This window comes from Neltuma alba, unplaced genomic scaffold (assembly GCF_004799145.2).
Source record: "Neltuma alba isolate B1F8T4 unplaced genomic scaffold, ASM479914v2 tig00011923_pilon, whole genome shotgun sequence".
In the NCBI taxonomy this organism is placed as follows: Eukaryota; Viridiplantae; Streptophyta; class Magnoliopsida; order Fabales; family Fabaceae; genus Neltuma; species Neltuma alba.
Genome location: NW_021636514.1, coordinates 4,057 through 148,235, shown reverse-complemented (window position 1 = coordinate 148,235; position 144,179 = coordinate 4,057). Strand labels below are relative to the sequence as shown.

Below are 144,179 nucleotides of genomic sequence, written 5' to 3'. Positions count from 1 at the left end.
GCTATCATTTGGTATGACATGTGCATGCTTCGCTACTCCAATCGCTCTTTCTTCTCTACCCAAGACACACAACCTATACATACAGAAGCTGGCGGGGATATGCTTAGAAACCAAACAGATGGCTTCAATCGGCTATTAGCTGCTACATTGAGTGCTCTAGTGAAGACGATATCAAACTCACCGCCCGTAGGAGCGAAGAATTTTGCAACAAAAAAAGGAGTCAGCCCTTCAGAGCTTACACCGTTGTATACTCTTGCACAATGCACTCCAAACCTGTCTAGTCAAGATTGCCAAAAATGTCTACAGGATGCTCAGGAACATATGACGTCATGTTGTCTTGGAAAGCGAGGAGGAAATGTCATGAGTCCTAGCTGCAACTTGAGGTTTGAATTGTATCGATTTTATGTTGACAGTAAAAGTGCTGTTTCGGGAAATACAGGTAAAGTGATTGGGGATCTAATCAATCATTTTTCTCACGGACATAGTTCACTACATATAAATTGACATTCCTAGTTTGCTCTCAATTTTCTACATACAAATCTGCTCCATTTCTTGTCTATGGCATGCAAATACACACGTGTTAATTTACGCAGGAAAAGATCAGGACCACTCACGAACAATTATAACAGCGGTGTCCCTTACTGTTGTCTCAATCATGCTTTTTTGTTTCGGCTTCTATTACTGGAAGAGAAAAAAGAGCAACAATTATAAGGCAATTCTGAAGAAAAATTGTATGTACGCTGTTTTTTCTCAGAAAAAAGAAAGAAAGAAAGACGAGTCAGTCGACTGTGAGAAAAACTATATTATTGCGGTGTACTTACCGTAAAATGTACATATGTTTATAGTCGGAGCTGAAGGAGCCACATTAGAGTCATTGCAATTCAATTTGGCAACAATTGAAGCTGCAACAGATAAGTTCTCACTTGAAAATAGAATAGGCAAAGGTGGATTTGGAGAAGTCTACATGGTAAATTGATTATGCGATCAAACATGTCTGTTTATGTATATTGTTGATTGTACATAAAGAGACCGTCTACTATATTATGAAAATAGATTGTCAGCCCCTCATTATCTAACTATATTATGATTTCAGGGCATTCTTCCCGATGGTAGCAAAATAGCTGTAAAGAGATTGTCAGAAAAATCAAGTCAGGGCTTATTAGAGTTCAAGAATGAGGTTTTACTAATTGCCAAACTTCAACACAGAAACCTGGTTGCATTATTAGGATTTTGCTTGAAAGATCAAGAGAAAATACTTGTCTATGAATACGTTCCTAACAAGAGCCTCGATTATTTTTTATTTGGTTCGTCCCTTCTAATCAAACTGTTCTTACCATTTTTCAATTTTCCATTCATGTATGATCCATTCTTTTTATTACTCTAAGGTGAATATATATTTATTGTATAATCTGTAATTTGATTTTAGACATAAATATATACATCGTGGTTCAATTGTATGCTCACAAAATAATTTAATTATTTATAGGTTCACAAAAGTCAAGAGTGTTAAATTGGCCAGAGCGTCACAAAATTATAGGAGGAATTGCTCGAGGAGTTCTTTATCTTCATGAATACTCACGTGTTAAGATAATACATCGAGATCTCAAACCTAGCAATATTTTGTTAGATGATGAGATGAATCCGAAAATTTCTGATTTTGGAATGGCGAGAATTGTTAGCATTAATGAAACTAGGGGAAACACGAATAGAATTGTTGGAACATTGTAAGTTCTCTATCTCTATGGCCTTGTCTCTCTTTCTCTATATGTATATGTGTGCACTTATGTATGTATCTTAGTTTTTTATGTATATTTTGCATGTGTACTTTAATTTTCTATTGAATCTAAATATTGATCCAAGACTTTCCTCAAATTATGTGGTGCTAAAATTCCAACATACATTGATACATTTATGTGTGATTTGTTTTTTTGTAGGGGTTACATGTCTCCAGAATATATCAAATTTGGACTATTTTCTGAGAAATCAGATATTTACAGCTTTGGAGTTATTGTTTTAGAAATTATAAGTGGAAAGAATATATCTTCTCAATGTGAATCACATGAATCTCAATATGCTGGTGGACTCTTAAGCGATGTAAGTATAGTAAACTTTTAGTGTTTCTCAAATGATCATCTCAAACTGGTCATTGTCGTTGTCATCATAAGCATCAACCAACCATTGGAGCTTATGTTAACAAAAATCTATAATCAAATTAGCAGCATGCCCTATTTTAAACTAATGATTTAACATAATGGCAGGCTTGGAAGCATTGGAGGGATGACAATTTGGTAGCGATATTGGATTCGAATCTGACAGAAGCTGGGTCACACAGCGAAATAATCAAATGCATCCATATTGGCTTGTTGTGTGTTCAAGGAAATCCAGGAGTTAGGCCTTCCATGAACAAAGTTGTTCAATATCTGAGTAATGATTCAATTCAACTGCCAATTCCTCAAGAACCAGCATTCTTCATCCATAGTCAAATGGAACCAGCGGAAACCAGTAGGTCAATGGAGGCTCAACTTGCCAACCATAATCAATATTCCATCAATGAAATGTCGGAAAATATAATGTCTCCTCGCTAGATCGCAGGAGACTTCAACTTTTGTTTTTCTCTACTTGAGAATTGAAGGTTTAGAATTTTTTCTCTTGTTGCATAACACGCGTGGCTTTATTTTTAAAACATGCTTGCAATAACAATTTGATTATTTCAGACTTGGTTTGCTTTCCGGCCCATTTTTCCTTTGTTTGCCGTCTATTAAGAGGTCATGGCTCTCTAACCTTCTTTCAACTAAAGGGATTAACATTTTGCTTCAATTGGATCCATTAGCAGGCTTCAACCATCCAACAAAACAAGACAAACTATGAAAGCTAAAGTTGATGAACCACGAACAAAATATTAACAATTAATCATAAATCTATAATTTTAGTGCAAGTATCAACTACGTATATTTTCCTATCATAAATACTTTTAAATATACATTAATTCACCAAAAAGTATGATAACTAAGGGAAAACATGATGAAATAACATGAATTTCACAACGTTCTATAGCAAAGGCTCTATCTTTGCATGTGGGCAATACTTCAATCTTGTAGATACCAAGCTGAGCAATTGGTGTTTAGGAAAAAGAATAAATAAAAGCGTTGTCCTCGGGAGTAAAAGAATTCACTCGACAACACTTCATTTCAGAGCATGATTCTTTACTTCCAAATCAGTTGGTAAGCTCCAGATTTGACAATGCCATAAAAAAGCATATTTCTATGGAACTGACAACTAAATTGAATCATCGTTGAGATCTATATAAAATAAAATAATTCTTGTTGAAACTAGTTTCAATACTCATTATCATAATGAATACTATAATGCTCATCAAATCTCAACTATTCAAATTTAATATGGATGGCTAAGATTCAATTTTTTATATCTTTGTTTTTAAAAAATGTTTTCCTTTACTAGATAGATAATTCAAAATAAATGTAATTTTTCAACTATAATTTTTTTAAAAATAATTTCTTTATTTAAAAATTATTAGTTAAAAATTTTAAACCTAGACCATTAAAACTATATCTGAATGGTATAGATTTTACTGTAACGATGAGTATCTCAATGTTCACCATTGCGATGAGTGCCAAGACTGGTTCTAATTGTAACCATGCACAAAGGCTTGATTTGCATTTGGATTTTCTTGAATAGAAAACAACTTGATGCAAATGGATGCACGTACTTAATCACTTCATTACATTATCTGAATTCATTATTTATGCCTGAATATAATATCTCTATCAGCTTTATCATACCCCCACCGATGACAAGTTTCTAACAATTAAGTAAAACAAATTATTATAATAATCTCCCTTTCATTATTAAATGCCATATATGTTGAATCTCCATAATATTACCCGTACGTTGCATATTTTGAAGACATATAAACACTGAAAAAGAAAAATATTAATAACAACATTTTTATACAATACATAATAAGAACATTAATTGAGACGTTCAATGATTAGTTGAGATGTAAATTATTGAATCTCTTCTTAGGAACACTTATTTTTCTTCATTTAATTCAACTACATCAAAATAGATGTAGAGCTTAAAGAGAGAAGATTTAGAACTTAATATGTCCCAACTATTTTATTTTTACTTCATTTGTGTTGATAGCAACCATTTTAGCTAAGCCAACATATGATATTTTTGGATTCACTTTATCATCTAATAAAATATTGCTTGGTTTGATATCATGATGTATACTTTTAAGACAAGAATATTCATTGATAAAAAAAATTTCTTGAGCAACTCCTGCAATGATTTTACAACGCTCTACCCAATTTAGTGCTTTGCCTTCTTGGAAACCTGTACATTAATTGTTGCGAGTGACTATATATATAGAGACAAAATAAAGGTAATCTAATTATAGACAATTAACTCCAACATACATTAGATGGCGTGAACAACAAATTTCAGTAAGAGTTAAAGAAGGTATAGATTGTCAAAACAAATAAAAAGGAGTCAAGGTTCCGAACATATTCATAAACAAGGATTTTCTCTTGTTCTTCTATGCAAAATCCAAGCAAGGCCACCAAGTGTATGCGCTGAAGTTTGGCAATCAATAAAACCTCGTTCTTGAATTCTTCTCCACCTTGACCAGAATTTTTTAAAAGTCTCTTGACAGCTATTTCTTGACCATTTGAAAGAACACCCTAGAACCATAGATGATTAGATTAAAAGTTAAGAAACATATATAAATCTGTTCGTGTGTGTCAATGTGTAACATTTATACTGATGACGTGTGTTACCTTGTAAACTTGTCCAAATCCACCTTGGCCTAAACATTTTTCATGAAAAAACTTATTTGTTGCAGCTTCAATAGTGGCCAAACCAAATTGTAGAGGCTCTAAATTATGGCTTTCATTTCCAACTGGACACACAGAAAATAGTAAAGGATGCTGAAAGCAATAAAAGCATCGATACAAAAGCTCTTTAGACAAGCCGACTTTTATGGATAAATAAAAATTTGTCCGAGAACAAAAATTACTTACAGTATTTTTGTCTGAGAAAAGTGTTGCGTCTCTTCTTGATTAGATTCTTTGAGAGATAGTAGGCGACACAAAAACAAAATTCCCAGACACCAACAGAACAAACCACAACTACCATAATAGTCCCTGTTGACTGACCTTTCCCTTTTAGTGCGAAAAGTCAAAAACATCATATACGTCCGCGTCTCAATGTAATGACATCATATGATAATTGACTGTATCCCGTGAGACCAGGGGATCATATTCACATTCTGATTAGGTTCAATTTTCCTCAGCGGTCATGTTATTTTTTGAAAGTTTATTTTGATGCCAAAATCAGCGTAATCTTTTTCTTTAATCGACGTACCCAGAAATGCATTTTAAAATAAAAATCAGAAAAGCGTATTAGGGACTCAGCAAACAAAAAAATGTTTAAGTTGAATTTTACCTTGAGGATCTGAAGAACTTGTTGGAGGAGAAAACGCAGGCGGTGTAGGCGCCGTCGCTTCTGGCTGATCATCAGACTTATGAAAAGGATATAACTCATAGCGAACGTTGCAACTCATAGAACTCTTCCTCCTTGTTTTCATAAACAGCACCATGTTGAAAGGTCTCCAATCACAGCACTCAGACAAATTCTGCAATCTTGGGATGATAGGTCCTGCGTGCACCGAAGTAGAGAATACGTTGCTCCGAGCCCAGATATGCTTGCTTCCCTTGTGGTATATTTCTTAGTGCGGTTAGCTGCTTCATGGTTAAGCGTGCTCAACAATATCTGCAAGAAGCTCAGGGGGGACACTTCGCCGGTGTTCAAGAGGCGCAGTGTAGGCCTTGTTTCGACGGTGGAGAACAAGGGATGGTTCGAATAGCGAACCATGCACTCGTCGTACCAGATTATTGCCTCCTTCGAAGTTCTGCACTCGGAAGATAATCTTTGGGTGGCGGTAATGACGTATTGTTTCAGCTTTGCTTTTATTTATTCTTTTTCCACCACCCTTTGCTTCTTCACTTTTCCATCGTTTCTGTAAAATTTTCCAATTTCAGTTAACAAATGAACCTCAAAACTCATTGGAAAAACCTACCGGGCCGGGGTGGTGCACGGATTCTCTCTAGGGACAGCAAGGTCATTTATCTTGTAAACTCTTGTTTATTTAATGTCATTTTGTCTTGTTCCCCCAAAAAAAAAAAAACACCAAAGTCATTTTACGCTATTTGTGCTTTAAGCTTTTGAAAAAAATTAAAATTAAAAGTTTGTTTCTGACTTAATTGTTTAAACTTTAAAGATCTCGTTCATTTAATTTTTCTTAAGATATGTATTCAATAATTTATATTTATAGTCCCCACGGATTAACATATCATTCATTCCTCTAGATAAATACATAAATTTCTAATTAAATAAAAAGTTTTAAGCAGTTGTACAGACGAAATCTCTGATGCTCACATACGGACATGCGCATAAGATCTCCCAGCAGCTCAAATTAAATTTTGTGTATTGCAATTATTATTATCTGAAAACAGATATTACTACAAATGGTTTTAAATTAGTAAACGTTATATGTTGCTCTTTATGACGGTAATTTCATATCAGACATATATTTGAGTAACCTTGCTTGTTAAATAAAATACTCTATTAATTTGTTCTCTGCAGTTATAATATTTGAAATACACATGTGACGTGAGGGTTAGCGAGGGTGATATGTATTTTTAAAAAAAAATAAGTGAGACTAATAACATTTACTATCGAGATATATTCTGTCACTCCGTCAGTCATAAATATAAGACCTATTTTATAGTATATACTACACTGTAAAATAAATTTTATATTTAAAACCAAAGGAGTATAAATATCGCATTACCTGGCCTTTTTTATCTTTAGTCTGAAGATGCAAACAAAAAGGGAAAATAGATCTCCGGCTTCTTCACTTTGTTTCTCTCTGGGTTCTGGATCCCGGGATTGAACTTGAAAGTGATAAAGAGAGTGGGCTGTACACACTAGGAAGAGGATTCTCTCCTCTACCTAGCCTCTTTAATCTTCAATTTTTGTTCTGAAGATGCAAGGATCCTCTCTGATACATTTGATACTTTATGAAAAATGCTTACATATAACTGAATTAATGTAATTATGGTAATTTTGACCATGTTTGATACCAACAAGTACATAAAACTACCGCTCAAATTTTATATTTAAAAGAAAAAAAATTAGATTTATTATAATTGTAAAACGGGGATGTAGGCAAATAATCAAGATCAGCTAGGAATTTTCCCGATGACGCCGCGTTTGTATAACGAATGAATCTGGGGGCTAAAAGGTACAGCCTTATTTTCGTTTGTTTTTATTGATTTAATAGTGTTGTTAAATTTATTATAATAATTGAAAGTAATTTTAATTTCATGCAAAAAGAACAGCAAGGAAATTTTGTAGAAAGCCACACAATTTTATTTTTTTTTGCTATGCATATGTATTTTTCTATTAGAAGCAATTTTATTCGAGATACTGTGAACACTAAGTGTGAGCACCTCTCCAACAGAAATTCGAACCTTGATTTGATGTGTTGTGAGGAACTAACGCCTTATATTAAACCCAACCATTGATAAGCCACGTGAATTAAATCACATATATTATGAAAAACTGTTGGGGATATGTTTTTTTCCTTTGAACTGGCGCTTTTGGGTTGGGAACAAGGCCGGAGCTTCTTCGGGACAAAAGCGTAGACGAGTCGGTCTAAGTAACTCACATGTTCACAGAGAAGCTTTAGCCTGTGCTGATCTTCTGGGCAAGACTGCACATGTGGCAAGTAGAACTCCTCTATATTTCCACTCCGTCATATCTACTTGTGCAGCTCAATTCGCACTGGACAAGAGTTACACTTCCCTCTAGTCTAGTCTCTTTTTTGTAACAAGCTTTGCATGCCTCTTTCAATTCAAAAGAAAGAAACTCACATATCTAAGTTGTTTGATTATGAAGGACTGAAATTATGTTTTTGAAGAAAACGTGAAAACAAAGGACGTCAAAATGCTTTCGAGAAGTGTTTGCAATGTCTGGGCGAATAATAATATTGTACTGTTTGGGGCCTCTCTTGGGCCTAAGTGGGGCCCACTTTTGATCTGAAAAGTTTCAAAAATTTTGCCCAACAATAAAATATTAATTCCAAGCAAATTAATGCTTATTAGTTACTATTCACTTGTAACCTTTTATAATTTTTTTCAGACCTCCAAAATTGCATTTTTCTCTGTGAAAAATTCTCTTTTAATATGAGAATATGATCTGAAAATTTTCAAGATTTTTCTTCACCTCTAACTATTTATTTTGAATTTTTTCCAAATAGGCCCTTGATCAGTAGAACTACAAGAAATAAATTTTCCAAAATAATTTCCTGTGTTTCCAGGGAGTGAAACCAATTTTATAAATTCCAATAAACATTTAGATAATTATTCCATATTTTTTCATAATTATTGAGGTCTCTAAATATTTAAAATAATTATTTTCACTCAATTTTTATTTTATTTTTTTTGAAAAACCTTCATTTTCAGGAAATTCTATAAATAACTATTTCCATACCATTTTTACCTTCGGGGCCTCAATTAAAGTTCCAAAGCCTCTAATTTATCTTTTTACCATTTTATGGGAATTTTCTGAAATTTTTTTCAAATTTTTCTATTTTGCCCTTCCTAGACTGATAATTTCAAAAATATTAATCCAGAGTCTATCGGGGTTTCATATCAAAAGTTGTTTTATCCTTATTCTAATTTTCACTCCGTATGTCGGGATAAACTTTTCAGGATGTGACAGATAACATATATTCATGATCAAAAATTGCTTCTAGAAGATATCCTATAATAAGGATCAAAGGCAGTACAACTTTTTTTAAAAGAAAAAACCCTTATTTATAGAGAGGATAAGTAGAAATAATAAGAGAAAAAGTAGAGTGAGATATATAATTAATTATGTGTAAAAATAAAAAAATTAAATGAATTGAATAATTAAAGAAGTCCACATTAATACTTATAAAAACCCACACCCCTGTTCACCCAAAAAAAAAAAAACCACACACCTTCAAAAGATTTGATGCTTATAGACCAGTCTTCAAGAATTATATAATTTTGCTATTTATTCGCAAACATGAATCACAATTACCTAAAAATGCAGATATGATCATCTGTGTGTGTGACTTCTAAATAGTTGTATAGATCAATTGATAATAATATGTATTGAACAAACTATACATGGCAATATTTTTTTATTTTGATAAAAACAAGAACCTAACTACATCCTATTCGACTGTACGCCTGCAGCGTAGTCGTTATTCAAAATCGTAACAAGCTCAGGGGAGCCTCAATAACAAAACAAAAACCATGAGCTGCCGCGAGTCCTTGTTTGGCGAGGTAGTCCGCTACTTTGTTGCCGGATCTGTGCACAAAATCGACTCTGACCTCCCAATCCCTGGTCAGTAATGCGTGCGCACCTCTACTAACTGCGTAGTCCGCATGATGTTCATTTGGTTCAGTGGTCAAGAGATCAATCGCTCCTGCTGCATCCGTCTCTAGAATGACTTTTCTATGCCCTGCATCCCATGCCATTTTCAAGCCATGAAGGCAAGCCCAAAGCTCGGCACTCAATGCATCGCCATCATACATCCGGTGTATAAACCCTTTCAAGAATCTCCCTTCAGAATTTCTAAGCAAACCCCCACACGCGGTTGCTTGCCGAGGTACCGAAAAAGCTCCATCAGTATTGACTTTTACCCAACCATTGTTAGGAGGGGACCACATGGTATTACCTGAGACATGTCTCCCCCCTGGAATATTCGTACCCTTCAACATTCGGTGAGCTTCCTGGATTTGTCTAACCACAGCTTTCACATTAGCAATGATCGTATCATTAGAAGTCTTTTTTTTTTCTCAAAGACATATAAGTTGTGGTGCCTCCATATCCACCAGCAGACGACTGCAAAAAGTGCGCTCCAATTTTCCAAGTCCACTGGCTTATAAGTGATGTTCCACTGAAGCCACGCAGCAAAATCCATCGTACAAGAGCGTCTCCATGCTGGGGAAGGCAATATAGATGTCCAAAGGAGACGGGTTTCTGGACAGTCACGAAACACATGGCTCATATCCTCAACCCCCCGCTGGCACACGGGGCAACTATCATCGTCGTTTAGTCCTCGCCGTCTGTGCATGGCGTTCGTGAGGAGGCTCCGGTGAGAAGCCAACCAGACGAGAGTTCGGCAACGGTGGGGCACAGGTAGTTTCCAGATTCGATGCCAGAGGGGATCCTCCTCCACTTCAGCTTTAGTTAATAGATCATACGCAGACTTAGTAGTAAACTGACCACTTCTCTCCCACTTCCATTGCGCATTGGTATTATCAGAGCTGACTTCAAGACCGTCCTTCAGGGTGTTCCAAGTCTGTTTGATGCCCTTCCATACATTTGATCCAGGACGTTCCATATCAATCCTTGGGATAAGGTCGTGCCCACATCTGTACTTATCCCGGACCACTTTAACCCAAAAAGTATCACGGTTTTTAACCATCCTCCATCCTAACTTCATCAAGAGAGAGTGATTTTGTGGCCTCGCATGCCTTAATCCCAGTCCTCCTCTCGCCTTCGTCTTGCAAGTCGTCTCCCAAGCTACCAGTGAAGTCTTTCTCTTTTCCTCGGTACTACCCCACAGGAAAGCTCGATTAAGTTTGTCTAGAGCATCACAAGTGGTAGGAGGAATCAAAGAGGATTGCATAGCATAGGCCGGAATGGCCGACGTGACCGAAGAAATGAGAGTAGCTCTACCTGCCAGGGATAGCGAGGTGGTCTTCCATTTTCCTAGTCGGGTCTTGACTTTATCCACGGTTTCTTGGAAAGTATCCTTGCCAACACGCTTGTGGTGCTTAAAACTAGAGTTGGTAATGCGGGCTAGCAATGTGGATATGCGCTAGCCCGCTGCCAGCCTGCCCGCCTGCCTAAATATTTTCTTAAAAAATTATTATCATTTGTATAGATTGAGCTTAGTTTAAAATGTTGAAATTGGACTTAGAGTTTTGAACTTAAGTAGTATGTTATAATAAAATAATGTGAGGATTAATTTATAATTTGAGAAGATATTTTAGAAAAACTAACAAATATTTTTAAAATAATTAACACTATAAAAAAACACTGATTTACTGATGGAATTACCCATGAAATTACTGACGGAAGCCAAAATTACTGATAGAATTGCTGACGGATTTGCAACGGACAAGAATTACCTATGGAATTTTCGACGAAATGCATTCCGTCCGAAATTTTTTTGTCACTGAAATTTTTGTCGGAAAATACCGATAGAATTTGGACGGTATTCTCCATCGCAAAACTTGCGACGGAATATTCTATGACTGATCAGCCACAGAATTTGGCATGGAAGGTTCCGTGGCAAATCAACCACGGAATTTTCAACGGAATATTCCGTGCCAAATTCTGTGGCAAAATTGCTTTTCGTCAATTTTTTTTATTTTGTGCTATTTTAATTTGATCAATTGTTTTTTAAGAGGGAATGAAAGACAATTGAATTTGTCAAAAAATCAAACATGCTATAATTAAAGATATATATAGTCTTTCATACATCCAAGATGCTTCAAATGTCAAGTGTCAAGTGTGAAGTAAAAGTTAGAAATAATAATAACAACTGTCAACTAACATTTCCTAAATTTATATTGCTGCTAGAGGGCTCAGATAGTCTAATTCCCATTCCTTCCGATGTAGACATGATTTTGTTATAATTTTCTCTCATCTCTTGATGCTCCTGTTTAATTTGCTAATTCTCCTGTGTAAGCTCTGGTATCCTCGCACGCAATTCAGTTTCAACACTAACATTCATACTTGTGCTGTTAATGGAAGGAGAAGACCTTTGGGTAGAAATATCATCATAGGCCTCGACCCAAATCCATAGATGCGGCCCTTCTCATTCTTGCCACCTATAACTTTTAATGGCAGTCTCACCTAAGAGGGGATGAATTGGATGAGTTATAAAAATCTTGCGAATTAAAACAGTAAGCTAAACAGAAACAGAGAGCGTAAGTTAGAGTGATTTCTCCATAGAGAATAGACACAAAATTTATACTGATTCGGTCTCAACCACTTGACCTACATCTAGTCCTCAGAACACCTCTGAGTATTTCACTAAGTTCCAAGATTAATCAGACTTTTGGTGCTGCAGTACAGCAATTGATTCGCTCAATCACTCCCTATTACTATCCGTAAGGTTACAATCTCACACAAGAGTCCACACTCTTGAGTTTCAATCAGAAAGTAATTGAAGATGACAGATAGAGCTCTTTTGCAGAGTAAATAAATAAGAAACACTGAAGCTCAGTATAAGCAAGAACAGAGTATTGAATGCAACAATAAATTATTAGCAGAAGGTAGCTTGCGTATTCAGTCTGTTCATTTTAGCCGTTGAGAGTTCGGTTACGTGTTTTTCCAGTTGCAACAATTTTTGCCATTAATACTTCTGACATAGTAGGTTACAGGGTACTAAACAACCATTAGAGAATCATTGAGTTCTTCTTCATAATCTGCAATAATACTTCAATTCAATAAGTTTTTCTTGCATAGTAAAGCTTAGAACCACAACTGATCAAATAATAAAAATGAACATTCATAGTTTGTACGTGAAATCAATCAGTTGCTAAATGTATTGAACAAGAACTGGACATCCTTGATTGAAGAAATGATCAATGATTGGTTGATCGATCAAATTATCAATTAATCAAATAGAAAGAATTTGAAACAGGCAAGTTTATTTATCGATCAAGTTATGGATTATTAATTTATCGATCAAGTAATCGATATACGTCAATGATTGATCAAGTGATCGAAAACTTATTGATCGATCAAGCTATCGATAAAACAAAATGAGATAGAAATAGATTTTCAAGGCACAGTGATCAAGTACTTTATCGATAAATGAATGATGGAAAACTTGATCATTAAGAGATTCAACAAAGAGGTTTTCAAAGGGCAGAAAACAAATAATATATATATCATGTTTCTTTTATTGTTGGCCTATTCTTTTGCTTATTCATATACGAGTTTTGAATTCAAAAACTTATTTAATTAATTAGATGTTTGTTGTATTACATCTCTTATTGCTTAGCTCAAAGTAGTCTCCTATAAGTCTCTTTACATCTAATTAATTAAACTTTACAGAAGTATTTGCAAATTGAACTAAAGACTTCATTTTTTAGGGAAAATTATAATAAGGTCCTACCCAAGAGAACTAAATACAAAAAGGTTACTTAAAATCATCAAATTATTCTAAAGTCCCAAAGAATCTCATTGCAAGAGAGTAATTGTCAACAATCTAAGGTGTAACAATTAACAACTATAGCAACAGGCATTATTACACTTTAAATTGTTAACTACTGCTTTTTCAGTTGTCAATGTATACTTTTAAAAAAAAACAGAAGATAAGGGCAATCTGGTAATTAAACAAATAGAATCTCTTGCAATGAGATCTCTTAGAACTTCAAAATAATTTGATGATTTGAAGAAACTTTTTTGTATTTAATTCTTTTGGGTGGGACCTTATTGCAATTTTTTCTTTGTAATTTAAAATTTAAAATTAAAGTATCACCCTCTCTTGATTATATAAGGAAAAAGAAACAGAAATACAGATCACGTAGAAGAACTATTTTGCAAAGAACTTAAATTATATTCTCTTATAGGGTCCATTTGGTACGAGGAAAAAGAAAAGGGGGAGGAGGAGGAAATTTTTTTTAATAAGCTTGATTTAAAAGATTAAAGAAGCTGGGTTAGAAAATTTTACATAATTTTTATTATTAAGCTTTTATCTTACATATATTTTTTTATCAAAATTTTATAATCCCACTTGTCTAATTTTTTAAATCAAACTCATTCAATTTTTAGTCTCTTTCACTTCCCTCATACCAAACATACCAAACATAGGGTTAGAAACTTAGAATGGACCCAACCCTCGCCCAAATTTTAGCTTACTCAGTACCCTCCCTTCCTCCCTATGCGTTGTGTGTGTGTGTGTCTGTATATGTTAAAGAGTGCATGAATTAAAAAAACAAACAAACAAACAAACTTTGGTTCATTTACTTATATGATAAATAATAAGATCACACGTGACAAAATTTGATTGCAGAAATGGACCTAATAGATATGTAAGCAAATGGATTTTGTCCTAAAAAAATTATCAAACAATTTCAATATACATGGAAAAAGTAAAATACTGAATATATATTTCATAAGATAAGTTGAAACTTTAAATAATTCATAAAAGTTGATTTTTGGAATGGCAGTTGTATTAAAACCTAGAAGGTGCCAATAAATAGGATTGAGTTTTTTCTGGAGGGAAAGGGAAAACTAATTTCGTAATGTTGGCGTTAAGCAGCTTCGAATCTAATATATGTTGAAAAGGTGCACGCAATCCTGGGACCTGAAAACTCACAGCAAGCAAGGTATGTTGTAGAACTTGGTAAGAAGTATAAGGTACCAGTGATTTGGTTTTCTCCATCTGGTCCATCTCTTTGGCGACCTCGTACCCGATTCTTCATTAACTCCAACTCTGCTAGAGGCCATTGCTTTCAGTTCAAAGCTATAGCAGCCATCATCGAAGCTTATAATTGGCAGTCTGTGATCCCCATTTATGAAGAGCCAGAATTCGGCAATGACCTCATTCCATGTGTCTCTTATGCCTTGCAAGACATGGACACTCGAGTGCCTTTCATAAGCGCCATTCGTCAAAATTTCACAGATGCTCAAATCAAAGCTGAGCTTAACAAGATCAAAGGCAAGCGAACATACGTGTTTCTTGCCCATATGACCGTGAACCTTTGGTCAAGACTTGTGGAACATGCACAAAATGCGGGCATGATGAGTCAAGGATACGCTTGTGTACTTACTCAAGGGCTATCTTCTTTGGTGGATCCCAAAGCTAAAGATATAATTAAAGGGAGAGGCTCTCCAAATGGTAATTTGGGTGTGAGGCCAGCTGTGTTTGTTGACACCGGGATGGGAAAATATTTCGATTCCTTAGCGATAAAATTGTCCAAGTACGATAAAAATATCTCTCTATATGGCTTGTGGACTTACGACACTGTCATAACATTGGCCTATGCAGTAGAGAACGCCACATAGGGGGATGGAAGCAGAGTCTATGTTCCAAATATAGGAATGCGCAGTGAAACAGGCCCAGAACTTCTCAGAGCAATTCAGGATATTGATTTGCGAGGCCTGTCAGGGAATTTCAGTTTGAGGCAAGGATAACTAGAACCATCGGAAGTCGTAGTATACAATGTGCAAAACCAAAGAGAAATTACCCTTGGATATTGGAGCCCCGAAAGAGGATTTCATAATCACAGGGGACTTGATGAACCAGCTGGTAAATTCAAATTAAGGGACCCGACATGGCCGGGTAACACAACAGAGAGACCACCAAAGTTGAAAATTGGGGTCCCAAAGACGCTTTTTACTGAGTTTGTTAATGTTAATGGGAGTGTAGAAGGGCAGAATGTATCAGCTAGTGGCTTTGCTGTTGAAGTGTTTAAAAGGGTGGTTGATGTTTTGCCATTTCCTTTACCTTATCAGTTTGTGCCTCTGAACAATGGAGAGCTGACTCCCTCCAGCTATGATGATCTTCTCTGCCATATCACAGACAAGGCAAGTTTTCATTCATTTCTGTTGCGTTCAATTGTTTTACTTTTATCAGCTATTCTGTTTCTCAGTTTCTAAAGGAAAGCCAGACATGATCTATGCCAAAGGAAATTAATCTGATCTACATTTATAATCCATGTCTATTACAAATGAAGCAAAAATTTTAGGTGGGGCAGCTGTTTATAAAGTAGGACTGATCCTGGATATGCTTATGATTGTGAGATATTAAATGTCTTGATCTTTACACTTGACAACTGATATCAGTAGTGAGCATGCTCGCCACTCACGCACACACGCGCATTTATATATACGTAGGAATTCATTTCCATCAATTAATCCGTGCATGAAAATATTGCAGGATGTTGATGTTATAATTGGAGACATAACAATTGTAGTGAATCGCACAAATTTTGTTGATTTCACAATGCCGTATTTAGATTCAAGGGTGTCAATGGTAGTAAAGGTGAGGTCCGACTCCAAAAGTGGACACATCCTCTTCGAACCTTTTGATTTGTCACTTTGGTTAATTCTTGGTGGGATTTTTGTGGCTGCAACTGTTATTATAATTATATTGGAATGCCAAAAGAGGGATCGCCGTAGAAGCAATTTCAAAAACTATGTCCTCAATCCCTTCCTTATTTACAAGAGTGGTGAGTTCTCTTTTATCCTGCGCAACATAAATATATGTATGTATATATTTATGTCACTCCCTTCGTTCATGTATAGAAGCCATTTTGCAGAAACTTATATTTCTATTTATATATGATTTTGTAAAATCTATGGAGCAAATAATATCTTTTTCCCCAATAGTGCTCTCGATATGGAATTATGGTGGCGAGAGGGATTGAAAGAGGACTAAGAAATCATCTTAGTTTATGTGAATGAGTTAAAATTGACTGATAAATAAGTAGGGTAGTATTTGTATCCACTTGTTCCTCATGCTTCCTTTTGACACAGCTCAATATCTTAATGCGTGGTGATTCCAGATATTGGGTCTTTGGAAAGTGATGCGTCTAAATCGATGGCGATGGTGATCATGTTTCTGTTGGGCATAGTAGTGCAAGTTTACACAGCATATTTAACCACAAATTTAACAGAGATCACGACGGCAAAGCCTTCTCCATGGAAGGACGTGCAAGAGATTAAAAGGAACAATGGGGCAGTGGGATACCAAAATAATTCCTGGATTAAAGGGCTTCTGATTCGCCAACTAGGATTGAAGGATGGGCAATTAAAAGCTTTAGCAAGTCGTGAAGAGTACAATAAAGCATTATCGAAAGGAGCCAAAAAAGGAGGTGTTGATGTCATTTTTGATGAAACTCCCTATCTCATGCTCTTGCTTTCCGTATGCTCTTCTTGCAAGATGACAGGACCAATCTACAAAACTGGTGGATTTGCCTTTGTGAGTACTGTTCTTGTCTCCCCTATGTATGTATGTATGTATGTATGTATATTCCATATGGCCTATAAAACCTTGACGATGTACGATGTTACATTGTCAGGCATTTGCAAAAAATTCTACCTTGATCTCGAATTTTTCAGCTGCTATATTAAATGTGACTCAAAATGTGAAGTTGCTTCGCGACATGAAGAGGAGCATATCCTCACCCATCACCATTGACAAATCCGAATACAAAAGTCATGTTGAGACGCGAAGTTTGACGATAGACGATTTTGGAGGCCTTTTCCCGATAGTATGCTCTGTTTTAATTCTCTTCCCTTTCCTTCCACTTCTTAAAGCTGCACTCATTACCGGCTGGTCGCGGTTGAGTTCCATTTTTATGAATTTCTCTCTTGCTACGCTCCATCAATTGCTCTACACAGGGCTGGTTAGTTGCATGCCAAGTGGGTTTCATTCCAGAGCCATTTTGGAGCGTCTCCGGACCCAGCAGCAGGAGGTGCAGTTAGCAGCTAGCTGAACATCTGGAAAATCAGGATCTTTTGTATGTGTAACTTAATGCGAATAGTCCAAGTGATAAGAATAAGATTGTGAAAAACTATAACTCGAAGTTTAAAACCTTTTGATTGTGTGTGCCTTAGTGATATTTTGTAATGAATAATTCTTCAGGTTCTCCCATTTCTCTCTTCTCTTCAGTTAGCTCATTATTTGTTCAGCTCAGTGTCCATCATGTACATGATTAGTACCTGTATCTTTTGAAATTGTCTGCAATAATATTGTTGCATTAAATTATCACATGATCTCCAGAGCCTTCAAAAAAGTTTCCAACTTAGAAACACTCCAGTGGACTCTGGGAAGCTCCATTTATGAAGGTGCCACCTTCAGATAACAATTTCCTGAGTTCAACTATGAAGGTGGACGGCACGACAGAGGTTTCTTTAAGGAGAAATTCTGCGTGTGAAAATATTGCAGTCAACCTCTTTGATGTGGGAATGCTGCGGCATATGTCAACTTTACACAACCTAAGGACACTAATAAGTCATTAGCATCAGACATTAGCTCCAAGACATAGGGTGTCCAACGGGCCTCACTGTCGCCAATTAAGTTTAGTTTTGCGTTAAGACAAAATGTTCCCAAAGTTCTTATGCAATCGTCATTAAAAGGAACAAATTCACCTCTTCAAAAACTTCCTTGGAGATAATGGCTACAAACTTGTGATTTCGGCCGATATAGGGATCAACTTCGTCTTGGCATGAGAATGTGCAGATGTTGCAACAAAAAAGAGTTAAAAGTTCAATAATAAATGCCAAAAATTGGGACCATTTAGGAGATATATTGTATAAATACTAAATAGTGATGAGCTGTGAAGGCATAAGGAAAGAATGGTGGATGCAGTAGAGATGAGACTGAGACCATCACCAAATCAGTTAAAATTTTCTTGATACATTTGAATACAGTATGAAATAGAGAGAATGGTTTTTGATATTTAGAGACTGATCTCAATTTTTTGTTGTTACGCATAAATATCTTTCTATTAGAAGCAATCTTATTTGAAGCATCGTCAGGTACTAAATATGAGCATCTCTCCTAACAAGAATTCAAACTTTAGTTTACTAAATTATGAGAGACTGGCCTGACCCCAATTTGATCAAGGGATTGTATGAGTGGAAACCAAAACATGGCTTCAAAAATAATTTTACAGTATACGTAAGTATGTAAAAAGAGTTTTATCTCGACTTGCATGAATATACTTTTAAAAAGTATTTTTAGAGAAACCAAACACCCCCTAAATTTTGTAGGAGCCTGGGCCCATTCCATTCATCATTAGGCTTCACTCTGGGTTCCCTCTTTGGCTTGGGCCAACACACATGAACCCCAGAGCTCAAGGTTTTAGCTGCACCAATCTTAAGTGAAGGAATAAAAAAGAGTCGAAATATGATAAACTCATTATCTTAAATAGTATTTAATTAAAAGCTTTTGATTGTCTGTGCCTTAGTGTTATTTTGTAATGAATAATTCTTCAAGTTCTCTCATTTATCTCTTCTCTTCAGTTAGTTTATTATTTGTTCAGCTCAATACACATCATATATAGCTGTACATATATCTTTTGAAATTTTCTGTAATAACATTGTCGCATTAAATTATCACACAGTGGAAGGTAAATAACACAATTTTAGGGACCTTTGGACATTGGAATTTAGAATTTCTGGCTCAACAATAATTTCAGATTTCACATCGCAAAAAAGCAGGACTATAATTTGTTTTATTGGATGGAATGTGATTTAGTCTTTAGTATATTAGAAAGATGAACTTCTCTTTTGGGACAGAGAAACGTGAGATCACGTCTTGGCACTTCATAAGTTTGCTCTGGAACAGCATCCTCAAATAAACATTACAAGGCAATACATACCCTCAACCAGAAAGAACTAGCCTTTGGGGTTCCATAAAATGGGGCGACAAATGCAGAATTCCTTACTTGATCTACAGAGCCTTCAAAAAGCTTCCAATTATCAAACATTTGTATAGGATTATTCTATTGTATTGGGTCTTGGGCCCTCCTTTCTTGGTTGTATTGTTAAGGCCCATTAGACTAGAAGCCCTATTTAAGGGTTGGGTCTGTTGTGCTCTAGTATGGACTTTCTTTTTTTAGATCATGATGAAAGTATTATTCAGCCGCGCAAATCTCATGATTTTTTTGTGTGGCTAAAGTATAGGTATCTTCTTATTAGAAGCAATTCTATTTAAGACACTATCAAGTACTAAATGTGAGGGCCTCTCTCCACACTGATTCAAATCTTGATTTTTCATGTTGTGAGGAACTAACCCCTTTCCCTAGACCCAATCCTGTTAGTAAACCTGGTAATGCTATTATAGCATCAGAGCACACTGGTCAAGGTCCATCAGTAATGTCTCAAGAAGCCCAATAAGACAAGCCCATTTCTTTTAATAGGAGAATCAAGGATCAAGGAGCATTATTTCGAAGAAAGGTTCTAACTTGTTCTGCTGCTCACCACCGTCTCAAGAAACGCACAAAGTTCGTCGCGAAGAAAAGGGAAGAGTGAAGAGAAAGAAGAAAGATAGTTGAGATCAATAATGGCGGCAGAGTTGCAGAAAAGCTTGAAAGCTTGTTGTGTCAAGTATGAGTGTGGTCTTAGTAATGTTACTTTTATAATAGATTTTTCAGGATGATCATTAGCAAGAAAAATGGAAAATACTGATATTCGCGTATTGATGCTCTTACTGTTACTGCTGTTACTGCCATAGGGTTAATAAATCAAAGCCCTAAGGTCAAAAGGAAACTTACAGATTTTAATTCAAATTAGAACCTTTTTTTTTCTTAACAAAACAAAAAACCACCCACAGCACACACCAAAAGCTTAGCTTGCTTTAGGCTGTTGGACTTAGAGTTTGATGGCAAAAACGTGCTCAAGCTTCATTGTTTTTTGAATATAAGCTGAATGAAATTATAAGTGAGATCACCAACAAGTGTTTCATCCTCATAAAAAGGGTTTTTGGTTGTTTAACCAAAAAGTCTTAAGTCTGTATGAATGCAAAAGAGTTATTTGGGAGGCATGCATTTAACTGGATAAGATAATGCTCGAATCTGATCTAGATTAAGCTTAATCTAATAATAATGTCATTAAGCCTTAATGCTATCAATAACTCATAATACTTTTTTTAAATTCTTAAAATAAAAGTAAAAAAATAACAAAAATATTGTAGTAAATAGTTAAACAAGAATAGTCATTGAATCTTTGATAACTCCTAATACATTTTTCTGAATTTTTAAAATAAAAGTAACCAATAATAAAACTAAAATAGTCAATAACTTAATAAAAATAATCAATAACTAAATAAGAAAAAACCACCATGGACACTCCTTTAATGGGTACCCTCAGTTGTCCTCCAATTACCTCCCTCATGTCATCTCATGCGCGTTGAATTATATAATATGCCTCCGGTCTTAAATATAAAACCTATTTTATATTGTAAATTATACTGAGTTTTATATTTAGAATCAGAAGTAACGTATTGTTTCCCATCGTACCGTAAAACGCAATGACAACTGAATTTCTGCGTTCATTCAAACATGGACAGCTAGTCAGCCTTCACTCCGACGATGGCATTGAATACAGTCGGTGATAGCCACCCGTGTGTTAGTGAGACAGGAACAAGCGTCGCCAATTAATGGCTCGGGGATGAGGCAAAGCTGCGAGTTGGTGAAATGATTCTTCAAGCCAAATCTGATATAATTGAGAATGGCCAAACAGAATAATTGTAAAGTTCCGAAGCCAATGGTCGCATCACACCCGAGCGTGGACAATGGCATCAGAGAGTGACACATCCAGGTCCCAATACCATTACGTTGAACATTGACGTTGGGCTTCGCGAGAAAGGGTCTCCACTTTATTTTCCCTCCATCCCCACATCTACTTCAGATCTGAAGGAAGGAACGGGAAGATGGAAAGTGGAGGAAAAAAGAGCAGAGAGACCTCTTCTGTACGGCCCACCTAGCCTCCAGGTTGGAGTGCTCAGGAAACATTCTAAATGGGGAAAAAATTGTAAGGGGCAGTTTTATCTCTCTTTTTTCCGACCGGAAGCACTTTTATCTTCCATTCCTTTGCCCCAGACGCTGTCCTAAAAAATGGGAAATAATTGAAGACACGTGTCACGCATCCATTGAACCAAGATCCATCATATTCATGCTCATCTATTGGGTCTCCTCTCATGCATGATTCAGCCCGACATGACACCACTTTATCTTTATGACCACATGATTCATGTGTTGCGTTCGCTCTCCCACGTCACTCCAGCCAACGTCATTCTGCTCCTTTTTTTTTTTTCCCAATCAAATAATCATGGAGCACCTCCAAAATTCCGCCTAACTTTTTCTTTAATTAAAAATCACTTTTTTTCAAAAAATAACTAAAAATGAAATGTTCTGATTTTTTTTTGTTTTCTCTTAATTATACACACATGTTCTCTATTTTGGAAATCCAAACCATTAACGGTTTCAAGAATATTCTGAAAATATTTTTTAAATATATTTTTAATTTAAAATTATATTAAAATAAATCTTGTTTACTACTTTACTTCTCATTATATTAAATATTTAGTTTATATATTAATAATATTTATTAATCATCTATTTAATATTTTTACTAAATTAAGTTATCACTTCATAATTTAATTAAAGATACATACTATCTCCGGTCTTAATTATAAGACTTTGTTTGTAAACTACAAACAAGATTTTATAATTAAGACCGGAGATAGTATTTAGAATGCAAAATGTTTTTAGCTAACATATGTATTTAAGAAATTATATCACAACGAGATTAAACATTTAAATTTATTGCAAAATGAAAATTTCTGTTTATAAAATTAATTAAGTTGATACTACGGTAATTGGTATGATAAAAAAATATTAAAATATGTATTGAAATTATTTTTTTAATTTCAAATAAAGATATATCATATATGATTAAATGATAATTATTAAGTAATATTTGTATTAAGGAGGAGTATTTTGGTTAAAATAATGGGTCAACACTATGATTTAATGGTCAACTAATGGTCGGTTGGATGAAAGTTGAATATCAAAACTTAAAAAGAGCTTTGTATAACATATATTTTGATTTTAAGATAGGCCCATGTAGCTTTTCAAAATAAAAGAGAGATCTCTATAATTTAGGTTAAATAGAGGATAGTTGATGTATTTTACTCAATAATTAAATCATGCAACTCAAATAAACATGTTTCACGTAATTTAAAATAAAACTCATCTCATATATTTATTTCGTATTTTATAAATTACAATTAAAAAATTAATTATAAGCTATTTCAATCAGACTCTAATTCTTACATGCCAAAAAATGAAAGTTGAAGATTAAATTTTTTATAAATTGATATATTTTTTTTTCAAGTTTACTCCAAACTTAAATGATGAAAGTAGAGAAACGCAGAGTTTGATAAGCTCATAAGCACTAAAATTTAATTCATAATAAGGGTAAAATTAGAAAGTAATAATTAATAAGTTAGTTGATAACATATATTCAGGATCAAAAATTACTTCTAGAAGATGCCCTATATAAGGATCAAAAGGAGTACAACTCATTTTTAAAAAAATACCATTATTGATAGAGAGGATAAGTAGAAATAATAAGAAAAAATAGAGAGAGATATATAATTAATTATGTGTAAAAATAAATAAAAATTAAATGAATTGAATTGAATAATTAAATAAGTCCACGTTAATACTTATGAAAACCCACACCCCTGTTCACCAAAAAAAAACACACACACACACACACCTTCAAAAGATTTGATGCTTATAGACAAGTCATGAAGAATTATATAATTTTGGTATTTATTCGCAAACATGAATCACAATTATCTAAAAATGCAGATATGATCATCTGTGTGTGTGACTTCTGAATAGTTGTATAGATCAATTGATAAGAATATGTATTGAACAAACTATACATGGCAATATTTTAAAAGTTAGATTGAATGTCAAACTGAAAAAAAAATAACAAGTCACGATTCATCCAATTGAATCGGTTAGATCGGCAATCAAACTAATAATATAATAATTAAATAAAAACTAATATTATATGTTTGTATAATAATTTATGTATGAAAAAAAATATTAAGTTATCAAATAATTTAAAAATCAAAGTAAATAGTCCATTTCATAATAAATTAACCAACTCATATGATAATAATGTATCGCATAACAAATCATGGGTAGTAATATAGTAAAAACACAGATGTTCAATTTTATATTAATTATTTCAGATAAAAATAAAAATGAATTAAATTAAATAATTGTAAATAAATCTTAAAAATTTATAAAACTCAAGATATAAACAGCGAAAAAAAATCTGCCTACAGCCTTCACATGTCTCCAAGACACATTCTCGAAGAGTTCTAAATTGATGCTCAAAACTAGTAGAGCTGGTAATGTGAGCCTGCCTAAATATTTTCTTAAAAAAATTATTATTATTTATATAAGTTGAACTTAGTTTGAAATGTTGAAATTGAACTTGGAGTTTTGAACTTGAGTAGGGTGTTATAATAAAATAATGTGAGGACTAATTTATAATTTGGGAAGATATTTTAGAAAAACTAACATAGATTTCTTTAAAATAATTAATTTGACTATTTTTCTTATCCAAATTAATTAAATAGATCTTTTATGTGTGTGTTATATATGCAATTACATGAATGAAGCAATATTAATGTGGAATTTGATGATCAAAATCCTCCAACTATGTTATATAATATATTAGGAATTGTATAAAAATAAAAAATAAAAAAAACACAAAGAAAGAAAAGCAGGCTAGCCTGCGACAAAACAGACTCAAAGTGGTGTGGGCTACTCGATGGGTTGGCATTTTGCCAACCCGAGCCTGTCATTTTTGACAAAACAAAAAACCACCCACAACACACACCGGAAGCTTAGCTTGCTTTAGTCTGTATGAATGCAAAAGACTTCTTTGGGAGACATACTTTTAATTAGACAAGATAATGCTCGAATGTGTCCTAGATTAAGCTTAATATAATAATAATGTCATTAAGCCATAATACTATCAGCAAGCCTCATCAAATGTTATATTTTTGCTTCATTTGTAATGCACATGGGTTATAAATGTAGATTTTAGATTAATTTTTATAAGTGCAGGATGGATGGTGATACTGGCGTCATTCCTATTCATCTTGGTAGTGCAAGTCTACATAGTGAGTTTAACCTCAATGTTAACACAAGGAATTAAGAATAGCAATCTGTATATGGGATATCGAGATTGGTCGTGGGTGAGAGGGCTTTTGATTGAACAAATAGGATTCAAGCCTGAGCAGCTAAAGCCTTTACGACGTCGTGAAGAGTACAATAAAGCATTGTCAAATGGAACAATATATGCCTTCTTTGATGAAACTCCTTATCTCACGCTCTTCCTCTCCAAATACAAGTCTCAGTTCATGATGACAGGACCAATCTACAAAACCGATGGATTTGCCTTTGTGAGTCTACTTGCTTCACTCTTCTTAATTACCATAAGGTAAAAGTTAACTAATTAATGTCACGTTTTCAAGGTAATTTACATAAAAATATGAATGTTATTAAAATTAATGACCCCACACTAAAATGTTGTTTAAGAACTGAAGCATGTGACCAACTTATTACCACTAAGGAAGGATATGAGATTAAAAAAATTTAATTATCGCATTTTAGCTAGCCCTACATTAAATCAAGACTAAGTAGGACTTTAATTGAAAACTTTGACATATAATTAGGATGGGAGAGAGTACCCCCAAATTGTATGATTAAGATTTTTATTGCATCTATTTAGAATCCACATGTGAATTGAATTCGAATCTCGTCATTGTCAAGTCTTAAAAAAAAACCAAAAGAATAAAACTTTAATGAGATTGATGCTATATATTTATCGTTTTTTTAGGCATTCCCAAAGAAATCTAGCCTGGTCTTGCATTTCTCGGATGCAATCTTAAAAGTGATTCAAGATGTGGAGTCATATCGGGTGCTGATGGCCAAGAGCTCCTTACCCACCTCCATTGAAGATTTGGAATTTGAAGACCACAGTGATATAGAGACATCAAGTTTGAGCATAGCTAACTTTGGAGGTCTTTACCCTATCCTATCATCTTGTGTGGCCCTCTCTTGAGGCCTTTCCATTATAAATCCATCAGTGATTAAACAGTTTCTAAATCCATTGCCAGTGATTAGATGGTTGATTGGGAAGCTTTCCACTCCGAAACAACTGGTGATTGATTGGTTGCATAATAAGAAGCAGCATTTCAAGTTAGCTAAGGCTTGATCATAGTAGGAGTTGCTTGCTAGTTAATCAGTAGCTGCTTATTAAAAGTGTGATACAAGTGTATATAAAGCTCCTGCCATCTTATCTAGTGTTCTGCGTAATAACTTGTCTTTTTTAATTTTATCGCCAACTAGAAACATGTATTAACTATCAATAAAAAAACATGTCAATGGATATGACATATTCAGTGTAGCTTGTAATTTCAAGCAGTTAATGCCTTTTTTTAAAAAAAAATTAAAAATAAATGCCTCTTATAAATAACAATATGCTATCATGTTATCTCCTAGGTTATATATATGTTTGATATGACTTTTTGATTGAGTCATATTTCAGTATTGCCGAGCCCAATTAAAAATAGTTCTTCTAAAGGCATTTTCTACATTTACATGAACTTGTGACCTCATATTTAAGTAGTCAAAACCCTTTTCACCAAAACTTGTGCCTATTGATGTGTGCGTGTCAAAATGGAGCACAATCAATACTTGATGAGTTGCACACAGGTGACAAGTATTACCTTTTTAAGTGGTAGGGATAATATTGCAGCATTCTAAAAAATTAGAAATCAATGTCACATTATTTAATAAGCATTAACATAATTTCTTATTTCTTAAATTTGGGTCTATTTTGGTTTTAGCCTCTCAAATTTTTAACATATGGTTTTAGTCTAGAAAATTTAGTCCATCTTAAAATGTTAGTCCTCAAAAGTATAACAATATTAAAGTCTAATAAAGTACCATAAATAATATCAAAATGATGATATAGACTCACCAAATGGCACCTGACTAAATTTTGTGTAGATAATAGAAGGGGGAAAAAAAGAACAAATCCTCAAAACGTAGCTCTTTAGCTTCTTCTTTTTCTCTTCCTCACTATTCATTTTTAGGAACTATTCACTTCACTGCATTATATTATCCACATAAGATCCAATTAGATGTCATCTAATGAGTCCACATCATCATTTTGTAACATCCTGATTTTTTTCTGAGACTTTGAGTGGTAGTTTTACCCTCAGGATGAATATAGGACCAAGCTTTAAACCTAGAAAAGGTGGGGGTATGTGTATACTCACGAAATAAGATAGAACAAATTATATAGGTATAAAAAAATTCAATAATAAATAAGGAAAGATAATATACATATATATATATGAGTACATGTAATATGTAAGAAAATCTTATTAATTTTAAGATATTCCCTATTTTTACATATAATATTTAAGACAATTTGATTAATTTTAAGATATCTCCTCTTTTTACATAAAATATTTAAGAAAATCTTATTAATTTTGAGATATTCTCTATTTTTCTTAGATTTGGGATGTTATTTTATATTAAAGAGGATTTTTTTATGTAAGCCTAATAAGGTGAAATAATATAATTTAGTTTAATTTTTATTAGTCTTGAAATGTGTATATAAGCACCCAAACCTAGTACTCAAGTCAGTAGCTCATCCAGTATTTTTGTCTCTCTATAGCTTCCAGATTCACTTACCGGTGGGACTTATCCAGTTGTGAAGCCTAATTCTACTTTTGCAAGAGTACTTATAGGAGTACCAAGTAACTCTCTTCTTATTTGCCTTGCTTATCGGGACTATCAATGACCTTTGTGAAAATCCCAAAATGAAAATTTAGCCAATGATTGATATATTGGACTATATGGCCTTTATGAAAATTGCCTAGTAGAATAATTATTTCTTCAAGATGCCGTATGATGTAAACTAAGTTGTTTAGCCTTTATTATGCTAACAGTTTGGTCTATGAATTGTGTGATAATTGTTGTATTGAGAAGTAGTTGTTTAGACTACTTAAATGGTAATTAAGATCAACTAAATGATTAATTGTTATTATGAGAGGAGGTTAGCAATGGAGAAATGACATTTGTGACCACGTGGCACGGCCGCCATGTGGCGCTCTGTGGTTGGCCACTTTCTTTTGTTGGGATAGCATCTCCCAAGCTTGCGACACTCTAATGGTTCATACCCTGGAAGCATCTCCTATTAGAGAAACTCATGGTTCTTGTGTTCTCTACCGATTTTGGCTAGTCTGCATTACACTAATGGGTAGCAATCCGCCCATGGGTGCACATTAGTTGGAATAAAGAGGAGATAAGGTTGAAACTAGTAATAAACTAGAATGTGAAATTTCATAATTTGTATTAGTTGTTGTCTTGCTATATATTGAATTGTTATAATTATAGCTCTACTGCTGTAATAAACTCATTATGATATACTTGAACTGTTAATATAGTTACCTGGTTATTCGCTTGAATAACAAGTTCTACCTAGCATCTCAAAAGTGGTGTCATTAGGTAAAGTGGATAGGAACTGGGTTACTGAAACATTTTGTCTCACCCCATTTCTTTTATCACTTTTCAGTTGAGAGCAGCAGAGGAGATGCAATAGGGAAAGTTACGGAGGTGTGAGGCTACTCTCTTCAGTAGTTAGCCTTCCATAATTATTATGCTTGATTTACTGTTAATTGCCACCTAGGACAGTTAAACTAGTTTCCATTCATCTAGTTAATTTGACGAAGTGCATTTATTATGATCCTATTGCTATTAAACTAAACTGTACTTGATTAGTAGGCTCAGAACCATTTGATTTGCTTCTTTCTATTTTATTTTATTTATTTGTGAATCCATAAGAATGTGAACAATTGTATTTAAATAAGTGAAATTTTTCCTTTCAAGTAGTGGCTTGAGGCCCATTTATGATTAGTGAAGACGGCATAACTATGTTTATCAAAGGTGCTTATGGTTCTTTCCACAATCATGTTAGTTAGGTAGCATCCCTTCCTAACATGGTTAAGGCAGTGCTAAAATATTGTCAAAGAGTAGTATCTCCTTCCTCAGAGCTTATCTAATTTATTTTTTTTATTGGTAATCAATTATAGGTACCCTTTTAATAACCATGATAGATTGGTGTGTAAGTAATTCTTTTTCTATCATGGTTATTGTTTTAGAAAGAAAATTTCTAGTTTTTTTCTCTTATTATCGCCACATTGGATGCTATGACTATATATATGTGGGGCTAAGTTTAGTGTTTTCAAGATAGGTGTTTCAACTTTTAATATCATTGATGATATTTCAGCAGATTTTTATATTGTTGCATTTTCAAGAACTAACGTTTTAAGACATACTAAATTTCAAGAAGTAAAATCATGGGTTTGAAATTTAAAGAATCAAAACTCAAATGGCCTCAAATTTCAGAAATAAAAAAATTATATTAACTCGTTCGATAAATAGCAAGGTAGCCCCACACAGGATGCTTTCAATTCCTCCACATCAAGTATCCCATTTCTTTCCCATATTAATTCACCATAAACATATGACGTGTGATCCCCTTATTCTAAAATCACTCCACGTCATTACTCAATACTTTATGGCAATGCACAATCAACACATCATCGTTACTCAAATCATCTCCACTCAACTTGGCATTTTTTTTTTTACCAGCAAAGAAGCTTTAATTAAAGCAAATAGAGGTTTTCAAACAAAGTCTAAGGGTAAAGACATAACCAACAAAAACAAAGGGACTAAAACAAGCCAAAGGAAATTAGCCTATTCCCTCCCTTTCAGCCTCTAAAGGATACCGGTTGGGACTCGCGTCATCATCAACCTGTGCTTCACGAAGGATGATAGTAGTTAGAGGAGGTAGAGATTCAGTGATCAAACCGTTAGGTTCCACCTCCCTTGAAGCCAGAGCAGCCAAACAATCAGCTGCAGAATTTCCCTCACAAGAAATGAGAGAAGAGGAGATCAAGCTTCGATTTGGCACCAAGTCAGTGATTTCAGTAAGCAAGCCATGAAGACTCCACGGGCAATAATGGAAAGAACATACTCAACTTAGCATTATTAGCATATGCACCAACTTCCACAGCACATGCTTTGACTATTCAACACTAACTGGACATAAGAATCAAGACTGTTTGGATATAAACGAAATTGTAATTTTAAAAATAATTTTATAATGTATGAAGTAAATTTATGAAAAATTTATTTCAATTTATAAAAAAAATACTTTTAAAAAATACTTTTTGATAATATCCAAACATACCCGTAGAATTGGAATAAAAAGTTTAAAACTTGACAATTTTGCCGTCAAGCAATAACGCCATGCCTATTGCAACACTCACTTTGATGCCAATACAATTGCTTTTTCACCTCATTCTTCAGCTTCCAACCTGCAAATTTCTAAATATCTCCTTATAAATAACTTTTGTAGCCGTACATTTTTGTCTCTTGTCACCATCATGCAACAAAAATTTCAAACCTTTTAACTTCAGTTATTCTACCATCCCCTCTTCTTTTTTTATTTTTATTTTATATGTACGATATATATTTTGATCAATAATTGTTTGATCATTGAACTTCGCAGAAAAATATTTGCTTCACTTTATAGGTGGTAGGGACAATATTGAAGCATTTTAAAGGATTAGTAAACAATATTACATTGTTTAATAATTTATAATGTGTAGTGCTCTCTGAAAAATAAAAGATTCATTTAAAATAGTTTATAAACAATTTTTTAATTATAATTTAAAAAATAAAAATAAGAGATAAAGTGACATAAATATTGAATACAAAATGATGATTTAAGGGGACGTTTGGATATTTCTTCATATTATAGTTTTCAAGAAAAAACCATGGTTTTGAGAGAAAATTATCCAAACACTACATTTTTTCTTAAAATCAATTTTAAGTTTAAAACCATGGTTTGAATAAGAGTAACCAAATACTTTAATTTTTTGCAAAACCACTTTTGATTTGAAAACCCTAGTTTTGGATATAAAACCATGGTTTTTCATGAAGTAAATTTTTTTTTTTTTTGCTTTTCAAAGTATAATATCATGGTTTGGGATATAAAAATATATACATGTATCAATTACTACCTTTGATCCTTAATATAAAAGTTAGACAACTAATTTGTCAATATTGAGAAAATTAGTTAAATTATTTATTTATAATAAATAGTTGTTGCATTCTCTTAAATACTTGTTAATGATGTGCATTGGAACTACTATTTGATAGAATATTTAACATGTGCAAACTAACATGAAGACTACTTTAAAAAAATAGATAAATATGTGAGATAAGGTAAATTAATGTCTTATACTGAAAATCAAATTCAATATCTAATTAGCTCTCACACTAAAGACAAAAGCTAATATTAAATAATTTTTTTTCAAATATCATTTATTATTTCAAACAAAAATATAAATTGAAATATATTTTTATTTAATTATCATAATAACGTATATCATTTTTAGTAATTTACACATAAAAAAAGATTCTAATAACAACAATACAAACATTCTCATTTTATTAAAATTATTTTCTTAAAAATCTATTCTCAAAACTCATTCTTATAAAAGCTATTTTTAAAATCTATTTTTTAAAATCTATTCTTTAAAAATTATTTTTTAAATTATGGTTTGATTTTATCTAAATATCTATATTTAATAACAAACTGGTTGCAGCCATAAATCCCATCACATGGTTAACTAAGAGACAAAGTGGCACAAATCTCGAATACAAAATGATGATTTTATGGGGGAAGAATCGGGGGCCGTGTGTTTGTCCTTTTTTTTTTGTCCATTTCTTGTCTTGTTCAGCTTTTGCCTTTTAACTTATTCTCCCATTGTTTTTCTCTCTTCCTCTCCTTCTTCCACACGTGTCCCTCACAGAAACCACTCATTTTCGTAACAACCATCATAATAATGAGTTCCAAGCATTCGTACGAGTTCTTTGGTCAAAAAAAAAAAAAGCATTCGTACGAGTGTTTTTCCATTTTTAAAAATAGTTAAATACAGCATATCACGTGGCTATTAAAGGCGACTTATGAGATATTTGGGTAATTCTAAAAATATTTTTAAAAAATACTTTTTTATAGATTGAGATAAATTTTTCTATATATTTATTTCATATATTATAAAAATACTCTTAAAATTATAATGTCATTTCTACCTAAACACTTTTTAACCACGAGTGCTTATAAATTTTTCATGCTCATTGCCTGTTATTATAAAAATTAAAACTTACAAATTTTCATATATATATATATAGTTGTTATTTAGCTTTTTTGTTGTTGTTAAAATAGTTATTTTGACTCGTAAAGTTTTCATGTTCACATCCTGTGATAATCAAAGTTGAGAGTTGTAATTGTAGATCTTTATATATATATATTATTTATTTTTTGTTGTTGTTAAAAATGTGTATTCCACCTTGCGTAACCTACCCATAAGCATTTATGAATTTTTCATATTCACCTTTTACTGTTATAAAAATTGGAAGTTGCAAATTTGCGCATATATATAGTTGTTATTTAGCTATATTTTGTTGTTAAAATGCATATTTTGACTTGCAAAATACCAATGAGGTTGTTAAAATATTTAGGGGCAACATGGTTATTGTTCTGTTAAACTTAATCTCGTTTTGGGCTCAAGAGATTGAAATGAGATTTAAAAATATCTTGGGCCTGATGGTTAATTAAGCTTAGATTGTGGGACTTATATGAAATTTTCTCTTGAATATAACCCATATGGCGTGGTGAGAGCTAGCTTCTCCGTATATAGGATAATATTGCAACATGGGCATATTACACCACTTAATGCATTATCCATTGTTTGTTAGAGAATAATTTAATGACAAACTTGTTGCTGCCATAAATCCCATCACATGGTTAACTAAGAGACAAAGTGACACAAATCTCGAATACAAAATGATGATTTTAATGGAGAAAGCATCGAGGCCCGTGTGTTTGTCCTTCCTTTTCCATTTCTTATCTTGTTCTACTTTTGCCTTTTAACTTATTCTCCCATTTTCTTCTCTCTTCCTCTCCTTCTTTCACACGTGTCTCTCAAAGAAACCATTCATTTTCACAACAACCATCGTAATAATGAGTCCCAGTCATTCATGTGAGTGTTTTTTCATATGGCTTTTAACCGGGATAAATTTCGGTACTAAATGTAAGTAACTTATAATATGTTTAATACTTATTTTTTTGGTTTTATTTTTATTTAATTTTTATTGAAAAGAGAAAAAAAGATATGAAAATAATTTGTAAATATAGATAGAGAGAGAAAACTTGAAGGAAGAATCTCATTTAAATCCAATTCAGAAATGGACAATTACATCAATCGAAGCTTGAAGTATACAATGTGATAGACTGATAGGAGACAGAGAAAGGATAATCGGATGTTGGAGCCCTAAAACTAGAGTTGTTCAAAATTGTAGTAAAGGTAGCAAGACATCTATGGTGAATACCCACTCAAAGATCCACTGTGGCCGGGGGACACATTGGATAAACCACCCAAGTTGAGAATTGGAGTCCCTAAAACAAATTCTTTTCTTGAATTTATGAATGCATATAATTTACGTAAGCTTCGGATCGATAGTGGTGGCTTTGTTGTTAATGTGTTCTTAAAAACAGTCCTGGTTTTGCCATTTCCGTTAAATGATTATCAGTTTGTTCCCTTGCCCAATACTGACATGACCTTTGATGATCTTTTCTGCGACCAATTGCTAAAAGCGAAGGCAAGTTTTCATTCTTTTTCTTTTTAAGTTGTTTCTTCTTTTAGTTTATAATGGAAAGTCAGGTATGATACTGGTATCCTTAAGAATGCTTACACAGGTTCTTCTTTTTACCTTCACACCTGGTCTGTGTGTGAAAATATTTATTGCAGGATCTTGATGCTATAAATGGAGACATCACCCTGGTCTCAAAAATAAAAATAAAAATGGAGACATCACAATTGTGGAAAACCGAACAGAATGTATTGATTTCACATTGCCATATTTAGATTCAGGAGCAGCATTGGTGGTAAGGGTGAAGAAGGCCACCACAAGTAAATGGATCCTCTTAAAACCTTTCAACTGGTTACTGTGGTTAATTGTTGTTGCCATTTTTGTGGGTGAAACTATTATAATAATTGTCAGAAATACTAAAATGCAAACAAGAAAAGCGTAACGTGTCAGATCCAAGTTAATTTGAGTGGCACAATAAAGCACCACATGAGAGAATACTAGAGAGAGAAATGAGAGAAGAGGAAAACCCAAAAGTAACTTCTTAGTGTCATAAACACGATTATAAATTTTATGGGTGTTTGGTGGGGTTTTTGGACCATCCCACTTATAAATTTTATGAATCACACGAATTTATAAGTTCCTCAAAATAACTTATTTTGAGTTTTACCGTGTGGTTCGTTGGCAGGAGTAGACAATTGAAACAATTATTACACAGTGTCAGATTCTCTCACTCTTTTCCTTATTTTATTTTCTCTTATTCTCTCATTATTTGAAAGCCTTTCATGCTCATTATTATCATTAAAATAATGTTTTAAAATGCATTTCAGTGACGAAATTTTGCTTCTTCATATTAAAGTAATTTAAATTCATTGTGTTATGTAAATTTATTTTCTTAATCATTTATCATTATTTAATAAAATTCATACTTATTTGGGTAATTTCACAAACCAAAGTTATTAATTTAAATTTATTGTACTATGTAAATTCATTTCTTTATTATTTTTCATTCTCTAATAAAACTCATACTTTTTTTGGTAATTATACAACCTAAATTTATTTTTTTCAATTATAATCCAAATAACTTTTTACTCAATCTAACTTTTATAAAATTCAATGCAAACACAATTTAAATCACCCAATCTAACTTTTTTTAAAAATCAAATTGATAATAAACTACTTTTTTAATTGCTAATCCAAACAGACTCAAAACTATTGCTGCGGCTTCTTAGTTGAACAGAGACATGCTTAGCGTGCAGAAGTGGCGAACTGCTGTTATATTTTCTTGAAAGGAAAAAGGGCCCAAATATAAAAGTGAAAAATAAAGACAAAAAACAAGGTGAAGAAATAAATAATAATTCTCCGGTCCTTAATATAAGACCCATTTAATTAATTTGATTAGATTAAGGAAGTTAGGTAAGTTAGTTAATTATAAGAAAAGTGACACATTTTTCCTAAAACACCATAATCATCTTTCTTAATACCTCCTCTTCCTCTTCTATTTGATTATAGTTGAGGTAGTATCTATAGGGGTAGTTTAGAGAAAATTGATAAATATGATGAATAAGTCTTATATTTAGGATCAAAATCAACTCAAAAATTGAATCCTATATTAAAGATCGGAGGAGTAAAGAAAAAGATACAGACGGAAGAAGAGAAAGACATGGAAGTCTTCAATTAACTTTTGACGAAGAAGGGTCATATTGATGGAGAGGACAGATTATGATTATCCATTTAGATTATGGATAAGTTTTGTGAACGTTACTGCCATCTCTTGAAATTTATCTAAGTAATATCACTTTCAGTTCTAAATATAAGAGTTAGTTAACTAATTTGAAGAGATTAGAGAAATAAGTTAAGTCAGTTTGTTGTAATAGATAAATATTATCTTTTCTAAAATATTCTTGCTAATCAAGTATATTAGTTAGAACTACTATTATTAGAAAGATTATATTGGAAAAAATATATAAATATGAGAGACAAAGTAGATTAAAATCTTATATTTAGGATCAAAATAAAATTTAAATAAGATCTTATACTAAAGACTAGAGATAGTATTAAGAAAAATGATGTTACTATATGTTACAAAAACCAATAAAAAAACAGAGCACGCAAAAATCGTTAACGGACAATCGCCGGCAACGTTGATTAGTGATGACGTTGAGGAGTGAGGTCAGACTTCTCCTGTGAGTGGATCCTCTTTTAACTACAAGTGCCAGTACGTCTTTCATTTACCTACTCATCAAGTTTGCCATTCGATCGTCCATGTCAACTCTCAAAATAAGCAAACTTAACGGTGTTAATGCCACATAAGTAAACTTAATACTGTTAATTCTAGCTCTAAGTCCTTTTCAAACTATGGACCAACGCTTCTAAACGGAGTAAACATGAGGAACTTAAAACAAATTATAAAGACAAAAAATAGTATTAACTTTTTTCAAACCACTCTTGTCTATAATTTTTTAGGATTTTTATTTCTTAGATTTATGTTTTAATTTTAAAGAACGGTCAAGTCAAAATATTACTAATATTTCTTTTTTTTTTTAGATGACAGAAATAATTTAACTATATTTTCTTATCTTCGATGAAGTAGCTAGAAGTGTTGTATATATATAAAGATTGAAGCAGTATGTAAGTATTTTTATAATGATTAATTAGCGTCTTTTCGATGTTTTACATAATTAATTATGATTTTCATGTCCAACTCATAATAAATATTAGTTCATAGAAACTCTTTATTATTTTGTCACCTAGAATAAGTAAAAAAAATTAATAAAGATATAAAATATATGTTTATTAAGAAAATCTAAAATATTAAATAATACTCCCTTTTTAATTCTTTTCTGGTTTAGGACAAATCTACGTACCTTCTTTCTTTCTAAGTCATCAACCTACCGTTGTCTTTATTTCTTTGGCCAAAAATGGACCTACTTGTCAATATACGCTTTTTAATATTATGCTTGTCTCCAATCCATGCGTCTCCAATACATGCTTTCATTTAAATGATTGTTTGCTTAATATACTTAAGAGAAATCATTTTGTAGATATCTATACTTTTCTTCAAATTTTAAGTCGGCACATGAGTATTTTTCTCTTTTAATAAAATATTTTAATTTTATTCTGTTAACATCGTTACCCTTATAACTTTGGTCTACTAATAATTTTAATTTAGTTTTTGTAGAGAAGATAGTGATACTAACAGAATAAAATTAAAGTACTACCTCTAATTTTAAATATAAAATATAACTTGTAATATAGGATTAGAAATGATATTTAATTAAGACAAAAAAAACTCAATACTAAAATAAAAATTAAGAAAATATATAGGTACCAACAAAATAGTTTTCTTTGCGCTGTAAAATCATGGATTGGATTTCACCAAAAATAAATAAATAAATAAAATAAAAGCATGGATTGGAAAATTATTTTTTTTAAAAAAATGTATTAGAGACACGTGTCATACATCATTTTTTGAGTACATGATTCCCGTGTTGCGTAACCCTCACACGTCACTCTATATAAGGCTTCAGTGGACTGTCCACATTTAACTTGAACCATCCACGTTTAATATTATTAAATAATTATTTTAAAATAGAAAAAATTATATTTTTAAAGAGTGGTAGTTAATAGATTATCTTTATTTTTTATTTTATACCTATTAAAATAATTATTTTTAAAAAATAAAAATAAATCTGGACTGTCCAGATTAGATCTGAACGGTCCAGATCTGATGAGTATTGGGTGCTCATCAAAACTGATGAGCACCCAACATAAATCCCTCTATATAATGTCCTTTTCTTTTCCCCCAATCAATCATGGAGTCCTGCAAAAATTCCACTAAGTTTCTTCCACTTGAAATATTAAAAAAAAAAATCACTCAGACGACAACAATGGAGGATATTATAGTTTGAAGCAGGTAAAATATTTGGCTTTAACTCTAATACTTTCAGTCTAGTAAAAATTAATCTCAAATTCAAAATAATTTTAGAGATTATCACTTCCTGTTGCATTCTGACTTGTCAATTGGCCCCATAACAGGTTGTCACTCGAAGCACTTTGACTTGTTAATTGAGCCGCAAGACATTGTCAATACTTGCCTTTTCACCTGATAATTTTATAACATGGAGTGATAATCTGTATAGACACAATTGACAAATAAAGGAGTTGACATTAATAAGAGGGAGTATTGAGAGTGACAATATATATATATATATATATATATCAATGTGGTAAAATGGTTCAGTCACAATTGCAATATTCCATCCACATATCCCTTGGAACTTGAGATTACTTTGAAAATTTCAAAGAACTTTGCAATAATAAAATCTCTTAATTGAGACCTAAGTCTAATTTTTTCTAATTTATTTAATAAAAAAACTTGGGTCAGTCCTTGAGTATTTACTCGGATAAGGTGTGCTCTCTAAGGTTAAAAGCACTTGTAGAAATACCTACAAATCATGTATTAATAAATCCTCATATCAGTATCGGATATATTTTTATTTCTAAAGGACACCTTTTTGGCCAATTATATATAGATAAAATTTTCCGGTGTCAATTTTTTCTAGCTTCTTACTGGTCTCAGTTTATGTATGAAAAAAACTTATGCACTATTTTATGTTTTAAGAATCCATATATCTAAAATCTATATGCCTGCAAAAATCTTCTACGAGTGATACTAATATTTTAAAAATAGTAAACACATGGTTATATGTGATTAGAGAACTTAATGTAATGAATATAAGAAACTTGATGTAAGTATTTTTGTGATTGTAAAATTTGATGTAAGTATTGTCCTATTATTTATAGGCTATAAACTACTTCATTCTTCAATATATTCAAAAGTGATACTACTAAACCTGGTCTGTCTTTCTTTTTTTTTTTTTTTTTAAAAAACCTGAACCTGGTCTTGCCTTTATTTTTTTTTGGTAATATAAACTTATTTTCAAACGTAACACTGACTAATCCAAAAGCCACTTTTTGTTATTTATCATTACTATTTTTAATTTTAATTATTCTCTTTACTTTTTGTACTATACATTTAAATTTGGATTAAAGTTAATATGCGCCTAACATGTTGAACTGAAATTAATGTATCTTTTAGTCAGAAAAAGTTTTTATCATATTGTTATTTATACTGTGCATTACACCAAAAAATGGATCTACTTTATATATAATTTGTATGATAAAATATATAAACTAATTATCTGAAAATTTTTTACAGTTTTGATATTTATTTGCAAACATGAATCGCAATTGCCTAAAAATGTTTAGACACGATTATACCTATAAAGCGCGAGAAATCAATGACTTTTGAATAGTTATATGGATGAATTGGTAAATATATGGATTGAATACTCCCTCCTGTTTGACCAAAAAAAATTATACTCCCTCCTGTCTTGAGTGTCTTTGACTAATTCACAGAAATAAAAAATGAAGGCTAACACACTAAATATGTCTTAAATTAAATTTTTTCAACTTTACTTATATTAAATGAGGTTATAAAGAAGAGAAAAATTATAAGGAGCCACATTTAAGCATTAATTATACAGACAAAATTGAGAAAGAATAATTAATTACTCTCTAGGCAACTTATTAACCAAACAGTTTTCCTAGGAGTAACTTGTGTGTATCATGGACCATGGGGAGCATATGGATTATAATTTATTATATGTATTATATAAATTACTAATATAAATAAGCGAATAAAGATAGCGAAAAAGATACTAAAATACTCTTAAAAATATTAGAGGACAAATTAAGCGAGTGAATTCAAAATTCTAGATCATACTCCTTATACTATTTTGAAATTTTAAAATATTGTGAAATGACAACACTGTTCTTATTCCTGGTAATTAGTTTCATAGAGCTATTAACTACTATAATTTAACTATTGAGTATTTTTGTTTTTAAAATTTTGATGACTACTTTTAGATACCTATTGACTGTAAAAAGTAGTAAATAACTAAACAAAAAGTAGTCACTAGATCTCCAAAAACATTTAATGTATTTTTTAAATTTTTGAAATAAAAATAATCACTAGCGAAATTAGAGTAGTCAATAGCTAAACAAGAGTAATCAACAAATTTTTAAAAATGAAAGTAATCAATCGCAATAATAAAGTGGTCAATAGCTAAACAAAAGTAGTTATTAGAGTTCTAAAAACAAATGTAGTCAATAACTAAAAAAAAATATTCAATACATTTCGGTGACATGTCATCGGAGCTTTAGTGGTTGACCTAATAGGGCTCTTGGCACAAGAGCTCTAGTGGCCAGAAACCTGTTAAGGGTGTTGATGTGATATAATTTTTTTTAAATAGTGAATGATATTTGTATAATTTTACAAGATTTGAAAATTTCAAAATGATAAAGAGTCTGAATTGAATTTTAAAATTATCCATGTTGATTTGTCTTTTAGCAATTTTTATGATATTTTATTATCTTTTTTTTCCATAAAGATAGGTGCCTTTTTTTTTTTTAAAAAAAAACTACCTATTATGTCTAAGATGCTTGACTTTACCATGTGCAAGGGCATGATGAGGAAGGAAACAGTGAGAAAAAAGTGGATAAGCGTGACGATGATAGAAATGAGAATATTCGTTCATAATAACCTCTTTAGGCATTATACAAGTTAAGAGTAGGAAATTAGGAATGCGAAAACGGAAGTTAAAATTTAATCCCAAAAGAGAATGATATAATAAAGACAAAAGAAGAGGGAAAAGGGTATAATACTGTTGGAGGCTGGGGCATATATAGAAAGAGGAATAAGTGAAGAGAGAGAAGGGAGAGAACTGAGATCAATAATGGCGGAGTTGTTGAAGAAAAGCTTGAAAGCTCTCTTAAGTGTGAGTGTGGCCTTAGTACTGTTATGGCTTAGACCTTCCATGGCGGCCAAACCAGATGGAGTGCCAGTAGGCGTCATTCTTGACCTGAATTCAGAACTTGGCAAAATGGTTAACAACAGCCTCGCCCTTGCCGTCGAAGATACAGAGCGTTATACAGCCACCAAGATTCGCCTTATAATCCGGAATGTTTCTCAGAACGACGCCGTCGCTGCAGCAGGAAATGGTAACGTGACACCCCCTGCTCCCATCTCCATCTTCTCAATTTTAATTTCTCTCTAACATCATAAACAATATTATTTTTTGATAGATTTTTCGCAATGATCATTAACAAGAAAACATAACTTAAAATTAGCATGAGTCTTTTTGAGAGTCTGCATGTACGGTGATTTTTGTTAATGATCAAAGTATGCTGTAGGCTGGGCTTAGTGTTTAATGTAAAAGTGAACCCAAGCCTCCCCTGTTTTTCTTTTTTTCTAAAAAATTAATCTGCAAATTTATGTAGTTTCACCTTATTTTTAGGTTCATATAATTTCTTAATCAGGTTCTTATAATTTCACCTAAGTTTCATGTGATTTTAATTAAGTTCTTGTAGTTTTTTCTTTTTACCTTTTTTATTAGCTTCTTAGAGTTTCATCAAAAATGGTGGTTATTTATAACTACTATTGAAAAACAAAAGCCTTTTACGAAAGTTTTAAATTCTGTCGTTACCAAATTGAAAATTAAATTAATATAATGGTCCTAAATGCCATTCCCTCTTTAAAATTTTAGGCAGCCATAAGGATATCATTTTATTTATTAATATGCTCCCTGTTTCATTTTTTTTTTGGTTGGGCTCCGGTCCTGTCTCCCTGACTCTTCAAGTTAACGTAGAGTAGACCTATTTTAGGATAAAATAGGCTTACTTTATGTTAACATGTAGAGATCAAGGTGATAGAACTTGGAGACAACCTTTGAATATGCAAGCAGCTTCTGAACTAATTGAGAAACACAAAGTGCGTGCCATTCTGGGGCCCCAAAATTCAGAGCAAGCAGGTTTTATAGTGGAACTTGGCTTGGAATCCCAAGTACCTGTTATTTGGTTTCCCATAACTGGCCCATCCCTTTTGCCACCTCCATCACCATCCTCCAATCAAGGCCTTAATTGCTTTCAGTTCCAAGCTATAGCTGCCACCATTGAAGCTCTTGGGTGGCAGTCAATCGTCCCCATTTTTGAAGACACTGAATATGGCGGTCACCTTATTCCATGCCTCAGCAATGTCTTGAAAGATATGGGCATACGAATGGTTAACATAACTGCCATTGATCCAGATTCAACAGATGTTGAAATTGACGACATTCTCGTCAAGTTAAACAACAGGCGAACACATGTATTTCTTGTCCATATGAGCATGGATTTGGGAATAAGATTTATTCAGTCTGCAGAAGAACAAGACATGATGGGAGAAGGATATGCTTGGATACTTACCCAGGGGTTATCTTCTTTAACAGATCCTCAAGTTACGACTGGGAACCCTTTGAAAGGATACATGCAAGGTGCATTGGGAGTGAGGCCAATGGATTCGAACAAAACACGTTGGCGTAGGTGGACACAGAGTTATTTTGACTACAGGTTCAATAGTACCCTATCAGTCTATGGATGGTGGGCTTATCACACAATCGAAGCATTGGCTATGGCATTAGAGAAGCCAGGCGCAGACAATAATGGCACAAAACTTCAAAGTGAAATTTGGGATACTAATTTCACAGGCTTGTCAGGGATAAATTTTAATTTAAAAGGAGGACAACTAGATCAATCGGTGCTTGAAGTATACAATGTGATAGGACCGAGAGAAAGGGTCATTGGTTATTGGAAACCTGAAACTGGACTTGTTCAAAATTTTAGTAAAGGTGCTAAGATATCTGGTAAATACCAACTAAAGGATCCATTGTGGCCGGGTGACACATTGGATAAACCACCAAAGTTGAGGATTGGAGTCGTAGCAACAAATTCTTTTCCTGAATTGGTGAGTGTAGATAATTCGACTACGCCGGTGATGATTCATGGCTTTGCTTTTAATGTGTTCTTAAAAGTTGTCGATGTTTTGCCATTTCCGCTCGATTATGAGTTTGTCCCCTTGCCAAACAAAAGTAGAAGCGGTACTCCCATTTATGACGATATTCTCTGCAACCAAATGACAGACAGGGCAAGTTTTCGTTTTCTTTTTAAGTTGTTTTTCTTCTATCAATTTATCTTTTAAGTTTCTAACGGAAAATCAGGCATGTTATTGGCATACTGATATGAATGCATGATATATGTATATATTTATGGATATTGTTTCTTACCTTCACGCTTGAAAACACTTACTCTGTATATGAAAATATTGCAGGATCTTGATGCTATAATTGGAGACATCACAGTTGTGGCACATCGTACAAACTGTGTTGATTTCACTCTGCCATATTTAGATTCAAGTGTAACAATGATGGTAAGGGTGGAGAATGCGTCCATAAGTAAGGGGATCCTCTTGAAACCTTTCAAATGGTCACTATGGTTAATTCTTGTGGGATTTTTTCGGCTGCAACTATTATCATAATTATATTAGAAAGAAATGAAACCAACCAATTTCGCTTCAATCCCTTCCTTGTTTACAAGATCGGTGAGTTCTGTTATGTAGCATATTTACTTTGATTATGTGTTACTTTGTTTCAATATGCGCCTCGTACATGCTCTATCACACACTTGACATCAATCTTGTATGTACGATGATATATCACAGATGTTATGGAGAATTTTGCAAGCAGTGCTACAGGATGGATGGTGATACTGACATCATTCTTATTCATCTTGGTGGTGCAAGTTTACACAGCGAATTTAACGTCAATTTTAACACAAAGCAAAATGAAAGAGCCTTCATTTAAGGACGAAAATGAAACTAAAAGCAGCAACCTGTCCGTGGGATATCAAGCTGGGTCATGGGTGGAAGGGTTTTTGGTTAGCCAACTCAAACTCAACTCGTCCCAATTGAAGGCTCTAGGAATTCGCGAAAAGTACAACGAATCACTGTCAACAGGAACCAAACATGGAGGAGTGGATGCCATTTTTGATGAAACCCCTTACCTCACGCTCTTCCTCTCCAAATATAGATCTCATTTCATGATGACAGGACCGAACTATAAAACTGGCGGATTTGCCTTTGTAAGTCTACTCCATCTTACTTTTCCTCATCACATGTGCTTACACTCTCTTCTCTTCATCATATGGCAAAGTTAGCTAACTTCATGTGTGTGTGTGACTTTCCGATTCTATGCTTTGTTAAAATTAGTTACCACAAAAAGATATTGTTCAAGAATTAAGGGATGCCAACAGCTAGTTAGAAATTAACTACCACATCTTTGCCCTAGATTTAAGACCAAGTATAGGGCTTTGATTTAACACTTTAATTTGTTAGGAACATTAGTTTTTTTCATTTTTATAGTTTTGACTCATTTGTAAGTCCGTTCTAAATTTTGACTAAGTGCAACTTAATCTTTATAATTTTAACCATTTTAAAATTCAGTCCTTAAATTTTATGAAATACATATTTTTTTTTAAAAAAAATAGAGATTAATATTTTAAATAAGTAAACTATATGGACTAAGTTGCATTGAGACAAAATTTAGAAACTGAATCATAGAGATTGAGTTATACTAAGCTAGAATTTAATAATGGAATTACGCATTCACACTCAAGTCAAAATTAGAAAGATAAAAAGATTAATGTTTTCCAACTTTTCCCAGTAATTAGTATGGGAGGGAGTACATTATTCACTCTATCCATCTATATATATTTCCCCTAATTATATGGTAATGACATTTCGTGCGACTATTTAGAATCCTAACAGTATTTGCTCATCTGATTTAAGTTTGAAAATAAAAGGAGCTCTTTCAATATATATATTTTTATGGGTATCAAGTCATTAGCGAATCATTCCAACCATTATCAGTGGTTGGTCTATAAAACCTAAATGTGATGCTACATATTCCTTGTATTTTCAGGCATTCCCAAAGGGATCTATCCTGGCCTCCCATTTCTCAAATGCAATCTTAAATGTGACGCAAGACGTGGAGCCATATCGTGAGCTGATGGCCAAGAACTCCTTACCCACTTCCATTGAAGATTTTGAATTTGAAGAGCAGAGTGATATAGAGACGTCAAGTCTGAGTATAGCTAACTTTGAAAGCCTTTACCCTGTCCTAATATCCTTAGTGGCTCTCTCTTTAGGCCTTGCCACTCTGAATCCATCAGTGATCACACGGTTGCGTGAGAAGCTAAGCCTTAGTGGCTCTCTCTTATCAGTGATCACACGGTTGCGTGAGAAGCTAAGCCGCAAGTCAGCTAAGGCTTAAATAATACATGTGATATACTACATGTGTACATAAAGCTCCTTGTTATGCTATCTACTTTATGTAATGAATAATTTGTCCTTTTGTGTTTTCATGGTCAACCAGAAACATGTATGTGTATCCTTGTTTGTTTTCTATCAATCAGAAAACAAACATCATCACTAAAAACGCTCCTAACCCCCCAAAAACAAAAAGACAAAAGGAAAAGAGAACACACAAAGAGCGTCTTATTTTTGGCTGAATTCAGGTTTAGTTGGCTTTCTTTTTACTCCATTTTTAAGGCCGTGTATACTAAATCTTAGTCCACTTTGATTGTGCAGGATCTATTATGCAAACCTATTTTGCTGTGTAAGTCAACATTATTTTCACTAACTTTCACTCTGAATATGATCCCTCCATTATTCAAGATCAAATTTGCTCTCACCCACCTCTGCTTTTTAATCAAGAAACAGAGATAAACAGAGCCATGAATTCGAAGATTGTAAGCATGAAGATTTTTCCAATGGCAGAGCAATTGTACCTTGTGGTCTTATAGCTTGGAGTTTGTTCATGCAGACAACTTCTCCTATAAAAACCATGTTTTGGCAGTAAACAAGAAAGGAATCTCCTGGAAGAGTAATAGGGAACACAAAATTGGCAAAGATGTCTTTCCTGTATAAACTTTTAGAATAGCTCTCTGATAAATAGCGTACGTCTCAATGAATCCATACCTGCAAGTCTTACTATAAAACATTTTTATTGAATGACTAAATTTGAAGATTTTTACTGCTTTTTGATTGAATAAAACTATTTATATGACTGTTTGTGAGTGTGGGAGAAGTTCAGAGCAAGTGAAAAAGCCAAGTAAGTGTGGGAGAAGTCAAGAGTGACTGAAACGCTGAATAGCATATTCTCAGAGAGAAGATAAATGAGATGGTACAGTACAATGATTTCATGATGACATGGATACAAATGCATTAAAATGATAAAATTTTTCAAATTTATCTTTATTAAAGTTTTTTTTCCTTTGCATTTACAAATTATTGTCAACTCTCTCCCCTCTTTCTCTCTTTCTAACAGGAATTATATCAGGTAAAATTAAAAAATGATTATCTCTCTCCCTCTCTTTCTGACATGGATATAAATGCATTAAAATGATAAAAATTTTCAAATTTATCTTTATTAAAGTTTTTTTTCCCTTTGCATTTACAAATTATTGTCAACTCTCTCCCCTCTTTCTCTCTTTCTAACAGGAATTATATCAGGTAAAATTAAAAAATGATTATCTCTCTCCCTCTCTTTCTGACATGGATATAAATGCATTAAAATGATAAAATTTTTCAAATTTATCTTTATTAAAGTTTTTTTTTCCTTTGCATTTACAAATTATTGTCAACTCTCTCCCCTCTTTCTCTCTTTCTAACAGGAATTATATCAGGTAAAATTAAAAAATGATTATCTCTCTCCCTCTCTTTCTGACAAGAATTAAATAAAGATACAATTAAAAAATGATTATTAAATATTCTATTAGTAACTTATATTTAGGACTAAAAATTCCTCCTGCAAATGAGTTATGATAAGCATCCGAGTGATTCTCTCTGGAAAATACTGCCTTTGGTCCTGGTTATAAGTTTTAAATTTAGGAAAAAGTGTGGTTCACTTTGTAAGTTTTCATTTTAAATTTGTTTTATGTTTTTTTAATTTTATTCTTAATTATTTATTATCTCCCATTTGTCATACTCTGTCTTATCACATTTTTTCACACATTTTTTTTTTATTTTTCTTATTTATTATAAAAATATATTTAAAAACAAAAAGTTATTCTTAACCCATTTGTTGTTGTTAACTAATTTCAGAATCATTTAAAAATCAAAGTGAAGTGGTGAGGTGGAAAGCTTGGGTCAAGCTCAAGACAAAGTGGCACAAATCTCGAAACAAAATGACAATCTCATGGAGGGAAATCGAAGCATGGTGGCCCGTGTGTCCGTTCTCTCCTTTTCCATTTCTTGTATTGCCAGAGCACGTTTAGGCCGGTTTAGCATGCTGAAAATCTGGCCCTAGAAAAAGAAAATCAAGATTTTCCATCAGCTTTGTGCGTTTGGTTGGACAACTTTTTGGGAAGCTATTTTCCGACGGCGGCAATTTTCGTCTGCATAAAGAAAAATCAGTTTCTCCTTTTTTTGGTGGGAAGCAATTTTCCAACGCAAGTGGACAAAAACGAAAGACATGTCTAGCTCTCAAAACATACGTTCTTGCTCTCTCCTTCTGCTCCTATTGTTTCTTCCTCTCTCCTCATCGTTTTTTATTTCCATCTCCTTTTTTTTTCTTCATCTTCATATCTGTCACATCTTATCCCTTTTTTAATAAACAAAAAGCATCATTCATCATTTAAAGCAAACAAAATTTATGCAGTATAGATTGGCTCGTTATTCTCAATAGATAAACAAAATATTTCTTTAATTAAAAACCAAAAAAAAAAAAATTTCCAATGGGCAAGGAGAAAAAGAATTCTGCAACTGCTTCAAAAGGCAAGCATGTGCACCGAGAAGCACATCAACACATGCGGAAAAATAGCACCCGAGCTTGACCAATAAGCCCTAACTACTACAATATATTTGATTACAATATATTTGATTTGTAGCGCCTGTTTTGTAGTATTTAAATATAAAAACACCACAGCTAATACTCATTAATTTATTAAAAAAAAAGCATATTCTATAGCACTTTTTTAAGAAAGTGCTATAGCTAGTATAGTACTTCCTATAGCGATTTTTTAAGAAAGCAATACAGAAAATCTTTTTTTTAAAAAAAATATTATATCTGCTATATCTCACTTGTTGTAGCGCTTTTTGAAGAAAGTGCTAGAGAAGATTTTTCTAAATATATTTATATCATCCCATTTTCTATAGCAAGGTCTTTGTAAAAATATATATATTAAAATTTTTTTAAAAAATACACACCTGCTATAGTGCTTTCTTGAGAAAGCAGAAAGTGCTGCAGCAGGTCATTTTAAACTCGTATTGTTTTGTGAACCAAACGCTACAGGAGGTCCTACTTAGAAAATGCTATAGCAAGTGAGCTAAATTTTTTTTTATTTCTCTCTGTTTTTTCCCTCTCTTTTTCCCCCACATCATCACCCCTCGCCAATCCCACTACTCATCTTCACCGTTTTTTCTTCCTCCCCATTTCCTTGTAGCTCCCTCTTGTCTCCACACTCACTTCCTCCTTTCTACCAAGCATCCTCACCTCTCATTTTCCCTGCCCACTTTACTTTTCATACCACGGTCCTTATTTTCATCCCCACCCCATTTTTTTCTTCTTCATTCCTACTCTTTTTTGTCCTCACACCATTTTTCCTTCCTCATTCCCACTCCCTTTCGGTCCCCACACACGGTCCCCATCCCCTTCCCTTCCCAACTTTTCTTTCCTTGTCCCTATCCTATCTCCTCCTTGTCTTCACCCCTCTTTCCTATCCCCACTCCTCTTTCTCATCCCTGTTCTCTTTTTATTTTATTTATTTTTTTTGCAAGGCATTCAATATAGTTCTGTTCAATTGTAGATTCATGTTCCTTTTGTCTTTACCCCTCATCCTCGTCCCCACTCTCTCTTTACTTTATTTGTTTATTTGTTTATTTTTTTGCAGGGCACTTAGTATAGTTTAGTTCAATCTATCATACATTGTAAGTATTTTTATTTTTTAAGGTCATATTATTTTAAAAGCTTACAAATTTAAGCTTATTAGTAATAAATATTTTAACTTGCTTAATATTTTTTACTTTAGTTGGATAGATTTTGTAAAATTATTCATTTATTTTACTTTATTTATTTGCTTATTTATTTTTTTAGGGCACTCAATATTAGTTTAGCTCAATCTACAATACATTGTAAGTATTTTTATTTAAGTTTGTTAGTAATAAATATTTTAACTTGCTTAATATATCTTATTTTAGCTGGTTAGAGTTTGTCAAATTATTTATTGGGGAAAACTTGAAATATGTTAGAAAATTAATGAGGCATGATTAATTATTATCAGTTACATATGGAAGTATTTGATAGTTATAATTTTTTGTTTTCTATTTTAGGTGGAATAATATGTTGGCAAATATGATCTTTATTGTTATGGGCTGTGAAAAATTGATGACACATGCTACATGAATTGTTTAATTAAGTACCATTAGTTAAAAAGAAGTTTTAGGTCCCGGAAATTTTTAAGTTGTTATGCTACTAAATTTTGTTAAGTAAAGAATATTATTTAAACAACTATTTACATAGTTTTGTAATTTGATATTGTGAGATATGCAAGTTAAAATGGTCCAAACATATGATACAACAAGAAGAATAGCTAAAGAAGTAATGTCACAATATTTAATCTGTTGGCTTTGAATACTTTCTATTTTAGATTTGATATATGTTGGCAAATATGATTTTTTGTTGTTGCTTTTAACTGGGAAAAATCATTGAGTTTTGTTGGATTAATTGATTGATTAGATATTATTAGTTAAAAGAGATGTCTTGAGCTTGGAAAACTTCCATTTTTAAGCCGTTATATTGCCGATTTTATTTTGAGATAAATAACAAAATATAGAAAGTTATTAATGAGTATAATAATTATGTACTTAACTATTTATTTATAATAGATTGAAGACATGGATCAAAAATGGAAGTCATCTGATCGATGTTCAATGGAATATTTAAATGGGGCGAAAGAGTTTATTGGTTTTGTAATGAGGCATGCAAAAGATCTTGAAAAAACTGTTTGTCTTTGCTTAGCTTGTTGTTATGGAAAGCAAATTAGTCTACCTGATTTGCTAGGTCATTTAGTGTGTTATGGAATTGATCAATCCTATACACGATGGACAAGGCATAGTGAGACTTATGATTCATGTAGTGATCAAGTTCATGACACAAGTCATGCTTCAAATGAGTTTGGCACAAACATATGTGATGAGGATGATGGTCTTGAAGATATGCTAAATGCAATTGAAGAGGATCTTCGTGATTGTCCTAATTTATTTGAGATATTAAAAAGTGATGCAGAAAAACCATTGTATGCTGGATGTACAAAACACACAAGATTGCTAGCAGTATTAAAATTGTATCACTTGAAAGCGCATCATGGATGGAGTGATTTGAGTTTTACTACATTGCTTACACTTTTACAAGACATGCTTCCAGAGAAAAATGAACTTCGTACCAAAACATATGAGTCTAAGCAAATTTTTTGCGCTACTGGCATAGATTATGAGAAAATACAAGCATGTCCTAATGATTGCATTTTGTTTTGAAATCAGTATGCATCATTGGAGAAGTGTCCTATATGCAATGCATTATGATATGGAAAGAAAGGTAAAAATTCTTTGAGGTCCTTTGGTATTTTCACATTATTCCAAGATTTAGGTGTATGTAGAATAATGCGAAAATTGCTTAGCAGTTGACATGGCATGCAAATGAAAGGATTGAAGATACAAAACTTAGGCACCTTGTAGACTCTCCACAATGGAAAAAAAATTGATTATAAGTATCCTAAATTTGGGGAAGAAGAAAGGAACCTACGACTTGTATTAGCAATTGATGGAATTAATCCGTATGGTGTTCAGAGTAGTACCATCACACATAAGCAGTGGTATTGATGATATATAACCTTCCTCCATGCTTGATCATGAAACATAAGTTTATGATGCTATCCATGTTAATTTTTGGGCTTAGACAGCCGAGAAATGATATAGATGTGTACTTAGCTCCTTTAATTGACAACCTAAAGCTGATGTGAGAAACTAGCGTGAATATGTAAGATGGGAATAGGGAGAAAAGTTTTAATTTGAGAGCCATGCTATTTGGCACAATTAATTATTTTTGAGCTTATGGTAATCTATCAAGATATAGCATAAATGGATATTGTGCATGCCCTATATGTGCAGATAATACTCACTCAATGCGATTGGATCATTATAAGAAAAATATCTATATGGGACATTGTAGATTCTTACCTTTAAAATATCATTGGAAGAAGTGGGAAAAGGCTTTTAATGGGCACTCAGAAGAAGGTAATCCACCAAAGATATTGACTAGTGAGCAGGTTTTTAAGAAGGTGAAAGACTTAGATAACAATTTTGGCAAGCCTTTTGCAAAACATGTTGTGACAAATGGTTGGAAGAAAAGGTCAATTTTCTTTGAACTTCCATATTGGAAATCTCTGCATGTGAGACATTTTCTTGATGTGATGCATATCAAAAAAAATATTTGTGATAGTTTAATTGGCACATTACTCAATAGGTAAGGAAAAAGTAAGGATGGTGTCAATGCGAGGTTAGATTTGGTCACCTTGGGAATAAGAAAAGAATTAGCATCAATTGAGAAAGGATGTCGTACTTATCTACCTCTTGCAGCTTATACTCTTTCGAGGAAGGGGGAAAAAATCCTTTTATGAGTTTCTACATGGAATTAAAGTTTCAGAAGGCTACTCCTCAAATGTCAAAAGCCTTATATCAGTGAAAGAGTTAAAGTTGAAGAACCTTAAGTCTCATGATTGTTATGCGCTCATGCAAAATTTATTACCAGTTGGAATACGATCTATTTTACACAAAAAAAAGTGCAAAACACTATCACTAAGCTTTGCTTGTTCTTCAAGTTGATTTGCAATAAAGTGGTTGACTCAATGAAGTTGCAAGACTTGCAAAGGCAAATTATTTGTATTTTGTGTGAACTTGAAATGTATTTTCCACCTTTATTTTTTGACATCACCATTCATCCAACCATGCACTAGGTCAAAGAGGTTCAAATGTATGGCCTAGTTTATTTGAGATGTATGTATTTGATTGAGCATTTTATGGAAGTTTTAAAAGGGTAAGTGAAAAATAGATATCGACTAGAGGATTGTATTGGTGAATGATATATGGTTGAGAAAGCAAGTGACTTATGTGCTAATTATCTATCTAATGTCGAACCTATAGGGAATCTTGAAGTCTCATCATGATGGGCAAAGAACAGGGAAAGGAACAAGTAGGAGTAATGTGATAAGCATATCAATGATTGAATGGGAGCAAGCTCACTTATATATATTGCATAACATTGATGAAGTTGAACCATTTGTTAAAGAATACAAGAATATTCTTCGCAGTATATTTGGTGATAGGAATGAAAATTTGATAACAAAAGAATACAATCAACATTTTACCCATTGGTTGAAAAGACACATCACTGATAAGTTGGACAAGAATCCTAATTCAGTTTCTGAAAACTGATATAGTTATCAAAAGGATTGAGCTTTCATGTATTATCTTACACTAGTTTTGCAATCAACAATTACACATTCTATACACAAGACCAAGATGAAGTAGCACAATGCAAAATAGTGGTGTAACACTTGTTGCTGGGTCTTAGCATATATCTAGTGCTAAGGGCATAAACCCTGTCTCTGCACAAATGTCATATTTTGGTGTCATTGAACGCATATGGGAGTTAGATTACTCTATATTCAAGATCCCTGTTTTTAGATGTAAGTGGGTTAACAACAACAATGAATTACAAATAGATGAGTTAGGGTTTATTCAGGTGGACCTTTTTAAAGTTGGGTATAAAGATGATCCTTTTATTCTAGCCTCACAAGTAGAACAAGTGTTTTTCATTCTAGATTCTGCTAAGAAGAATTGGTTCATTATACTTCCATCGAACAAAAAGCATAAAAAAGAAGACAGTATTGAAGTTGATAAATACATGAATATAGATGAGGATGAATCAGAAGATGAGGATGATCCTATGTTTGAGACATTAGGATCAGAAGATTTTGACGTAGATGAAGAAGAAGATGAGAGTGAACCCTTATACATTAGACATGATCATAAAGAGGGAAATTGGGTCAATATATCAATTCAAACTACTAGGAGAATCGAGAGAAACACTATTTTAAATCAAACAAGAAAGAGAAAAAGGATATGAGTTGCTTGAATTTACTTGTATGTTTCAATTCTTTTTTTAAAATTATTTTACTTACTTTTCTCAACTTTCTAATTATTAACTAATGTTTTGTCTACTTCAATTATTTTGTAGGAAAATAGATTCTCCACTGAAGATGATGTCTATATTCTTGAGCAAAATGAGGGTAATCTCAACATTTCTTAGAAGAATGAGGATAATGTCATAGTTCTTTTATATATTCAGAGAGAGAGAGATATATATACATATATGAGCATGATGTAACCCGTGATAGGACCATTATGGCTAAGTTGATTAAGTTGAGAAATAAGGGGATCAAATCATCAATTGAGTGAAATTCCAAGGAGCAACCAATTAGACCCAATCGTAGCAAATTTACTAGTTTCATTGATACTGTTGTACATTTGATAATTGGAGAAGAGTCCCAAATCAATATAAGAAATTAGTTTAGAATGAAGTAGAAGTAAAATATTAATTACTCTAACATTTTGATTATTTTTCTCATATGATCACACTTGAGCCAATTAAATATGGTTTTTCTTATAGTCTTGTTTTGTTATTGATGAGACTCGAAAAAGGTATGTGCCAATGAAAGTTGACACTCTTCTAAGAAAGTTTCGTTCTGATATGGTCAAATACCACATGAGAGATGATAATGAGAATATCATTCCAACACCACTGAGTTTACATGATGGTATCATCAATCAAGAACAATAGGATATCTTTTTAAAGTCACATACAACTGAGCAATTTCAGGTAATAATAGACTTTTCTAATTGTAATATATATGTTAATATTAATAATTTTTATCTAAACAAGAATTAAGTGACAAAAATCAGTCCTGAGTGATAAACATAAAATATCACTATAGACAAGGACGAATAGGATATGAACAAATAGAGCAAACATTAGTATATGCACTAATAATTGCTTGATATGTATAAAATTTATTAGAGTAATTTCTAACTTTAAATAATTCTAATATGTAGATAAAAGAATCAAACTTAAATATTACACAATTATCACGACATGTGTTGTGGTTGGCTGGTTGCACTAACAAGAAAGGTGAAATTGTTCATGACGAAGTTGGAAGAGTTGCAAAGTATTGTGTACGTATCATATATTCCATTAAATAGTTTTTATTTAAATGATCCTATTTTATGATAAATAATTTTATCATTCTTTTTGTGCTAGCAATCAATCACACAAGAATCACCAAAGAAAGCCCAACATCTTGACATGACGATTTGCTTAGTAGAGCATTAAATTTACCTAAAGTTTCTAGTCACGTTTGAGGTATTGGTTCTGGAGTGACACCGACATCTTACTTTGGACCCCAAAAGTGCTGCAGCAAAAATGAGATTTCACAGCTAAAAAAGAAAATGCATTCTTTCAAGCAGAAAATGCAAGAACACTTTTTTAAACAGACTCATGTAATGCAACAACAAAATATGCAATTAATAGACTAGCTATAGAGCTACATACAACATGGGGTAGGACCAAACATTCAAACATGTGACAGCCCAAGCGTGAATAATAGTTGTACTTCGGTTCCTAAACTCCCTCTTCCTCCTATAAGTTTTCTTTAGTCTTTTCCTCTAAGTTTTTCTCTATTTAACTTTTAATTTCTTTATAATTTCTTCTTTATTAACTCTATTTTTTTTGTAGGGCAACTCAAATTGTAAATTGTATTTGAATCAATCTTTTAAGCACGCAGTTGCTGTGGGTGTTGTCTACAATAATGGTAATGAAATTCTACACAATTCACCATTGCTTGAGAATATACTCTGGGTAAGGATTGATGTTTGCACCAATGAAGATGCTCAATTACCATTCCCTAATCTAGATCAGCAAACAATGGTAAGAGACATTATGGGTGCTTATCTTGCATGGCTTATGGGTCTCACTGAGCCATTTCAAAAGGTAATAAATTTACATTTTCCTATATTATTTATTTATATTATTATAATTATTTGATTTAGTTTCATGATTTTTAAAGGTTACACAATCGAGGAGCAAACAAATTTAATTGGCTGGTAGCAATTCTAAAGGTTCAACAAGTATATCAAAAAAAGAAAGGTTGGGCTAGTTAAATAGGTCAGAAACAAATTACCTCATATCACAATCAATTGGAATTGATTGTAGCTAATTTCTTTCAGGAAGGAAATGGTATTTAAGTAGAGTTTGATAGGCACATCTACAACACAAATGATATATTTGGTAATATTGATTGGCACATTCTGGATGACATACTTCATCGTAGATGGGTTGGTGCTATAGCTATTAATATATGGATTAAGTATTTTATCATTCTTATTATTTATCATTTAATGTTATTAGTCTTACTCTAATTATTTGTTTTCATATGAAGGCACTTGTACCATGACGTGTTGATGGACAATGAGAGAGTAAAATTCTCATTTATCAATCCCTATATGATAGGCCAACATGTTGGGAAAAAAGACATTGATTTTCAATCTAACAAGATGAGAGTACTTTTCAGCAAAAGGAACTTGTAATATGTTGTTTCTAGCACCATTCAATGTGGGGTGAATCATTGGCTATACTCTTATAAGTTATGATTTTTTTTAATCATTTTGCTATTTTGATTTAGTTAAACAATTTTTAAAAACTTTAGGCAATATTGGATATTGATTGTGATCAATCCAATGACATCTTTGGATCCCCTTATTTACTGTTTGGATCTTTTAGAGCATGGTGAACCAAGAGACTATCCTGACATGATGAGGCTGCTCAATAGGTAAGTGTTTGCCTATTCACATGTGTGAATATTTGTATGATTGAAGAACCAATTTACTTTCAACTTCATTTTTTTGGTGCATTGATTGGCTATCGAGATTCTGCATCATTGAGTTATTCTAAAGCCCCTGACATCGCAAAAAGCTACATGTAGAAGAAAATTAAAGTATTTATTTAAATTTACTCTAGTTTTGAAAATAAACCACTTGTATTCATGAATTGATTTAATTATTCGATGATATTCTGCACCGCCCTTTCCAACCCAATAATAATGATTATGATTACTATATTATGATATTCATGAAAGATATTATTACTCATGATCAAACTTTTATTCGTGACATTATAAGTAGTTTTAGTTTAACTTTATACTGCTTATTAACTTTAATTATTGTCTAATAGTTAATTTTTAGCGATTTTAATTGGCTATATATGTAAATTATTGAGCAGTATTATGAAGATGCACGTTGCATAAAGTACACTGACAACTAAGTAAATGAAGTCATTAAAGAGTAGTGTAGATATGTGTTCCAACAATACTTTATATAAGTGGATCGTTTTATAGCTTCTCTCCTATGTTTTGCCTTTAGTTGAGAAGAATCAGAATTAGATTGATTTTGTTCATAACTGTTGTCAAGATACATAATAGTGATGTAAGTTTGCTAATTAATTAGCTATGTTGTTCTAAGAATTTTGTTGTATGTATCTGATCTTTGAATTTTACTAGTAATTAAGAAATTTCTATGTAAAGTTTTTGTAAATGTGGTTTTGAAAATTATATAGAAAATATTTTTTTAACAATTATATATTCTGTAGCGCTTCATTAAAAAAGTGCTATAGAATATCAATTAATTTTTTTAAAACAAAAAATACTTCTTTAGCGCTTCCATAAGAAAGGGCTACAGAAATTATAACTCGTTGTAACCCTTTACTGGTAAAGCTCTACAGGATGTAATATGTTCTGTAGAGCTTTTATGATAAAGCGTTATAGGAAATGCCTTTTCTGAGAAAACATTACAGGAAGTTACCATATTAAAAAAAAAACTTATAAGTTACCATATTAAAAAAATCATAAGTTACCATATTAAAAAATAAAAAATAAAAAAATATCTTGTAGTGTTTCAAAAGCGCTACAGCTTATTCCCAACATCGTTTGTAGTAGATTTGAATGTAGCATTTTGAAAATGCTACAAAAGTTTAAAAAAAAAAAAAGTGCTATAGTTTGCTTTTTCTGTAGTAATGCTTTTACCTCAATCATCAAATTTACATCGTGTCTAGTGTTCATAGCCTATATATAAATACTTTTGAAGTGAGTTTTTTTTTTTTTTTTATATACATAAGTGTAGACTCAACAAGCTTTTCAACACCTACCTCAATAAAAATGTTTTCATATGAAAAAGATATGATTTTTCAAATTTGATTCAAAATCTAGAGAGAGAAATGCTTTTGACCCTTGCTCACTATTTTGATCATAACTTAAAAATTACAAAGTGTTTGTAAATGGATCTTATTGCATTAAAAACTAGATTCGGATAGCTTTTGAATGATATAGGTTATTTATCCAATTTGAATTTAAATTGAGAAAATCATAACTAATTGAAAGTTATTCTGTTCAATGCGTAAAAAACAGAGTATAACAAAATCTGAGTAAATTCAAAAATTACGCAAAAGTTAGGGTGTATCATGCATAAATTGGAATTTTTTTATACAAATTCTAATTTATATTAATAAACTCATGGTTAAGTTTTAAACTGTGACAAGGAAATGAGCCAATTCAAATTTGATGCAAGAAAATTTGAACTTGTTACATCAAGTTCGAATTTTCTTAAGCAGATTCAAATTAGATGCAATAAAATTTAAATTACAAATTTAACTTTTTTTTTTACCTGATAACTTTGATAAATATTATTATAATATCTCACAAACTATAAATACTTTTAAAGTAAAAAATTGTTTGATGTAAATACAGGCTTAATCAGCTTTTGAATAACGTCTATTTAAATAATCTAATTACGCAACATTACACTTTTTTTTTTTGGGAAACGTTTGTGACATTTGCTTACCGTCTTAAAAATAAATTCCAAAATACAACAAGTTTTTGAATGGGTCATGTTACATTAGAAATTAAACTTAAGAGCTTTCCAATAATAGATCATTTGACCTATTTAAATTTAAATTAAAAAATATATATTCACTAAAAATTTTAATTGACTTTATTTTTGTCCATTCAGATTTATAAATTGCTTGATCATATTTCATTCTTTTTTTTTTCTGTTTATAGATGTATTTCATTCCTTGTTCAAATTTCTCTATTATATTTTATTTTATATTTTGTTATTTAATTATTTATTTTTTAATTTAATATATATTTTTTATATTTATATTGAATACTCATATTTATTTATTCAAATTATGTATATTTTTATTCATTCATTTTTTAATTATTAAATTTTTTAATAATATTATATTTCTATAAAGTTGAAAAGCATTCTGATATAATAATATTATATTCTTTTATTAAGGATAATATAGTGAACTTGCACAATTTTTCATCATATTTTTATCAACCTATTTTTCATTTTAATGCTTGCCAAACAGACCCTCGATGAGAACTTTTTTATTCTATTCTTGTCCTTTCTAACCAGTTCTTTTTACCAATCGGGACATCAACCTTTCATCTCTCTTTTTTCTTTAAATATTTTATAAGAAGTTTGGCAGCTCTTGAAAGTACTTGAAAAAATAAAAATTCAAAGACCCATTATTTTCCCATTCTCTTCTCTTTTCCTCTACCTCGCTCACAACACGCGTCTCTACCAAAGCGCCCACGCCTTTTCGTAACAACCATGGTAATAATTGGGCGACCTTTTCATAACAGCCATGGTAATAATTGAGCTTGTATGGGACTTTGGGTTAGCATTGTTGCATGAGAGTTTTGTAAATTAAAGCTGAAATGGGAGTGAATTAGTATAATACAATTTATATTTAAATAAATTTTTATAAAAAAAAGAGTCAGTGTAACAGAAATTTATTTGAATATGTTATATTGAAAAATCAGTTTTAAAAAGTTCAAATTAAAAAAAAAACAAACATAAAAAATTCACACATAATTCAGTTGCCCCTAAGCCATTGACAAGTTTCAAGTGCTAATAAAAACATCTAACAAAAGGCTATTGTAAATAATTCATACATACTAATAAAAATAATTAAAGACATTAAATTTGTTATAGAATTCAAGTGATAACTATACTAAACTCTAACATTATAATAATTTCTATTCTCGCACTATTCTTATTAAATATGAGTATATATGAAAAAAAAATATTTAATAGTCTTTAAAACTATCAAATATTTTATAAAAAGGACTAAAAACACCTTCCAAAATGTGTCCCCTAATAAGGAGTGAAGTAGTAATAAATAGGAGGAAATTTATTTATTATCATTTTTTATTTAAATTGCTTGGTCCAGCTTAAATGATACCTCCTCCATGGTGGCTAATTTTCATATTTATTTATTTTTTTCCGGCTTTCAGATTTATTTTGTCACTAAATATAAATTTTAGTTAAAACTTTTAGATATAATTAAAGTATAATTCGAAAAATGCTCTTGTGGAAGATGTCCTGCTCTTAAATATTTCAGAATGTATAATTCTTTATATATTATTTCCATAACTCGTGCTCACAATTTCATATTTACAAATGATGTGTTAGACTGTCAGTTGTCATTTAAATTAATGGAGGGTACAAATGAAAAAGTACCTATATTTTAATATTTTCTTGATCTGTATGTCGTGAAAAAAGTGTGATCCATGATGAAGGATGGAGGATATTTCAACTCTTCCCATTTCCATTCCTTCCCATGCTTTTATAAATAATTGAAGATTTGTCCATCATATATTTCGACTCTTCCCATTTCCACGCCTTCCCATGCTATTATAAATAACTGAAGATTGTCCATCATATAAAATTTAAGAAATAAATTATAAATAGTGAAATTTTAAAGAAAACTAATAATATATTAATAATTTTGATAAATATTGATCAGGCAAAAAGAAAAATTTGAAAAATGTAACTTTTTATTATAAATTTTATACTTTATAAATACAGGAAAATGGCAAAAAAAAAGACCCTTAAAAATATGAAATAACAAAATGGGTTTTTAAATTAACATAATTACTTGAAGAGATCGGGTCTTAAATTGCAAATATAAAATGATAGTCAAAAGACCAAAAAGCCCTTTTGCATCTTATATCGTCTTCTCATTCGCAGACACAAAGCCATGTTCTTTAGCCTAGCTAAACTGACCATCTTCAATCTATCTTCTTCAACCTAACTAATTAAACTCATCTTCAACCTAGCTAAACTTCATCATCTTTGTTATGTCTACCTTCACTTCCTCTCCTTTCCCTCTCTTGAAGAAGCTGCTGTCAAACAACGCATCATAACTACCATTTTTGTATTGAACCTCCTCTCTCTACTCTTAGATGCCATACAAACTATATTTGTCTTCTAGATTCAAAGTGTTTGTGAAGACCGCTGGTATGCATCGATATGAGTGGCTGGAAAATGTTGATTGTTGAGCTGCTGGGTTTTTGGAGGGGTTCGAAGAAGACTGCTACAAGATAGTGAGTTAATTTATGCAGAAACTGGTTGCTGTTGAAGAACCATTGGTTTCTTGTTATTTAGCTTACTACTGTTGTAATTTTGCTTAGTAGTATTGTAACTACAAATTTGTACATATGATGACAGCAACATGACATAAAAATATCAAAATGATGGTCTTTTATTTATGGGCAGAGCAATGTTAAAATTCTGTATTTATCAGTCCTAAAGGGTAACAATGTATATATATTTAATGTTTTGAAGTTAATGAGAAACCCAGTCACATATTTGTGATTTTGCTTATCAAACTTGTTATTTGGCTTACCACTTTTGTTATTTGGTAATGAAATGTGAAAATAATGACAAGTTTTCATAAAACTTAATTTCATGAGAAATCCAGTCACAAAATTGTTATTTTGCTTATGACTCTTGTCAATTAGCTTACTTCTCTTATAATTTGGCAGTAAAATGTGAGAATAATAGCAACTTTTCATGAAACTCAATTTCATGAGAAACTCAACGATGGAATTGTTATTTCGCTTACTGCTATTGTCATTTAGCTTACCTCTTTTGTCATTTGGAGGTGAAATATGAAAATAATGACAATTTTTTATGACACCTAATTTCATCAAAAACTCAGTCACATGCTTGTAATTTCACTTACCAAACTTGCCATTTGGCTTACCACTCTTGTTATTTAGTAGTGAAATGTAGATATAATGGTAACATTTTATGAAACTTAAATTCATGAGAGACCCAATCACAGAATTATTATTTTGCTCACTACTCTTGTCATTTGCCTTACTGCTCTTGCTATTTGGCAGTGAAATGAAAGTTGATTTCATTAAAAACCCAATCACTGAGCTTGTTATTTCACTTGCCAAACTTGTTATTTGCCTTATTACTTTTGTCATTTGATAGTGAAATATGAAAATAATGACAAATTTTTACGAAACATAATTTCATTGGAAACTTAGTCACATGTTTGTAATTTTACTTACCAAACTTGTTATTTGGCTTACCACTCTTTTCATTTGGCAGCGAAATATGAAAATAATGACAACCTTTCATCAAACTTAATTTCATGGAAGTTTCAATCACAAAATTATTATTTTGCTTATTACTCTTGTCATTGGCAGTAAAATGTGGAAATAATGACAACTTTTCATTAAACTTAATTTTATCAAAAACCCAGCTACATGGTTATTATTTCGCTTACCACACTTGTTATTTGGTTTAACACTCTTGTCATTGGCAACTCAATTTTATGAGAAATCGAATGATACACTTGTTATTTCACTTAACACACTTGTCATTTGGTTATATAGTATGAAAATAATGACAATTTCTCATAAATTAGGTAAATATCATGTCAGCTATACATTAACACACTACAAAAAAAAACAGTGTTTTGTAGGGGTTATTTTGCAACGATTATAAATAACCGTTACTAATCCAAGAATTTGCAGTAGTTAAAAAAAAACTGCCACAAATATACAATGGTTTGATTCTAAAATTTAAGTTTGCAATGGTTAATTGTGCGTTAGCCGCAGTTAGAATAAAACCGTCACAAAATAATGGTGCCAAAATTTGGCGCCACATGGCAGGGACATTTGCAGTGATATTTAGCAGCGATTTGGAGGGAAAAACCGCTAGGAAAATTATTGGGTCCAAATTTGCAGCCATTCTTAGAGAACTGCTACAAAAGTTACGCATATTTTGCAGCGATTCTAATAGAACAGCTGCAAAAGTTACACATATTTTGTAGCAGTTATAATAGAACCGCTGCAAAATATGAGAGTTTGCAATGGTTATATATAATTACTACAAACTCTGCAGCAGTTTATGTAGCGGTTCACCTGCAATGGTTCAATACAACCACTACAGAAGCAGCCGCGGTAGAAACCAGAGCCTCCCTAAGGAGGCCCCTTATATATTTATATGTCTTTGGTTTTTTTTTTTTTTTTTGCTGCGTTAGTACCTATCTTGACAAGTTTTAAGGGAGTCTCACTCTGAAGATCTTTTTTTGGGTTAGTATTTTTAGTATAAGATGATTGAAATTTTGTATATAAAATTTATTTAATTAAGAATGCATTTTATGTTGTTGTTTAGAAATTATCTGTTTGTATTTGAATATGTTTATTTATTTATCTTTGGATTTTTAACTATCACTGCATAATTAATTTGTTTTTAATTTTGTGTAGTTATAGATTATAAATGTAATGAATATATGAATTGAGTTGGTTAAATTAATTGTTTATGTAATATTAATTGTAATTAATTTGTTATATATATAAAGATTGTTACGTGCACTTTAAGAACTGAACATATAAACTTTTTTAGTAAATGTTATAATTTATTTGTTACTGTAGACATTTGTTTTTGTATGTTAATGTAATAATTTATTTATTTATTTTATAAACATTTAATTATTTCAATATTGATTTAAATAATTGTTTAACATTAACTATTTATAAATAATTTGAGTTTTTTGTACTTTACATATTTATTTGTACTTATAATAATTATTCATATAGAATTTATAAAAAATGCATTTGTTACATAATTATTTAATAATTTGGATTATGTAATTCATTAATTAAATTGGATATTAATTAAATTGTAATTATGTACTTTTTAAATATATAGTTATAATTATGTCTCAACGTAATGGAAAGGTACTTATGGAATATTCAGAGCCGTCTCATCGAGGTCGAGGTCGAGCTCATGACGAGGGTCTTTGGTCACCCCTGCATGTTGACAATAACGAGCAGAGCATAGATATTAATTTAGATTTAGATGATTTTGATGCGGGGATAATACGACAAGTGGAGAGTTTCATTGATGAAGATGTGGAGAGGGACCGAAATATCCCTCGTCATTCTGTTGCACAGGGGAGGGGATTTCATATTCAGATTATGTGTATGCCAAATTTATTATATTTTTAATAATTATTTAATTATTTAATGTAATTGTGGTCTTTAACTTTACAGACCCTGAAGGACATATATATAAGACAAGTGCATATGTTGGATCCAGACCATCGTATACTTGTAGAGTGGGATGAAAGGACAAACCAGCCAATGGGTACTGGTGGCACTGTTTTTAACAGATACCTTGCTGAATTGAGGCACAATTATGTTAATTTTCCCATATATTATGAGAACTAGCATAAGATGGAAACGAACAGGAACAACTTGATTTGGACTGACATTGTAAAGGTAAATAATGTAACTGCAAGTATTATTTGTCATGTTCAAATATTATATTTAATTTAAAAGTAAATGTAAACTTTTTTGTATTTTGATGGCACAGAAAAGATTTGCTGTGATAGATGATCGTCAGAATCATGCCCTTCAAAAAATGGATGATGCGTGGAAGAATACAAGAGGGCAGCTGTATACGGTTAGAAATGCGGATGGAACAAGACCAATAGATGAAGTGATGAGGGATGTGTCACATCCCAAAAATTTTTATCTGGCAATAAAGGATCAAAAATTGGGATGAGGGTCAATGTAGAAACTAGACAGAAAAATAAAATAACTTTTGATATGAAACCTCGAAAAGGTCTGAACCGACATTTTCGTAATCATCGATCTAGAAAAGGTAAAATGGAAAAATTTGAGAAAAATTTCAGAAAATCCCTGAAAAATGGAAAAAGTGTAGAGTAGAGGTTTTGAAAATTCAGTTAAGGCCAAAAGGTAGAAATTCAGTAAAAATAAATTGTTACGAAATTTCCCGTAAACAGAGATTTTTTGGAAAATTATTAAGAAATTGAAGAAAAATAATTATTTTAATTAGTTAGAGGTCTCAATAAATTTGGGAGATTGATGGAAAATTCATATAAATGTTTATTTGAATTTATAAAAAATTTTTTAGGCCTTGAAAGCTCAAGAATTAATTTGAGGGAATTTATTTTCCCGCAGTGACACGGATAGAGGCCTAATCGGAGAAAATTCAAAATAAATATCTAGAGATGGTGAAAAATTATGAAAATTTTCAAATCATATTTAAATATTAAAATTTGAATTATCATAAAGAGAAATGAATTTTTAGAGGTTTGAAAAAATTATGGAATGTTACTAGTGAATAATAACCGATAAAGTTTCAAATGGGTTTGAGATACTGACTTGGTTTGTGGGCTATCTTATTGGGCCATCTCAAATCATTTGTGAGGCCCACAATGGACCCATTAAAGGCCCAATTTTGTGCACTTTCCAGATTCCATCATTTTTATTAAATAAAAAGTGAAAATCAAGGGAAAATGTTTGGAAAAATCTAGTGCAAGGCCACATGTTCAAATCTGATCATTCCCACACTTGATGGCTGCCACCTACACCCTTGAGGTGTCCCTTAATTTGGCCAAATCAGGAGGGAGAGGGTAGATGGATTTTTTCTATAAATACCCCTTAGAAAATACATGAAAAATGTCAGAAAATTGGGAAAAAGAAGGGGAGACTCTGTCACTGTTCATCCAGCACCCTTGCACAAAAATTTTAAGGTGTTTTAGGCAAGGAATCATCCAACTTACTTCAAGAAAACACTAAGATATGTCTAAGCATTAATATCCCTAAGTTTTATATTTATTATATTAAGACTTTGGCTTGGAAATTTGGAAATTCTGCCAAAATTTTGGTTGGATGTGTGATGCTTAGAAAAGGATAAAAAATTTAATAATCAAGCAGAATAAGCAAGATTAAGTGATGTATAAATTGATTTTTGGATGAAATCAAGGTTAGGGTTTAAGGGGAGATTTTTGGCCAGCACTGTTCATGCAGGAGTTGATTGTTTTTAATTGATTTGATTATTCCAATGGCTTTAAAACATGTTTTTGTCTAGGGATATGTTGTTGAAAAATGTTTAAAATCATTGGAATCAAAAATAAAATTTTTGAAAAATAAATACCCCCTATTCGGCCAAGAGGAGTTCATGGGAAAGGAGTGTGATTTTTAAAAATCTAATTGCACCATTAGATTCCTCATGAAAAATTGTATAAGATTAAGTTATGAGATGAATGATTCTAAAGAAGGAATCAATTTGTTAAAAATCAAAGAAAAAGGAGGGAAATTATTAAGTTAATGTTAAAGAGTTGGAATCAAGTTGTTTAGTAATTAATGTAGCATATGTTTATGCTTAATTTAATAGGAATTGAGTGGAGGAATTAAGGAGAAGCATTGCTCCTTGTAGGAATTAATTGGACAAGCTTTGCAAAGGTAGCTTTTAATTATAATTTGATTATTTATCTTACTTGTTTCTTGTTATTATTGTTGCTTAGATTGGAAGAACTTTGTGGTGACCTTGATTGTTTGATTGACATTGGTTATGCTTTGGCCAAATGCTTTGTGGTATGTCAATGTGGATAATATGATGTTCCTCTCCTTGCATGATACTTGGTATGCATTCCTATGAGTTGGGAATAGTTTGGATTACATGACATTTCACAATTAAACTTGCATTGATTTACATGATAATTATAATTCATATGTTATTGAGATTTCTTTGAAATCTCATTCCTCCTGAGGATTGGGCAAGATTTGTATACTTGTCAATCCCGGCTGAGGATTGGGCAAGATTTGTATACTTCAGGAGATCACTTGAGTAGATGGTAATTTGTATTTTTTTATTTTTGTATTAATTTGTATGAAATTACAAGTAATTGTTTTAGTTATTTTGCATGTGAGATATAGGTGGTTTCTTAAAGAAACAGGAGGAGCCGGGCGTGCCAGATGATCCTTCATATTAATGGATCGAAGACTTTTGCTATGACCATGAGTGAGATGGTGCGTGCATAATATAGTTAATATAATTATATATTGTTTTAATAATTAATTATTGTACTATAATTATGGAATTTTTGTTTGTGTTGCTATGTAGGAAGCACGATGGGTTCAATTCAGAGGCATGGAAAGCTTGTGATTTGAAATTTCCAAATTTTGCAGCTAACCCAAGAAATGTGAGTCTTGCTTTATCAACTGATGGGTTCAATCCATTCAGGAATCTCAATACCAGTTACAACATTTGGCCTGTTGTATTGATTCTGTACAACTTTCCACCTTGGATGTGCATGAAACAGAGTTCCTTCATATTATCCATGATTATTCCAGGAAGGAGAGCACCGGGTAATGAAATTGACGTGTACTTGTACCCATTGATAAAGGAGTTACAAGAATTATGGACTTCTGGAATACAGACATATGACTCTTATGAAAAAAGAAAATTTTCAACTTACGTTCATCCCTTATGTGGATAATCAGTGACTTTCCTGGATTGGGAACATTATCTGGTTTGAATGTTCATACTGATCTCGTATGTCCAGTGTGCAACTTTGATGCGCAGTCCATTCGACTTCTGCATAGTCAGAAATGGTGCTTCATAGACTATTTCTTGATCAAAGACACAAATTTAGGTTACAACGTAACCTCTTTGATGGACAACAAGAAAAAAGAGGTCCTCCTTTGATTTTGACTAATGAGGATATATTTCAACAACTATATGATGTTGATATTGAGTTCAGAAAAAGTGATGATGCTGAAGGAATTAGCAGAAGATCGCGGGAGACTTCCACAGCAGCTGAGCCTATGCAGTGGCGTAAGAGGAGCATTTTTTTCACTCTTCCTTATTGGAAAGATAATTTGTTACGGCATTGTCTTGATGTTAAGCATATTGAAAAGAATGTATGCAATAATGTCATATTCACATTGCTTAAAGATCCTAGAAAAATCAAAGGATCACCTTCAAGCATGAAAAGATTTACAAGCAATGGGAATTCGTGAAGATTATTGGCCAGATCAAAATGGTAAATTTCAGCCAGCTAAGTTCACATTGACAAATAGAATAAGGATATCTTCTTGATGATATTGAAGAATATTGTTGGATGTATCCTATGGAAAGGTATAAAATTTTTTTAACTTTATTTATCATCTTATACTTTCAGTTAATTGGATTTTTTATTTATATAATGTTTACTTAATTTATAACTCATTTTTTAATTATTCTTTAAGGTTTTTGGGTAAATTAAAATCCTATGTTAGAAATAAAGCTTGGCCAGAGGGTTCAATAGCAGAAGGATATTCAAGGGATGAGGTTCTCAATTTTTGCTCAAGGTGCTTTGATGATATCAACACATCATACAATTGTCTGCCTCGAGTTGATGATCGCCCTCAACATGCTTCATCCACAACAAGCATTTTGTTCCATTCTGTTGGTAAACCTGTTGGAGGATATGAAAATATAAAGCTTACTCCAAAGGAAAAATTATAGGCACATGGACACGTATAAATTGTAGTGAAGTTGATCCTTTCATTTAGTGAGATAATCATTAAAATCTCATATTTACCTTTCAAATTCTATACTCATTTTTTTGTAGAGAGTTCAAAAGTCATGTGAAGCATCATATGCGAAGTCACACGAACACATCTGTAGAGGTGGACAAACGAGTCCATAGGGAATTTCCTGCTTGGTTTGCACGTCGAATAGCAAATGACAACATCTCCCACCCATCTAATCTTTCTATTCTTGCACTTGGTCCAATTGATCATGCACATAGGTTTACAGCATATAATGTCAACAGATTTAAGTTTTGCACAGTTGCACGTGATCAGGGTTTGCTTACCCAGAACTATGGAGTTTTTGGCACCTTTGGAACTAGGAGTTATGCAAGCATCAGCGATAACAATATGACTTTTGGGGGGTGTCCCATATTTTGGGAAGCTTGTAGACATTATTGAATTAAATTATAATGGCTCTTTCACTGTAACTCTATTCAAGTGTTCTTGGGCAAACACCACAACTTCACGTGGTATCATGACTAATGAATTGGGCATAACATCTATCAATTTCTCAAGGCTTATTCACACTGGTGAATCAGAGGATGATGAGCCATATATACTTGCTTCGGAGGCACATCAGGTTTATTATGCGGAGGATGAAAAACATAAAGATTGGAATATGGTCATTCATCTCAAGCCTCGAGACCTTTATGATATGGGTGATGGTAATGAGATCAATTAAGAGAGTGACCCGTTCCAACCAACTAACTTGGATAATTATTTCCCTGATAGAGATGAGAATTGACCCCTTCTCAGGTACATATTATTCAACTTAAATTTTTATTAACTACATTTCTTATATATATTTAAAATAAGTTTGTTTTTACCCTTTCTTTTCATTTATTTTTTCAGGGATGATGATGAAGACTGAAATGTTCAAGAATCTTTATATGTATATATAATTTTCTTACCATAAATATGAATGTATTTTAGCTAAAATATAAGTATATAAAATTTTATTTATTTGATACATTATTAGAAAATAAGTTACTCAAATTTAATAATTTGCAACGGTTTTTGCTACAATCGCTGCAAATGCATGAGTTTTGCAGCGGTTCTTTTTTGAACCACTACAAAAGTTTAAAAATTTGCATCGGTTCTTAATAACAGCTATCGTAATTGCCACAAATTTAAACTTTTTTTACAATGGTTATTATCTTAACTGTGGCAAATTTAAAATTTTTGTAGCGGTTTCGTAATCGCTGCAAAATTCACATATTTCTTATAAATACATCCCAATCTACTCGCCATTTTCTCTCCTTTTTTTTTTTTCCTCTTCTCCTTTCGGCTTCCCTCTTCTTGTTTCACTTTGGTTTCTGTTTCACTCATTTCATCAGAAGTAAATTATTAAATATTAATTTAGTATATTTCTCTTTTTTTTATTTTTATCAATTTTAAACTTTTTTCCCTCTTCTTTGCAGGCTCAGATCATAACGTATTTTTATTTTATATAAATTATTCATTACAGATGAAAATAATTTTTAATAACTAATAATAACACATCAGAATCTAAATTTCTAATAAAATATACAAATTACAAAAAGTATATATATTTCATATTTTTAAACTAGTCATGTTTTTTTAAATATTTGGTAAATGAAAATCAAAATTATGCAAACAAAAAAATCAATTACAAAAATAAATAAATTAATATTTTTAACTAAAAATGTGTATGAATTTGAAATTAAAAACATTTGCAACAGTTTTAAATAACCGCTACAAATTTGAAATCAGCAAGCGTTTGTAGCCGTTATTGAAAACCACTGCAAATTTGAAATCAACAACAATTTGCGGCGGTTGTCGAAGACCACTGCAAATTTCATGTCATCCAAAATTTGCAGTGATTATTCAAAACCGCCGCAAATGCTATTTCAGAGGAATTTTTCCCTCCACATTTGCAGCGGTGAGGAACTGTGGCAAATTAAAAAAAACCGCGGCAAATCGTACTTCTGAAAATATTTGCAGCAGTTATATCATGATTTTGCAGCAGTTTTTACAACCGCAACAAATAGTTGCAGCGGTTCTGACAATAACTGCTGCAAATATTTGCAGCGGTTTGACCACATTTATAGCGGTTTATTGGAACCGCTGCAAATTACATTTGCAACACCTATTTTAGTAGCGGTTTTGGATACCACTGCAAAGTCATTTGCAATGATTAAAACTGCTACAAACACATCAAAATAACCGCTACAAAGTACTCTTTTTTTGTAGTGACAATTAACAACTTAAACTAGTGAGCAACTAAATATGGTAATAAGCTTTTGTTCAAATTTTTGCAAACAAAGGGGATTCATCCCTAAAGCATCCTCATGACATTCATGCCGGAAGTTTGACAATACACCCTACCGAACAAATTCAACACTTAATTAATTTGACATGGACACTTTTGATGTTACAACAAATAAGCTATTCCAAGTAATAAGTAAAGTATAACAAATCACAACTCTGCAAATAACAGTTGTTTCAAGTAACAATACTGAATATGGAAATAACATGTTTACTATTGTAAATAACAATTGAAGTATAACAAATTACAAATATGCAAATAATAACCATTCTAATTAACAAGATTGAATATGAAAATAACAAGTTCACCATAATAAATAACAAGTGAAGTATAAAAAATTACAGCTTTGGGAATAGCAACTGTTGCAAGTAATAGTCAAACTTGTGTCCCCAAACTAAAGTAATAGTCACTGGTGCTCCAGATGTAAAGCTTGATAAAATTCAAACCACATAATAGAAACTTTTAACATATCCAAAATCATATAAAGGTCATCAAGTTACTGAACATATGATTACAAAAATCATTAATCATTTTTTTGGGAATTTGATCAAGTTAATTAATTAATCATGCATGCTTGACCCACACAGTAAAAGACAAAATCTATTTCAATTTCATTAGAGATCAGCGCGCAAAAAAATGTAATGATAGAAAGACCAAATCTTGTATAGTTTGTATTATATAATCTACTTGCAAACACATACTCAAATCCAATCAAAGTCTTATCTAGAAAATTTTTTATATTAATTTTGGCTTGTGTTTTTAGCCATATGAATGGTAGCCAGAAACTGATAGTGAACAAACCACTATTCAACTTTCTTTCGGTCAAATTCCTAAGAAAACAAGTTAGAGAAAAAGAAAAAACAATCGCAGCAGGAACTTGAAATTCTTAGTAATTTTAGGGGACAACATCGGCGAACAGCTCCATCTTGTATCAACAATCTTTTCACAGAGGAAGAAAAGAGAGCGAGAGAAGTGGGGAGAGATGGGGGTGGCATTGAGGAAGGAGGTGGGGAAGAGGAAGTGGGGTTGGGGGAGAAGGAAAAGAAAGACGAAGGAGGGGAGGGAAAAAATGATAGAGAGGGAAAGAAAGCGAAGAAGGAAGGAGGAGAGGAGGAGATGGAAGAAAGAGGGGGAAAAAGAAGAGAGGCATTTTAGTCTTTTCACTATTATTTTATATTTGTGATTTAAGACTTGGTTTCCTAAGGCAATTAAGCTAATCTAAGAACCTATTTCACAATTTCATATATTCAGGGGTTTTTATTTGGAATTTTTCCTATAAATACTGAATAAATTAACTAATAATTATAGACCTAACTTTCTCTCTCCACGTTCTCCCTTCACTAGAGCCTAAACTCTGAAGTCGCTATCCTGTTTTACTTTTTCGCAATATTTTGTTTTTTCCCCTTGTTGAATCCAACCAAATTATCATTTAGTACTCCTCCGGTTTTTAATATGTGACCTAATTATTGAGTTAGTTTTAGTCCTAAATATAAAATCTATTTATCATATATATCAATTTTCTCTAAATTACTTCTATGGATACTCCCTCAACCATAATTAAGTAGAAGAGGGAGAAGAGGTATTAAGAAAGATGATTATGGTGTTTTAAAAAAAATATATCATTTTTCTTATAATTAACTAACTTACCTAACTTTCTTAATCTAATTAAATTAGTTAAATGAGTCTTATATTAAGAACCAGAGGAGTATTATTTATGTAATTAAGAGAGAATGTCATTAAGCAGGCCCGTGCCTTGGAAATTTTGAGAAAGATAATGAAACGGAACAAGTTTCTTAATTTCTTATGATGTTCCTCCCTCTTTTCTTCACTCTCTTTCCTGCCTTCTTTTTACTGCCAACGTCATCGTTGCCACTCCCTATATCATCATGCATAAATGCATAACTTTAACTAACTAAGTAAGTACCACTAATTAAGTCTCAAGGGACTGTTGGTATACAATTTTTTTTTTTTTTTATCATCATAAAAGACCAAACTAGTGTTTTGAGAAAGTTTAACTAACTCATGACCAATTGTAAATTATCATATACTATCTCTGGTCCTAAATATAAAATTTAGTTTGTAATGTAATTTACATTACAAATTAGATCTCATATATAGGACCAGTAGTATTTTTAATTTACTGCTCAATTGTGAAGAAAATCTTATAAATAACAACGATGTTCATGCTAATAGATATTACAGTATTGCTAAAACAACGATAATATTTTTTGGTTGCCCAAAAAAATTAATTACTAGGATTGTCATTAGTGATGGCAATTTGATGATCAACCGGTAGTTGGTTAAAGCTTATCAAACGGGTCGGCCGAAATTGGTCTTTTACATTGATAAGAAATTCCAATAGTCTCTTGGTATTTAATTGGTATTAATTTTTTTTTAAAGGAGACCTATTTGTAATTTTGATTGCAGTTATTTGTGGTTTTAAGGAATAGTTATTTTTAATTTTAAGAATATTTATGTCTAATTTTTACCCAGTAATGTTAAAATTACTAGCTTCATAACAAAGGGCAACACAAGATTGCCACAAAAATTTTCAAGTTTTAGGGTAATGACGTCACACCAACATAAAACTTAGGATACCCATGCGAAAATACTTTATGGATAAAAATGTCATTTTAACCCGTAATAAAGTTATCATAAACAAGCAAATGTTAATACGAAAGGAAAAGGACGCATAAAATAACGGTAGGACTTAGGAGTTGAGGAGAGAGATGAAAGGAGAGGAGTAAAGGTAATAGCAGGGAATTGGAAAAATGCAGAGAAGGCGAAGAGCAATTGTCATACTTACGGTGGGCTTAGTATGCCTAATGATTACCCTAACACAGTCTGAAACTGAATCTATACCAGTGGGAGTGATTCTGGATTCGGATTCATCCCTTGGTTCCATGGCTCTCAGCTGCATCAACATCTCACTCCGTGATTTCTATTCCACGCATGATTCTAATTCAACAAAGCTCCAACTTCATTTCAGGGATTCCGGAAAGAATCTCACCACTGCAGCTTCTGCAGGTAAGTGCTCCTCCTCTGTGAACCAATAATGATGTTTATATCCAAAAGAGGTGACAAAAATAATGAGGTTAAGACTTTTTTTTTTTGGGTTAATGTTTGTGAACTTGTTAGAAGCTCGAGCTTTGTTTCTTCCTCAATCTTTCTTTTTCCTGATGACATGGAAACTGAATTCCTGATCTCCCCACCCCCTTCCCCCGTTTTTTGGGGGGGGGGGGGGGGAGAACCATCTTTTCTGTCTTTCCTCTGCCTCTCTTTCTCCCTACCCCTCCTGTACTCACAATTACACAGTGGGGGGGAGAAGAACCATCTTTTCTGTCTTTTCTCTGCCTCTCTTTCTCCCTACCCCTCCTGTACTCACAATTACACGGTTTTGGATGTTAAAAATAGAGGCTCAACACTTCTTTTTTAAAACCCAACTTTTATCATTCTAAATCTTCTTTCGTAACATTCAGTATTTTAAAATAATTTTTAGTACGTTTAATATTTTAAAATATTTTTCTAGCCGCACTCTAAATTATGTTTTAATAGCACTTACTGTTTTAAACTAATTTGAAGATAGTAAGTGTTATTAGAAACATAATATTGAGACTCAATACACCAAAAATTATTTTAAAATATTAAATATTACTAAAAATACTTTAAAATAATAGATGTTGGCCTGGAAATAGTATTCAGCCTCCATTTTTACCTCCAAAATGGTATAGTTTGAGGTAGGGGATGGAAAGGATAGACCGTGGAAGTTGGTTCCCTAAAAGCCCAAATTGGTTTGACATTTTTCATATTTCTTTTAAGAAAAATTAATCTTTTAATTTTTTTAACTTTTTAATTCACTAAATTTAGTCGGTGTCATTCAGTTCTTGAATTTTTAATTTGCTTAAAATTTGATGTTTAATCTTTTTATCATTTTAAAATTTTGTCTATATCATCCCCAGCCCGTTACGAGTTTAGTATTAACCCATGTTTAGTATGAGGAAAATAGAAGAGAGGGGAGGAAAAAAATTTTAATAAGCTTGATTTAAAAATTAGAAGAAGTGAGGTTTTAATTTTTTTTTTTAATATAACACAGAATATCCTCAAGTAAATTTGGGTTTGAAACTAATCTTTATCGGGTTAAGAGCGTTAATATTAAATTAAAATCCTTCTAATAAGTATATTTTTTGATATTCGAACTTGTATTCTTCTTTTTATAGAGGTGGAACCGAGTAATATCCCAATCAACAATTTATTGGCTGAGTTTTAAAATTTTAATAAAAAGAAGATGTAAGATAAACGACTAATAAAATTTAATTATATAAGCTATAATAATAGTGTTAAAATTGCTTACGTGGCTCCATAACAATCTGCAGGTGAAGGCATTGAACTTATCCATCATCTTCATCTTCTCTCTACATTCTCTCCCTCTATTTGTCCATTTCCTCTAAGAATCCTGCTTCAAATCTTCCATTGAACCAACCACAATCTTTCGGTCTTTCCTCTCTTCTTCACTTTTTACTTTTCCTCTTTCTTCCCCTTTTTGGATCCTCCTCACGCCAGTCAACTCTGTTCTCTCATTTTCATCAACCATTCTTTTTAGCTAGGTTAAGCAGTTGTATTTAATATCTTAAAATATTTTTTAGTGCATGCATTTAAGATCTTAAAGTAATTTTGCAGGTGCGTCTAACATGGTAAATTATATTTTTGATGGATCCAACATCTTAAAAGTTTTTTTTTTCAGTTATATCTAATATTTTAAATTATTTTTTGGTTACATCTAGCTCCTTAAATTGGTAGGTTTAAAATTGTAAAAAACAAAAAAATTTAGATTGCTGAATCTACTTGGAAAAAATATTTTAGTACGTTAGATGTAACGCAAAATGCTTTAGGCTGCATGGACCTTTACAAAATACTTTGACTCTGCTAATAAAAAATATGAAATTTTTGTCGGGGGGCTCGTCAGTTCTTCAACCTACCAGATTTAGTTTAAAGTTTAAACTAGGACATTCATACAGAGCAGTCTAGATAAATTCAATGGATTACTATCATATGTTGCGTTAAATGTCGGTTGTGGGTCGGCATTCGTCGCCAGATTTATTGTCGCCTTTTTAATCCTCTGTTTGCGTCTTCGTCCATTTCAAATCCCACCTTTGTTTCCTCCAAATTTTATGTAAAATCCACGTGGAAATGAGTTAAAAGCCATCTAAGCAAAATTTTTAACGTTATTATCGATATATTTTTTTTGTCACGGATGACTCAATACTGACTTATTATGAGTTATGGATGATAAAAGAGCGCATATCATATTTTAATTTTGTAATCTGGCATCCGTTAATAAGCAGCTCGAGATCTAATTAACAAGGAAAAGGTGCATGCAATCCTGGGACCTAAAAATTCAGAGCAAGCAAGGTTTGTTGTAGAGCTTGGTAACAAGTCTGGTGTACCTGTGATTTGGTTTTCTTTATCTGGTCCATCTCTTTTGCCGCCTCGTTCCCGATTCCTCATCCATTCCATCTCCACTGGAAGCCAGTGCTCTCAGTTCGAAGCTATAGCAGCCATCATCCAAGCTTATAATTGGCAATCTGTGATCCCCATTTATGAAGAGCCAGAATTCGGCAATGACCTCATTCCATGTCTCTCTTATGCCTTGCAAGACATGGACACTCGAATGCCTTATACAAGTTCCCTTCGTCAGGATTCCTCGGATGATCAAATCACCCAAGAGCTTAAAAACATAAAAGGCAACCGAACATATGTATTTCTTGCCCATATGACCGTAGACCTTTGGTCAAGGCTATTGAAACGTGCACAAAAGGAAGGGCTGATGAGTGAAGGATACGTTTGGATACTTACGCAAGGCCTATCTTCTGTGCTAAATCCCGAAGCTCTAGATAAGAAGGCGAAAGGCTACATGGATGGTGCTTTGGGTGTGAAGCCATCATTGGATGTTTCCAACATAACTAAGCGCGCTTCCTTAGCGACAACATTAAAGTCCAAGTACGGTAAAACTCTCTCTCTATATGGCCTATGGGCTTATGACACTATCACAGCGTTGGCCAATGCGGTAGAGAAGGCCGAATTAGTTAATTCTGCTTCCAGATATAGGATTCAAAGCGGAGTTGATCTTCGCAATGAAACAGGCCCAGAACTTCGCAAAGCAATTCAGGATACTGATTTCCAAGGCCTATCAGGAGATTTCAATTTGAGCCAAGGACAACTAGAAACATCACAAATTGTAGTATACAATGTGAAAGGCCAAAATGAAAGCATCATTGGACATTGGAGCCCCGAAAATGGCCTTAAGCTTATTCACAATCACAGTGAAGGTAACGCAACGGAGAGACTAGCAAAGTTGAAAATTGGGGTCCCAAGAACGCATTTTACTGAATTTGTTAATTACTCGTCTGATCCTGAAGAAGGGCAGAATAAATCAGCTGCCGGTGGCTTTGCTGTTGATGTGTTCAAAAGAGTGGTTGATGTTTTGCCATTTTCTCCATCTTATGACTTTGTGCCCGTAAACATTAATGGAGAGCAGACTCCCTCGAGCTACGATGATCTTCTCTGCCAAATCAAAAACAAGGCAAGTTTCCATTCATTTCTGTTGCTTTCAATTGTTTTACTTTCAACAGCCTCTCTGTTTCTCAGTTTCTAAAGGAAAGTCTTAGGCATAATATTGGTATAATTTCATTGCTGATTATATTCCCCTGAAGCTTGGATACTCTCAGGCATGGAACTAGAAAATATTGATAAGCGGTTCCCAAGGTACAAATAAAAATTTTAATGGGGACAGAGCTAAGAATTCCTTTCCAAAAATTAATCTTATCTACATGCGTAATCCATGTATATTACAAATGAAGCAAAAAATTTTAGCTGGGGCAGCTGCATATCATTAGTGAGCATGCTGGCCACAAACACAACACGCATTTATATAGGCGGGTGTGTGTGTAGGGATTCATTTCCAACACTTAGTCTGTGTTTGAAAATATTGCAGAATCTTGATATTATAATTGGAGACATTACAATCGTAGCGAGTCGCACAAAATGTGTTGATTTCACAGTGCCGTATTTAGATTCAAGCATGGCAATGGTGGTAAAGGTGAGGTCCGACTCCAAAAATGGGTGGATTCTCCTCACACCTTTTGATTGGTTACTATGGCTAGTTCTTGCTGTGATTTTTGTGGGTGCAACTGTTATTGTAATTCTATTGGAAATAAAAACGAAGCATGATGTTGAAAGCAAATTCAAACACTTTGCCCGCAATCCCTTCCTCATTTACATGAGCGGTGAGTTCTCTTTTGTCGTTCGCTATTGATTTTATATATATTACTACTCCCTTCTTTCTTATTTATCTGTCAAGGGGTAGTGTCTATTTGACACACTCAATTATGGGGTGTGTTATCGATGTTTCTTGTGTGTGATGATTCCAGATGTTGAGTTTTTGAAAAGTGGGGCTTCTAAGTGGGTGGTGCTAGCGGTCACGTTTCTGTTGAGCATAGCAGTGCAAGTTTACACAGCAAATTTGACGTCAATTTTAACAGAAAGGACAACGGCAAAGCCTTCTCCATGGAAGGACTTGCAAGAGATCAAAAGGAACAGTCGGTTAGTGGGATATCAATGCGATTCCTGGGTGAAGAAGCTTCTGACTGACCAAATAGGATTGAAGGATGATCAGTTAAAGCCTTTATGTCGTGAAAATTACAGTGAAGCAATATTATCAAGAGGAGACAAAAAAGGTGTTGATGCTATTTTTGATGAAACTCCTTATCTCATGCTCTTCCTTTCCAAGTGCTCTTCTTGCAAGATGACAGGACCAATCTACAAAGGCGGTGGATTTGCCTTTGTGAGTACTGTTCTTCTCTCCCTAATATTCCTTATGGCCTGTAAAACTTTGATGATGTACGATGTTGTTGTATTTTCAGGCATTCCCAAAGAATTCTTCCTTGGTCTCAAGTTTTTCAGCTGCAATATTAAACGTGACCCAAAATGTGATGAAGTTTCGTGACATGAAGAACAACATATCCTTACCCGTCACCATTGACAAATCTGAATATAATAGTGATGTTGAGACGCGGGGTTTGACGAAAGACGACTTTGGAGGCCTTTTCCCCATAGTATACTCTGTTTTAGCTCTCTTCTTCAGCATTTCAATTCTGAAAGCTCAGTGGCTGCAAAAGAAATGGATTACATGTTGGACAGTCCGCGGCGGAGGAGTTATATGCTGAGTCGCTAGCCAAAGACATCTGTGAAAATCAGTATGTTATTTTGATTGTGACTGAAATTAAAAGTTGAAGACCTTTTGATTGTGACCGGGGAAAAACAAAAAGAAATCCCTGCCTCTCCTATCTGTTATTTGGTAATGTATAATCCATTAAGTTCTCTCATTTCTCTCTTCTGTTCACTCAGTTTGCTTATCATGTTTTCAGCTCAATATCCATCCCACACACATATATATGGTTGGTACATATATCTTTTGAATTGCCAATAATAAAACTATTGCATTAAATTAGTACATAGAGGAAGGTAAAGAACACAATTTTAGGGCCTGTATGGACTTAAAATCATTAACCTTCATTTTATTCTGCAAACTCAACTTTTTTTAAATGAAAAACGATATATTAGAAGAATTCAAGTGTCTATGGATGGTGGGCCTATCACACAATCGAAGTATTGGCTAAGGTGGTAGAGAAGCAAGGCACAGAACTTCACAGTGAAGAAATAATTTGGGAGGCTACTGATTTCAAAAGCCAGTCAGACGTAAATTTTAATTTAAGGAATGGACAACTAGATCAATCGGAGAGCTTGAAGTATACAATGTGATAGGAGACAGAGAAAGGGTAATTGGATGTTGGAGCCCTAAAACTAGACTTGCTCAAGATTGTAGTAAAGCTGGTAAGAAGTTTGGTGATGAACACCCACTAAAAGATCCACTGTGGCCGGGCGGCACATTGGATTAATCACCCAAGTTGAGAATTGGAGTCCCTAAAATTCTTTTCCTGAATTTGTAAACGCATATAATTTAAGTAAGCTTCGGATTGATAGTGGTGGCTTCGATGTTAATGTGTTCTTAAAAGCAGTCCAGGTTTTGCCATTTCCGTTAAATAATTATGAGTTTGTTCCCTTGCCAAATACTGACATGACCTTTCATGATCTTCTCTGCGGCCAATTGCTGAGAGTGAAGGCAAGTTTTCATTCTTTTTCTTCTTTTAGTTACAATGCAAAGTTAGGTGTGATACTGGTATACTTAAAAATACTTATATTCGCGTATTGATGCGCTTACTGTTACTGCCATACGGTTAATAAATTGAAGCTCTAAAGTTAAAAAGAAAATTATGGATTTTACTTCAAATTAGATAATTTTTTTTTGACAAAACAAAAAACCACCCACAACACACAACGAAAGCTTAGCTTGCTTTAGGCTATTGGACTTGGTGTTTGATGTGAAAAGCGTGCTCAAGCCTCGTTATTTTTTGAATATAAACTGAATGAGATAATAAGTGAAATGACCAACAGGTGTTTCATCCTCATAAAAGGGGTTTTGGTTGTTTAACCAAAAAGTCTTGAGTTCAAGTCTATATGAATGCAAAAGAGTTCTTTGGGAGGCATACATTTAATTAGACAAGATAATGCTCGAATCTAACCTAGATTAAGCTTAATCTAATAATAATGTCATTAAGCCTTAATGCAATCAGCAACTCATAAGACAATTTTTAAATTCTTAAAATAAAAGTAAAAAAATAACAAAAATATTGTAGTGAATAGTTAAATAAGAATAGTCATTAAATTTTTGATAACTCTCAATACATTTTTTGAATTTTTAAAATAAACATAATCAATAATAAAACTAAAGTAGCCAATAACTTAATAAAAATAATCAATAGCTAAATAAGAATAAAATCACCTTTGACACTCCTGTAGAGGGTACTCTTATTTGTCCTCCAGTTACCTCCCTCATATCATATCTTGTGCGTTGAATTATATATATAATAACATTGTTTCCCATTGCACCATAAAACACATTGTAAACTGAATTTCTACGTTCATTCAAACATTGACAATCACTCACCCTTCACTCCTACGATTGCATTGAATACAAGCGGTGCTAGCCACTCGTATGTTGGTGAGACAGGAGCAAGCGTCGCCAATTAATGGTTTAGGGATGAGGCAAAGCTGCGAGCTGGTGAAATGATTCTTCAAGCCAAATCTGTATAATTGAGAATGGCCAAACGGAATAATTGTAAAATTTCAAAGCCAATGGTCCCATCACACCCGAGCGTGGACAATGGCATCAGAGAGTGACACATCCAGGTCCCAATACCATTAAGTTGAACATTGACGTTGGGCTTCGCGAGAAAAGGTCTTCACTTCATTTTCCCCTCATCCCCACATCGGCTTTAGATCTGAAGGGAGGAATGGGAAGATAGAAAGTGGAGGAAAAGGGAGTAGGGAGACCTCTTCTGTACGGCCCACCTTGCCTCCAGGTTGGAGTGCTCAGGAAACATTCTAAATGGGGAAAAAATTAAGGGGCAGTTTTGTCTTTCTCTTTTTGACCGAAAGCACTTTTATCTTCCATTTCTTTGCCCCAGACGCTGTATCAAAAAAAATGGGAAATAATTGAGGACACGTGTCACGCAGCCATTGAACCAAGGTCATCATATTCATGCTCATCCATTGGGTCCTCTCTCACGCGTGATTCAGCCCGACACGACACCACATTATTCACGTGTTGCGTTTGCTCTCCCACATCACTCCAGCTAACGTCATTCTGTTCCCTTTTTTTTTTCCAATCAAAAAATCATGGAGCACCTCCAAAATTCTGCCTAACTTTTTCTTTAATTAAAAATTACTTTTTTTCAAAAAATAACTAAAAATGAAATGTTCTGATTTTTTTGTTTTCTCTTAATTATACAGATATGTTCTCTATTTTAAAAGTCCAAACCATTAACGGTTTCAAGAATATTCTGAAAAGATTTTTAAATAGAAGTAGTATTTGGATTGATTTTTGGAAGAAAATCAAATTAGGGTTCTTAAAGGTATAATTCGGCCATGACTTATTCCTGGGGAAATCTTGGTGCATCCTAAGTTTCATTCCCCTTTCTTTGTTTCCCCTCTTAGAGATTGGGTGAAATTCAACCTTCAGAAAAGTATAGGCAAGAATTCTTCTCTAGAATGGGATTTGGTCTGGGGTGTTGCCATTTGGAAGCTGTGGACTTGGGGCAACTATTCAATCTTCAAGATTGATTTCACGAAACCAACAAATCCTGATTTAATTATCAATCACTCTTGGAAACTGTATGTACAAACCAATAAAGAACCCTTTGTAAAGGGTAAACCATAGAGCACAAATTTGCGATGTGGACACTCCCCCCAATGGGGTGGATTAAAGTCAACGTCGATGGCACTATGGTATCAACTTCAAACCGAGCAAGCTGTGGGGGAGTCATCAGAGACCACAATGGGAGTTGGATTGCTGGGTTTGCCTATGCACTGGGAACCTGTTCAGCTCTTGAATCTGAGGAATGGGCGGCCTTTAAAGGACTCAAACTAGCTTGGGACATGGGGTTTGAGAAAGTGATACTTGAATCAGATTCGAAGATTTGATTCAGACGATTACAAACTGTAACCACGGTACCAATCACAATCTTGTGGTTTTTCAATTACTACAGATGCTGAATCTCCAATGGGAAGTACAAATTCTGCATATTTCTAGGCATCAGAATCGTGTTGCTGATTCTTTGGCCAAAGAGGGGCTCTCGTCTTCGGATTTCTTTCCTTCTTGCCCACTTCATCTTCAGACTATGGTAGCTGACGAGAGTTTGGGAACTCCTTCCCCTTCTTCTTAATTTGCAAAGTTGGGCTTTGCCCTCTCCCATGCCGAAAAAAAATGATTTGGATTCGTTTAGATTTGGATCCAACTTATCTCTTGTTAAATCCTTTCATATCGTTCCATTGATCCCAAGCGTGCAACAATTTATCAAAATTAATTATTTTAATCAGTACCTTTTTATCATCTTAAAGAAATGATATTTCTCAAATTTAAGGTGATTACATAAGAAATATATTAGTGCGATAAACACATTATATATCTTACTCTTTTAATAATCCCCCTTTTGTCATGTTTATTCTTTGTTATTTCAGCAGGCTTATTTTATCTTCGAGGATAAATTTAGAAACAGCTAAGAATAACTTACTTCCCAACAACAACTTCATTGATTTTTTTTTTAATGCCAATCCCATTGTATTCTGTCCAAAATAAAATACTCCGATTCTTAATATAAGATTTTAATAACTAATTTGAAAAAAATTAAAAAAATAGACTGATTTAGTTATTTATAACAAATATGTGTTGATTTCCTTAAATTTCTTTTATTTAATCATAGATATTAAAACTACACTTGGCTGGGAATACTTTATAATCAAAAAAGATATTTTTCAGAACATACTATAAATTTGTGAGATAAAATAAATTAAAATCTTATATTTAAGACTTGTTAACTAATTCTTATATTTAAAATAGGAAATAACAGGGTTCTGGTCTTTTCGCCGGGGGTCATGCCAATTTCCGTTATGGGCCAAACCCAACCCACTTCGCTTAGATTGAATCTTTCTGGTCACCGGTCAGCACAAGGATAAGGTCGTCATTGCCGGCAATGGCACGGAAGGGGTTGACTGACCATGACGAACATAGACACAGGTCAATGCTTTGCTTTCTAATTTTCCACTCGTTTATTCCGTAGCCTTTTCCAATTATCTTTGGAAAATTTTGGCCAAAAACATTATCTGTGAGAAAATAGAGTCTTTAAAAATTGAAAAATACACCCCATCAAGAAAAAATCTTCTTTTAATAGAGACAGAAAGATGATCCAAAAGGCGCGTTAGTTGTGGAAAATAAGAAGGTTTCCTAAAATCTTCCCCATGGGACCCAAGTTGATGGCATGACCGGAATACCACATTTTAAAAAATTATTTATTTGAAATTAAACTAAACGTATTTTTTTAATAATCAGGTGAAATTTTGAGGTGAATTTTACTATTCATCACGTAAAAATATAATTTTAATTTATTAGTTTTTTTTCAATTGCTTAAGCTTTTGTTGTTTAGGCTACGGGAGGTCGCCCCCACAACAACGTAAGAAATTTGTGACGATCAATTTTACTTGATTTGCAAAGATTGATGCGTTATGGTTCTCTTTCGGCTTATCGCTCTTTATTTTTGTGGACAATATCATTCTTCTTATCCGGTCATTCTTCTTTCTGGTCACCGGTCAGCACAAGGATAAGGTCGTCATTGCCGGCAATGGCACGGAAGGGGTTGACTGACCATGACGAACATAGACACAGGTCAATGCTTTGCTTTCTAATTTTCCACTCGTTTATTCCGTAGCCTTTTCCAATTATCTTTGGAAAATTTTGGCCAAAACATTATCTGTGAGAAAATAGAGTCTTTAAAAATTGAAAAATACACCCCATCAAGAAAAAATCTTCTTTTAATAGAGACAGAAAGATGATCCAAAAGGCGCGTTAGTTGTGGAAAATAAGAAGGTTTCCTAAAATCTTCCCCATGGGACCCAAGTTGATGGCATGACCGGAATACCACATTTTAAAAAATTATTTATTTGAAATTAAACTAAACGTATTTTTTTAATAATCAGGTGAAATTTTGAGGTGAATTTTACTATTCATCACGTAAAAATATAATTTTAATTTATTAGTTTTTTTCAATTGCTTAAGCTTTTGTTGTTTAGGCTACGGGAGGTCGCCCCCACAACAACGTAAGAAATTTGTGACGATCAATTTTACTTGATTTGCAAAGATTGATGCGTTATGGTTCTCTTTCGTCTTATCACTCTTTATTTTTGTGGACAATATCATTCTTCTTATCCAGTCATTGGCGCAAATTAAAGTGTCACAAGGTAAGGCAGACTTGCCGTGGCAAAGCTTTCTACTCTGGAGAATGGAAATCATGTGCAAATTAATTTCCGTTCTGTGAGAGCTCGCTTCACTTTGATTTACTTGAACATTAACCTGTGTAGAAGCATTCACGAACAAGATGGATATGCCATTTCTGAAACTGCTATCCCATTTTCTGCTTCTCACCTTCTTGAATTTCGCTTCCACTTCTGAAGCAGACATCCCTATTTACATTGACCACAACTGCACAACGAATAAAAACTTCACTTCCAATAGCCCTTACCAGTACAACCTTAACACTCTTTTAATTTCCTTCTATTCTATGGCCGACGGCACTAACACCACTCCTGAATTCAACACCACTAGCTTTGGCGGCACAAACACGAACGACGCCGTATATGGAGCGTACATGTGCCGAGGTGACGTCCCCACTCAGATCTGTCGAGATTGCGTTCAGGACGCCACAAATAGAATAGCCTCGGAGTGTCCCTGCGAGAAAGAGGCAATCATCTGGTACTTCGAGTGCTTCCTCCGCTATTCCGACCGCTCTTTCTTCTCCACCCTCCAACAACAGCCTGTCAGGTGGAGATCATACTTGTACCCAATTTTAAGTTGGTTTTGATCCTAAATATAAGATTTATTTCTCATATTTATTATTTTTTTAAATTATCTTTATAGATACTCGTTCAACTATAATCAAATAGAATAGGGAAATAAAATATTAAGAAAAATTATTGTGGTGTTTTAGAAAAAATGTATTATTTTCTTATAATTAATTAACTTACCTAACTTTCTTAATCTAATTAAATTAGTTAAATTGATCTTATATTTAGCATGAGCGAGCCAGACGGCCTGGACGGAACACATACGACAGATAAGGAATTGAACGAGACATTGAATGATGCGGTGGTGGAGGCAGTGACATCAGGTACCAAGAAATTCGCAACAAAAGAAGCAAACTTGAGTACTGGACGATCGCAATACACTCTTGCACAGTGCACGCCGGATCTGTCCCCACAATTCTGTGGTGAGTGTCTACGTGGCCTTATAGAAGATATTCTGAAGCAGGGGGACTACGACAGTGGTGGATATCAGAATCCGAGCTGCCATTTGCAAGTCTCAAGATTCCGATTTTATTATAAGGGCAATCAGCCTCCCTACGATGGTTCTACCTTTCAAGGTAACGTTACCATGCTTTTTTTTTCCCCCCCTTTCCTTTACTTTCCCCTTTCTGCGCGCGAGTTGATAATTCGGCAATTTTTATAAGCGGCCAAAAACCATGTAGAAGAAGAAAAGACTTCCTTCGTCGCTGGATTAGTACTCCCACATATTTGATTTTGCTCTGATTTAAGTTTTATGCATGTTATGTTTTTCTTTCTGTAAGATACTTCATAATTTTGTCACTCTACATAAATTTCAAAAAACACAATAAAGTAAAAATGTAAAATAAATTTATTTCTATATATTCATTAATGATTAGTATAATATATATATATATATATAAGAAAACAAAAACATGATATATATAGTTGATTTCTTGTTTATTTATTTTTAATTGTTTCTCAAATATGTTTAAGAATTAAAAATATTTCGATGTATGTACTTTTTTTTTTTTTTTGAAGAGTTGATTTTTCAAGGGACAATTATATCCAACGAAATCCATCCTTCAGGATAGAAATTACAGCTTCTCTCTCTAAAGAGGTTGGATGATGTTATTGTGATACCATTCCGTTGGTTATTTGGAAAGTTCTCAAATTAAATTAACAATTGAAAATTGGATCCAGTGAGAGTTCCTTCATATTGTTGTCCCGACTCCTAAAAGTCCAGAAAGCTTTTCCATATGTTTCCTTCGTCACCCCCTTTTTTCAGCCTCCTACTTCGACATCAAAGCTATAAATTTAATGTTTTAATTCCTCAATACATTCTTTGCGTTAGTTTTTTCTTTTTCATAAAAATGGCACAATCCATTGCCCTCTATAATTTTTTTCCTTGGGATTGATTATGTATGTTCATTCAAATTAAAGGTTATATACACGCACCCTTTTAATAGTTGTCACTAATTTGCACTAAAAAAAAAATTCAAGGACTAAAGTCAAAGGAGATACGTTTTTCGATTTATTTTTTAGTTAACTTTTCCTATTTTTAAATTGAAGATGTGATTGAATTTTTAAGAAATAATTATCCAATTAAAGTGAGAGTTAACCAAAAAAAAAATTTGTTCACCTTTCGAAAAACGAAAACAACAATTTACTCGTAATTAAAGTACAATGATGTTTCCTTACTTGTTGAAGTATTAATTGGTTATTTATGAATAGTACATCAAGGCCATGACATAGTCATAAACATTTTGTTTCTTTTATTGAAAAGGGCTTGGAAGTCCTACTTTTGCATACTTGAACTGCTCGACCACCGAAAATTTTACTGCCAGCGATCCCCACCTAAACAACCTCAAAAGTCTCACTCTCGAGCTCTTCATGTCATCCAACGACACCAAAAGCAATGGATTCCACAGCACCACAGTCGGAAACAATTCCGACACTACCGTCTACGGCCTCTTCATGTGTCGGGGTGACGTGCCCCTTGGGCTCTGTCATGAATGCGTCAGTAACGGAACTGAGGAACTGAACTCTTCTTGCTCCTCTTCGAAGGAGGCTATCATTTGGTATGACATGTGCATGCTTCGCTACTCCAATCGCTCTTTCTTCTCTACCCAAGACACACAACCTATATATACAGAAGCTGCTGGGGATATGCTTGGAAACCAAACAGATGCCTTCAATCGGCTATTAGCTGCTACATTGAGTGGTCTAGTGAAGGCGATATCAAACTCACCGCCCGTAGGAGTGAAGAATTTTGCGACAAAAAAAGAAGTCATCACTTCAGAGCTTACAACGTTGTATACTCTTGCACAATGTACTCCAAACCTGTCTAGCCAAGATTGCCAAAAATGTCTACAGGATGCTCAGGAACATATGACGTTATGTTGTCTTGGACAGCGAGGAGGAAAAGTCATGAGTCCTAGCTGCAACTTGAGGTTTGAATCGTACCGATTTTATGATGACAGTAAAAGTGCTGTTTCGATGCCTCCTGCATATCCCCCGACTCCCGAAGTTCACATTTCGGGAAATACAGGTAAAGTGATTGAGGATCTAATTAATCATCTTTCTCACGGACATAGTTCACTACATATAAATTGACATTCCTAGTTTGCTCTCAATTTTCTACATACAAATCTGCTCCATTTCTTGTCTATGGCATGCAAATACACACGTGTTAATTTACGCAGGAAAAGATCAGGACCACTCACGAACAATTATAACAGCGGTGTCCCTTACTGTTGTCTCAATCATGCTTTTTTGTTTCGGCTTCTATTACTGGAAGAGAAAAAAGAGCAACAGTTATAAGGCCATTCTGAAGAAAAATTGTATGTATGCTATTTTTTCTCAGAAAAAGAGAAAGAAAAAAAGACGAGTCAGTCGACTGTGAGAAAAACTATATTATTGCGGTGTACTTACCTTAAAATGTACATATGTTTATAGTCGGAGCTGAGGGAGCCACATTAGAGTCATTGCAATTCAATTTGGCAACAATTGAAGCTGCAACAGATAAGTTCTCACTTGAAAATAGAATAGGCAAAGGTGGATTTGGAGAAGTCTACATGGTAAATTGATTATGCGATCAAACATGTCTATTTATGTATATTGTTGATTGTACATAAAGAGAGCGTCTACTATATTATGAAAATAGATTGTCAGCCCCTGATTATCTAACTATATTATGATTTCAGGGCATTCTTCCTGATGGTAGCAAAATAGCTGTAAAGAGATTGTCAGAAAAATCAAGTCAGGGCTTATTAGAGTTCAAGAATGAGGTTTTACTAATTGCCAAGCTTCAACACAGAAACTTGGTTGCATTATTAGGATTTTGCTTGAAAGATCAAGAGAAAATACTTGTCTATGAATACGTTCCTAACAAGAGCCTCGATTACTTTTTATTTGGTTCGTCCCTTCTAATCAAACTGTTCTTACCATTTTTCAATTTTCCATTCATGTATGATCCATTTTTTTTATTACTCTAAGGTGAATATATATTTATTGTATAATCTGTAATTTGATTTTAGACATAAATATATACATCGTGGTTCAATTGTATGCTCACAAAATAATTTAATTATTTATAGGTTCACAAAAGTCAAGAGTGTTAAATTGGCCAGAGCGTCACAAAATTATAGGAGGAATTGCTCGAGGAGTTCTTTATCTTCATGAATGCTCACGCGTTAAAATAATACATCGAGATCTCAAACCTAGCAATATTTTGTTAGATGATGAGATGAATCCAAAAATTTCTGATTTTGGAATGGCGAGAATTGTTGGCATTAATGAAACTAGGGGAAACACGAATAGAATTGTTGGGACACTGTAAGTTCTCTATCTCTATGGCCTTGTCGCCCTTGCTCTACATGTATATGTGTGCGCTTATGTATGTATCTTAGTTTTTTATGTATATTTTGCATGTGCGCTTTAATTTTCTATTGAATCTAAATATTGATGCAAGACTTTGCTCAAATTATATGGGGCTAAAATTCCAACATACATTGATGCATTTATGTCTGATTTTTTTTTTTGTAGGGGTTACATGTCTCCAGAATATATCAAGTTTGGACTATTTTCTGAAAAATCAGATATTTACAGCTTTGGAGTCATTGTTTTAGAAATTATAAGTGGAAAGAATATATCTTCTCAATGTGAATCACATGAATCTCAATATGCTGGTGGACTCTTAAGCGATGTAAGTATAGTAAACTTTTAGTGTTGCTCAAATGATCATCTCAAACCGGTCATTGTTGTTGTCATCATAAGCATCAAACAACCATTGGAGCTTATGTTAACAAAAATCTATAATCAAATTAGTAGCATGCCCTATTTTAAACTAGTGATTTAACATAATGGCAGGCTTGGAAGCATTGGAGGGATGACAATTTGATAGCGATATTGGATTCGAATTTGACAGAAGCTGGGTCACATAGTGAAATAATCAAATGCATCCATATTGGCTTGCTGTGTGTTCAAGGAAATCCAGGAGTTAGGCCTTCCATGAACAAAGTTGTTCAATATCTGAGTAATGATTCAATTCAGTTGCCAATTCCTCAAGAACCAGCATTCTTCATCCATAGTCAAATGGAACCAGCGGAAAGCAGTAGGTCAATGGAGGCTCAACTTGCCAACCATAATCAATATTCCATCAATGAAATGTCGGAGAATATAATATCTCCTCGCTAGATCGCAGGAGACTTCAACTTTTGTTTTTCTCTGCTTGAGAATTGAAGGTTTAAAATTTTTTCTCTTATTGCATAACAAGCGTGGCTTTATTTTTAAAACATGCTTGCAATGACAATTTGATTATTTTAGACTTGGTTTGCTTTCTGGCCCATTTTTCCTTTGTCTGTCGTCCATTAAGAGGTCATGGCTCTCTAACCTTCTTTCAACTAAAGGGATTAACATTTGCTTCAGTTGGATCCATTAGCAGGCTTCAACCATCCAACAAAACAATACAAACTATGAAAGCTAAAGTTGATGAACTAGGGGCAAAATATTAACAATTAATCATAAATCTATAATTTTAGTGCAAGTATCAACTATGCATATTTTTCTATCATAAATACTTTTAAATATACATTAATTCACCAAAAAGTATAATAACTAAGGGAAAACATGATGAAATAACATGAATTTCACAGGGTTATATAGCAAAGGCTCTATCTTTGTATGTGGGCAATACTTCAATCTTGTAGATACCAAACTAAGCAAGTGAAGTTTAGGAAAAAGAATAAATAAAAGCCTTGTCCTCGGGAGTAAAAGAATTCACTCGACAACACTTCATTTCAAAGCATGATTCTTTATTTCCAAGTCAGTTGGTAAGCTCCAAATTTGACAATGCCATAAAAAAGCATGTTTCTGTGGAACTGACAATTAAATTGAATCATCGCTGAGATCTATATAAAATAAAACAATTCTTGTTGAAACTAGTTTCAATAATCATTATCGTGATGAATACTATAATACTCATCAAATCTCAACTATTCCAATTTAATATGAGTGGCTAAAATTTAATTTTTGATATCTTTGTTTTTAAAAAAGTTTTCCTTTAATAGATAGATGATTCAAAATAAATGTAATTTTTCACCTATAATTTTTTTAAAAAATGATTTCTTTATTTAAAAATTATTAGTTAAAAATTTTAAATCTAGACCATTAAAACTATATCTGAATGGTAGATTTTACTGTAACGATGAGTATCTCGATGTTCACCACTGTGATGAGTGCCAAGACTGGTTCTAATTGTAACCATACACAAAGGCTTGATTTGCATCTAGATTTTCTTGAATAGAAAACAACTTAATGCAAAAGGATGCATTTAATCACTTCATTACATTATCTGAATTCATTATTTATGCTTCAATCTAATATCTCTATCAATTTTATCCTACCCCCACTGATTACAAGTTTGTAACAATTAAGTAAAACAAATTATTATAATAATCTCCCTTTCATTATTAATTGCCATATATGTTGAATATCCAGAATATTACCTGTACATTGCATATTTTGAAAACATATAAACACTGAAAAAGAAAAATATTAATAACAACATTTTTATACAATACATAATAAGAACATAAATTGGGACATTCAATGATTAGTTGAGATGTAAATTATTGAATCTCTTCTTATGAACACTTATTTTTCTTCATTTAACTCAACTATATCAAAACAGACACTATAAGAAAAAAAAAGAGACTTTAGGCAATGACTTTCGGCGGCAACAAAAAAAGTCACAGCTGAAAGTCCACTTTCAGCGGCGACACCAAAAAGTCGCCGCGGAAAGTCTTAATTTCAGCGGTGAACTTTCAACGGCGATTAAAAAAGTCGCAGCTAAAAGTTCACTTTTTTCAGCGGCGACTTTTTTTGTCACCGCTGAAAGTGTAATATAATAATATATATATTTTATTTTACAATATTAATAAACAAATTCAATCTAGCTCAGCGACAAGAAGATTGGATACGAAAAGAGGTGGTCACGAGTTCGAATCTTGAAGAAGACACATTTAAGGTGAAAATATTTGGACGATGGCGTGGCGGGGAGGAGTGATGTGGCAGTGACGTGGAGATGGCTAGTGATGATGTGGCGGCCAGCAGTGATGATGTGGCATTGGTGAAGCCAATTCTTCTTAAGCATTACTTTCAGTGGTCCTTTAGCGGCGACAAGAATGTCACCGTCGAAAGTGTCTTTCAACGGCGACATTCTTGTCACCGTCGAAAGTGTTTTTAGCGGTGTCTTTCAGTGGTGACATTTCTAAAAGTTGCCACTGAAAGTTTTCAGTCACGGCTGCTACAACAACGACTTTTGAGCAGCGACAAGTCGCCCCTGAAAACTTTCAGTAGCGACTTTATACTTTCAGTGGTGACTTTTTGCCGCCGCTGAAAGTCAATCTTTTTGTAGTGAGATATAGAGCTTAAAGAGAAAAGATTTAGAACTATGTACCAACTATTTTATTTGCACTTCCTTCATTTGTGATGATAGCAACCATTTTAGCTAAGCCAACATATGATATTTTTGGATTCACTTTATCATCTAATAAAATATTACTTGGTTTGATATCATGATGTATAATTTTAAGATAGGACTATTCATTGATAAAAAAAAATTTCTTGAGCAACTCCTGCAATGATTTTACAAGGCTCTACCCAATTTAGTGCTTTGCCTTTTTGGAAACCTGTACATTAATTGTTGCGAGTGATTATATATATAGAGACAAAATAAAGGTAATCTAATTATAGACAATTAACTCCACCATACATCAGATAGCGTGAACAACAAATTTCAGTAAGAGTTAAAGAAGGTATAGATTGTCAAAACAAATAAAAGTTAGTCAAGGTTCCGAACATATTCATAAACAAGGATTTTCTCTTGTTCTTCTATGCAAAATCCAAGCAAGGCCACCAAGTTTATGTGCTGAAGTTTGGCAATCAATAAAATCTCGTTCTTGAATTCTTCTCCACCTTGACCAGAATTTTTTGAAAGTCTCTTGACAGCTAATTCTTGACCATTTGAAAGAACACCCTAGAACCATAGATGATTAGATTAAAAGTTAAGAAACATATATAAATGCGTTCGTGTGTCTATGTGTAACGTTTATACTGATGACGTGTGTTACCTTGTAAACCTGTCCAAATCCACCTTGGCCTAAACATTTTTCATGAAAAAACTTATTTGTTGCAGCTTCAATAGTGGCCAAACCAAATTGTAGAGGCTCTAAATTATGGCTTTCATTTCCAACTAGACACACAGAAAATAGTAAAGGATGCTGAAAGCAATAAAAGCATCGATACAAAAGCTCTTTAGACAAACCGAATTTTATGGATAAATAAAAATTTGTCCGAGAACCAAAATTACTTACAGTATTTTTGTCTGAGAAGAGCGTTGCGTCTCTTCCTGATTAGATTCTTTGAGAGATAGTAGGCGACACAAAAAAAAAAAAAATTCCCAGACCACCAAAAGAAACCACAAGTACCATAATAGTCCCTGTTGACTGACCTTTCCCTTTTACTGCGAAAAGTCAAAAGCATCATATACTTCCACGTCTCAATGTAATGACATCATATGAAAATTGACTGTATCCCGTGAGACCAGGGGATCATATTCACATTCTGATTAGGTTCAATTTTCCTCAGCTGTCATGTTATTTTTTGAAAGTTTATTTTGATGCCAAAATCAGCGTAATCTTTTTCTTTAATCGACGTACCCAGATATGCATTTTAAAATAAAAATCAGAAAAGCGTATTAGGTACTCAGCAAACAAAAAAATGTTTGAGTTTTACCTTGAGGATCTGAAGAACTTGTTGGAGGAGAAAGTGCAGGCGGTGTAGGCGCCGTCGCTTCTGGCTGATCATCAGACTTATAAAAAGGATATAACTCATAGCGAACGTTGCAACTCATACAACTCTTCCTCCTTGTTTTCCCAAACAGCACCATTTGAAAAGTCTCCAATCACACCACTAAGACAAATTCTGCAATCTTGGGATGATAGGTCCTGCGTGCACCGAAGTAGAGAATACGTTGTTCCGAACCCAGATATGCTTGGTTCCCTTGTGGCATATTTCTTAGTGCGGTTAGCTGCTTCATGGTTAAGCGTGCTCAACAATATCTGCAAGAAGCTCAGCCGGGACACTTCGCCGGTGTTCAAGAGGCGCAGTGTAGGCCATGTTTCGACGGTGGAGAGCAAGGGATGGTTCGAATAGCGAACCATGCACTCGTCGTACCAGATACTTGCCTCCTTCGAAGTTCTACACTCGGAAGATAATCTTTGGGTGGCGGTAAAGACGCATTGTTTCAGCTTTGCTTTTATTTATTCTTTCCCACCACCCTTTGCTTCTTCACTTTTCCATCGTTTCTGTAAAATTTTCCAATTTCAGTTGAAAAATGAACCTCAAAACTCATTGGAAAAACCTACCGGGCCGGGGTGGTGCACGGATTCTCTCTAGGGACAGCAAGGTCATTTACTTTGTAAACTCTTGTTTATTTAATGTCATTTTGTCTTGTTCCCCAAAAAAAAAAAAAGACGAAAGTCATTTTAAGCTATTTGTGCTTTAAGCTTTTGAAAAAAATTAAAATTAAAAGTTTGTTTCTGACCTAATTGTTTAAACTTTAAAGATCTCGTTCATTTAATTTTTTTTAAGATATGTATTCAATAATTTATATTTATAGTCCCCACGGATTAACATATCATTCATTCCTCTAGATAAATACATAAATTTCTAATTAAATAAAAAGTTTTAAGCAGTTGTACAGACGAAATCTCGGATGCTCACATACGGACATACACAAAAGATTTCCCAGCAGCTCAAATTAAATTTTGTGTATTGCAATTATTATTATCTGAAAACAGATATTATTACAAATGGTTTTAAATTAGTAAACGTTATATGTTACTCTTTATGACGGTAATTTCATATCAGACATATATTTGAGTAACCTTGCTTGTTAAATAAAGTACTCTATTAATTTGTTCTCTGTAGTTATAATATTTGAAATATACATGTGACGTGAGGGTTAGCGAGGGTGATATGTATTTTTTAAAAAAAAATAAGTGAGACTAATAACATTTACTATCGAGATATACTCTGTCATTCTGTCAGTCCTAAATATAAGACCTATTTTATAGTATATAATACACTGTAAAATAAATTTTATATTTAAAACCAAAGGAGTATAAATATCGCATTACCTGGCCTTTTTTATCTTTAGTCTGAAGATGCAAACAAAAAGGGAAAATAGATCTCCGGCTTCTTCACCTTGTTTCTTTCTGGGGTCTGGATCCCGAGATTGAACTTGAAACTGATAAAGAGAGTGGGCTGTACACACTAGGAAGAGGATTCTCTCCGCTACCTAGCCTTTTTAATCTTCAATTTTTGTTCTGAAGATGCAAGGATCTTCTTTGATACATTTAATACTTTATGAAAAATGCTTACATATACCAACGGGGTTGGTCCAAGTGGTAAGCGGTTTGGTACCGTTTAAGTGAGGTCTTGAGTTCAAGCCTTAGCGTATGCAGAAATCCCCGTTGGGAGACTCACCCACCACAGCTCGGTGCTCGACGCGGGTTGGATCCAGATGTAGTTGGAGCAAAGCTCCGGTAAACTGGGTGGGCAACCAAAAAAAAAAATACTTACATATAACTGAATTAATGCAGTTATGGTAATTTTGACCATGTTTCATACCAACAAATACATAAAAATACCGCTCAAATTTTATATTTAAAAGAAAAAATTAGATTTATTATTATTGTAAAACGGGGATGTAGGCAAATAATCAAGATCAGCTAGGAATTTTCCCGATGATGCCGCTTTTGTATAACGAATGAATCTGGGGGCTAAAAAGTACAGCGTTATTTTCGTTTGTTTTTATTGATTTAATAGTGTTGTTAAATTTATTATAATAACTAAAAGTAATTTTAATTTCATGCAAAAAGAACAGCAAAGAAATTTTGTAGAAAGCCACGCAAACTTTTTTTTATTATGCATCTGTATTCTTTTATTAGAGAAAATCTTATTCGAGGTACTATTGATACTGAGTGTGAGCACCTCTACAATAGAAATTCGAACCTTGATTTGATATGTTATGAGGAACTAACTCCTTATATTAAACCCAACCCGTTGATAAGCCACGTGAATTAAATCACATGTTATGAAAAACTGTTGGGGATATGTTTTTTCCTTTGAACTGGCGCTTTTGGGTTAGGAACAAGGCCAGAGCTTCTTCGGGACAAAAGCGTAGACGAGTCGGTCTAAGTAACTCACATGTTCACAGAGAAGCTTTAGCCTGTGCTGATCTTCTGGGCAAGGCTGCACATGTGGCAAGTAGAACTCCTCTATATTTGCACTCGGTCATATCTACTTGTGCAGCTCAATACGCACTGGACAAGAGTTAGACTTTCCTCTAGTCTAGTCTCTTTTTTGTAACAAGCTTTGCTTGCCTCTTTCAATTCAAAAGAAAGAAACTCACATATTTATGTTGTTTGATTGTGAAGAACTGAAATTATGTTTTTGAAGAAAACGTGAAAACAAAGGACGTCAAAATGCTTTCGAGATCTGTTTGTACTGTCTGGGCCAATAATAACATTGTACTGTTTGGGCCTCTCTTGGGCCTATGTGGGGCCTACTTTTGATCTGAAAAGTCCCAAAAATTTAACCCAAAAATAAAATATTAATTCCAAGTAATATTGATGCTTATCAGTAACTATTTACTTGTAACCTTTCATAATTTTTCTAGACTTCCAAAATTACACTTTTCTCTATGAAAAATGCTCTTTTAATATGAGAATATGATTTGAAAATTTTCATGATTTTTCTTCACCTCCAACTATTTATTTTGAATTTTTTCCAAATAGGCCCTTAATCAGCAGAACTACCAGAAATAAATTCCCCAAAATAATTTCCTATGCTTCCGGGGAGTGAAACCAATTCCAATAAACATTTAGATAATTATTCTCTATTTTTCCAAAATTATTGAGGTCTCTAAATATTTAAAATAATTATTTCCACTCAATTTTTAATATTTTTTCTGAAAAACCTCCATTTTCAGAAAATTCTGTAAATAACTATTTCCATACTATTTTCACCTTCGGGGCCTCAATTGAAATTCCAAACCTCTACTTTATCTTTTTACCATTTTACGGGAATTTTCTAAAAAAATTTCTAAATTTTTTCATTTTGTCCTTCATAGACTGATAATTTCAAAACTATCAGTTCGAAGTCTATCGGGGTTTCACATCAAAAATTGTTTCATCCTTATTCTAATTTTTAACTCCCTATGTCGGTGTAAACTTTTCAGGATGTGACAGATAACATATATTCAAGATCAAAAATTGCTTCTAGAAGATGATCATAAGGATCAAAGGGAGTACAACTTTTTTTTAACACCCTTATTTATGGAGAGGATAAGTAGAAATAATAAGGAAAAAAAAGTAGAGAGAGATATATAATTAATTATGTGTAAAAATAAAAAAATTAAATGAATTGAATAATTAAAGAAGTCCACATTAATACTTATAAAAACCCACACCCCTGTTCACCAAAAAGGGAAAAAAAAAACCACACACCTTCAAAAGATTTGATGCTTATAGACCAGTCTTGAAGAATTATATAATTTTGCTATTTATTCGCAAACATGAATCACAATTACCTAAAAATGCAGATATGATCATCTGTGTGTGTGACTTCTGAATAGTTGTATAGATCAATTGATAATAATATGTACTGAACAAACTATACATGGCAATATTTTAAAAGTTAGATTGAATGTCAAACTGAAAAAAAAAATAACAAGTCACGATTCGTCCAGTTGAATAGGTTAGATCGGCAATCAAACTGATAATATAATAATTAAATAAAAACTAATATTATATGTTTGTATAATAATATATGTATGAAAATAAAATATTAAGTTGTCAAATAATTTAAAAATCAAAGTAAATAGTCCATTTCATAATAAATTAACAAACTCATATGATAATAATGTATCGCACAACAAATCATTGCTAGTAATATAGTAAAAACACAGATGTTCAATTTTACATTAATTATTTTAGATAAAAAATAAAAATCAATTAAATTAAATAATTGTAAATAAATCTTAAAAATTTATAAAACTCAAAATATAAACAGCAAAAAAAAAAATCTGCCTACAGCCTTCACATGTCTCCAGGACACATCCTCCAAGAGCTCTGAATTGATGCTTAAAACTAGAGTTGGTAATGTGGGCTAGTAATGTGGATACGCACCAGCCCGCAGCGGTGCGAGCTAGCGGACTAGCCCGCCGGCCTGCCTAAATATTTTTTAAATAAAATTATTATTATTTGTATAGGTTGAGCTTAGTTTAAAATGTTGAAATTAGATTTGGAGTTTTGAACTTAAGTAGTACGTTATAATAAAATAATGTGAGGATTAATTTATAATTTGAGAAGATATTTTAGTTTGACTATTTTTCATATCCAAATTAATTAAAGAGATCTTTTATGTGTGTATTACATATGCAATTGCGTAAATGAGGCAATGTTAATGTGGAATTTGAGGATCAAAATCCTCTAACTATGTTATATAATATATTTGGAATTGCATAAAAATAAAAATTAAAAAAAAAAAAAGCAGGCGAGCTCACAGCGAAATAGGCTCAAAGTGGTACGAGCTAGAGAAGTCCGCACCTTGATGAATTGGTATTTTGCCAATCTGAGCCCGCCATTTTTGACAAAACCAAAAATTACCCGCAACACACACTGAAAGCGTAGCTTGCTTTAGTCTGTGTGAAAATGCAAAAGACTTCTTTGGGAGGCATACTTTTAATTAGACAAGATAATGCTTGAATCTGTCCTAGATTAAGCTTAATGTAGTAATAATGTCATTAAGCCATAATACTATCAGCAAGCCTCATCAAATGTTATATCTTTTTCATAATAAAAGTAAACACGCCATCAATTACAAATTTTTAACATATCAAAGTTCAAATTTCAAAAATTCAATGTGAAAATTTGACTGCATATGTTGCAAACATGACACTCTCCATCCGTAATTTACTGCTATTTATATATGTATGAAATAATTCAATTTGGAGCTGATTTTTTAAAATCTAACATGGAACATCTTAGAGGAAAATGTTAGTTATGTAATGTTATGGTTATTAAATAACAAAAAGCCCTTTACTAAACTTTCAAAAAAATTTTGGATCCAAGTTAAAACTAAATTAATATTATGATCCTAATTGAAATATCATTCCCTCGTTAAAGTGTTTGGTAGTCATAAATGTAGGGGATATTGTTTTATTTATTAATATGGTTTTTTTTTTCTTTGTTGGCTCTCCCTTCCTGTCTCCCAGCTAATTCTCCAAGTTAACATAGAGTAGACCTATTATATGACAAAATAGGCTTACTTTATGTTAACATACATGGAGAGGTCAAGGTGATAGAAGCGGGAGACAACCTTTGATTATATATGCAAGCAGCTTACTATCTGATAAAGAATAGAACAGTACGTGCCATTTTGAGGCCCCAAAACTCAAAGCAAGCAAGGTTTATAGTACCTGTTATTTGGTTTCCCAACTGGTCCATCTCTCTTTTGCACCCTCCATCTCCATCCTCCATCTACTCTGATCAAGGCCTTGACTGCTTTCAGTTCCAAGCTATTGCTGAGGTTATTGAAGCTCTTGGGCGGCAATCGATCGTCCCTATTTATGAAGACACTGAATATGGCAGTCACCTTGTTCCATGCCTCTTCAAGGGCATACGAATGGCTAACGTAACTGCCATTGATTTAGATTCATCAGATGATGAAATTGACGACATCTCCTCGAGTTAAAGGACATGCGCACACATGTATTTCTTGTCCATATGAGCATGGATTTCGGAGCAAGATTTGTTCTTTCTGCAGAAGAACAAGACATGATAGGTGAAGGATATGCTTGGATACTTACCCAAGGGCTATCTTCTTTGATAGATCATCGGGTTAATACTACAGGAAGATTGTATTATGGTAGTGCCCAGAAGAAATATAGGAATATTACTGTTCCTGTTGCTTTGAAAAGATACATGCAAGGTGTATTGGGAGTGAGGCCAATGGATTTGATCTCCAAAAAGACACCTATTCGTAGGGAGAAGGAGAAAATTTTCACTGATAGGTTCAGGACCACCCTAACTAACTATGGCTGGCGGGCTTATCACACAATTGAAGTATTGGCTAAGGCGGTAGAGAAGCAAGGCGCAAACAATGGCATAAAACTTCGCAGTGAAGATATATACATATATATATATATAAAGGCTGCTGATTTCAAAAGCCAGTCAGGGATAAATTTTAATTTATGGGATGGACGACTATATCAATCGGAGCTTGAAGCATACAATGTGATAGGAGAAGAGAAAGGATAATCGGATGCTGGAGCCGTAAAACTAGACTGTTCAAAATTGTAGCAAAGGTGGCAACACATCTGATGGTGAATATCCACTAAAGCATCCGCTGTGGCCAGGCGACACATTGGATAAACCACCCAAGTTGAGAATTGGAGTCCCTAACACAAGTTCTTTTCCTGAATTTGTGAATGCATATACTTTAAGTAAGCTTCGGATTGATAGTGGTGGCTTTGTTGTTAATTTGTTCTTAAAAGCAGTCCAAGTTTTGCCGTTTCCGTTAAATAATTGAGTTTGGTCACTTGACAAATACTGACATGACCTTTGATGATCTTCTTTGCGACCAATTGCTGAAAGTGAAGGCAAGTTTTCATTCTTTTTCTCTTTTAAGTTGTTTCTTCTTTTAGTTTATAATGGAAAGTCAGGTATGATACTGGTATATACTCAACAATGCTTATACAGATTCTTCTTTTTACCTTCACACCTGGTCTGTGTGTGAAAATATTTATTGCAGGATCTTGATTCTATAATTGGAGACATCATAATTATAAAAAAAAACCCCCACAGACTGTGATTTAGATTCAAGAGTAGCAATGGTGGTAGGGTAAAGAAGGCCACCACAAGTAAATGGATCCTCTTGAAACCTTTCAACTGGTCATTGTGGTTAATTCTTGTTGCCATTTTTGTGGATGCAACTATTATCATAATCATATTAGAAAGAAACAAAACCCCCAAAACCAGTGAAGAAAGAAAAGAAAACTGAAGAATTTTACTACAACCCCTTCCTTGTTTACAAGATCAGTGAGTTCATCTCTTACATAGCGCACACACACATATGTACATATAGTTTGATTATATATGTTATTATGTTTAAATTTATGCCTCGTGCATAATCTGATCCAGATGCTATGGAGAAACTTAATAACAGAGCTGCAGGATGGACGGTGATACTGATGTCATTCCTATTCATCTTGTTAGTGCAAGTCTACACAATGAGTTTAACTTCAATGTTAACACAAGGAAAGATGAAGGTGCCTTCATTTGAGAACGAAAAAGAGCTTATTAGGAATAGCAGTCTGCATGTGGGATATCGAGATAAGTCGTGGGTGAGAGGGCTTTTGATTTAACAAATAGGATTCAAGCCTGAGCAGTTAAAGCCGTTGCGACGTCGTGTAGAGTACAATAAAGCATTGTCAAATGGAACAATAGATGCTATCTTTGATGAAACTCCTTATCTCGCGCTCTTCCTCTCCAAATACAGGTCTCAATTCATGATGACAGGATTGCTCTACAAAACTAGTGGATTTGCCTTTGTAAGTCTACTTACTCTACTCTTCTTAATTACAAGGTAAGGTTAACTAATTAATGTCACGTTTTCAAGGCAATTTATGTAAAAATATGAATATTATTAAAATTAATGACCCCACAATAAAATGTTGTTTAAGAATTGAAGCATGCGACCAACTTATTACCACTAAGGAAGGATATGAGATTAAAAAATTTTAATTATCACATTTTTGCCCTATATTTAATTAAGACTAAGTAGGCTTTAATTTTAAAATTTGACATATAATTAGGATGGGAGAGAGTACCCCCAAATTGTATGATTAAGATTTTTATTGCATCTATTTAGAATCCACATGTGAATTAAATTCGAATCTTGTCATTGTTAGGTCTCAAAAGAAAAGGAGCACCTTCACAATATATATATATATATATATATATATGTATATATTTAAATCCATATATAAAGTTGTGCTCTATAACTTTACCTAATGGCTATCAAATTAAATCATTTGCCAATCAATCCATAAAGCATCATATACTACTGGTTGGTCTTTAGAACTTTAATGAGATGCTATATACTTATTGTTTTTTCAGGCATTCTCAAAGAAATCTAGCCTGGTCTCACATTTCTCGAATGCAATCTTAAAAGTGATTCAAGATTTGGAGTCATATCGGGTGCTGATGGCCAAGAACTCCTTACCCACCTCCATTGAAGATTTGGAATTTGAAGACCAAAATGATATAGAGACATCAAGTTTGAGCATAGCTAACTTTGGAGACCTTTAACCTGTCCTATCATCTCTTGTGGCCCTCTCTTTAGGCCTTTCCATTATAAATCCATCAGTGATTAAACGGTCTCTGAATCCATTGCCAGTGATTACATGGTTGCTTGGGAAGCTTTCCACTCTGAAAAAATTGGTGAATGATTGGTTGTGTAATAAGAAGCAGCATTTCAAGTCAGCTAAGGCTTGATCATAATAGGAGTTGCCAGCTAGTTATCAAAGCTACTTATTAAAGGTGTGATACAAGTGCAAATGAAGCTCCTTGCCATCTTATCTACTATTCTATATAATAATTTGTCTTTTTTAATTTTATGGCCAACTAAAAACATGTATTAACTATGAATAAAAAAACAAGTTAATAGATTTGACATATTAGGTGTAACTTGTAATTTTAGGCAGTTAATGCCTTTCTTTTTAAATAACTAAAAAGAAATGCCTCTTGTAAATAACAGTATGCTATGATATTATCTCCTAAGTTATATATGTGTGTGTATTTGGCATGACTATTTGATTGAATCATACTTTAGCATTGCCAAGTCCGATTAGAAATAGTTCTCCTGATGATGTTTTCTGCATTTACGTGAACTTGTGATCTCATGTTTAAATGGTCAAAACTCTTTTCACTAAAACTAGTGCAGTGCCCATTGATGTGTGCATGTCAAAACGGACTAAAACCAATACTCGATGAGTTGCACAGAACTGACAAGTGCTGGCTTTTTAAGTCGTAGGGATAATATTGTAGCATTCTTAAAAAAAATTAGAAATCCATGTTACATTATTTAATAAGCACTAATATAATTTTAGTCCCTTAAATTTAGGTCTATTTTAATTTTAATCCCTGAAATTTAGTCTGTCTTAAAACATGTAACAATATCAAAATCCACTAATGTACCATAAATAACATTAAAGTGGTGATCAGACTCACCAAATTGCATCTAACTAAATTTTGTGTGGATAATAGAGGGGGGGAAAAAGTTCCTCAAAATGTATCTCACCAAATTGCCTTCTATTTTTTCTTTCTCACTATTCATTTTCAGGAAGTATTAGATCTATCTGCATTTTTTGATCTGTATACGATCCAGTTAGGTGTGATCTAGTGAGTCTACATCATCACTTTTAATGTCATTGATGATATTTCAACATATTTTAACATGGTTGCACTTTCAGGAACTAACGTTTTAAGACAGTAAATTTTAGGAACTAAAACATAGGTTTGAAATTTGAAAGACTAAAACTAAAATAAGTTAAAATTCAGAGATAAAAAATTATATTAACTCATTTAGTAATTAGCGAGTAGCCCCACGTAGGATGCTTTCAATTCCTTCACATAAATTATCCCATTTCTTTCCCATATTAATTCACGACAAACATACGACGTGTGATCCACTTATTCTAAAATCACCCGACATATCATCACTCAATACTTTACGGCAATGCACAATCAACACATCACCTTTACTCACAAATCATCTCCACTCAACTTAGCATTATTAACATGTACATCAACTTCCACGGCCCATACTTTGACTATTCAGCACTAACTGAGCACAAGAGTCACAGTTGGAATAAAAGTTAAGAACTTGACAGTTTTGCTATCATGCAATAGCGTCATCATAGTCATACCTATTGCAACACTTACTTTGATGCCAATACAATTGCTTTTTCACCTCATTCTTCACCTTCCAACCGACACATTTCTAAATATCTCCCTATAAATAATATTTGTAGCTACATTTGTGTCTCTTGTCATCATCATGCATCAAAAATTTCAAACCTTTAACTTCAATTATTTTACCGCCAAACCTGCCAAATCCATCAACTCGCAGGCCGACCCGCATTTTTTTATTTTAAAATTTTTTAAATTATTATAATTATATTATTATACATTATATCTTATCTAAAAAATTTTAAAAATATCTATATAATTTATTTGATATTTTCAATCAAATATTTCAAAAAAAAATAAAAATCTTATTATATTTTTGTGAATATTGAATAAGAAAAATATTAAAAGATAGAAAAATTTTAAAAAATAAATAATTGTTGGTGGGTTGAGAGCCAACCCACATTGGCGGATTAGGGTTAGTTTTTAGCCAACCCGCCTTCAAATAATCCTTTGTAACCCAACCCACATGGATCCAACTGGTCATGGGTCAAACCGTAACTCTCAAATTGACCCATATTTACCACCCCTACTTTTAAGAATAAATTTAGATTCTAAATATAAGTCATTTATAATATTTTTAATACATTTTCTATTTTATTTTTATTTAATTCTTATTGAAAACAAGACAAGAGTGGAAAGATATGAGAATAATTTATAAATATAAAAAATTTAATTAAAATTAAATTAATTTTTTTCAATTTAATCAATTTATTATTATACGGAAATGTTTTACAAGTCACTTATATTGAATAACTCCTACAATACATATGGCTTTAATTGAGAGTATAGGTGACTAAAATGAGAAGCCAAATTTTATGCATTACATATATTTTAATATTTTCTTTGAATTTGTGTTTTGGAAAATTTTGACCTATAACAAAAGATGTAGGAATTATTTCAACTCTTTACAATTTCACTCCCTCCTGCCTCCTGTACTTCTATAACTAAATGCAGATTTTGTAATTTATATAAAATTTAAGAAATAGCCGGCAAACAAATTTAAGAAATAAGTTATAAGTAGTGAAATCTTTAAATAAAATTACTAATATATTAATAATGTCGATAAATGTTGGTATAAATAAAATCCACTTCTCCCAGTCAGAAACAATGAAGTCTCTATCTTCAATGATAGTAAGAGTTGAGGAGAGAGCGAGAGGAGAGAAGCAAAAGGTAATAGCAGAAAACTTCAGAAATGGAGAAAAGGCAAAGAGATTGTCTCTTATTTGTGGGCTTTCTGTGCCTCATTGCCCTGGCTGAGTCTGCAACTGTAAGAATAATACCAGTAGGAGTGATTCTGGATTCTAGTTCATCACTTGGTCCCACGGTTCTTAATTGCACCAACATCGGACTCCATGGTTTGTATTCCTCAGGGTATTCCTATGGAACAAAGCTCCAACTTCATTTCAAGGATTCCCACGCCGATCTCCTCACTGCAGCGTCCGCAGGTAATCCTAACTGTCAGGTATTACTGATGTTTATGTCCCAGAAAGAAAAAAGAAACAATCATGATACTAAGTTTTTTTTTTTTAAATTTCTGTTTCATGTCTGTCCAATTAGCAGCAGAAGTGCGAGCTTTGCTATTCCACGGTCTTTCTCTTTGTTGATGACATGGAAATAGAATTCCTGATCTGCCGGCCCCTATTTGGCTTAGAAGTTACTGCCTCTGCCTCCAGTTCTTAATATAAGAATTAGCTAATTAATTTGAGTAAATTAAAAAATTTGTTGAGTTAATTACTTATAATAAATAGGCATTATTTTCTATAAAATATCTTTACTAATCATATGTGTTATCTTAAACTACTATTTGATGAAATATTTAACATGTGTAATTGCTACAAAGACTACAAAAATAGACGCCATTTTCTCTCTACCAAACAAAAGCCGTAATTGCTATTTTCTGCTTCTGCTGATTCTACTACATCCCATGTACAGTAGTAATAATTCATATTTAACAGAAGCTAAATACAAGGTACTGAAAACCGGACCGGTTACTAAACCGGTCGAGACAGTGTGTCAAGGGTTAGTGGGTCAAACCGGGGTCAACCCGGAGTCAGACCGATATTAATTAAAATAACATATTCTCAAATTTATATTGGTTATTTTAAATAAAAATAGAGTGAAGATATAAAAACAAATGTCAAATAATAATAAACATAATATTTACACATAAAATTAATAATATGTGACTTATTTTGTAATTATAATAATATATATAATATTTGTGTGCCATTAATAATATATATAATACATTAATTATATATAATAAATAATACTCCACTAAATCCTTTCCCAATTTAAATTGTGGTTTCATGTTTTACGTTGATGCCTCATATATCTTTATCTGGGAAATATGAACCGCATTGTTAGCAATTAATATATTTTTAATATTAATTTAATTTATTTCAAATTTTATTTTGCTCTCTCCGTTATTATTATTTCCAAAGCATCTCACGTTTTTCGAAGTCTGAATCATTAATCAAATCACATCACTCACTCTATGAAATTTGAATACTCACCAAGCTTTTCGTTTTGCAATTATTTTCTTTTCTCCTTCCCCTTTGTCTCTTTCCTCTTTCTCCATTTGTTTCTTCTCTCGTCTTTTTTCGTTTCAGATGCTCCTCTTCCTTTCTTCGTTTTCATGCCTCCACAGTACACACTTCCTCACCTTCGTTTTAGATAAACTCAAAGGAAAGGAAATAGATCAAGGTCAACTGACTTGTAGTTGCAACGGAAAAAAGGTAAACTTGCAGAGCGGGAGGCAGGCAGAGGTCATTTTTTTATTTCTATGTTTCTTCTTCTTCGCTCCATATTCTCCATTTGGTTTATTTTTTCAAGTCACCGGGCTAAGCCGCCCAAACCAGCGGGTTTTCCGATTTACGCCCGGTTCATGCCGAGTCAGAACGGTTCACACCGGTTTAAAATTTTTCCGGTCTAGATGAGAACGGGACCGGACAAGCAGCCGGTTGGCCGGTTTCCGGCCTGAACCGGCCAGTCCGGTCCGAGTTTGCAAACATTGGCTAAATATAGTATTTTGCAATAGTGATTGAAAAAAATGAATAAATATGAAAGACAAAATGGATTGAGGTCTTATATTTAAAACTAAATTGAAAATCAAACTAACTCTTATATTAATAAGAGAAGATAGTAGTACTTCTCATGATTTTTTTTTTCCTTTTTAATAACCGGTATCCAACAACATAGGCCAATATTTGTAGATTCAGGTTAAAACTCTTCCTACATAATTCTTTTAGGTAACTTATATATACATATAACCTCCTAATTTTTAGGTTGTATCGAGGTGGGTATACTTCTACAATTTTACAATAGACCCTCGAACTTCTGAATTAAAGCAAATAAACCTGTGCTGTTAGTTTAGTTTGTCTTTATTAAAAAAATTTAAATACATGTGACTTAAGATTAGAATTTTCATGGACACATGACTTCAAATTTGAAGAGGTTACTTACATAAAAAAATTAAATTGGTTATTTGGTCAATATAACATATTCCGAAAAATAGGTCATAGGATTATTTGCATGCGGGTTGAAGTTTCAAAAAATTTTATTATTGTTTAGCCTAAATTTGTTTTATATGTTCGTAAAATTCGAACTCAAATATTATTTGGCTAGATATGTTTATTGAATTTCTTATTAATCAACTCAACTGGCATGAGCAACCTCCTAGTCTCTCAACATATTTTCTTCTCATCTGCCTGGCTTTTATATCACCTTTACAAAGTATTTGCGAATTAAACGAGCTGAAGCTTCATTTTTTTTCAATTTAAAAACTAAAATATCACCCTCTCTTGCTTCTATTACCTTCTATTCTTAATATAAGACTTAGTTGATTAATTTGAAAAGACTAAGAAAATTAGTTAAGTTAGTTATTTGTAATAAACATATGTTTTCTTTTTTAAAATATCCTTATTAATTATATGTGTTTAAATTATCCATTGATAGTAACTTCTTAATATATGCAACTATAGAGATTATTTGAAAGCAAAATTGATAAATATTATAGACAAAGTAGGTTAAAGTATAAGATCAAATTAAATGTCAAATTAATTTTTATATTAAGAATGCAAATACATATCGTGCACAAGAGCTATTTTGCAGAGGTCCCTCGCCCGAATTTCAGCTAATAACTCAACACTCTTCCTCCCTCTGTTGTGTGTCATAAACAATACTCCCCTGGTACTATTCATTCACATTATTAAATTTTTGACATAAATATGCTACCTCTTATCATTAATCTAAAAGCTAATTGACTAATTTGAGTAGATTAAGAAAGTTTGTTGAGTTAGTTACTTATAACAAATAGGTGTTGTCTTTCCTAAAATACCCTTACTAATCATGTGTATTACCTTGAAACATTTAACATGTGAAAGTATTACAAGGATTACATGAAAAAAATGGATAAATATGAAAGATAAAATGGATTGACATCTTATATTTAGGACTAAATTTAAAATCAAACTAACTCTTATATTAAGGATATCAGATAGTACTATTTTGTACTTCATTTATTATAATATAAATTGTTATTTTCTTGAAATGCGTATATATTAAATAGAAGTGAAGTTAGAAAATTGTTATATTTTTTGCAGAATTAATGCAGTAGTTTAAGATTTTCAATAGTTCGTATGAAATATGCTGAAAATACTTTATAAATAAGATGAGAAGAGTACATAGGTTAAAGAAAAATAGCAAGCAATCTGAATTTTTACAGATTTTAATATGCATTAATAAGAATAAATAAATATTGAAGGTATCTATTCATAAAATAAATTGAAAAGGATCACTGGCCTCAAGCAATCCTGCGCATACCATTTTTTCCCCCCTTAACTTGCTGATGTTGGCATTAAGCAGCTTGGGATCTAATAAATGGAACAAAGGTGCATGCAATCCTGGGACCTGAAAACTATGAGCAAGCAAGGTATGCGGTAGAACTTGGTGAGAAGTACGATGTACCAGTGATTTAGTTTTCTCCATCTGGTCCATCTCTTTTGCCACGTCGTTCCCCATTCTCCCTCTACTCCAGCTCCACTAGAAGCCATTGCTTTCAGTTCGTAGCTATCGCAGCCATTATCAGAGCTTATAATTGGCAGTCTGTGGTCGCCATCTATGAAGACCCAGACTTCCGCAATGACCTCATTCCATGTCTCACTTATGCCTTGCAAGAAATGGACACTCTAGTGCCTAACGCAATTGTCATTCGTCGACGTTCCAATGATTCTCAAATCACCGGCGAGCTCGACAAGATAAATCCCGAGCGCGCACATGTGTTTCTTGCTCATATGACTGTGGAGCTTTGGTCAAGACTTGTGAAACATGCAAAAGTTAAATGGATGTTGAGTAGAGGACACCCTTGGATACTTACACAAGGCTTATCCTCAGTGATAGATCCCGAAGCCAAAGATATGAAAGTGAAAGCCTACATGGATGGTGCTTTGGGTGTGAGGCCATCAGTGGCCGTGAGGCGACCACTGAATGTTTCCAGCATTATAGCTCAGCGCTTTTCCTTAGCGAGAACATTAAAGTTTGAGTACAATAAAACTCTCTCTATCTGGCATGTGGGCTTACGACACTATCACAGCATATTGGCCAAAGCGGTAGAGAAGGCCAGCTTAGGCAATTCTACTTTCGGATATGGGAATGAAAGTAGAGTTGATCTTGAAGATAGAGGAATGCGCAACGAAACAGGCCCAAAGCTTCGCAGAAAAATTCTGGCTGCTAATTTCGTAGGCCTGTGAGGGAATTTCAGTTTGGGGCTAGGACAACTAGAACCATCAAAAGTTGTGGTATACAATATTGTGAAAGGCCTAAAAGAAAGGATCATTGGGTATTGGAGACCTGAAATAGGACTTTTTCAAAATTACAGTGAAAATGGTGAACCAGCTGGTAAATACAAACTAACGGACCCGATATGGCCGGGTAACACAACAGAGAGACCACCAAAGTTGGAAATTGGGGTCCCAAAGATGTATTTTACTCAATTTGTTGATGTTAATGTGAGTGTAGAAGGGCAGAATGTATCAGCCTCTAGCTTGACTGTTGATGTGTTTAAAAGAGTGGTTCATGTTTTGCCATTTCCTTTACCTTATGAGTTTGTGCCTGTGAGCAATGGAGAGCTGACTCCCTCCAGCTACGATGATCTTCTCTGCCATATCACAGACAAGGCAAGTTTTCATTCATCTCTGTTGCTTTCGATCAATTTTTTTCCTGTTGTCAGCTTTTCTGTTTCTCAGTTTCTAATAAAGGAAAGTCAGGCATGTATGTGTATAGTTTCACTGATGATTATATTCCTCCTGAAGCTTGGATACACTCAAGAACATCCCAGGATATGCTAAGGGACGGAACTAGAAAATATTGATAAGGGGGTCCAAAGGTACAAATAAAAATAATATTGGGGGGCACGCAATGTCGGATTTTTTTTTTTTCCCTTCCAGAAATTATCGGAAATTAGCCTGATCTACATGTATAATCCATGTGTATTACAAATGAAGCAAAAAATTTAGGTGGGGTATGTGGCTGCACATATCATAGGTCTATCCCTGAGTATGCTTATGATTGAGAGGCACTGATTGCGTTGATAGATCTTTCCACTTGATAACTGATATCATCAGTACTGAGCATGCTAGCCCAAAAAACACACAATGTATATATATGTAGGGATTCATTTCCAACACTTAATCAGTGTATGAAAATATTACAGAATCTTGATGTTATAATTGGAGACATCACAGTTCTAGCGAGTCGCACAGATTGTGTTGATTTCACAATGCCGTATTTGGATTCAAGCGTGTCCATGATGGTAAAGGTGAGGTCCGACTCCGAAAGCTGGTGGATCCTCTTCAGACCTTTTGATTTGTTACTTTGGTTAATTCTTGCTGCGATTCTTGTGGTTGCAACTGTTATTGTAATCACATTGGAAAAAAAAGCGGCTGAGAAAGATGGAGAAAGCAAATACAAAGAATATGTCCGTAATCCCTTCCTTATTTACATGACTGGTGAGTTATCTTTTGTTGTACATAAATATAGGGATTAGATAAAAGGTTCAATCTCAATCAACTTTGCCTTCCAAATTTATAATGTTTTACTCACAATATCTTTATTGACTACACATATTAAAGGGTTCGAATCAATGGATAATTTTAATGCACATAATTAAAGAGGATAATTAAAATTTAAAAAAAGACACATTTATTATGAATAACTAATTTAACTAATTTTACTGTCACTATCAAATTAGTTATATAGCTCTTATATTAAGAACTACATGTAGTATTAGTTTTATACTACCTCCGGTATTAAATATAAGAGTTAGTTAAATAATTTGAATAGATTAAGAAAATAAGATTAGTTAGTTATTTGTAATAAATATCTGTTGTTTTTTCTTTAAAAAAATCCTTATTAACTAAGTATATTAGCTAGAAATATTATCATTAGAAAGACTATATTAAAAATAAATAAATAAATATGTGAGACAAAATGGATTAGGATCTTATATTTAGGATCAAAATAAAAGTCAAACAAGGTCTTATATTAAGGATCAGAGGTAATATATTGATTTTGTTGGTTCAGTGGCTTTGAGAAGCTTTGTATGTTTTTATTTATGAATGATGATTTTATAAAATCTATGAAGTAATTAATGTTTTTTTAATAGTGGTCTTGGTGTAGAACTATGATGGAGAGAGAAATTGAGAAACAGGATCAACATTTCAAGATTTTTTTAAAAAATAAATTTATGTGCATCCGTTAAAACTTAAAAGTAACTGATAATTTAGCAGAGGCAGTAGTTGTACGATATATCAACTTGTTTCCTCGTACTCTGTTTGACACTGTATTATCAACATTTTGTGTGTGTGATGATTGCAGATGTTGAGTTTTTGAAAAATGGGAATTCTAAACGGTTGGTAATAGTGGTCATGTTTCTGTTGGGCATAGCAGTGCAAGTTTACACAGCAAATTTAACATCACTTTTAACAGAGAGGACAACGGCAAAACCTTCTCCATGGAGGGACGTGCAAGAGATCAGAAGGAACAATCAGTCCGTGGGATACCAAAACAATTCCTGGGTGAAAGAGCTTCTGATTCACCAAATAGGATTCGATCCAACTCGGTTAAAGCCTTTAGAAAGTCCCGAACAGTACAAGGAAGCATTATCAAACGAAGACAAAGAAAAAGGCATTGTTGCTATTTTTGATGAAACTCCTTATCTCATGCTTATGCTTTCCCAATGCCCTTCTTGCAAGATGACAGGACCAATCTACAAAACTGCTGGATTTGCTTTTGTGAGTACTGTTCTTCTGTCCTCCCCAACATATATATGGCCTGTCAAAGTTGGATGATGTACGATGTTGTATTTTCAGGCGTTCCCAAAGAATTCCACCTTGGTCTCGAAGTTTTCAGTTGCAATATTAAAAGTGACTCAAAATGTGGTGATGTTTGGTGACATGATGAAGAGCATATCCTTAAACACTACTATTGACAAATCCGAATTCAAAAGTGGTGTGGAGACACGAAGTTTGACAATAGAAGACTTTGGAGCCCTTTTCCCGGTAGCATGTGTTTTAGCTGTCTTCTTCGGCCTTTCAATTCTGAAACCTCAATGGCTGCAAAAGAAATGGATTTCTTGTTGGACAGTGCGCCGCGGAGGAGTTACGTATTGAGTAGCCGGCTGAAAACATGTTAAAACCATCATGTTACGCATGTGTGCTTACTGTGAATAGCAGTCCGAGTGATGAGAATAAGGTGATGAAACACTAAAACTTAAGACCTTTTGATTGTGACTGGGGTAAAACAAAAATGAAATCCTTGCCCATCCTATCTCTCTTCTCTTCAGTCAGCTTATTATCATTTGAAATTGCCTGCAATTATACTATTGCATAGAGGAAGGTAAAGAACACAATTTAGCCTTTTGACATAGGAATTTGGAATTTCTGGCGCAACAATTCCAGATGTCATCCCACCAAAAAAACAAGACTACAATGTTTTATTAAAGGGAATGAGATTTAGTCTTTTGTACATTGGAAAGATAAACTTCTTTTTCGGGACAAAGAAATGTAAGTTCATGTCTTGGCCCTTCATAAGTTTGCCAGGAAACAGCATCCTCAAATAAACATTCCAAGCCTATACATACCCTTATCCTGAAAGAAGTAGCCTTTGGGGTTCCATAAAATGGGGCAACAAATGCAGAATTCCTCACCTGATCTCCAGAGCCTTCAAAAAGCTTCCAATCTAGAAAAACATACTGCGTTGAACCATCATCATTCATGGTCATGCTCAGCCACAATCTGTTATCATTGGTGATATTGTGGAGGGTGATATCACACTCAATGCCTACTGGTAGTCCCGAAACGAAAGGAAGAGGGTGTTCAGAGTCACTACTGAGAATACTTAGCTCCGCTCGTACATGTCTAATTGTTCCACTACAAACGAACTGCTTCAAGGAGAATGACTCGAGACACTTGTAAAACTCCAAATGACTCTGGGAAGCGTCATTTATGGAGGTGCCACCTTCAGATAACAATTTCCTGAGTTCAATTATGAATGTGGATGGCATGACAGAGCGTTCTTTGAGGAGAAATTCTACGTGCGAAAATATTGCAGTCAACCTCTTTGATGTAGGAATTCGACAGCATACGTCAACTTTACACAGCCTAAGAACACAAGTGACCAACATTAGCTCCAAGACATTCAATTCCTCCTGCGGAGAAAAGCCTATGAACCGATATCTGAATTCTTTAACTCTCCTATCAAGCTTTGCCAGTTCAAAGTCTATTGCTCCCATTGCACGAGAACATATCAATTTCTCTTGGAAGAAATTTCCCCAAATTTTTGCAAGGCCCTTTATTATTCGAAGATATTGCAAAGTAAATGCTAAAGCATCAGCAGATTCCATAGTATCAAATCTCATAGTTGCCAGATCTTCCTTCCCACTCCTACATTGTCAACACAACGCTTAAAAAGAAAATCAAGATAATATTTCACATGCATGCATGCGCTTAATGATCAAAACACATCAAATGTCATGTAGCAATAGCAAATAAGCTCGCAGGACAAACATCTTCAATTCAGGCCCCCAAACAGATGGTGTTCCCCATGAACTAGCCACGTTCTGAGTGTAAGATGAGCATGTGAATCTAAATACTCACAAAATTATGTGCCAATGAATAGAACTGTGACAGCGAATCACTACAAAATTCTGCTATAATTTACAGCCACTATATACGTACAGATATGTCAGCAAATCTCCACATAAATTACAGCCACTATATACATACAGATATATGATGGAAGCTAAATTGAATTAGAACCAAAAGGATACAAATATCAACGAACTACATTACCTTAGGATCTGAAGAACTTCGCTTGTAAAGCCAGATTGTATGAGGGACCAGATACCTGGGACCTTCAAAAGAGTAAGATCCGTAAACTTTATAACTTCGTCATGCACTGGCCGTTGTTCTACTTGAGAATTGAGTATATCTTTTGGCTCCCTCACAAAATGGGACTGAGTTTCAGACTCCACATCTCTTGTGTGTGATGTCTCAACAACACTTGTCACATCAATGCTGGCGCAATAACTGTAATCACCTTGAACTAAGGGTAATTGTTGCTCCCCTTCACCATGGTTAATATCGGAGGCTAAACAACCAATAGATCTACTTTTATCAGATAGGTAGGCCAAAAGGGCATCCCTATCCATAACATCAATAAAAGCAGAATAAATCCTCCCTAGGAGTGTAACAGCGTAAGAAAACAAAATTGGAGGTATGGTGCCTACATTTACACGTGAGAGTGAGGCAGAGACACAAAGGACTAAAAGTGCAGCCACTCTCGCACTATTGAATTCTGAGTTGCCTTCAAAAGCTGCTTCTACCTGAAAGAATGATGTAGCAAAATATCAACTCAATCTCAATTATCTCTGCCAAAAAATAAGATTTTTGGGTGATAAAATTCATTCACCTTGATTAGTTGAATAAATCAATCTTGAGAAAACTACAGGCAAAATGAATCATTGTTCCCCCCCTCTATGAGGTTGCATTCTTCTGATACCAGAACATTAGATATTGATATCATGAAAAACTGAAAACCATACTACAATTTGTTGCCACAAGAACATGGCAATGAATTTATCAATGTTCTATTACGGGGATAAATTACAAAAGCAGGCAGCAGCATTAGCTGAAATGTAATGCCAAAATCTGTCCCCCGAAAAATTATAGATACCTAAGCTTATCTTATAAGCCAAAGATATACAAAACTAATACTGTAAGGGTAAATTCTAAGCAGTAAGTACAGCTGGCATGCTGCTATCCAATACCAAATTTCTAAGGATGCCCTCTAACTATAGTGTCAACCAAGTTTAGTTTCATGTTAACAAGACGTGCAAAATGTTCATGAAGTTCCTGGACATGTTATATAATCATCATCAGAAGGAACAAGTTCACCTCTTCAAAAACTTCCTTGGATACAATGGCTACAAACTGCTGGTGATTTCGGCCAATATGGGAAACAGCTGAAAATACATCAGCTTCGTCCTGCCATGAGAGTATGCAGATGTCAAAATGAACAGGAGTTAAAAGTTCAGTAAATGCCAAAAAGAGTATGTTGTTGTTCTGTGTGTGCGTATTCGCCTCTTTCTTCAACTATTAAAAAATTAAGCAGCATGAGATCCATATAGCATAGACAAGATGGATAAAATGAGGAAGTAAGGTTCAATGGTCATAGGGTATTGAAGTGAACATTTAGGAGATAGTAAATACTAAATAATAATGAGCTGGAAGGCATAAGGAAAGAGTGGATGCAGTGATGATAAGTCCCTCACCAATCGGGAAAATGGGTGGCAAAATGAAGGGCTAAATCATCCCATCTAGATTTGATTGAGAACATGATAACATGCCTAAGATGTACAAATCGTCCATAGCATAGCAAGATATGCAGTCCATGCTAGGGTTTCCCCTCCGAGAGAGAAATACTTTGAAAATGGGAGTGAGAGACTATATTGGTTTCAAGAACCAAGATGAGTCAAATGCTTTTAAAAAGGGGCAGCCTGCTTTGAACAAAAACAGGGAAAGGATCCAACAAAGTGATCAGACAAGGATGAAAAAAAAATTTTGTAAGCATTTCAATAAATTGCATACCCAAAACTTAATGTTATTGTAAAATCTCACGAGCCCATCTTAAGAATCAGAAAGATAAAATTGCAGAATAATTAGAAGAAAACCTGTGGGTAAATATTCAAACTATCTAGAAGACCACCGATTGCTGATTTAAACAACAAGAGACTATTCAGCTTCACTTGTTTAAGTATTTTCCTTGCTGCACATCTCACTTCCCTGTTGTTGTCAGCTAGAACACCAATAAACTGGAAGAGCACAGAATTAAACATGATCAAGATAATAACTTGCCAAGCAGATAAAAGAGTGTTAAAAATATGCCAGCAAAAAGAAATTTTCATTCAATATATAATTTAAATTTAGAAATAAGGTGCTTAAATACCCCAAAAATATCCACGAAGGAGCACCTGACACCTGGAAGTTTTTTTTCCCCCTCTTATATGCCCTGAAAGTTTTATTTTGTAGTATTTCTATCCTAAACCGTTACCTGTCATTAAGTTTGACCGTTAAAAGCATCGGTCAAACCGTATAACTTAACAGCGGATAACGGCCAAAATATTTTTGCTACGAAATAAAACTTTCAAGGTAAATAGGAGCCAAAAAAAAAAAAACTTCCAGGTGCAAGGTGCCAGGTGTTCCTTCATAGACACTTCCCGGGTGTTTAAGCACCTTATCCCTTAAATTTATTGACAAGGACTAAGGATCTTCGAAATTCCATCGGAGAAAGAAACCCCTTATCAGTTCTAACTGGTATAATCTGCACAATCAAATCATGGAAATCGCTAACTCTCTTTGAAAAAGCTTTATCATAAAACTTAAACCTATGGGCCATGAACGACTCTGGTAATTTATTATGTTATTGCAAAGGTTATACAGTTTCCTAGTAATTGATTTGATCAACGTGACCAAGTAAATTAGTTATTTGATTCATTCTACAAAATTAAGCCCGGGGGGGGGACCCTTCTTTTTTATTTTGGAAAAAAAAAATCAATTTGACTCCCAACAACCATAAAATATAGTCATATATTGGATATTCAGCCTACATATTTATCAAGAATGAAAATCATACCATGTGCAAATGTTTTTCCTGAACCTTCAGACAGCCACTAGTTGCCATATAATACATAGTTTTCAAAGCTTGCAATCGAACAGTCACCGAATCATCATTCAACACATCCATTAAAATGTTCAAAGCTTCATGAGCAAACTCAGCGGAGAGGACTGCAAGTCTTTGCAAGGACTGGCATGCAGACTTTCGCACCTTCAGGTTAAATAGAAATTCTTAAGCTATTACGACATAGTTGCAGCCAATAATGACTTAGTTCTCCACTTAATTAAACAACAGACCTCTTTCCTCAAAGATACATCATACATCTTATCATTATTGTAAAATACATATAAAGCAGTAATGTTCAAGAAAAGTTACCTCAAAGAACTCATCTTCAAGTCCATGCACTAGTGCACCAGCAACACTAGCTGCCAGCATTTTAAATTGTTCAGTTGTGTTCCGGCCAAACACTTCCTTTTTCTTTCCAACCTCTAGGACTCGCTTTGATAAGGTTTGCAAAAGCAAATCCTCAGATACTATTTCAATCTTCCCAAGGGCACAAAAAGCTTCAACCCTGACCTCCATGCTCATATCTCTTGCCATAGAACAGAGCTGCATAAATATGAAGTGCATGTAATACCAAGGTAATCAGCAGCCAACGGTCAGGAATACTAGAAAACAGAATAATTAAAGTATAATTCTAACTTCTGAACGCAACAGAAATAAAATGACATCGTGCAATAAAACTTTACATATTATATTACGTACGCCAAGAATCTATGTATCTATATATCTATAAAAGAAAATCTGCCAAAAAAAAAAATCATTGTTTATAACCCATGAACAGAATGGCTTGCCCCAAATTCCATATGGGCTCAAAATCTAAATTAATAGAAGAATTCATATTGTTTCATGTTAGAGACATCATAGTTTAAACTTTTTAATACCTCCAACTTGGAGAGAGAATCATATTTGTTAAACTTACCTCGATTACATGTGCCATTTTTAGAGTCCCACAAATCAAGGAAGGGGTTATTATGGTTTTGAGATTCATAAAGGACATAGAATGAATCATTAAGATCAAAAGACCATGTTGAGAATCCTGATTTTGTCAAGGGGAAAGAATCATCGATAGGGAATCATCACAATATTGAGATTGCGGCTTTAAAGTCAACCAGTTATGAAACCAAGATCCAACAACCATAGAAATGCATAGCCCATAGAATAAGAAAATACCTTGGCAAATACTTCATTGGACCAGTAGCCTTTCATGTCAGCATCAGAAGCTGCTAACATCAGCCCCCATGAAGAAACCTGAAATTACAAAATAGATAACACATCAGATAAGACCTCAAAGTTACACTAAAATTTCTAGAAGTGCAAAATCTGTTAACGAGTTTCTGGAAGACTAAATATTATTCATTTAGGATAAATAAGCTTATTGAGGATACAGTACCATGTAGCTTCATAATACTAGTTTTTAATTATTATTCCACAAGCATTGCAAAGTCCTTTTTTTTTTTTTTTGGGAGCAAAAACAAGCATTGCAAAGTCATATTCTCCATGAAGCACACAAAGAGAGGAAAACATTAAGTAACGGCATCTTACAACACGAATTGCAGATGATCTCACACAATCTTCCATATCACCCAGAAGTTGAACAGCACAATGGTAACACCCATCCGCCAAACTAGAGTCTTCGAAGACACCATGATTAATCAAATCAACAAGTCCATCCAGGCAAGCTTTTCTCACATAAGGATAAGGATCCTTTGTGAACCCTAGAAACACAGTAAACAGTAAAGATGGCTGAAGTTGAAAGCGCCCTGCGTTGTTCAGCAACCATAAACGTGCAGATACAGAGGGGCCAAAACAGAGAGAAACAAAAAACCCATCATCAAGCTTGTCCATATTCAAGCCAAGTGCTGGAACACGTTCTGTGATCAAAGCCAGTACTTGGAGTGAGTCAACAGCAAGACGAGTGGACTGGGCAGAGAGAAGAGGATGAGAACAGACAGATTGAAAGATGGAATGAGAAAAGGAAGAGTGGTGGAAGGCAAGATGGGTGAGGAGGTTGAGAGAGTAATGAAGAAGTACTTTGTCATGACTAAGTTCAAGTGAGCAAGTCAGCTTTTGAAGGATGGAACATAGGGTGGATTGGGGAGTTGAAGGGTTGATGATGTGGGATCTCATGGAAGCCAACGTGGAGAGAGAAAGGGATTCTTCTTCATTTTGGAGAGTGTTGTGGTATTGGTCCATTGATTGAAGCAGTATCTACATCTATAAGTTCCAAACAAAGTTGAAGCTCACAATCAGAGCAAAATCTTTTTTTTTTTTTGAGCTGAATACAATCAGAGCAAATTCAAGTTCCAGTTTTATCCCACCAAAGGTTCAAATCAGGTTTGTTCTGCAGGTCGGAATAGCCCCACACAGTTTAGTGGTCTTCAGACACACATCATTTTCCAAGACCCTTAACACTAGAATGGCAGACACCAGCACATGTTATCCACGAGTATTTTCTGTTTAACAACCAACGTATTGTAAGTCTAGGCCAAAAAAGAGAAGAAGAAAACTCTTTCACAGAAGTTACATACGCCAACCGTCATAAATGTCAATAATCATAGTTCTCGCCAAATGCATTTTAAACAGATACAAACAAATAGCATTACAATTTTAAGAGAATAAATTTAAATAAAACTCCTTTATGAAAATAAAGACATAATCAGTATACCTTCAATCATCATCATCAATATATGTAAACTTTATAAAATGCTACATTATTCATAAGCCATGAATAACTCCGTGCAATACATGAGTCCCATATCTAGTTGAGCTAAATGACCGAATTTTAAAGATTTCCTCTTTAGTTTAAATCTACATATAGGATTCACAACATCAACGTCTATCCAAAGTAAAAATAACTCATTCAAGTAACATGCTACTACCATGTACACCATACCCATGTTTACAGTATGCCACACAATTGAAGTTTTAAGATATGTTTCCCCATAGAACTGCAAAGTAAGAGTTGCCAGAAACAAGATTTAAGATAATGAGGAAGTAAGCAAGAAATGATAACTTGCTATCATCCGCTCGCAGAGCAGCGACAAAGGTCTCTCTTTTACCAATCGGTTGAAGGGAGATTGACAGTCTTGCCCATAATTATATTGAACATAAATTTCTCAAAATATCACAAAATTTTTACAAGGAAGCAGTTCCAGACTGAAATACCAATTTAAGCATTTAAGCGCTCCCCAAAAAGAAGCACCAAACATACACAAGAATTACACACAATTACACCCTCAAACTAACCAGAATTGGTATTTCAACACTCATTTCAACGCCACAATTACATCCTCGAACTATAACCAGTCTTTCTCCATTTCCTGCACATAGTAGCCCTTAAAGCAAAACCATACATCAACTAATTTCTTCAGTAATTTCACAACCAAATATCATCATTCACAAGCAATATTACTGCCCCAGAATATCACAATCCACAAGCTAACTTCATTTTTAAAGACTCTAAGGCCGAGAAAGAAGAGGAACTCGCCAGGATGAGGAGGCAGAGGGAAGAGTGGAAGACGGAGTTGCCCCGGAGGGAAGCTGCGAACTCGCCAAGCTTGCACGGGAAAAACCGAAGATGAAATCGATGGACGTGAAGCTCTTGAAAGGAGGCCGGAGAGTAAAGGAAGAAGACGCACGGAGGTGGATTCCTTGAACGTTGAAGTTGAGGAGGGGTGAACGGCGGGAACAGGATTATTTCGGGGACTGTGGAGAGGTCGCTGACGGGGAAAAATATTTTAGCTCCGATTATTAATTAATAATTTAATATAAGGATTTTTATTTTAATTCTAAATATGAGGTGTTAATTTATTTTATTTTTTATATTTATTTATTTTTTAAGATAGCCCTTACTATAATATTAATTCGATTAATATATTTGATTAGTAAGAATACTTTAAAAAAATGACATTTATTTATTATAAATAAATAACTTAACTAATTTTTTTAATTCACTTAAATTAGTCAACTAGCTCTTATATTAAAAAACAGAAATAGTATAACATTTAACGAATTAGGAGTGTTGGAACACCTTAAAATTATTTTTAAAAAATTTTTTTTACAAATCAAGAGAAAAATCTTTCACATATCTATTAATCACTTTTAAAATTAAGGTTTAATTTCCACTCAAATACCCTTAAAACCCCTCCCCCCACCCCTACCTTGCTATTCTTGGATAAAAATTTCAAATTTTTGATAATACAGATTTAATATTTTACAAAAATAAATATTATTATAATTTTAGATTAAAAATAGTGGGTTAATGTATAAAAAAACCCATTAATTTTTCTTAAAAGTGCATCAAACACCATATATTTTTTTGCGCAAAAAAATTTATAAACTTTTAAAACTGAGCACTTTTTGGTATTTTTGTCATAATATCATAGGCCCCACAAATAAAAGGAATGTTAATATTTTTGCATCAATTTTGAATTTGCATGGATATATTTGCACCTCAAAAAAGTAGATGGTGTTAGGCATACTTTTAAAAAAAGTTCTAGGTATTTTTACACCTTAACTCAAAAATAATTAAATATATTTATACAGGTAATATTCAATATAAATAGTTAATAACGGGTGATTATTATTTTAAATTTTTCACTATAATTGCGAGTAGCTCAGATCAGATTTTAATAGTTTGAATTTATTTATGTATTTTTTAAATAAAATTATTATAATAATACTTATTTTTATAAAATGTTAAATTTGAAATATTAAAATTTTGATCAGGTGGTGAAAAAAAAGGAGGGTAAAGAATGGGTAAAGAAGGACAAGAGGAGCCGTGAGGAACCTCTTCCACACATAACATCTAACATGCCTTCTAATACTTTTTATAAGATTTAAATAATTGGATTGTGTAGTTTAAAAAATTTGTTAACATTAGTTAAAAATAATAAATATTTAAAAAAATCGTTTTCCCTTATTATAAATAAGCAAGAGACGAAGAGAAATAATAAAATAAATTGAAATATAATGTACAGGGAAAAATTCATTTTGTGACTGTATTTAGCATTTTATTTGCAAACACCTTTTTAAAGTAAATATCAATGGAACCCTTTTTCCTTTTTGTTTGTGGTACAGGGCATGTGTAGAGCTGGGATTACTGTCTAGGAGGTGTGTTAGGCGCAATGAATTTTAGAGAAGTTGCGCGTTGTGTCCTATGTTATGTCTCACGCTGAGAAACCTTGCAGTACAATATATCACTCTGATTCATCTTATTTGTTACTTATAGAGCGAATTTTTGGTCCTTTTATTTGTTACTTGTACCATTTTTAATGCTCTATTTCTAATTCTATCCTTATTAATTACTTCTCCGTCTTTAATATAAGACATAATTGTTGAGTTGATTTTGGTCATAAATATAAGACGTATTTCTCATATTTATCAATTTTTCCTAAATTAATCTTATAAATACTCCTTCAACCGTAATCAAGTAAAAGAAAGAAAGAATATATTAGAAAAGATTATTATGATATTTTAGGAAAAACATGTCATATTTCTTATAATTAACTAACTTACTTAACTTTCTTAATCTAATCAAATTAGTTAAATGAGTCTTATATTAAGGACCGGAAGAGTATAATAAAAGTAAAAATAGAAGGAATGTGTGAGAGAAAAAATCCTATATTATTATATCACATTTTATCCAATATTCGTATCTCTTTTATCTATTCAATGCCGTTCTTGGTACGTGAGAAATTTTTGCCGGTGACAAATAATATGGGTAGTTTACAAGTTTAAGGAACTCTTCCATTTAATAAATTAGTGTTTTGAGATGGTCAAAATTATAACTGTAACTGTAATTATTGCTCTTGACTTAAAGGTAGTTAGGTAATTCATGTTTTATACAAATTGCTCTCACATTCATGCATGGGATCCGTAAAGTTTTGGTTTTGATTGGTAAGTCGCTGTAAATTGGGATTATATTGAATTATTGATATTGTCAGCTTATTAGAAATGCAACGACTATGACTATGTGGCTGAATTAAGTTGTGATGCTAAGAAATTTTGTGGCCCTGTGATTGCGCATTTGTCATTGAATTAGATTAGAATCCTCTTTACAGAATGCATATTTCGTAAGATTGGATATAGCAGTTAGCCAATGAAATATTGAAATCTTATGATGGCTTTCTGATTATGTTGTAGAAATCAATCCTGAAAGAACAATAAAAAGCCCCAAAATCATTAGGGTGTGTTTGGTTAAAAAGAGGGGAAAAAAAAAAGACGAGTTTTAACAGAGGGGGAGGGAAAAAAAAAATAATTTTAATATTATCTTATTTGGATTAATGAAATAAAATAGGAGGAGAGGAATTTTTTATGACCCAACAAGTGTGCAACAACTACCATTCATTCCCCGCATGATGTAAAATTAGAAAGGTGATATGGGGATATTAAAAATTAATTATAATCATATTAATCACAATAACCCAAAATATTATAATTTTTCTCCCAATCTTTTCAATTTGGGAGGGGAGGGTTATGAGGGAAGAGGAGGAAAAATCTTAAAAAAATTTCCCTCCCCTCTTAAAGATTTATGGTGTGTTTGGTATGAAGGATTTGGAAGGGAAGGTGAGGAATTTTAATTATTTCTCCTTATTTGGCAACACACAAATTTTAGGATAAAATTTTCTCTCCCCTCCTCTCTTCAACCTCCCCTCGAAAATTGAGAGAATTTGGAGGGAAAAGGCAATATTTTGTCATGTTGTGATCATTATGTCAATATTTTGTCATGTTGTGACTCTTATGTCCATATTTTGTCATGTTATATCCATTATGCCCATATCTTAAGTAAAATAAGAGCAAAATTGTCCATATTAAAATATTTTTCCCTCCCCTCCTCTCTTTTTTTTTATAAATCCCAACAAGATAATATTAAAATCCTTCCACTCTCTTCTCCTTTCCTTCCCTCCGTTAAAATTCCTCCCCTTCCCTTTCTCTCATTGAGCCAAACATACCCTTAAACAACACAAATAAGGGGAAGGGAGCAAAATCTCTTCACCTCCTTCCCTCTCCTCATTCTCCCCATACCAAACAAGACCTTAAAAAATTGATAGACCATAGCACATCCCCCACACACACAAAAATTGCGTATCTTAATTTCTCAACTACTCTTTCGGTTCTGAATACAAGAACAAGTTAGGGAGTTGATTTAATTAGTTTTAACTATAAGAACTTAATTTACTTTTCTTCTCATATTTATCATTTCTCCCAAACTAATTTATCTTACTTATAAACTCATATATAATCTAAGATTATACAGCAGTATTTTATGGAGATCAAGTCACAATGATTAGAATTAAGTAATATATTTAGTCTCTTTAATTTATATAAAATAGTTAAGTAATTCTTATATTATACTCCTCCGATTCTTAATATAGGACCCAATTATTGAGTGGGTTTTGATCCTAAATATAAGATCTATTTATCATATTTATCAATTTTTTCTAAATTACTCCTATAAATACTTCCTCAATTATAATCAAATAGAAGAAAAAGAGAAGTATTAAGAAAAATAATTATGGTGTTTTAGGAAAAACATGTCACATTTCTTATAATTAACTAACTTACCTAACTTCCTTAATCTAATCAAATTAGTTAAATAGGTCTCATATTAAGGACTGGAGCAGTATTAAAAAAGGGAAGAACAAAACCATGAATAATTATTCCCATGTATGGCACGTGACCTAAATCTAGTTTCATGTGCATATTTAGAAAACCTTAAGGTTAAATGTATGCCTTTCGAATATATAGTTGAAAACTCTCAGCTGCGCGAATCAGCCCAATGTGTACATGCCATACGCGCATGCACCAACTATGAATTGACGAACATATAGGGACAAGAAAACGAAAATAAAAGATCTCAAGGCTTCAATTTCCCCCACGACAACACTTGCCAAACCCAAACAAAAAACATGTTTAAAATTCAAGAAAATTAAATGCGCGTCTATGACCCATTATTATACTTCTCTCATACTTAATATAGGATTTAATTGTTAAGTTAATTTTGATCCTAAATATAAGACTTATTTTTTATATTTATCAGTTTTTTTCTAAATTACCCCTATGGATACTCTCTCAACTATAATTAGTTAAGTGAGAGAAAGGAAATATTAAGAAAAATTATTATGGTGTTTTAGAAAAAACATGCCATATTTTTTATAATTAACTAACTTACCTAACTTTCTTAATCTAATCAAATTAATTTAACAGATCTTATACGGAGTGTTTGGATGGAATCAAAATCATGATTTTAAAAGTACTTTTACTGTGTATGAAGTAAATATGTTAAGGAATTTGTCTCATTTTGTGAAAAATTTATTCTAAGAAGTATTTTTGGGTACTTCCAAACACCCCGTATTAAGGATTGGAGGAGTACTAATTACAGAACGCCGGAAATGGAACAAGGTCGATCAGATTATAACACTAGAGGCCATCAGAAAAGTCCTGTATATGTCCCTGTATGTTTTAGATCATGAGGATTATATTAGTCTAACTGATTAAATTGTTTGAGGTATTTGGCAAAAACAAATTATTTGCGGTAAAAAAAAAGGGGGCAAAAGAACTAAAGAAGTAGTACGCTAGTATATTACTAAAGGTAAAACTTAATTAAATATAAAAACTAATTAAAGAATTTAGTGTGATCCTGAATATAAGATCTTAATTCATTTTGATTTTCAAATTTATAACTTTTTTTTTCAATTATTCTCATTGAATGCACATTGTAAGGGAGCTTCTATTAATGAGTAGATTCAGTATAAATTATTATTATGTTAAAATATTTAATTTAGAAAAATTAACATATATTTTTTTAGAAATAGCTTATTTAAATAATTTTTTAACATTGATAAACTAATTATCTACTCATTAAAAAAGTATGTAGGTATATAGTGATATACAATGGCGATTTTTTTTTTTGAACTCACCTTGACTGCAATTGTGGTTTAATCTGTGTTCCCTCACAATTAAAAATTTAAAGACTTTAAGGAAAAAATACTGAAATGTAATAAATTATAATAATAAATTAATGAAAAAAATTTTAAACAAACCATTTGATATCTAGCTAAGTGTTTTATATATTTATACAAAACAAACTCGAATCTTGATTAAGGGGTGTTTAGAAACCTCAAAAATCACTTTACAAAGTTTTCTTATACAAGTCAAGACAGAACTCCTCTCACATGTTTATTTCGAGTTTCATAAAATCATTTTTAAAATGTTAATCAAAAGCCCTTTTAAGACTAAAGTTCTGTTGGTTGTGTGGTACCAAATATAAATAGACTGAAAGTTGCCCGTCAAAAAGGAAATATGCCGGCCTAAAAGTGGTGAGACCAAACCAAAATTAAGAATTGCATTTGAAGCACAACAAACATGATTGTTACAGCTTGCGGTCCCTCTCCCTTCAGAGTTTAGACACACCACTTAACTTGTCAGCTTTCTCACAAGTTTCATTCACCACATTCTGAAAATCGTTTTCCATTTGTTCCAACGTAACTACCTCTCTTTTTATTTGATTTTGCATGCAACTCAAATTAGTTGAACCCGTTCCACATATGCACACATACATGCATCATCATATTCAACGGAACATTTGAACTAGCCTGTTTTAAATAATTTTATGTTATATTATTTTAAATAATTTTACGTTATGTAAAATAAGTCCGTGAGAAAAATTTTGTCTCATAGAATATAAAATTTAGTGACAAGTTTTTCTACCAATTTGCCGGCATCTTGAAACAAAATACTACTTTCGATTCTAATTATAAGACTTCATTTATAAATCACAAATAAGATCTTATAATTAGAACCGAAGATAGTAGTTTAGACACACCAATCAGACTTGTCAATGTTTGGCTGTAAAAGATAACAAGTGAAGACATATTCTCTCATAAAATGCAAACAGGGAAAAAAAAAAACCTTAGTTTTAAAGATATGTTTGATATAAGGGAAATGAAGAGGATGGGAGAGAAGAAAAATTTTTGATGGGCTTAATTTAAAAAAATTAAAGAAGTGTGGTTAAAATTTTCAATTAATTTTCTTACGCTTTTATTTTACATGTTTTTTTAATCAAAATTTTATAACCCCGCTTCTCTTATTTTCTAAATTGAATTCATTAAAAAAAAAATTCTCTTCTCTCCTCCTCACATACCAAACATAGGGTAAAAGAAGTCAAACAAACACTTAATTAAAATTTTCAATTCGTCCACATCTTCAAACAAAATGGTTCAATTTTACTTTGTGTTATTAAGATGTATGTCTTAAATATGTTTGGGGTCCTTCTTGAATTTATCGGAGAACTGATTCAAAGGTTGCTTGCTCGTAATTCTTTGGGAGAATTGCAATTAGGTCCCAATCAAGAGAATTAAATGCAAAAAGGTCCCTTGAAATCATGAAATTATTCTGAAGTCCCAAGGGACCTTTTTGCAATAAATTTTATTTGTTTAATTACCAAATTACTCTTCTTTTTTTTTTTAATTTTGTATTGACAATTGAAAGAACAGTGATTGACAACTCAGGGTGCAAGGATTGACAACTATCGTGGCTGGTTTGACAACACATTTTCTCAGCATATCATACCATAAGTTATCAAACCAGCCGCGATAGTTGTCATCCTTGCACCCTGAGTTGTCAACCATTGCTGTTTTAGTTGTCAATGCAAACTTAAAAAAAAAAAAAGAAGAAGGGTAATTTGGTAAGTAAACAAATAAAATTTATTGCAAAAAATTTTTTGGGACTTTAAAATAATTTTATGATTTCAAGGGATCTTTTTGCATTTAATTCCCTTGAGTGAGACCTAATTGCCATTTTCCCTAATTCTTTTCATAATCTGTATGTTTCATGTGCTTCCATAAAAGGCAAAATTTCGGTATTATCGTCTTTTTATTAATGGATCTCGTGTGATTCAAAATTCCACTAATAAATTTGTTTAATGTAATGAAGTGTTTAAAAGCTTATATTTTTATTATGTCAAGTTTACAAATTATAGTTATATTCATATTTAAAATTTATGCATTGTTCGTTTATAATTATGAGAATATTGTTATGAATATAATATCTTTATGGATGTCCATGTATCTATCATTATCTCCCTTATCTTCCAATATCTTCAGTAACTCCCATTATCCCCATTATCTGCAATTATCTTTATATCTGTAGATTCTATCAAAGATGTAAAGCCGTGCCTATAAATAGAGGCCATGTACAATGTATTCAGTACCCTATTGAATAGAAAGAGAAATACTCTCTCTTATTGATATTCTTTCTTTTCTGTTCTTCTTCTTTATTTACAACACGTTATCAGCACGAAGGCTCTAACAAAGGTATAATATTCCGATCTTATTATTATACATTATGTTTCATGATTTATTGTCTATCCTCTATACTTTTCTATACTCTTCTACACTATGAGTATTTTTCTTTTCTCCATTCTTTTCCTAAATGGCTTGAAGCTATATGGTTTAAAGTTTTCTACTTTATGGCCAGAAGCCATAAAACTTTATTATTTTTTCTTATGGCCAGAAGCCATAAAATTTTGTTTTGCTTCTTATGGCCAGAAGCCATAAAACTTTATTATTCTTTCTTATGGCTAGAAGCCATAAAATTTTGTTTTGCTTCTTATGGCCAGAAACCATAGAACTTTGTTTTCTACTTTATGGCCAGAAGCCATAAAACTTTATTATCCTTTCTTATGGCCAGAAGCCATAAAACTTTATTATCCTTTCTTATGGCCAGAAGTCATAAAAACTTTGTTTTATACTTTATGGTCAGAAGCTATAAAACTTTGTTTTCTTCCTTATGGCCAGAAGCCATAATTTTAATTTTCTAACATATGGCTAGAAGCCATATAATTTTTAACTCATGACCAGAAGTCATTCAAATTTTCTCTTCATTTGTTTTCTTTTGGTAATTTATAATTTTTCTTTTCTTTTCTTTTCTTCTCATTAACGAAGAGCAATGTAATTTCCATACATGACAATTTTTTTTTAATATTATATTCTTTTGTGGTAGTGCCATCATGTCAAACCTTACAAAACTTGAGTTTGTGGCTCTTGACATTACTGGGAAGAATTACTTATCTTGGGTACTAGATGCGGAAATTCACCTAAATGCCAATGGTCTGGGAGACACAATTAAGGCAGAAAATAAGGCATCTAGTCAAGAAAAGGCTAAAGCTATGATCTTTTTACGCCATCATTTACATGAAGGACTAAAAATGGAATATTTGACCATTAAAGACCCACTCGTACTTTGGAACAATTTAAAAGAAAGGTATGACCACCAGAAAACTGTCATTCTCCCAAAAGCTCGTTATGAATGGATGCACTTGCGTCTACAAGATTTTAAATCTGTTAGTGAGTATAATTCTGCGATATTTAGAATCAGTTCTCAACTGAAATTATGTGGAGAAAAAGTCACTGATGAAGACATGTTGGAGAAAACATTCTCCACATTTCATGCATCCAATGTGCTCCTGCAGCAGCAATACCGTGAAAAAGGCTTCAAAAAGTATTCTGAACTTATTTCTTGCCTTCTTGTAGCTGAGCAAAATAATGAGCTTCTAATGAAAAATCATGAATCCCGTCCAACCGGCTCCACTCCATTCCCGAAGCGAATGTAGTAGTAAATGGACCAACACGTGGTCGTGGACGAGGACATGGACGTGCACGAGGCCGTCGCATTGACCGTGGACGTGGTCGTGGTCATAATCGAGGTGGTTCAAATTCCTATTCAAAGAGGACAAAGAATGATGAGAATCGCAAGAGAAAAACTAGTGGAAGTAATAACCACTCTGAAGACTCGTGTTATCGTTGTGGTGGGAATGGTCATTGGTCACGTACTTGTCGTACACCGAAACATTTGGTTGACCTTTATCAAGAATCGCTTAAAAATAAAAGTAAAGGCAACGGCAAAATGCCAAGGGTAGAAACCAATTTTGTTGATGAAGAGGGCGATTCTGATTATGGCAACATGGATGTCACTCATTTGGATATTGCTGATTTCTTTGCTGATCCTAATGGAAAGATTGATCACCTGATTGGTGATGGGAATGTTCAACAATAAATTGTTTTAGTGAAGTTAAATTTCTATGATTTTTTTTCCTTCTTTTCATCTTCTTTTATAAAGTTTCTACTTTCAATGTTGTTATCTTTCCAAATTAATAAAATTACGAGTATTTTCCTTTTATTAATTTTGTTTCTTCCTCCCTCTCTTGACTATGTTCCTTGTAACGAAGAATGGCTCCTATTGACGTCAATCATGAAGATTTATGTCTTGTTGACAGTGCAACAACTCATACAATACTTAGAAATAAAAAGTATTTCTCTTCTTTGGTAATGCAAGAAGCCAACGTTCAGACTATATCTGGAAGTGCAAAACTGATTGAAGGCTCCGGAAGAGCCAATATATTGTTACCTGGAGGAACAATATTATACATTGATAGTGCATTTTACTCAACTAAGTCTAAAAGAAATTTGTTGAGTTTTAAGGATATCCGCAAGAATGGATACCATATCGAAACAACAATTGAGGAAAATCAAGAATATCTTGCTATTACAAAGTCAACCTCAGGTAAAAAATGCACACTAGAAAGATTGCCTGCATTTTCTTCTGGCTTGTACTATACAATTATTAGTACAATTGAAGTACACATCATTATAAACCAGAAGTTTGTAAATGATAACAAATTTAATGTTTGGCATGACCGGTTAGGCCATCCCGGGACAATTATGATGCGAAAAATAATTGAGAATTCATGTGGACATTCATTGAAAAGTCAACAAATACCACAATCCAATGTTTTCTCATGTAATGCATGTTCCAAGGGAAAGTTAATTGTTCGGCCATCACCAGGAAAACTAAAAAGTGAGCCTCTCACTTTTCTAGAACGCATACAGGGAGATATTTGTGGACCGATACATCCAGCATGCGGACCATTTAGATATTTTATGGTTCTAATTGATGCATCAACAAGATGGTCGCATGTCTGTTTATTATCTTCGCGTAACCTGGCGTTCGCAAGATTATTGGCTCAATTAATTAGATTAAGAGCACATTTCCCTGATTTTCCTATCAAGAAAATACGTCTTGATAATGCTGGTGAATTTACTTCACAAGCTTTCAATGATTATTGTATGTCTCTTGGGATTGATGTTGAACATCCTGTGGCTCATGTGCACACACAAAATGGACTTGCAGAATCATTAATCAAACGTTTACAATTAATTGCAAGACCATTACTTATGAGATCAAATCTCCCAATTTCTGCTTGGGGACATGCAATTTTGCATGCAGCAGTGTTAATTCGCATCAGGCCAACAAGTTATCTCAAGTCCTCCCCTTTACAAGTGGTTTTTGGTCATGAACCAAATATTTCCCATCTAAGAACCTTTGGATGTGCTGTACATGTTCCAATTGCTCCCCCACAACGTACCAAGATGGGGCCTCAAAGAAGGATGGGAATATATATTGGATATGAATCTCCCACTATAATAAAATATCTAGAACCCTCAACAGGAGATTTGTTCACAGCTCGATTTGCCGATTGTCATTTTGATGAGTCAGTTTTTCCAACAATGAGGGGAGAAAATAAGAAGTTGGAAAAGGACATTAGCTGGAAAGAATTATCACTGTCTCATCTTGATCCTCGCACAAAAGAATGTGAACTGGAAGTTCAAAAGATAGTCAATTTACAAAGTTTAGCAAATCAATTACCAGATGCATTTACTGACCCGAAGAGAGTAACAAAATCACATATTCCAGCTGTTAATGCTCCTATTAAAATTGATGTCCCTGATGGACAACCAATTGTGAATGATTCTAAAGCACGCATGAAGCGTGGCAGGCCCATCGGCTCCAAAGATAAAAATCCTCGAAAGAAAAAAGGAGTTAAAAGTATAGATGGCCTAGTCGAGAATAATTTAGAAAAGTTAGCAACTCCAGAAGAGTCATCAGACAACGCTAACGTCCCAATTCTCAGTGAAAGTCAGGTACCTGAAATATGTGAAAATGATGAGATCTCAATTAATTATGTTATGAATGGGATACGATGGGACCGAAGTGAAGTCGACGTTGATGATATTTTCTCTTATAATGTAGCGCTCGATGTGATGAATGATAATGAGGATCATGAGCCAAAGTCAATTAGTGAATGTAAACAAAGAAAGGATTGGCCAAAATGGAAAAATGCAATTGAGGCAGAATTAAAATCGCTAGAACAGCGAAAAGTTTTTGGACCAGTAGTCCTTACACCTGAAGATGTAAAACCGGTTGGATATAAATGGGTTTTTGTGCGAAAGAGAAATGAAAAGGGTGAAATCATAAGATACAAAGCACGACTCGTTGCTCAAGGATTTACACAAAGACCTGGTATCGATTTTGAAGAAACTTATTCACCAGTAGTGGATACAACTACTTTTCGATACTTGATTAGCCTCGCAGTAAATAAAGGGCTCAATTTACATCTAATGGATGTTGTTACAGCCTATCTGTATGGCTCACTTGACAATGACATTTATATGAGACTCCCTGAAGGGCTGAAATTGCCAGAAGCACACAATTCAAACTCTCGAGAACGATACTCAATTAAGTTAAACAAATCCCTATATGGATTAAAGCAATCAGGGCGAATGTGGTATAACAGGCTTAGTGAGTATCTATTGAGGGAAGGATATAAAAATGATGCAATATGCCCATGTATTTTTATGAAAAGATCAGGAAATGAGTTCGTTATAATCGCTGTGTATGTTGATGATATAAATATTATTGGAACTCCTGAAGAGCTTGAAAAGGCAGTGAATTGCCTAAAGAAAGAATTTGAAATAAAGGATCTAGGAAGAACAAAATTTTGCCTTGGATTACAAATTGAGTATTTGAAAAATGGAATTTTTGTATATCAAGAAACTTATACAAAAAGGATCCTAGAACGTTTTTATATGGATAAATCACATCCATTATGTACTCCAATGGTTGTAAGATCTTTGGAGGTGGATAAGGACCCTTTTAGACCTCGAGAAATCGGGGAAAAAGGTGATGAAGAGCTACTTGGTCCAGAAGTACCATATCTTAGTGCAATTGGAGCACTAATGTATCTTGCTAATCATACACGACCTGATATATCATTTGCAGTCAACTTACTAGCAAGATATAGTTCTTCACCAACACGAAGGCATTGGAATGGAGTTAAACATATCCTTCGTTATCTTAAGGGTACAATGGATATGGGATTATTTTATTCGAATGCATCCAAGACCGATCTTGTTGGCTATGCAGATGCTGGATTTCAGTCTGACCCACATGTTGGTAAATCACAAACTGGCTATGTATTCACATGTGGCGGTACAGCCATTTCATGGCGATCTATGAAACAAACTATATCAGCCACATCATCTAACCATGCGGAGATTCTAGCAATGCATGAAACAAGTCGAGAATGTGTATGGTTAAGGTCCTTAATACATCACATACGAACTACTTGTGGCTTGTCTTCTGGTAAAATGATCCCAACAATACTGTACGAAGATAATACTGCATGTATTACCCAACTAAAAGAAGGGTATATCAAAGGAGACAGAACAAAGCATATCTCCCCAAAATTCTTCTTCACTCGTGATCTTCAAAAGGATGGTGAAGTCAATATCCAACAAATTCGTTCCAGCGAAAATTTAGCAGACCTATTCACCAAATCACTTCCAGCCACCACGTTCGAGAGACTTGTTCATGACATTGGACTTCGTAGACTCAGAGATATCAACTGACATTGTCAAGAGGGGGAGTAAATGTATGCTGTACTCTTTTTTCCTTGTCTATGGTTTTTCCCATTGGGTTTTCCTGACAAGGTTTTTAACGAGGCAGCACTATGAAATATATATCAATAAATGTTGCACTCTTTTTCTTTTACTAGGTTTTGTCCCACAGGGTTTTCTTAGTAGAAGTTTTTTAACGAGGCACATATTTAGCTATGGACATCCAAGGGGGAGTGTTATGAATATAATATCTTTATGGATGTCCATGTATCTATCATTATCTCCCTTATCTCCCAATATCTTCAGTAACTCCCATTATCCCCATTATCTGCAATTATCTTTATATCTGTAGATTCTATCAAAGATGTAAAGCCGTGCCTATAAATAGAGGCCATGTACAATGTATTCAGTACCCTATTGAATAGAAAGAGAAATACTCTCTCTTATTGATATTCTTTCTTCTCTGTTCTTCTTCTTTATTTACAACAAATATCATGTTACCTAGGAATACTTTTGTGCATTGTAGGGAATATTTAAACATTGTTTTTAAAATTTAGCCAAAGAAAACACTGTTTCTTAAAAAACATATGATTAAAAAATTATTATTGCTACTCTCTAATATTTCAATAAACATTAAATAGATAGTTAAAATAACAAATAAATTAAATAGTGGTATCTGAATTATATTGTGGAGGCCAGATCAGCTTTAAGACTTTCCCAAAATAATGTTGTCCACGTGCTAAGGCCCAAAATCGTATTCTTAATTTGTTTGAAAATAATTGAGGTTTTATATTCTGAGGAAGTTTTTTTTTTTGGGTGTGTCTTGGAATGTATGACTAAGCAAAGTCAAATTAAGGATCGATCTTTGCACCGAGAAGAGTGTAAAATCTTATAAGTCATCTTCACTTCTAATTTGCGTCCATACTAATCCCCTTTTTGGGACCAACTCATACTTGAAGGTTTGTTATAACTTAATTGATACTCTTCCGGTTTTTAATATAAGACATAATTAAAGAGTTGATATTGATCCTATATATAAGACGTATTTCACATATTTATTAATTTTTTTAAATTAATCTTATTGATTTTTTTTAAAATAATTAAATAGAAGAGTGAGAGAGAAAATTAAGAAAGATACTAAGGTGTTTTAGAAAAAAATATCATATTAACTAATATAACTAGTATCATAATCTACATAAATTAATTAGTTAATTAGATCTTATATTAAGGATAAGAAGATGTTAAACACCTTTATAAAAAATTTTAAATATGAGATTGTGAATTTAAATTCTTTGTAAAAAAAAACAATTTATTTAGTTACGTATAAGTATTCTCTTATTAAAACAACTATATTCAAGATGTTGTTAAGTACTAATCTAAATATCTTTCTCATAGTGGGAATTCAAACCTCCTTTTGTGAGGTGTGTGTGAGTTATTAAAAAAGACAAAAAGAAAAATTGACCTGACTGGTATGAAAGTCAATGTTTTGAATGAATCCTTGAAATATATAACAAGATACCATTAACGTGGTCAGAGATTTCAATTCCAAAGGAACAAACAAGTTTATTGCCCGGCTGACTCATCCTTGGGTATAAGATATTTAATACTTCTCGAGGCAGAGATTTTGCATACTGAGTGTGACTTCATCATCTTCTTTTTTAACAAATGAACAAATTATGAATAGAGGGACCAGTAAATAAAATTGAAGAAGTATATTGACTCAGTACAAAAATAAAACAACCTAATTTAAAATAAGATAAAACTATGGGTACTTGCATATTATTTTTGCCTTTAAAAATCGAAATTTGATTTTAAGAAACATGGAATGATGTTTTTAATTAATTAAATTAATGAATTGAACATGTGCGTGTGCCTTTAAGTGCGGCATGTAAAATGAGCAATCAACGAAGGCATTCAGATTGGCACTCTCTATATTATATGCTTGCGGCTTTAGCCGCCTTTTGTCTTTCTTCTCCCTTTTCAAACTTCAGTCCTATTTGCTTTAAAATATTATGATGTAACGCAACATGTCACGATAATAATACTAATAACACTATTATTGTCTAATAATGATATTGATAATTACTAAACTGTTTTTTTTATAAGAGCTAGTTTGACATTTAATTTAATCTTAGATATAAAACCCTCGTATACTTTTTCTTCAATATTTATTTTGCCCTTAAATTATCCGTATAGTAGTTTATATGTTATGAAGTTACTACTTTTGATATTTAATATAAAAATTAGTTTGACTTTTAATTTGTTCTAAATATAAAACCTATGATCCATTTGTCTTTCATATGTATCTATTTTTTTCAAAGTAGTTATTGTAGTAGTTGTACATATTAAATGTTCTATCAAATGGTAGTTTAGCTAATACATGTTATTAGCAAGGGTATTCTAAGAAAGACAATAATTACTTATTATAAAAAATAACTTAACTAATTTTTTTATTCTTTTCCGATTAGTTAATTATGTCTCATATTAAGGACTAGAAGAAGTACTATTAATGGATAATTCAAAAAACATGATTAATAAAGGTATTTTAAGAAAGAAATATTTATTCACCGCAAATAACAAACTCAACTAACTTCTTTAATATTTTCAAATTAGTCAACTCTTTCTTATATTAAAGATTGGGTGCAGTATATACATTATATTTGCGTCAAAGGTTGACATAAATTAAACACCGATGAGAGTTAATAAGTTACTACCTTCGGTCTTAAATATAAAAGTTATTTGATATTTTTAAATATAAAATTCTAACACACTTTGTCTTCAAATTTATAATATATTCTTAAAAATATCTCAATTAATTGTAAGGTATTTTCACTCAAAGTATAGTTTTTATGTATATGATTGAATAAAAATAATTTAAAAAAGTCAACACATATTGTTACAAACAATTAATTTAACATTTTTTTAATATTCTTAAATTAATTATTTAGTTTTTATTAAAAATGGGAGGTATTATTTGATTAGATTTACGAAGACAAGAAAAAGGTGGTTGAGATAGTTGAGAATCTTTGCTTATGATTATGACAGGGTTTTCTTTCCCACTCCCGCTAAAAAAAGTCTATATCTCAATGTATGAAAATATTATAGTAATCATACAGTTAATTAGTCACCAACGGCAAAAAGATTTAAAGTTATTTAGTGTGGATCTTAGTATTGCATTTTTTGCAGATCATATTTAGTAGGTATGTACATCACATATCCTTTTCAATTATTGATAGTACTATGTTGGATCGTAAACATAAGGGTTTAATAATTAATTCTTAGAAATTTGAAAAAAAAATTAGTAAGCTAATTATTTATAAAGTATGTATTAATTTTTTTAATAAAGTATCCATTTTAATATTTATTGTAAATTACTCTTTTTAATAAGAAACTCCTTGCACACAAAAAATCTTTAATATATACATAATTAATAAAAAAATTTAAAGAATGTAAAACTTAAAAAATAAATTAAGTTGAGATTTTACATTTAAATTAAAATAGACCTATTAAAAAGACCAAGTCCTTGACTATATATGGTATGTAATAGCTCTTGTTTATACTCAAGTGTGTTACTTGATCATTCCCAAAAAAAACAAAATGTTGCGTGGGAAAGGTCTCCCAAAGGGCTAAAAATAATTCTGGAGGCAGGTGGAGAATGATAAACAACGGAAAAAAAGGTGTGTGAAACTCCAAGTCATTTTTTAAAGAAAATTATAATAAGGTCCCCCTGAAAAAAAATTATATATAAAACAATCTCTTAAAATATCAAATTATTCTGAAATTCTAACGCACTTTATTGCTAGAGGCTTTATTTATTTAATTACTAAATTGTTTTTTTTTCAAAATTTACATTGACAATTGAAAGTACAGTCGTTAACAATTTAAGATGTACGGATTAACAACTATTGCGGTAGCTATTGATAACTTATGGATTGTATTTTTGTGATGCATTAAAAAAATGTGTTACCAATACTTATCACGATAGTTGTTGATTGTTATATCTTAAATTGGTAGCTACTGCTTTTTAGTTATCAATATAAACTAAAAAAAAATAAAGATAATTTAATAATTAAATAAAATAAAATCTTTTGCAACGAGGTCTCTTAGGACTTCAAAATAACTTGATGATTTTAAGAGACTTTTTGCATTTAATTTTAGATAAGACTTTATTACAATTTTTACTTTTCTTAACCACTAAATATTTTATCTTTTAAACTAGTTAGGAGATCATAATCTATTATTAACAGATATTACCTTCTTTTATAAACTTGGTTTGACATTCAATTTGTTTATAAAAATATAAAATAATTCATTTTTTCTGTTACATTTATCTATGTTTTTAATGTAATCCTTATAGTTATTGCTTTATTAAAGTTTCCATCAAATAGTAATTTTAATTAATGCATATTATTAGTAAAGATATTTTTAAAAAAATGATATTTATTTATTATAATAATTAATTTTTTTCACCAGCAGAGATAATTAATTTAATATGTTAAGTACCGAAAGTGGTACATTTATAAGGGGTTTAATAGGACTTCTGAAACTTCTGTTTTGAAAGCCCTCGTGACTCATAGTTTCCCACTTTTGTAATGGGAATCAGAATTCTTACGACTGTTACAATTGTACAGTACTACTACTAAAGTAATGCTACTATTATTAGTATACAAGTAAAAATAAAGTGTGATTGTGAATGGCGTTTAATGGAATAAAATAAATACGTCGAGTGTGCCACAAAATGAAATAGATATTTTGTATTTGATTGGACAATATACCCCTAGATCAAACAAAGCAAAAAATATATTAAATACTCAAGATAAATTTTTGTTGTTAAGAATTTTCATTTATTCATTTTTATTTATCTTTTGAATTTTTTTGAAAAACATTCAAGTGCCAGAAGAGTGTTTTGGTAATTTTGTTTTTGATGACTAATTTTCGTAACTGAAAAGGTGCTTTCCTGAAACGTGGATGTTTATTAAAATAGTAAATTATAAAAATAAATAAATTATAAATTATAAACTATATTAAACTTTAATTTAATGATTTGTAAGTGCACTAAATGTTTTTAAACTTTTTAGAAATAGTGTAAAAAAAAATTAAAATCTAAATCATTAAATATGTAATCTCACGATTAAAAAAAAGAGAGAGAAGAGGATGGGAAGGAAAAAAGAAAGGTTTCGAACCAGTCAATTTGGGGATAGAATTCGTATGTCATCAAAATGATGGAACGGAATGGTGCAGCAATTATTCAAACAAACAGTGGAAAGGTTGGAATCCTATTCCCGTTCCTAAATTAAAAACAGTGGAAAGGTTGGAATCCTATTCCCGTTCCTAAATTAAACACTGATGAGAGTTAATAAGTACTATCTTTAAATTAAAAACTAGTTCTTTTATTTTTTTATCTTCTTCTTATTTAGTTTTTTATTTTTTTTTAACTCTAGATTAAACTTATTAAAACTTCATCAGTGTTTAATTTAGGAACGGGATAGGATTCCAACCTTTCCACTGTTTTTAATTTAGGAACGAATAGGATTTCCAAAACCTTTCCACTGTTTGGTTGAATAATTGCGCAACCATTCCGTTCCATCATTTGATGATTACGAATTCTATCCCCAAAGTGACTGGTTCGAAACCTTTCTGTTTTTCCTTCCACTCTCTTCTCTCTCTTTTTTTAATCGTGAAGAGTTAAACATATTTTAAGATTTAGATTTTAATTTTTTATACACTATTTCTAAAAAAATTTTAAAAACATTAGTGCACTTACAAAATCATTAAATTAAAGTTTAATTTAGTTTATAATTTATAATTTATTTATTTTTTTTATAATTTACTATTTTAATAATAAACATCCACGTTTCAGGAAAGCACCTTTTCAGTTACGAAATTAGTCAAGTCAAAACAAAAAATTACCAAAACACTCTTCTGGGCACTTGAATGTTTCACAAAAAATTCAAAAGATAAAATAAAAAAATGGAATAAAATGAAAATTCTTAAAACAAAAGAAATGATCTTGAGTATTTAATATATTTTTATGCTTGTTTGATCTAGGGGTTAATATTGTCCAATCAAATACAAAATATCTATTTCAATTTTGTGGCACACTCGACGTATTTATTTATTCCATATTAAACGCCATTCACAATCACACTTTTATTTTACTTGTATAAATAATAGTAGCATACTTTAGTAGTAGTACTGTACAATTGTACAGTCGTAAAAGAATTCTGATTGCCCTTACAAAAAGTGGGAAAAACTATGAAGTCACGAGGGCTTTCAAAACAAGAAGTTTCAGAAGTCCTATTAAAAACCCCTTATAAATGTACCACTTTTCGGTACCTTAACATATTATTAAATTAATACTCTGCTGGTGAAAAAAAATTAATTATTTATAATAAATAAAATTAATTTTTTTAAAAATATCTTTACTAATAATATGCATTAATTAAAAATACTATTTGATGGAAACTTTAATATAAGCAATAAAACTTAAGGATTACATAAAAATAGATAAATGTAACAGAAAAAAATGAATTATTTATATTTAAAACAAAATTGAATGTCAAACCAAGTGTATAAAAGAAGGTAATATCTGTAATAATAGATTATGATCTCCTAACTAGTTTAAAAGAGAAAATATTTAGTGGTTAAGAAAAGAAAAAATTGTAATAAAGTCTTATCTAAAATTAAATGCAAAAAAAGTCTCTTAAAATCATCAAGTTATTGAAGAAGTCTAAGAGACCTCGTTGCAAAAGATTTTATTTATTTAATTATTAAATTATCTTTATTTTTTTTTAGTTATATGAAACTAAAAAAGCAGTAGCTAACAATTAAGATAACAATCAACAAAACTATCGTGATAAGTATTGGTAACCACATTTTTTAATGCATCACAAAAATACAATCCATAAGTTATCAATAGCTACCGCCAATAGTTGTTAATCCGTACATCTTAAATTGTTAACGACTGTACTTTCAATTGTCAATGTATATTTTGAAAAAAAACAATTAGTAGTAATTAATAAATAAAGCTCTCTAGCAACTAAAGTGCGTTAGAATTTCAGAATAATTTGATTGATTTTAAGAGATTGTTTTATATATAATTTTTTTTCAGGGGGGACCTTATTATAATTTTTTTCTTTAAAAAAATTGGAGTTCACCACACCTTTTTCGTTGTTATCATTCTCCACCTGCCTCCAGAATTATTTTTAGCCCTTTGGGAGACCTTTCCCACGCACATTTTGTTTTTTGGGAATGATTCAAGTAACACACTTGAGTATAACAAGAGCATTACATACCATATATAGTCAAGGACTTGGTCTTTTTAATAGGTCTATTTTAATTTTAAATAAAAATCTCAACTTAATTTATTTTTTAAGTTTATACATTCTTTTAAAATTTTTTTATTAAGTTATGTATATATTAAAGATTTTTTTGGTGGCAAGGAGTTTCTTATTAAAAGAGTAAATTACAATATAAATAATTAAAATGGATGACTTTATTAAAAAAACTAATAAATGACTTATAAAATAATTAGCTTAAACTAATTTTTTCAAATTTCTAAGAATTAATTATTAAACCATTATGTTTACGATCCAACATAGTACTATCAATAATTGAAAAGGATATGTGATGTACATACCTACTAAAATATGATCTGCAAAAAAAATGCATACATAAGATCCACACTAATTAACTTTAAATCTTTTTGCCGTTGGTGAATAATAACTGTATGATTACTATAATATTTTCATACATTGAGATATAGATTTTTTTAGCGGGGAGTGGAAAGAAAACACCTGTCATAATCATAAGCAAAGATTCTCAACTATCTCAACCACCTTTTTCTTGTCTTCGTAAATCTAATCAAATAATACCTCCCATTTTTAATATAAAAAACTAAATAATTAATTTAAGAATATTAAAAAAATTAGTTAATTAATTGTTTGTAACAAATATGTGTTGACTTTTTTAAATTATTTTTATTCAATCATATACATAAAAAACTATACTTTGAGTGAAAATACCTTACAATTAATTGAGATATTTTTTAAGAATATATTATAAATTTGAGACAAAGTGTGTTAAATTTTTATATTTAAAAATATCAAATAACTTTATATTTAAGACCGAAGGTAGTAACTTATTAACTCTCATCGGGTGTTTATTTATGTCAACCTTTGACGCAAATATAATGTATATACTGCACCCAATCTTTAATATAAGAAAGAGTTGACTAATTTGAAAATATTAAAGAAGTTAGTTGAGTTTGTTATTTGCGGGTGAAATAAAAATATTGTCTTTCTTAAAATACCTTTATTAATCATGTGTTTTTTGAATTATCCATTAATAGTACTCTTTAGTCCTTATATAGAGACATAATAACTAATCGGAAAGAATAAAAAAATTAGTTAAGTTATTTTTTATAATAAGTAATTATTGTCTTTCTTAGAATACCCTTGCTAATAACATGTATTTAGCGAAATACCATTTGATAGAACATTAATATGTACACAATACTACAATAACTACTTTGAAAAAAATAGATAATATGAAAGACAAATGGATCATAGGTTTTATATTTAGAACCAAATTAAAATCAAACTAATTTTTATTAAATATCAAAGTAGTAACTTCATAACATATATAACTACTATACGGATAATTTAAGGGCAAAATAAATATTGAAGAAAAAGTATACGAGGGTTTATATCTAAGATTAAATTAAATGTCAAAACTAGCTTCTTATAAAAAAACAGTTAGTAATTATCAATATCATTATTAGACAATAATAGTGTTATTAGTATTATTATCGTGACATGTTGCGTACATCATAATATTTTAAAGCAAATAGGACTGAAGTTTGAAAAGGGAGAAGAAAGACAAAAGGCGGCTAAAGCCGCAAGCATATAATATAGAGAGTGCCAATCTGAATGCCTTCGTTGATTGCTCATTTACATGCCGCACTTAAAGGCACACGCACATGTTCAATTCATTAATTTAATTAATTAAAAACATCATTCCATGTTTCTTAAAATCAAATTTCGATTTTTAAGGCAAAAAATAATATGCAAGTACCATAGGTTTTATCTTATTTTTAAATTAGGTTGTTATTATTTTTGTACTGAGTCAATATACTTTTCAATTTATTTACTGGTCCCTATATTCATAATTTGTTCATTTGTTAAAAAAGAAGATGATGAAGTCACAACTCAGTATGCAAAAATATCTCTGCCTCGAGAGAAGTATTAAATATCTTATACCCAAGGATGAGTCAGCCGGGCAATAAAACTTGTTTGTTCCTTTGGAATGAAATCTCTGACCACGTTAATGGTATATTGTTATATATTTCAAGGATTCATTCAAAACATTGACTTTCATACAGTGTCAGGTCAATTTTTCTTTTGTCTTTTTTAAACTCACACACACCTCACAAAGGAGGTTTGAATTCCCACTATGAGAAAGATTATTTAGATTTAGTACTTAACAAATCTTGAATATAGTGTTTTAATAAGAGAATACTTATACGTAACTAAAATAAATTGTTTTTTTTTTTACAAAAGAATTTAAATTCACAATCTCATATTAAATTTTTTATAAAAGGTGTTTAAAATCTTCTATCCTTAATATAAGATCTAATTAACTAATTAATTTATGTAGATAATGATACTAGTATATTAGTTAAATGATATTTTTTCTAAAAAAAACACCTTAAGTCTCTTTCTTTTTTTCTCTCTCACTCTTCTATTTAATTATTTTAAAAAAATCATAGATTTAATTTAAAAAAAATTAATAAATATGTGAAAATACGTCTTATAATAGGATCAATATCAACTCTTTAATTATGTCTTATATTAAAAACCGAAGAGTATCAATTAAGTTATAACAAACCTTCAAGTATGAGTTGGTCCCAAAAAAGGGGATTAGTATGGACGCAAATTAGAAGTGAAGATGACTTATAAGATTTTACACTCTTCTCGGTGCAAGATCGATCGATCATAATTTGACTTTGTTAGTTAGCTTGTCATACATTACAAGACACCCACCCAAAAAAAAAAAACTTCCTAAGAATATAAAACCTTTCAATTATTTTCAAACAAATAAGAATACGATTTGGGCCTTAGCACGTGGACAACATATTTTGGGAAAGTCTTAAAGCTGATATGGGCCTCCACAATATAATTCAGGATACACTATTTAATTTATTTGTTATTTATAACTATCTATTTAATGTTTATTGAAATATTAGTAGAAGTAGCAATAATAATTTTTTTTATCATATGTTTTAAGAAACAGTGTTTTCTTTGGCTAAATTTTAAAAAACAATGTTAAATATTCACCTACAATGCACAAAAGTATATTCCTAGGTAACTTGATATTTGTTTGTAAATAAAGAAGAAGAACAGAGAAGAAAGAATATCAATAAGAGAGAGTATTTCTCTTTCTATTCAATAGGGTACTGAATACATTGTACATGGCCTCTATTTATAGGCACGGCTTTACATCTTTGATAGAATCTACAGATATAAAGATAATTGCAGATAATGGGGATAATGGGAGTTACTGAAGATATTGGGAGATAAGGGAGATAATGATAGATACATGGACATCCATAAAGATATTATATTCATAACACTCCCCCTTGGATGTCCATAACTAAATATGTGCCTCGTTAAAAAACTTCTACTAAGAAAACCCTGTGGGACAAAACCTAGTAAAGAAAAAGAGTGCAACATTTATTGATATATATTTCATAGTGCTGCCTCGTTAAAAACCTTGCCAGGAAAACCCAATGGGAAAAACCATAGACAAGGAAAAAAGAGTACAGCATACATTTACTCCCCCTCTTGACAATGTCAGTTGATATCTCTGAGTCTACGAAGTCCAATGTCATGAACAAGTCTCTCGAACGTGGTGGCTGGAAGTGATTTGGTGAATAGGTCTGCTAAATTTTCGCTGGAACGAATTTGTTGGATATTGACTTCACCATCCTTTTGAAGATCACGAGTGAAGAAGAATTTTGGGGAGATATGCTTTGTTCTGTCTCCTTTGATATACCCTTCTTTTAGTTGGGTAATACATGCAGTATTATCTTCGTACAGTATTGTTGGGATCATTTTACCAGAAGACAAGCCACAAGTAGTTCGTATGTGATGTATTAAGGACCTTAACCATACACATTCTCGACTTGTTTCATGCATTGCTAGAATCTCCGCATGGTTAGATGATGTGGCTGATATAGTTTGTTTCATAGATCGCCATGAAATGGCTGTACCGCCACATGTGAATACATAGCCAGTTTGTGATTTACCAACATGTGGGTCAGACTGAAATCCAGCATCTGCATAGCCAACAAGATCGGTCTTGGATGCATTCGAATAAAATAATCCCATATCCATTGTACCCTTAAGATAACGAAGGATATGTTTAACTCCATTCCAATGCCTTCGTGTTGGTGAAGAACTATATCTTGCTAGTAAGTTGACTGCAAATGATATATCAGGTCGTGTATGATTAGCAAGATACATTAGTGCTCCAATTGCACTAAGATATGGTACTTCTGGACCAAGTAGCTCTTCATCACCTTTTTCCCCGATTT

The 144,179-nt window shown here is 32.6% G+C and overlaps 13 protein-coding genes across 13 annotated transcripts in view; 10 read left to right on the top strand and 3 right to left on the bottom strand.

Moving 5' to 3' along the window:
- LOC114719560 (cysteine-rich receptor-like protein kinase 10) overlaps positions 1-2,707 on the top strand; it is a 5,029-nt gene extending 2,322 nt beyond the window's left edge. The window contains exons 3-8 of the mRNA XM_028905073.1: positions 1-439; positions 846-967; positions 1,094-1,304; positions 1,487-1,724; positions 1,935-2,094; positions 2,259-2,707. The exon at positions 1-439 is cut by the window's left edge and continues 284 nt beyond it. Coding sequence (XP_028760906.1) covers positions 1-439; positions 846-967; positions 1,094-1,304; positions 1,487-1,724; positions 1,935-2,094; positions 2,259-2,585 — 1,497 coding nt within the window. The 3' untranslated portion in view covers positions 2,586-2,707. The remainder of the gene's footprint in view (positions 440-845; positions 968-1,093; positions 1,305-1,486; positions 1,725-1,934; positions 2,095-2,258) is intronic.
- Positions 2,708-4,463: 1,756 nt separating this feature from the next.
- LOC114719559 (cysteine-rich receptor-like protein kinase 10) lies at positions 4,464-5,895 on the bottom strand. Its single transcript, XM_028905072.1, has 4 exons — positions 5,705-5,895; positions 5,467-5,597; positions 4,800-4,921; positions 4,464-4,703 (listed from the first exon to the last, which is right to left on the bottom strand). The coding sequence occupies exons 1-4, from the start codon at positions 5,893-5,895 to the stop codon at positions 4,464-4,466; spliced, it is 684 nt and encodes a 227-aa protein (XP_028760905.1).
- A 34,333-nt stretch (positions 5,896-40,228) lies between these two features.
- LOC114719558 (glutamate receptor 2.3-like) lies at positions 40,229-42,644 on the top strand. The gene is made up of 3 exons (XM_028905071.1): positions 40,229-40,493; positions 41,237-42,406; positions 42,637-42,644. Exons 1-3 carry the CDS (start codon positions 40,229-40,231, stop codon positions 42,642-42,644), a joined length of 1,443 nt encoding a protein of 480 aa, XP_028760904.1.
- A 654-nt stretch (positions 42,645-43,298) lies between these two features.
- Positions 43,299-44,635, top strand: LOC114719557 (glutamate receptor 2.9-like). Its single transcript, XM_028905070.1, has 2 exons — positions 43,299-43,445; positions 44,285-44,635. Exons 1-2 carry the CDS (start codon positions 43,404-43,406, stop codon positions 44,633-44,635), a joined length of 393 nt encoding a protein of 130 aa, XP_028760903.1. The 5' UTR covers positions 43,299-43,403.
- A 27,622-nt stretch (positions 44,636-72,257) lies between these two features.
- On the top strand, positions 72,258-76,746 carry LOC114719556 (glutamate receptor 2.7-like). The gene is made up of 4 exons (XM_028905069.1): positions 72,258-72,546; positions 74,862-76,099; positions 76,511-76,700; positions 76,742-76,746. Exons 1-4 carry the CDS (start codon positions 72,291-72,293, stop codon positions 76,744-76,746), a joined length of 1,689 nt encoding a protein of 562 aa, XP_028760902.1. The 5' UTR covers positions 72,258-72,290.
- LOC114719549 (glutamate receptor 2.9-like) lies at positions 76,698-77,892 on the top strand. The gene is made up of 3 exons (XM_028905060.1): positions 76,698-76,802; positions 76,947-77,359; positions 77,439-77,892. The coding sequence occupies exons 1-3, from the start codon at positions 76,796-76,798 to the stop codon at positions 77,739-77,741; spliced, it is 723 nt and encodes a 240-aa protein (XP_028760893.1). The 5' UTR covers positions 76,698-76,795; the 3' UTR covers positions 77,742-77,892.
- Positions 77,893-83,564: 5,672 nt separating this feature from the next.
- On the top strand, positions 83,565-84,047 carry LOC114719555 (cysteine-rich repeat secretory protein 1-like). Its single transcript, XM_028905067.1, has one exon. The coding sequence runs from the start codon at positions 83,565-83,567 to the stop codon at positions 84,045-84,047; it is 483 nt and encodes a 160-aa protein (XP_028760900.1).
- A 212-nt stretch (positions 84,048-84,259) lies between these two features.
- On the top strand, positions 84,260-86,357 carry LOC114719554 (cysteine-rich receptor-like protein kinase 10). The gene is made up of 3 exons (XM_028905066.1): positions 84,260-84,605; positions 85,793-86,087; positions 86,216-86,357. Exons 1-3 carry the CDS (start codon positions 84,260-84,262, stop codon positions 86,355-86,357), a joined length of 783 nt encoding a protein of 260 aa, XP_028760899.1.
- Positions 86,312-88,768, top strand: LOC114719548 (cysteine-rich receptor-like protein kinase 10). The gene is made up of 7 exons (XM_028905059.1): positions 86,312-86,557; positions 86,712-86,849; positions 86,965-87,086; positions 87,213-87,423; positions 87,606-87,843; positions 88,054-88,213; positions 88,378-88,768. Exons 1-7 carry the CDS (start codon positions 86,398-86,400, stop codon positions 88,702-88,704), a joined length of 1,356 nt encoding a protein of 451 aa, XP_028760892.1. The 5' UTR covers positions 86,312-86,397; the 3' UTR covers positions 88,705-88,768.
- Positions 88,769-91,351: 2,583 nt separating this feature from the next.
- LOC114719553 (putative cysteine-rich receptor-like protein kinase 35) lies at positions 91,352-92,732 on the bottom strand. Its single transcript, XM_028905065.1, has 3 exons — positions 92,411-92,732; positions 91,641-91,762; positions 91,352-91,546 (listed from the first exon to the last, which is right to left on the bottom strand). Exons 1-3 carry the CDS (start codon positions 92,730-92,732, stop codon positions 91,352-91,354), a joined length of 639 nt encoding a protein of 212 aa, XP_028760898.1.
- Positions 92,733-103,803: 11,071 nt separating this feature from the next.
- LOC114719551 (glutamate receptor 2.7-like) lies at positions 103,804-108,958 on the top strand. The gene is made up of 5 exons (XM_028905064.1): positions 103,804-104,056; positions 107,478-107,544; positions 107,650-108,357; positions 108,490-108,787; positions 108,923-108,958. The coding sequence occupies exons 1-5, from the start codon at positions 103,804-103,806 to the stop codon at positions 108,956-108,958; spliced, it is 1,362 nt and encodes a 453-aa protein (XP_028760897.1).
- A 2,503-nt stretch (positions 108,959-111,461) lies between these two features.
- On the bottom strand, positions 111,462-118,335 carry LOC114719545 (protein SIEL-like). Its single transcript, XM_028905056.1, has 8 exons — positions 117,390-118,335; positions 117,018-117,095; positions 116,160-116,393; positions 115,803-115,994; positions 114,841-114,981; positions 114,065-114,154; positions 112,961-113,493; positions 111,462-112,549 (listed from the first exon to the last, which is right to left on the bottom strand). The coding sequence occupies exons 1-8, from the start codon at positions 118,038-118,040 to the stop codon at positions 111,607-111,609; spliced, it is 2,862 nt and encodes a 953-aa protein (XP_028760889.1). The 5' UTR covers positions 118,041-118,335; the 3' UTR covers positions 111,462-111,606.
- Positions 118,336-127,857: 9,522 nt separating this feature from the next.
- Positions 127,858-128,460, top strand: LOC114719550 (uncharacterized). Its single transcript, XM_028905063.1, has one exon. It carries the CDS (start codon positions 127,858-127,860, stop codon positions 128,458-128,460), a length of 603 nt encoding a protein of 200 aa, XP_028760896.1.
- The last annotated feature ends 15,719 nt before the right edge of the window (positions 128,461-144,179 follow it).

Bases quoted from the DNA above. Each gene is read 5' to 3' on its own strand.
- LOC114719548 (XM_028905059.1), top strand. From the start codon at position 86,398: ATGACGTTATGTTGTCTTGGACAGCGAGGAGGAAAAGTCATGAGTCCT. The intron at 86,558-86,711 runs GTAAAGTGATTG...TAATTTACGCAG, and splicing joins TCACATTTCGGGAAATACAG to GAAAAGATCAGGACCACTCA. The intron at 88,214-88,377 runs GTAAGTATAGTA...ACATAATGGCAG, and splicing joins CTGGTGGACTCTTAAGCGAT to GCTTGGAAGCATTGGAGGGA.
- LOC114719553 (XM_028905065.1), bottom strand. From the start codon at position 92,732: ATGGTTCGCTATTCGAACCATCCCTTGCTCTCCACCGTCGAAACATGG. The intron at 91,763-92,410 runs GTTCGCTATGAG...CTGTGTGTCTAG, and splicing joins AGAGTTGTATGAGTTGCAAC to TTGGAAATGAAAGCCATAAT. The intron at 91,547-91,640 runs GTAACACACGTC...CTATGGTTCTAG, and splicing joins GATTTGGACAGGTTTACAAG to GGTGTTCTTTCAAATGGTCA.
- LOC114719550 (XM_028905063.1), top strand. From the start codon at position 127,858: ATGTCAAACCTTACAAAACTTGAGTTTGTGGCTCTTGACATTACTGGG.
- LOC114719549 (XM_028905060.1), top strand. The intron at 77,360-77,438 runs GTGAGTACTGTT...TTGTATTTTCAG, and splicing joins AAGGCGGTGGATTTGCCTTT to GCATTCCCAAAGAATTCTTC.
- LOC114719551 (XM_028905064.1), top strand. From the start codon at position 103,804: ATGGAGAAAAGGCAAAGAGATTGTCTCTTATTTGTGGGCTTTCTGTGC. The intron at 107,545-107,649 runs GTATGCGGTAGA...CCTCTACTCCAG, and splicing joins GAAAACTATGAGCAAGCAAG to CTCCACTAGAAGCCATTGCT. The intron at 108,358-108,489 runs GTGAGGGAATTT...TCAAAATTACAG, and splicing joins GCTGCTAATTTCGTAGGCCT to TGAAAATGGTGAACCAGCTG.
- LOC114719559 (XM_028905072.1), bottom strand. From the start codon at position 5,895: ATGGTTCGCTATTCGAACCATCCCTTGTTCTCCACCGTCGAAACAAGG. The intron at 5,598-5,704 runs GTATTCTCTACT...TATGAAAACAAG, and splicing joins ATATCTGGGCTCGGAGCAAC to GAGGAAGAGTTCTATGAGTT. The intron at 4,704-4,799 runs GTAACACACGTC...CTATGGTTCTAG, and splicing joins GATTTGGACAAGTTTACAAG to GGTGTTCTTTCAAATGGTCA.
- LOC114719545 (XM_028905056.1), bottom strand. From the start codon at position 118,040: ATGGACCAATACCACAACACTCTCCAAAATGAAGAAGAATCCCTTTCT. The intron at 114,982-115,802 runs GTATGATTTTCA...GTGCTCTTCCAG, and splicing joins AGGAAAAACATTTGCACATG to TTTATTGGTGTTCTAGCTGA. The intron at 114,155-114,840 runs GTTTTCTTCTAA...CTCTCATGGCAG, and splicing joins GTTTGAATATTTACCCACAG to GACGAAGCTGATGTATTTTC.
- LOC114719556 (XM_028905069.1), top strand. From the start codon at position 72,291: ATGCAGAGAAGGCGAAGAGCAATTGTCATACTTACGGTGGGCTTAGTA. The intron at 72,547-74,861 runs GTAAGTGCTCCT...GTTAATAAGCAG, and splicing joins CACCACTGCAGCTTCTGCAG to CTCGAGATCTAATTAACAAG. The intron at 76,100-76,510 runs GCAAGTTTCCAT...AAAATATTGCAG, and splicing joins TCTGCCAAATCAAAAACAAG to AATCTTGATATTATAATTGG.
- LOC114719555 (XM_028905067.1), top strand. From the start codon at position 83,565: ATGGATATGCCATTTCTGAAACTGCTATCCCATTTTCTGCTTCTCACC.
- LOC114719558 (XM_028905071.1), top strand. From the start codon at position 40,229: ATGGCGGAGTTGTTGAAGAAAAGCTTGAAAGCTCTCTTAAGTGTGAGT. The intron at 40,494-41,236 runs GTAACGTGACAC...ATATGCAAGCAG, and splicing joins CGTCGCTGCAGCAGGAAATG to CTTCTGAACTAATTGAGAAA.
- LOC114719554 (XM_028905066.1), top strand. From the start codon at position 84,260: ATGAGCGAGCCAGACGGCCTGGACGGAACACATACGACAGATAAGGAA. The intron at 84,606-85,792 runs GTAACGTTACCA...TTTATTGAAAAG, and splicing joins CGATGGTTCTACCTTTCAAG to GGCTTGGAAGTCCTACTTTT. The intron at 86,088-86,215 runs GTATGACATGTG...ATCGGCTATTAG, and splicing joins TCGAAGGAGGCTATCATTTG to CTGCTACATTGAGTGGTCTA.
- LOC114719557 (XM_028905070.1), top strand. From the start codon at position 43,404: ATGATGACAGGACCGAACTATAAAACTGGCGGATTTGCCTTT. The intron at 43,446-44,284 runs GTAAGTCTACTC...TTGTATTTTCAG, and splicing joins AAACTGGCGGATTTGCCTTT to GCATTCCCAAAGGGATCTAT.